Raw genomic sequence first — 144179 nt, 5'->3', positions numbered from 1 at the left:
GTTCACAGAGGGTAAAAGGTGTCCTGGATGGAGGGAGGCGATGGCAGATTGAGCTAATTCCATACAGAATTTTTGTTCCTGGAGTGAGGTGTTGAGAACCTCAAGTTCCAGTATAGGATTGATGCCACCTTTTGCTTCAGGGAAGGCAAACAGCTTTGAATAAAACGTCTAAAACCTTTTTTGTTCCAGAACAATAGCTATGACCCCTTTGAGAGAGTAGCTATGCAAAAGCAATGTAAAGGTCCACCAATCTTTGTGGTAATGCCTGCAGGTTTGACAACATGAGGCAGGATGAAGGCAAAGACTAAAACTCTAGTTTGTGGCCCCTGGATACAAAAAACTTGACCCAAACTATGAAATGTCCTGGGACCAGGTGACCGTGAAGGCCAACAGTTGCCACCCCCACTGTAAAAAGTGGCAGCACCTCCATATTGTCAAGCATTAACAGAGGAATGGTATAGCGGATGATGGTGAAATCCCAAATAAATGAGGACTATCAAAGTTGCCCATGGAACTTTAGCAAGAGTTGCACCAAACAAAAATAAATCAACACGTTTTAAAAAAAAAAAATGTATTCCAATATCTAATTAAAATCGTATAAAAATTGCATAAAGTACATAAAGAAATAACACGTAATTATAACATGTATACAAGAAGGAACAATTGGTTGGACTCCTAACACTTGACATGTTTTGTGAAGCAACATTCACTTCATCAGGAGACAAACGTGTTCTATAGGATAGCTGTAGAAAGACCACATCATTAGTATACTACCATATTTCAATAGGAAAAAACTATATGGCAGGGCAAATATGTACACCAGAGAGAGGCCTAAATCCAAAAACAGTTGTCAAAAAGTGCGGGCACAACTTACCCACCAAATAGATAAAAATGTACAAACATATATTATTGTTTTCGGACAACAAGGAGGTGCACTGGAACACTCCAAAGGAGGCGTCTTGTCTGGGAGCTGTGAAAAGGGCAGGACACCAGCTGACAGGAAATACAGCAAGCATAACCAACCAGGACATCAAATATACGGAGAATGGCTACAATCAAATGTGTATATAAAAACATGCAAACCTGACAAATTCTAAAAAAAATAAAAAGACACAGAATAGGAGGTAGTGAAAATGACCCTACGGATTATGTATAGGGCCAGAAGTAGGGGAAACTAGTAAGAGGTCAGTGTTATAATGATCAAATGCATTAAGGCTTTTGAGTAATATGACAACTAGATCCACAGACCACACAGTTTAGTAAAGGTACACAGAGATATTGCAAAGTATAGGACAAAAAATTACCAAGTTACCGCCTTGATGTGCTAAAAGAAGATTAAAAGCATCCACAGTGGTTACCGCCATCATCACGAACAAAAGAGGAGAAACACCCTGGGGGGAGAGCACCACCATATATACCCAGGCGCTTCCCCTGAGGGCTGTCTCTCTCCTCTTTTGTTCACGATGATGGCGGTAACCATTGTGGAGGCTTATGATCTTCTTTGAGCACATCATTGTAGTACAAGAATACTGTAGTACTAACCACTAGGCTCAAAAGCTGTTGTGCAACTGAAAGCAGATCCCATCGTGACATGGAAGGAGACAACTGGAGAGAATGAAGCAAGGAAATGGTAGAGTACTAAACTCCAGTGTGTAACCCCTGGAAAGAACACTGGATCCAAGCATAGGAGACATTTTGAGACTAGAAAGCCAACAGACATTTTGGGGGTGCCTGGATGATCTCCTAGATGTACTTATCCAAGGTTGGACCACAAGCCGTTTCTTGTAAGGGAGTACTACAGACCAGCATTTAAGCCAAGGAATCCTGTGCATATGTAGAGAAAAGGTACAAATTAGAAAAATTAGAATAAAAAAACTTGGCAGTGTGTCTATCATGCTATCTATTAGTGATGGGCTTCAGGTTCAAATCGAGCGTAAGTTTGACTCGAACATCAGGTATTCGTGTGTTCACCGAACACACCAACAAAAAGGGCGCGCGCCGATGAGCGCCCCATAATGCACTGCACGATTGTGGTGCATTAAGTGCTTGCGATTGGCTAAAGGATGCACCTGACCTGTATGCTTCGGCCAATCACAGTACAATGTCCTGTCCGAGCCATGATTGGCCAAAGGCAGGATGCCTTTAGCCAATCATAACTCAGGGGCTAAGTCCTCGCCCCACACTATATAAGACTGCTTAACACAGCAGCCGTGTGTAGTGTGTTAGGAGTGGAGTGGAGATTAGGCAGGGTAGTTAGTGGATTGTGTAAAAGGAAGAAAGCTGCGCTGATGTGAAAAAAAAACACCTGAAGTGTTAATAAATCAAAAAAAAAAATGATAAGCTAATATCAAGTGAGATACTGTGAATCAAAAAATGCCATAGAAAATACCAAATTACAAAATGCGTCCATACAGTAATGTGAACAAATAATAATGTCCCAATGATATCAGTCCAAAGATGATAGGAGTAGGTGGGATGAATGAAAGATATGAAGCCAATGCCTGCTGTCACCACGGTGCTCCAACCAGTATAACATGCATATGAGCTTACCAGAATCAAGTGTAAAAACAGCTTGTAAAGACAGTCTCCTCACAGCACCACTTCTCCTGAGGAGACACTTGCTTGAGCCCAAACGTGAATGGCCAGGAAGGGGGAGACTACACTGATCCAGACACTAGTCTCAAAGGAAATCTCCGGTGACACCATATAAGAAAACAATAGGCTCCATAGCGTTATACCGCAAAAACAATTTAATTGACAAATAAAAGGTTACACTCACATGTAGATGAATAGAAACCGCTAAAAACAGTTCAAAAGGAAGCCGGCCGGCTCTCGTATAGTCCGTCCTAGTGGGCAGCACAGCGACGTCAGCACGCCGTTCCCTACGCGCTCGTCTGAAAAGACTTCTACTGGGGATGCGTAGTGGATTGTGCTTTGATGTTTAATGCAGTCAGTGCAGTGTAAGGTAGGGCTGGTTCATCCTGTGTAACACAGTGTAGTGCAGTCAGTGTAGTGTAGTGCTGTGCTGATTAATCTTGTGTAACACAGTATACCGCAGTCAGTGTAGTGAAGTGCTGTGCGGATTCATCTTGTGTAACACAGTATAGTGCAGTCAGTGTAATGCTGTGCTGTGATTCTTGTGTAACACAGTGTAGTGGGGCCACTGAAGTGTTGGTGTATACAACACGTCTGTGTCATCCCGCTGATCCCATTTTTTTTCATTGATATATTTTTTCTTTTTCAATTTTTGTTTTTTGCAGCATCAGGTTCTATTGCTGCAATATTAGTACCCCCCTTCTGTGTCGCAGGTGCTATTACTTCTGCGTAAGCAGTGATTTTTTTTTGTGGCACAGCAGCACAAATTTTTTCTAGGGCATAATTGCCGTTCCTCCTATTGTGTTGTAGGTGCTATTCCTTCTGTGTCAGCAGTGCGGTTTTTTTTTTTTTTGTGGCACATCAGGACTAATAATATTTAGGGCATAATTGCTTTCCCCCCTTTTGCATTGCTGGTGCCATTACTTCTGCGTCAGCAGTGATTTTTTTTATTTGCAACGCATAAGCACTAATTTTATTTAGGGCATAATTGCTGTCCCCCTTTTGTGTCATAGGTGCTATTCCTTCTGCATCAACAGTGTTTTATTTTTTATTTTGATTATTTCTTGTGGCACAGCAGCACGAATAATATTTAGGGCATTATTGCTGTCCCCCCTTTTGCGTCGTAGGTGCTATTCCTTCTGCATCAGCAGGGGTTTTCTTCTTTTTTTTTTTGCTTTATTACGTTTTTCTTTATTAAACAAAAACTATAATAAAACGGTTTATAGTGCACCAAGTACAAAAGTATTGCACCTAAGCACCATATTCCCTTTCCACGCTCTATAACAAAAAGTTGTAAAAATCCCCCCCAAAAAATAAAAAAACAATAAAACGGTTTATAGAGCACAAGCACAAAAGTATTGCACCCAAGCATCATATTTCCATCCCACATTCTGTAATAAAAAGTTTTAAACCCCCCCTATCATGTCCAAAAGGCCAACAAGGAGAGGCAGATGCTCACAGGCCACTAAAAGAGGGCAAGCAGCCTATGTGTCCACAGTGAAAAGTTGTGGTAGCGGACATGGTGCATCCTCTGCAGGTAGGGGAAGCTTGTCCTTTTTTTCCAGTGCTGGCCGTGTTATTGATCCACAACATGCAGAAGAGTTGGTGGAGTGGATAACTAAGCCGTCCTCATCCTCTGTCACCGAAGCTCATACTAGTTTGCCTTCCACCGCAGCTGCCAAAGCGGGCCCGTTTCACAGGCTCCTTCTCCACAGCTACTTCTTCACAGAGGAGTCACCTGAATTATTCGATTATAGTGTCAGTTACATGATGCTGGAGGATGCGCAGCAATTTGAATGCTCCGATGTTCATTTAAAGGTTGAGGAAGGGAATAACGTGAGCCTAGAGAGAGGGGGTGACAATGTCGGACAAGAAACTTGCAGTCATGTTCCCCCAGCTGCAGCATACTGCCAAGTTTGCTCCAGTGACAAGGAGGGAGGGGATGGTGAGGTCACCAACAGTACTTACTGAGAGAATAGAGGAGGAAAGTGAGGAGGCGAAACAACTCCAACGAGGCAGGATGTCCTCCAGGGGCCGACTTAAGGGCAGCCATCCTATTGCATCACAGAGCTTCACAGGTGCAGGGTGCTGCTAACTCCCCGCTGACTTCCAAAAGTTCATTGGTGTGAGCTTTTTTTAACACATGTGCAGCAGACCACAGCATTGCTGTTTGCAATCTCTGAAGCAGATCAAGCGTGGCCCGAACACTAGCCGCTCGGGCACCACATCCTTAACAAGACATATGACGTCCATGCAGTCTGTTGACAACAGTGGGAGGAAGAGGAGGACTTCCTTTCTTCACAAGGCCCCCATTATGCAGATACCATTCCTGCGAGGCCACAAAACACACAGGAGGAATAGGAGGATTGTGAATGAATGGATGTAGAGGATAACATACAGCAGCCTTCAAGGGATGGTTTTCATTCCCCAGAAGTTGTATGTGGCTGGGGAGAGGTCATCCTTAGTGACCCAGAGGACCCAGAATCTCATGCCTCCTCAAAATTGCGCTGCATTGGCTCCCTGATGCTGCAAACCCTGCAAAAGGACCTGAGGATTTGTGGTATCAATGAGAGGGATAATTACTGATTGGCAACCCTTCTTGATCCACGTTACAGGGGTAAAGTTGCAAAGCTCATCCTGCCTTCACAGAGGGAGATGAAGATGAACCATGTTGAGGATGCCTTGAAGAAAAATTTGTGTAACACCTTTCCAGACACTTTGAGTTTACCATTTCCTGGACGTGTTTCTGAGGCTTTGTTCGATCAAAGGAGGAGCAGTGGAGAAGGCGGCTGGCTGACCGATGCCTTTAAACAATTCTTTAGTCCTCAGCGCCCAGGGCTGTTAGGTTTAAGCAACCATCAGCAGCGTCTGCAGCATATGGTGCAGGATTATCTAGGTTCAAGAGCAGACTTGGAGACCTTTCCAACTGAGCATCCACAGGGTTACTGAGTCTTGAAGATGGAACACTGGCCAGAACTTGCTCAATATGCAATCAAGCTACTGGCCTGTCCTGCTTCCAGCGTGCTTTCTTCTCACCCAACAAACAAGTGTGTAATGGCTGCTTACCTCAGTACACACCAAAGAAGAGCTTGTGTAATAAAGCTCTTGACGATGTCCCAGAGAAATCCCTCTGGTGTGGATGGATGGTGGGATCCCAAAACGAGCAGCACCTTATTCCTTTCTGATACACTTCAATCCCTCGACATATATGAATCCTCCACTGTGTGAAAGTGTCTCATGGGGACAACAAAAGAGGGACCATCATAGTGCAGTAACTTCCAAAAAGTTTAATAAAAAAATGTAGTACACTTACAAAATAGGGATAAAAATCATGTAGTGACCGCCAGAGCGGTATAATGCAGGACTTCCGGTTACGGTCGTGAACACGGAAGTGACGTCACCCGGCTCCTCCCGACGCGTTGCGTCACTACGCACGTGACTTTATCACGGCATCCTCAAGAGCTTTATTACACACGCTCTTCTTTGGTGTGTACTGAGGTACACACTTGTTTGTTGGGTGAGAAGAGGAACACTTCGTATGAAATTTATTTGAATTTCAAGATTCACAACATATTTGAAGATATATTTTTTCTACACACGGATGATTGCTATTTAGCATTTTTTGTTTGGACTGATATTTATCAATATTCATCTTTAGCACATTCTATTTGGACTTGAATTTGTGCATTATTCATTCACACTGCATAACATTGAGTAAAAAAATATATTTTTTCTTCACACGCTGCACGATATTTTGGATATCACATTTGGATTATGTATGATTTGATGAATTAGCGCTGATTTTTTGATTGCTCACACGTTGTTATTCACGGTAGGGACACCGATTAAGATTGGCTGCTTTTTCTGTTATATTTATCATTTAGATTTGATTTGTTCACATCACTGATTACACACAGAGTCAGACCCCTCGGGTAGCGCATTGGTCCTCTTTTATATTGTATAATTTTTGTTTCTAATTTTAAACAGCAGGGCCCGTTCCTGCACCCAACAAGAGTAACTGTGAGGGGTTACAATGTTCAGGCACCACCAACACCCAAGGCACACTTTTTCTGCACCTGTATGGCAAGTGCATGTCATTTCAATTTTTGTTTCTAATTTTTTAACAGCAGGGCTTGTTCCTGCGCCCAGCATGAGTAACTGTGAGGGATTACAGTGTTCAGGCACCACTAGGGATGGATGAATGATTTGGGCCGAGCATAAATTTGGCCTAAACATCGCCCATTCAGGAACTTGTCTAACATCTGAACTTTCTTGGCACTTAGCAGGATGTTCGCCCGCCGAACGCACAGCCAGAAGTTAAGGCTTCCCTGCTGAGAGCTGAATTAAAAAAAATAATTGTAAAAAGAAAATGTAAATTTAAAAAAATTGGGGTAAAAACAGCTTTGGGGACCTTTTTTTTTTAAATTTTGGCGTTAAATACGTACCAGACCCAAAGGGCCTGGTATGGCCTGGGAGGGGTACCCTACGCCGCTTTTTTCATTTTTTTAATTTTTTATCTGTATTGCCGGGAACCAACAATACATTACAGCCACGAGCAAGGTTAAATTATATTTTTTCCTTTAGAAATGTCAGTATTGCTGCAGCAAAATCTATACATCATACAAATGCGCCACTTTACAGGCAGACTAAGGGGATCCCCCCCCCCCCCCCCCCCAGGCATGATATTTAAAGGAATTTTTCTTTTTTTATTGTTTCACATAAAGCATCACAAAAATCACAGCTCCTGTAAAAATGATAGTTTTAAAAACATTTTTTGCATTGATGCATGTGCCCCACGGCAGTACCCAGATCCCCATACACTTTTTGTGGCAATAACTTGCTTATAAGCCTTTAAAATGAGGACTTTTGATTTTTCATGTTCATGCCCCATAGACTTTAATAGAGTTCGAATGTTCACTAGATCTTTTCCCCTGTTTGAGATGTTCTGGTGGGAACCGAACAGGGGGTGTTTGGCCCATCACTACTATCCATGCAGTAGCATAAGGCAGAAGGCAATGTACCAGCTGGCTATATACATAGGGACCTGTAATGGAGGCGCTAGGATTCCAGGCCATAAAAACTTAGTCCACACAGCAATGATCTAATAAACTGCCAGAGACACAACTGCAGGTTGAATGGCAGGGCCCGCCCGAGCAAAATTAGCCTGAAGAAGACTATTAACCTCTCATTTACCAGATCTTTGAACACAAGGTTATTCTCTAATAGTTGCCCACTTCTGAAGGAAACTTTCCTCAATGGGATTTTGCTGTGAAAAACTTAGAAAGGAAAAAAAATCTTCTCAGGGTGAGGCCTGTCTTCATGTAGGGGAGTCACTACTGACACATGAACTGGAAACATCTTCATTAGTGTCAGGAATTTTAGGGACCCCATATTGGAAACCCTAGGGAAAGCAGACTCAAGCTACTCAAATGCTAAAAAGTTTACAGCTTCATTTAGTGTAGCAATAGTCAACTTCATTTTTGAAGAAATTTCTTCAGCAGGTGTAACATCCTGATCAGGTACCTCAGAAGGTGAGGATTCTTCCTCAGTAAAAACCTCCTTTTCCAGTAGAATGTCTGACTCAAAAGCAAAGTCAAACCCGAAGCTGAAGGGGAGGCAGGAGCACAGCTATGGCCTCTGTAGTGTAAAGCCTCATACGCACGATCAGATTATCGGACGATCTTTCGTCCGTTTTTTGTTGCATGCTAATCTCATATCGAAAGTGAAGAGGTTCCTTTCATACGAAATTTCCCGTACGACAGAACTCTACTTCAGAAGTGATGTCATGTGTTGAATTGTTTTGTATGTGTTCTTTCATTTCTGAGCATGCCTATTCTTGCTCTTACGATTTTTTTCGGACGAAAACTGTACTAATTAAACAAAAATTGGACGTTGCGTTGACGTACGATAAAAATTTTATAGCCTGCACATCCAGTTTTTGTCGTCCAAAAATTCGTAATTGACTGTCAAAAGCATTATACTAACAATCCGAAAATCGGCAGATCGTTCATCGGATGAAATTTTACTTCCGATTTTCGTATTGTGTGTATGGGCCTTAAGGCTTCTGAAAGGCCAGAAATTCTGCCCATGAGCTCCAACATAGTGTCAGAAAATTCCTCTCTAGACTGTAAGGCAGGGGTTGGCAACCTATTGACAGCACCTGGCCCGCTACCGCTAAATGTCTGGCCTGTCAGTGCCTGTGATGAATTCGTGTGCACCAGTGGCGGCCGGCCCATAGGGGGCGCAGGGGCGCCGCCCCCCCCCCCCCCAAAAAAGAAAAAAAAAAAGATTTAAAAAAAAAAAAAAAAAAAAAAAATTTTTGCCCACAAGGGGCGCCCGTCTCATTGGTGCCTATGGGGGTGGGGTTTTCCACCCGCAGAGGCGCCGATAGACGGCCTTCTGGGGCGTAACTGTAGCGCAGAGCTCTGCGCTCCACCACCCCTCTTTCGGCGTCCGCCGCATTGGTGCCGATGGGGGGTGGGGTTTTCCACCAGCAGAGGCGCCAATTGGCGGCCTTCTGGGGCGTAACTGTAGCGCAGAAAAATGCGCTACACCACCCCCTTTTGTGATGTCTTGGATCATGATTGGTCCAGACTCCAGCCTGGACCAATCATGATTCAGGACATCCATGGTGACCTCGTTGGGGGCGGTGCCGGTGCGTGCATCAGTCACTCACCGTCACCGCCCGGTCACTTTCCCGCCGCAGCCCGCGAAGAAGAGGAGTCGCGAGGAGGGGAGAAGCCGCCGCCAGGAGCCGAGCAGAAGAGGACGGACATCAGAGTCGCGAGGAGGGGAGAAGCCGCCGCCGGGAGCCGAGCCGTCGCCAGGTAAGTGCCTATTCCACCACCTGCGCCATGCCTGTGCCATGCCTATTCCACCACCTGCGCCATGCCTGTGCCATGCCTATTCCACCACCTGTGCCATGACCTTACCACCACCTGTGCCATGACCTTACCATCACCTGTGCCATGCCTGTACCATCTGTGCCATGCCTATTCCACCACCTGTGCCATGCCTGTGCCATCTGTGCCATGCCTATTCCACCACCTGCGCCATGCCTGTGCCATGCCCATTCCACCACCTGCGCCATGCCTGTGCCATGCCTATTCCACCACCTGCGCCATGCCTGTGCCATCTGTGCCATGTCTATTTCACCACCTGTGCCATGACCTTACCACCACCTGTGCCATGACCTTACCACCACCTGTGCCATGACCTTACCATCACCTGTGCCATGCCTGTACCATCTGTGCCATGCCTATTCCACCACCTGCGCCATGCCTATTCCACCACCTGTGCCATGGCCTTACCATCACCTGTGCCATGCCTATTCCATCACCTGCCCCATGCCTGTACCATCTGTGCCATGCCTATTCCACCACCTGTGCCATGACCTTACCATCACCTGTGCCATGCCTGTACCATCTGTGCCATGCCTATTCCACCACCTGCGCCATGCCTATTCCACCACCTGTGCCATGACCTTACCATCACCTGTGCCATGCCTATTCCATCACCTGCGCCATGCCTGTACCATCTGTGCCATGCCTATTCCACCACCTGTGCCATGACCTTACCATCACCTGTGCCATGACCTTACCATCACCTGTGCCATGCCTGTACCATCTGTGCCATGCCTATTCCACCACCTGCGCCATGCCTGTGCCATGCCTATTCCACCACCTGCGCCATGCCTGTGCCATGCCTATTCCACCACCTGCGCCATGCCTGTACCATCTGTGCCATGCCTATTCCACCACCTGTGCCATGACCTTACCACCACCTGTGCCATGACCTTACCATCACCTGTGCCATGACCTTACCATCACCTGTGCCATGCCTGTACCATCTGTGCCATGCCTATTCCACCACCTGTGCCATGCCTGTACCATCTGTGCCATGCCTATTCCACCACCTGCGCCATGCCTGTGCCATGCCCATTCCACCACCAGCGCCATGCCTGTGCCATGCCTATTCCACCACCTGCGCCATGCCTGTGCCATGCCTATTCCACCACCTGTGCCATGACCTTACCATCACCTGTGCCATGCCTATTCCATCACCTGTGCCATGCCTGTACCATCTGTGCCATGCCTATTCCATCACCTGCGCCATGCCTGTACCATCTGCGCCATGCCTATTCCACCACCTGTGCCATGCCTGTACCATCTGTGCCATGCCTATTCCACCACCTGCGCCATGCCTGTGCCATGCCTATTCCACCACCTGCGCCATGCCTGTACCATCTGTGCCATGCCTATTCCATCACCTGTGCCAAGCCTGTGCCATGCCTATTCCACCACCTGTGCCATGCCTGTACCATCTGTGCCATGCCTATTCCACCACCTGCGCCATGCCTGTGCCATGCCTATTCCACCACCTGCGCCATGCCTGTACCATCTGTGCCATGCCTATTACATCACCTGTGCCATGCCTGTGCCATGCCTATTCCACCACCTGCGCCATGCCTATACCATCTGTGCCATGCCTATTCCACCACCTGTGCCATGACCTTACCATCACCTGTGCCATGACCTTACCATCACCTGTGCCATGCCTGTACCATCTGTGCCATGCCTATTCCATCACCTGCGCCATGCCTGTACCATCTGCGGCATGCCTATTCCATCACCTGTGCCATGCCTATTCCATCACCTGTGCCATGCCTATTCAATCACCTGCGCCATGCCTGTACCATCTGTGCCATGCCTATTCCACCACCTGTGCCATGACCTTACCATCACCTGTGCCATGCCTATTCCATCACCTGTGCCATGCCTGTAACATCTGTGCCATGCCTATTCCATCACCTGCGCCATGCCTGTACCATCTGCGGCATGCCTATTCCACCACCTGTGCCATGCCTGTACCATCTGTGCCATGCCTATTCCACCACCTGCGCCATGCCTGTGCCATGCCTATTCCACCACCTGCGCCATGCCTGTACCATCTGTGCCATGCCTATTCCATCACCTGTGCCATGCCTATTCCACCACCTGCGCCATGCCTGTACCATCTGTGCCATGCCTATTCCATCACCTGTGCCATGCCTATTCCACCACCTGCGCCATGCCTGTACCATCTGTGCCATGCCTATTCCACCACCTGTGCCATGACCTTACCATCACCTGTGCCATGCCTGTACCATCTGTGCCATGCCTATTCCACCACCTGCGCCATGCCTATTCCACCACCTGTGCCATGGCCTTACCATCACCTGTGCCATGCCTATTCCATCACCTGCCCCATGCCTGTACCATCTGTGCCATGCCTATTCCACCACCTGTGCCATGACCTTACCATCACCTGTGCCATGCCTGTACCATCTGTGCCATGCCTATTCCACCACCTGCGCCATGCCTATTCCACCACCTGTGCCATGACCTTACCATCACCTGTGCCATGCCTATTCCATCACCTGCGCCATGCCTGTACCATCTGTGCCATGCCTATTCCACCACCTGTGCCATGACCTTACCATCACCTGTGCCATGCCTATTCCATCACCTGTGCCATGCCTATTCCACCACCTGTGCCATGACCTTACCATCACCTGTGCCATGCCTATTCCATCACCTGTGCCATGCCTATTCCATCACCTGCGCCATGCCTGTACCATCTGTGCCATGCCAATTCCACCACCTGTGCCATGACCTTACCATCACCTGTGCCATGCCTATTCCATCACCTGTGCCATGCCTGTACCATCTGTTCCATGCCTATTCCATCACCTGCGCCATGCCTGTACCATCTGTGCCATGCCTATTCCACCACCTGTGCCATGACCTTACCATCACCTGTGCCATGCCTATTCCATCACCTGTGCCATGCCTGTACCATCTGTTCCATGCCTATTCCATCACCTGCGCCATGCCTGTACCATCTGTGCCATGCCTATTCCACCACCTGTGCCATGCCTGTACCATCTGTGCCATGCCTATTCCATCACCTGTGCCATGCCTATACCATCTGTGCCATGCCTATTCCACCACCTGCGCCATGCCTGTGCCATGCCTATTCCACCACCTGCGCCATGCCTGTACCATCTGTGCCATGCCTATTCCACCACCTGTGCCATGCCTGTACCATCTGTGCCATGCCTATTCCATCACCTGTGCCATGCCTATACCATCTGTGCCATGCCTATTCCATCACCTGTGCCATGCCTGTACCATCTGTGCCCTGCCTGTACCATCACCTGTGCCATGCCTGTACCATCACCTGTGCCATGCCTGTACCATCACCTGTGCCATGCCTATTCCATCACCTGTGCCATGCCTATACCATCTGTGCCATGCCTATTCCATCACCTGTGCCATGCCTGTACCATCACCTGTGCAATGCCTGTACCATCACCTGTGCAATGCCTATTTCATCACCTGTGCCATGCCTGTACCATCACCTGTGCCATGCCTGTACCATCTGTGCCATGCCTATTCCATCACCTGTGCCATGCCTATACCATCTGTGCCATGCCTATTCCATCACCTGTGCCATGCCTGTACCATCACCTGTGCAATGCCTATTCCATCACCTGCGCCATGCCTATACCATCACCTGTGCCATGCCTATACCATCACCTGTGCCATGCCTATTCTACCACCTGTTCCATGCCTATACCATCTGTGCCATGCCTATTCCATCACCTGTGCCATGCCTGTACCATCTGTGCCATGCCTATACCATCACATGTGCCATGCCTGTACCATGACCTCAAAGTCATGCAATTTTTTTACCTCGTTTTTTGCCGCGAAGCAATACCTATTACATTTTTGTTTTTGCGCCCCCCCAAAAATTTTGAGCACCAGCCGCCACTGGTGTGCACCCGATCCGTGGACATTTTTGCCGCTCTCTTCTTCATTGGACAGCTTTATCAGCGGTCACTCTCTTTAAGGCAGCAGTATAAGGCTACATTTGAATGGACATTTTGCCATGGTGTGAATGCCAGCAGCAGGAATATATAGATTCCCGCTGCTGTGTTTGACACCTATGAGTGGCCAGCTGCAGCTGCCTAGCTTGTACACCTTGAAAGCAAAGTTTACCTTTGGAACATTACATGTTTCAGCTCTTGCCTCCTCTCTCCCCTAAACCCCCCCCCCCACCCCCCCTCCTATCACAGTGGGTGGGCAATCAGATTCCTGCTGTTGACATTCGCACCATGGCAAAATGCCCATGTGAATGTAACCTTACCCAAAAGTACCTGAGATACTTTGGGTAATGTACAAATAGGAATAATGTTCTATTCTCACTTATTACTCTTATTTTCTGTTCTTGTCTGCCATTGTTAAAGCTATGGTATTCCACTTAGTTTACTGCACACTTTTTTTTTTAAATATTAAATATATATACTCAGTAAAAACAAATACATTTTTCATATGCAGCTTTTTGGACAGGCAAATCACAAATTACTTTTTTTTTTTTAACTTTTGCTGTACTTGTTTGCCAATGCAGCCATATACTAGGCATCCCTCCTAAACATTCATACACATAATTGCTGCATGTTTCCTTGGCTACCAAAGTATACAGCATTATATCCAGAATGAGATAAAGAGTAAATTTGCAGTTATTTGTAGAAACATGCAAGGTTATAAATAAAATAATTTGTCTTATTGCGGTATTTTGTTCTATTAACACAGCATGATTTCACCTCATTATCACTAATTGCCTCCCCATTGCAAGGCCTCCCATACTTAAAGAAACACACTTCAATGGCATTAACAGAGGGTATAGTATGCAATAAATGAATACAGTCACGTATTTTAAACATTTTAAGGTGAGTTGAGCAGCTAGATCACAAGTCTCATGTTCCTCCTGCATTTTTCTCTACATGTGTGAGGAATAGGTCTTCACAGATCATGGTTGGCCACTTGGCCCTGTGTTTGCACTTCTAGTCTGCTTTGTAAATCCTACCTGTTGTTCTGCCTCAAACAAGGGTATTACTTAAGTCAATAAAACAGCATTGCACCGATTGAATAAAGTTAATTTAGCACTCTGGCAATTTTTAAATTCATACTTTTGTAAATCACTCGTGCATTTAGAAAAAGCATCCAAGAACTATGTGATGAATGAAACAGCAATTACTCTTTCCATGAAGTACAGTGTTAGGGTTTTGAAGTAGGAGATTACCGAAACAGTGCATTTTCTGATTTCTTCAATTTAAATCAAGTCATTTTCTTTTTTACAACTCTTCTGTAATACAAGTTAACACAAGGGGGAAAAAAGACAATGACAATACTAATCTAGAGGAACTACTAAACTAGGAAAGTGATGAACAGCAGCAGTTATCATCAGGCCTAGCATCCCCTCTCCTACTGAGACTGGGACCCCCTTACACCAGTATGGATGTCTGCATTAGCCATTCTTTGTTTGACCGGGTGATCATCAATGGCTTTGATAAACAAAGCCATGTCACACAGCTATTGGGTTTTATTAAAGCTAGCACTGATCCCTCCTATCAAAGTTTTAATAAGCAAATAAAAGAAGATAAAAGAGGCCTCCCCAAGACTCATAAATCAAAGAGACACTGATCTCACGCAGCCCTCTACCAGGAAATTCTAGAGCACTTGATGCTTCCTTATGCTGACCAGCTTTATGGAGATGAGGATTTAATTTTCCAGCAGGACTTGGCACCTGCCCACACGGCCAAAAGTATCAATACCTGGTTTAACCACTTACCCACTGGGCATTTATGCCCCCTTCCTAACCCCCTTCCTAACCAGACCAGTTTTCAGTGCTCATACATTTTGAATGACAATTACTCATGCAACACTATACTACCCATATTACATTTTTGTCTTTTTTCACACAAATAGAGCTTTCTTTTGGTGGTATTTAATCATCACTGGGTTGTTGTTTTTAACCACTTAAGCCCCGGAAGATTTTACCCCCATTCCGACCAGGGGGTATTTTGCGATTTGGCACTGCGTGAATTTAACGCACAATTGCGCGGTCGTGCGACGCTGTACCTAAACGAATTTGACATCCTTTTTTTCCCACAAACAGAGCTTTCTTTTGGTGGTATTTGATCACCTGTGCGATTTTTTGATCACGCGCTATAAACAAAAAAAGAGCGTCAATTTTGCAAAAATAGCAATATTTTTCACATTTTTTTATATGAAATTCCCCCAAAAAAAAATGTAAAAATCAAAATTTTTAAAAATTTTCGGCCAATTTATTTTATGCTACCTATGTTTGGTAAAAAAAATCGCAAAAAGCGTATTTTGATTGGTTTGCGCAAAAGTTATCGCGTTTACTAACAAAGGGAAAGATTTTTGTCATTTTTGTTGTTTTTTTTTTTAACGCGTAATGGCGGCGATCTGCGATTTTTTTTGCGGTACTGCGACATTGCGGCGGACAGATCGGACCCTTGACTGACATTTTTTACACTTTTGGGGTTACCAGTGACATTTCTACAGTAATCAGTGCTATACATATGCACTGTTACTGTAAAAATACACTGGTAGTGAAGGGGTTAACTTTATTTGGAAGGGAGGGGCTGTGTGTGTCCCTAGGGGCGTGGTTTCTACTGTGATTGGCTGTGGCTCTAGCTGTAAGGACACTGATCAACGGATCTACATACCAGATCCGTTTTATCAGTGTCTTTGCAGCGAGGAGAATGACAGGCAGTTTGTTTACACAAGCTGCCTGACATTCTCCCTCTCCCCCGCCGATCGCCGAGTGACCGGCGGACATCGGGTCCGCTGGTCACACGCGCGGGGGGGTCCGTGACCACGCGGGAGCGGGAGCGCGCCCCGGGGGGCGCGCGCTCGCTCCCTAGACCCTCACAAGCAAACAACGTAGCCCTACGTTAGTTTGCCTGTGAGGGGCTGACCGCCGACGTAGATAGTCGTCGGCAAGTGGTTAATGCACTATAAATGAAAAAAAGACTGAAACTTTTGTAAAAAAAATAGCCATTTTCTTTGTTTCGGTTATAAATTTTTTCAAAATTTTGCAATTTCTCTTTATAAATTTTGGCCAAAAGTTATACTGCTACATATCTTTGGTAAAAATAACACAAATTAGTATATATTATTTGGTCTTTGTGAAGGTTATAGAGTCTACAAGCTGAGAAGGGGGGGGGGGACAAACATTAAAAATTGATCACACCTGATGTACTGCCTGCCTATCTCAGTTCTTGAAACAATAACAAGCCAGGACAGTACAAATACCCCCCAAGTGACCCCTTTTTGAAAAGCAGACATTCAAAGTATTTAGTATGAAGCATGGTGAGTTTTTTGAAGTTGTAATCTTTTTCCCATAATTCTTTGCAGGGTTGTCTTTAACACAGGGCACAGGGCAAAAGGGGCAGCTGCCCTGGGCCCACTCATTATTGTGGGGCCCAAAGCAGCTGCTCCTTGAGCCTGCACTGCCCGAAAATAGTTGATAAGTTAATTTGTGAGGGCCCAATCAATAATAAAGATGGTCCTGATTCTTTAGAAAATGAAGATTTCTTTTCCCTAAATTGTCAAATTACCAAGTAATTTCTCACACACTGTATAGGCATACTTGCAACTACACCCCAAAATACATTCTGCTACTCCTCCTAAGTATGGCAATACCACATGTGTGAGACTTTTACACAGCCTGGCCACATACAGAGGCCCAACATCCAAGTAGCACCTCCAGGCGTTCTAGGAGCATAAATTACACATATAACTTCCTGACAACCGATCACACATTTGAAGGCCCAGGAGCACCAGGACAATGGAAACGCCCACAAAATGACCCAATTTTGGAAAGCAAACACCCCAACACATAATTTAGGAGGCATTATGAGTCTTTTGAATATGTCATTTTTTTCCACAAGCTTTTGGAAAACATGAAAAGAAAATGAAAGCGCATTTTATTTTACACAAAGTTGTGCATTTATAAAATATTTCTAACACATAGCATGTACATAGCAACAATTGCAACCCAAAATACATTCTGCTATTCCTCCTGATTTTGGCGATGCCATATGTGTGAGACTTTTATACAGCCTAGCCACATACAGAGGCCCAACATTCAGGTCGCACCGTCAGGCACTCTAGGGACATAAAATTACAAATCTAATTTCCTGACTACCCATTACATTTTTGTGAGGCACTGTAGGGCACTGATGAGCACTGATGTTGATTGCTGATGATTGGCCAAAGCATGCACCTGACCTGTATGCTTTGGCCAATCACTGCACAATGTACTGTGAGAGCCATGATTGGCCAAAGGCAGAGTGCCTTTGGCCAATCATGGCTCAGGGGCTAAGTCCACGCCCCACACTATATAAGGGTGCTGCTTACAAAGGAGCTGTGAATAGTGTGTGACAATGGAGATTAGGCAGGTAGTTAGTGGATAGTGTGTTCAGACAGTTTAGTGCAGTCAGTGTAGTGTACAAGAATACCCCACTTTTAAAATGTATGGATATGTTATAGTCCTGGGTCCCCTCTCAGTGCTCCCCAATTTTTGTGTCTCTGTCACTTATGGTTTGGGAGCAGGTCCATGTCAAGCTGACCAAGATTTCCTATAGACACCAAGGTTAAAGAGCGGGAGCAGTGCAATGTCAAGCTGACCAATATTTCTCATAGACGCCAATGAGCGCTGAAAATTGGTCTGGGCAGGAAGGGGCTGAAAGTGCCTTGTATTTAAGTGGTTAAGGGGAACCCTATGACAGAATTTAAAAGAAAAACCTGCATGGGGTTCACCCAAAAATCTATTCCAGGCCCTTTGGGTCTGGTATAGATTTTAAGGGGAACTCCACGCCAACATTTAAAAAAAACAAAAAACGGCGTGGGGTCCCCCCGAAATCCACACCAGACCGTTATCCGAGCATACCCCTTCCTCCTGAACCATACCAGGTCGCTTGCTCCAACATAAGGAGGGTGCTTTGGGGTGCCCCCCAATGTTGATGGGGACGAGGGCCTCTTCTCGACATCCCTGGGCTGTGGTTGTAGGGGGTCCCAGATCCCACCCCCTATGTAAATGGGTATCCTAGTACTCCTACCCATTCACCAAAAAAGTGTCAAAAAGTAAGAACCACAGGAAAGGTTTTTGAAAAGTCCATACTGGAGCCCACACTGCAGGGACCAAATGTCAGACACCCTGAAGAAAAGTATGCATAAGGAAGTGTGTGGTTGAAAGAAGACCGCCAAAGCCAACACATGGCCCTTGATGATACTCAAGGCCAACTTCTGTTCAACCCCCTGTTGAAGGAAGGTTAGGATCCGAGCCACCAAGAAGGAGTAAGTATGAACTCCAAGCGATTCACACCATGCAATGTATGTCTTCCACGTACAATGGTAGATCTTCCTAGAAGTAGATTTCCTAGCTTTCAACAGTGTAGGAATCACCAAATCAGATAAACCTCTATCCTTCAGCACCTGGCGTTCAACAGCCAAGCCGTCAAAGCCAGAGACTGTAAAGCAGGATAGAAGTTTAGTCCTTGGAACAGCAGATGCTCCCTGAGAGGAAGCTTTGAAGCAATCCTCACCAGAGAGGGAGAAACAAGCGCCTACAGCCACCAGGATAATGCATTACACATGCGGCGATCAGGAAGTAAAATCATCCAGGAGTCAGCACGAGGGAATGAGGAGGGCCTCCCATTGCCAAAATAGCCGCACAGGGCTCCACTGTCATGGCCGCCGCACAATTCAGTGGCAAACCACAGCAAAATGGCCCCCAGAATACACAACCATGGCCACTGTGTATAGGAATACACAGGCTACAAACAAAATGGCAGCCCTGCACCGTCATGCCTTCAGCCTAAGGAAGAAATAATATTTTATAATATTTTTTAAACTTGCAATACTGATAATTGCCACAAGATGCCACTATAACAAAAGACTGTGGATGGACAGTATTCCATGGTACTGCATATTTCCTGTTCTTTATCACTGGTAACTAGCTCCACCTCTTAATGAAAAGTCTCCATTTTCAGACACCTCATGGGGACCAGCTAGGCCTGCATCTCATGTTTTTGAGGAAAATTCCTGAAACCTTCTAGGAAGCATCGCTGGTATGCCTGTGAACTGTTAGCTATATACCCGGTGCATATCTTGTTTATGTTCATGTACTGATTGTACGTTCTTATCTGTTTATCTCTAGTTTCACCATATTCATCCTATCATACTCGTATATCATATCCTATCCATATCTTATTCTTATGTGACCACCATCTGTTCATCGTAATAAAGCCTAAAGTTACAGACAGACTGGTTATTATAAAATAGAAGGTTTAACTGTATGTTGAGCTACATACATGCCAGGGGCAAACGTGTAGTGAGAACAGAACACTTCACAGCAACACGAGGCATATAGGGACCCAGGAGGGAGACCAGGCCTCAGGGACAGATCCAGGCAGGATGGGAGGGCCCTGGCAGAAGCCCCCACCAGGTACAACCCCCCCTGGCAGGAGCCCCCACCAGGTACAACCCCCCACACAGTAGACCAGTTGCTGGCGGCGCACCCCCTGGTCCCCATCGCTAGTAAGTGCCCTGCCTCCACCCCTGGAACTGTGGCCAAACCACTCAAAAATAACCCCAACATATGTGGAGGGGAGGGGGGGCGCAGGTGAGGGACTCGGCAAGGGGGGGTGCCTGACGGGAAGGAGGAGAACCCGGGGGTCCAACCATCCCAAGAAGAGGCCCACGTCCACCCTAAAACCCTCCAGGGGGAGGGGCAACTAGTCCCCATACCAGGAAGCAGGCCGGCACCGCTCCAGACAGAACCCCTCTCCATCAAAATGGGGGCTGTCGGCCAGGAGAAACACTGCGACTCGAGCTGAGACTCAGTCGTATGCAACCTTGCGAGGCATTTAACTCGCAGGCCAGCCCCTGTCTAGTGGGGCTATGTCGTGGCCGACCTAGCATGGAGCTGAGGTTTGCGAGTGTTCACTGGCCAGACTGGGGTGACCACTGGATCTAGATTCCAAAGATCCCAGCAAGGTACTAGGTCCTTACTCCCGACTAAGCAGTGGCTATAGCAGAGAGTGAATGTACACTCTGGGACTGCCCATGGGTGTAGCCAGAATTCTTTTCTGCCTAGTGTCCTACTCCTGCAGGAGGCAGTATAACCCAATGGTTATGAATACCAGGAGCTGTGTTTATTGTTTAATGAAATGCAATAAACAACTGGTCAAAGTTTAAATCTGTGAATTGACTAATTTAAGAAGTGGGCATTCGATAAAACAGCAAACCTCAAATACTACAACTTAGTAAGGAGTTATTAAAAAGTAGTTTCCCTATTTGTGGTGTAATTGTACTGAGATGAAGTTACATCCTGTTTATTTCTCCATCATAAACAAAAAAGGACACACCGCTGCTTTATTAATGGAGTGAAAGTATAAATAAGTTTAGTTTCTACCTAAAGGTAAGGGGAATAATAATTATTAGATGTGCTAAATACTTATAAGACCTATTCACCAAGAATGGCAGAAACTAAAGCAAATGAAAAAGTAGATCCATAGAAGCAAAACCTGCATTTGGCTATGTTAGACCTAAAATGAATGTGTTGTTAATAGGTCAGTGCAAGTACACTGCAAATTTGAGATCAACAGTAATCATAGCCTGTACATAACTTGGGGCTAACAAAAAAAATAAAATAAGAAAAAAGGTACAAAAAATGTACGCACATATTAGCAAAACTTTGCCAATCACTGTCTATAGATGTCCAGCCAGTACAGAATACTGAATGTTTGGGTACTTTTTATAAAAAGAGTCTGGTTATCCTTTCCCCGCCAAGGAGAATCATGAGGCTGCCATTGTCAGCCTCTGAAAATGTCAGTCATGTTTATTGTCCACTGTCCAGTACCACCCCCGCTCAGGGGGCCCACCTGTGCCGCAGGTGTTTACAATTCAAGGTAACCAATTAAGCCCATTAGAGCCACATAAATACAGATCTCAGAGTTGTTTGAGATCTGTAATCAGTGAGGAGCTCCTCCTTTGATGCTACCTGAGGAATGAGGTACTGTGATAACACTAGCAACATATACTTTATTTTTCTTTTATATGAATATCCTCTTATCTCGGTCTGATGTTATGCTTCATACAGACTGTGGAGGATTTGATACTTCTTAACCATCATTACAAATCTGCACGCTGCCTCATCCTGGGTATACATCACGTTTGTTGAGGACTCCCACTCTGGTCTATTTAACATCTTGACCAGGTTCTACTACTACTCTTTCTGGGTAGGTCTTTTGAGATGACTTTTCGTGAATTCATAGCCTTTTCATGTTTTATTTCTCAATACGGAAGTACATTATTGATGTGTATTGATACATCTATTCATTTATTTTTTACACAGACATCAGAATTGGTTGCCATTGGTTTGGGTATTTTGTGGCTATATTTATGGACCCTCTGTGGAACCTCCTTCACAGGCCTCCCCCGTCTGGGATGTGTGCCTCCACTGGTGAGGAGCGTCTGGCAATCACCTGGTTCGGTTTTGAACATTGTTTTCAATCAGCGACTATACTTGTGCCCTTAACCAATTTTGGGGTATGTGTCTTTTCTATTATAAGATGATGTGACTAATTCCGTCTGTTTAACAATTATTTAAACCTGTGCACTTGTCTCTTATCTCAGATACCTTCATTGGTTCTGTGTTCAAAGACCCCTGAAGAAGATTATAATACTGTATTACATCGAAATGCGTTGGGTCTCCACAGCCCAATAAGAAGACCTCCATACTCCAGACCAGTCATGCATGCTAGCAGTCGCTAAATATTTTATTCTTATCACACGAGTGTGTACTTACCTGTTTGTATATATTTTTGTTTCTTTTTCCTGTCATTTTTTAACAATAAAATTACATATATTTTACATTTATATCTCAGTGTGATGCCTGTATAAAGTCCCAGCAGAGGGTTCTTTTTGCTGCATATTTTGTATCAATTTGAGCAGCCCTTGAGCTACTCCTATCTATGACCTAACCAGTCCCTGTTTGATTGTCCAGTATCAGATCTTTGACCAGTCAGTAGCATGAAGTCAACTCTAGGATTCATACCCTCTATTGAAAGGAAAATCACACTTAACATAATGCACCCAGGGGCATGTCCAGCAACGTTTTGCCAGTGTCCAATCACCTGAAGGTACCAGCCTATAACCCAGGTGCTATGAATATTGAGCCTGTGCCCTGTACTGTACAATCTGAATATGCTATTTTCCATGGTCAGTGAGACAACATTGTAGGGGTTCTGCATTCACACTAAATTTCTATTCTGCATGCTTGTTTTAGGCTGGTGACTATTAAAGCCAGGCAACTAGCATTTTCAGAAGGCATGATGGCAACTGATATGCCCCTCTTCAGAGGTTTTCTTCAATAACATGCTAGCATGACAGCCTGAAGCCACTTTCAACAAGAGGACAAAGGACTAAAGCAAGTTACAGTCATTCTCAAAGTACTGCTACAGTGCTCTGTAGCGCTCATTACCGCCTAATCACTAGGGATGATCGAACTTTTGAAAAGTTCGGTTCGACCAGAACACCCGAACTTCACGAAAGTTCGGTTCGGATTTCAGAACCCCATTGAAATCAATGGGACCCGAACTTCTGTAATCAAAAAACACCATTTTTAAGCCCTAAAACCCAATAAATGCCCCTAAAAAGTGCCTAGGGTTCTGGGTCATGCCCCAGGGACTATTAATCACACAAAAAAAAAGTTCTTAAAAATTGTCGTTTTTGATAGATAGCCAATTATTGAAAAAATTAAAAAAAAAAAAAAAAAAAAGAGATTTCTTTGGATTTAGTGTCTGGGGGGTCTAAAAGTTGTACCTGTGAAGTTTCAGCTCTGTAGCATGTCCAGAACCAGAATTACAGCATACCAAACCTTCAAAAATGACTTTTTTGCTTAACCGCACCTTTCTTTTGCTCCTAATCAACGGCTCAGCCAATGTGTATGATGGGGACATAATGCAGTGCACTGGGAACAAGATTAGAGTTTTTTTTGGAAAAAGGTGCTGTCTCTTTAAATGTGCATATAATTAACGGGTGTATTTCCACAATGGGGCTTTTATTACCAAATGTTTCAAGAAGTCCAAAGATGTATGTAATTGCACTTTATTTCATGTAAAATGGTGTTTGGTGCACTTTAACTTGAAATCTCACAAGAAACAGACATATATGCACGGATACATTGAGGGTTAGGGGTAGGGGCCACAATGTAGTGCAGAGTGAACAAGATTAGAGATGTTTTGGATGAATACTGTTGTCTCTTGACTTTGAATAGAAGTAAAGGATGCTTAAAAATTGGGCATTTGGTGGTGCGGACGATGCCTTGACACCATATCCCTATGAAAGTGCTGGTAATGAAAGCAATAATTGCCTTTGTAAGGAAAAAAATTACAATGATATGCATCTGTGTGACAGGTGCGCAAAAATTGTTGTTTGGGTGTTGGCGGAGCCATACCACTGTAAGCCCAAAGAGCTGGTGTTGAAGAAGGCGTAAAAATTATGAAGGTGTGCACCTGTGGAACAGGTGCGCAAACATGGTAGTTTTTGTTTAGCATAGCCTCCCCACCTTAACCCCAAAGAGCTGGTGTTGAAGGAGGCCCAAAAATTGTAAAGGTGTGCACCTGTGGAACAGGTGCGCAAACATTGTCGTTTTTGTTTTAGCATAGCCTCCCCACCTTAACCCCAAAGAGCTGGTGTTGAAGGAGGCCCAAAAATTGTAAAGGTGTGCACCTGTGGAACAGGTTCGCAAACATGGTAGTTTTTGTTTAGCATAGCCTCCCCACCTTAACCCCAAAGAGCTGGTGTTGAAGGAGGACCAAAAATTGTAAAGGTGTGCACCTGTGGAACAGGTGCGCAAACATTGTCGTTTTTGTGTTAGCATAGCCTCCCCACCTTAACCCCAAAGAGCTGGTGTTGAAGGAGGCCCAAAAATTGTAAAGGTGTGCACCTGTGGAACAGGTTCGCAAACATGGTAGTTTTTGTTTAGCATAGCCTCCCCACCTTAACCCCAAAGAGCTGGTGTTGAAGGAGGCCCAAAAATTGTAAAGGTGTGCACCTGTGGAACAGGTTCGCAAACATGGTAGTTTTTGTTTAGCATAGCCTCCCCACCTTAACCCCAAAGAGCTGGTGTTGAAGGAGGCCCAAAAATTGTAAAGGTGTGCACCTGTGGAACAGGTTCGCAAACATGGTAGTTTTTGTTTAGCATAGCCTCCCCACCTTAACCCCAAAGAGCTGGTGTTGAAGGAGGCCCAAAAATTGTAAAGGTGTGCACCTGTGGAACAGGTGCGCAAACATTGTCGTTTTTGTGTTAGCATAGCCTCCCCACCCTAACCCCAAAGAGCTGGTGTTGAAGGAGGCCCAAAAATTGTAAAGGTGTGCACCTGTGGAACAGGTTCGCAAACATGGTAGTTTTTGTTTAGCATAGCCTCCCCACCTTAACCCCAAAGAGCTGGTGTTGAAGGAGGCCCAAAAATTGTAAAGGTGTGCACCTGTGGAACAGGTTCGCAAACATGGTAGTTTTTGTTTAGCATAGCCTCCCCACCTTAACCCCAAAGAGCTGGTGTTGAAGGAGGCCCAAAAATTGTAAAGGTGTGCACCTGTGGAACAGGTGCGCAAACATTGTCGTTTTTGTTTAGCATAGCCTCCCCACCTTAACCCCAAAGAGCTGGTGTTGAAGGAGGCCCAAAAATTGTAAAGGTGTGCACCTGTGGAACAGGTGCGCAAACATTGTCGTTTTTGTTTTAGCATAGCCTCCCCACCTTAACCCCAAAGAGCTGGTGTTGAAGGAGGCCCAAAAATTGTAAAGGTGTGCACCTGTGGAACAGGTGCGCAAACATTGTCGTTTTTGTTTTAGCATAGCCTCCCCACCTTAACCCCAAAGAGCTGGTGTTGAAGGAGGCCCAAAAATTGTAAAGGTGTGCACCTGTGGAACAGGTTCGCAAACATGGTAGTTTTTGTTTAGCATAGCCTCCCCACCTTAACCCCAAAGAGCTGGTGTTGAAGGAGGCCCAAAAATTGTAAAGGTGTGCACCTGTGGAACAGGTTCGCAAACATGGTAGTTTTTGTTTAGCATAGCCTCCCCACCTTAACCCCAAAGAGCTGGTGTTGAAGGAGGCCCAAAAATTGTAAAGGTGTGCACCTGTGGAACAGGTGCGCAAACATTGTCGTTTTTGTGTTAGCATAGCCTCCCCACCCTAACCCCAAAGAGCTGGTGTTGAAGGAGGCCCAAAAATTGTAAAGGTGTGCACCTGTGGAACAGGTTCGCAAACATGGTAGTTTTTGTTTAGCATAGCCTCCCCACCTTAACCCCAAAGAGCTGGTGTTGAAGGAGGCCCAAAAATTGTAAAGGTGTGCACCTGTGGAACAGGTTCGCAAACATGGTAGTTTTTGTTTAGCATAGCCTCCCCACCTTAACCCCAAAGAGCTGGTGTTGAAGGAGGCCCAAAAATTGTAAAGGTGTGCACCTGTGGAACAGGTGCGCAAACATTGTCGTTTTTGTTTAGCATAGCCTCCCCACCTTAACCCCAAAGAGCTGGTGTTGAAGGAGGCCCAAAAATTGTAAAGGTGTGCACCTGTGGAACAGGTGCGCAAACATTGTCGTTTTTGTTTTAGCATAGCCTCCCCACCTTAACCCCAAAGAGCTGGTGTTGAAGGAGGCCCAAAAATTGTAAAGGTGTGCACCTGTGGAACAGGTGCGCAAACATTGTCGTTTTTGTTTTAGCATAGCCTCCCCACCTTAACCCCAAAGAGCTGGTGTTGAAGGAGGCCCAAAAATTGTAAAGGTGTGCACCTGTGGAACAGGTGCGCAAACATTGTCGTTTTTGTCATAACCAAAATGAGGTTCTGTGAACGTAAAGAGAATGAGAGGAGGGTTTGAGGGTGGCACCATGGTCCAGGCTTAAACTGAGGCTCAACTGCCACATCACAACGATAGCCTAGTCTACAAGGTCTGCATCAGGTGCATCAAAGCTTGATATCCACGACTGATTCATCTTAATGAATGTCAAACGGTCGACTGAGTCGGTGGAGAGTCTAGTTCGATGGTCTGTGACGAATCCTCCTGCTGCGCTGAATGCCCGTTCCGATAGGACACTGGAAGCAGGGCAGGCCAACAACTCCATGGCATACTGGGCCAGTTCTGGCCAGTGGTCTAATCTTAAGACCCAGTATGCCAGTGGATCGGATTCGTCACATGAAAAGCCCTCTGTGTCACTTTGTGCCCTCACGTAATCGTCCACCATGTGATGCAGACGCTGTCGATGCGATGTGGCAGCTGAGAGGCCTGGGCGGTGAGGACTAAAAAAAGACCGAAAGGCATCCGTCAACCGCACGCCTTCTCCAACGCTCCTCTCGTGACCACCAGTAGAATCCATGGTAGGTTGTCCCCGCCCCTGCACCCTACGGGAGTCGGGGAACATGTTCACCAGATTCCTCTTGAGACTGTCCTCAAGGGATTTGATCCTGTGGACTCTATGGGTGGATGGGAAAAGCTCCGAGACTTTACACTTGTACCGGGGGTCAAGTAGGGTGGCCAACCAATAGTGGTTAGTCTCTTTAATGGCCTTGATTCTGGGGTCCTTTCGCAGGCTCTGGAGCATGATGTTTCCCATGCGTCGCAAATTAGCGAAGGCCTGAGAAGCTGACTCCTCGGGGTCACTCATAACGACATTATCTTCAACGGGCTCCTCCTCCTCCCAGCCACGTACTACTCCAAAGTGTCCCGAGGGAGTCAAACTAGGCCTTGCAGATTGCCGCATGTCTTCCTCCTCCTCCTCCTCAAACCCTGCAAAAGTTCCCGCAGAATCGTCCTCCTCCTCCTCTTCCACCCCTGGATCCTGCTCGGGCCTCTGGGAGCTAGGCATAATGGGGTCAGGATTCTCAGGATAAAGGGGGCCTTGAGAGGCAAGGAAGTCCTCCTCTTCCTCCTGCTGCTCTGCCTCCAGTGCCCTGTCCATAATGCCACGCAGAGTGTGCTCCAACAAAAACAGTACCGGTAGGGTGTCACTGATGCATGCGCTGTCCCGGCTGACCATCCTTGTGGCCTCCTCAAATGGCGAGAGGACAGCGCATGCATCCTTAATCAAAAGCCACTGCCGTGGTGAAAAGAAGCCCAGGCGCGCAGAGCCAGTGCTGGTGCCGTACTCGCATAGGTATTCATTGAGGGCCCTCTGCTGCGTGTACAGGCGCTGCAGCATAGCCAAGGTGGAGTTCCAGCGGGTGGGCATGTCACAGATGAGGCGGTGTACCGGCAGGTGAAACTCGCGCTGCACTTCGGCCAAACGTGCAGTGGCACTGTACGACCGCCTGAAGTGACTGCACACCCTTCTTGCCATCCTTAGCACATCCTGCATTCCCGGGTACGAGTTCAAAAACCGCTGTACCACGAGATTCAGGACATGTGCCAGGCATGGCACATGGGTTAACTTTCCCTGACGAAGGGCGGCCAGGAGGTTTGACCCATTATCAGTAACCACCATCCCTGGCTGCAGCTGGCGTGGTGTCAACCACCTCTGGGCCTGTGCCTGCAGAGCCCCAAGAATCTGAGGGGCAGTGTGCTGCCTGTCCCCTAGACACACAAGCTGCAGCACTGCGTGACACCTTTTGGCCTGAGACATAGAATAGCCCTTTGAACGTTTACGTGGTATCTCATCATATTCAAAGGACCATTCTGCAGAGGAGGGCATGGAGGAGGTAGAGGAGGAGGAGCAGGAGGGGGTAGAAGTGATCGATCTACCCGGATCAGCGACACCACCAGCTGTTTGCAGACGTGGGGGCAACACTGGCTGCAGCACCGAGCCCTGGCTACAATCCCTTCCACTGGCAAGCAGTGTCACCCAGTGAGCAGTGACAGAAATGTACCGTCCCTGCCCATGTTTGCTTGACCAAGTGTCAGCCGTCAAGTGTATCTTACGGCTGACTGACTTGGCCAGGGATGACACTACATTGCCTTCCACATGTTGGTATAGGGATGGCAGGGCCTTACGGGAAAAGTAATGCCGACTTGGCACCTGCCACTGTGGAACTGCACATTTTGCGAAGTCACGGAAGGGAGCAGACTCTACCAGGTTAAATGGTAATAGTTGCAGAGCCAGTAGTTTAGCCAAACTACTGTTTAGACGCTGGGCATGTGGGTGGCGGGGAGTATACATTTTTTTTCGTTCCAGCATGTGTGGAATCGAAATTTGGCGTCTAGATGATACAGCTGGTGGTGTGCTGGAGGTAGATGCGACACTGCCTGCTATATCATCATCCCTGCCAGTGGAGGCTGCCAACAGGTGACGAGTGACTATAGCAGGGCCAGGAACAGACTGATGTGCAGGTGGAGCAGGTGGAGCAGATGGAGCATGAGGAGGAGCGCGAGGAGAACTAGGAGGCCGACTGACCAATCTTTGGCCCTTTTGTGGGTTCTTTAAATGCTCCTGCCAACGGGCCGAGTGGTGGGTTGTCAAATGCCTGTTTAGGCAGCTTGTACCCAGGTGGTTGACATTTTTGCCACGTTTTATACCCTTCTTACAAATCTTGCAGATCGCAACTGTTTTATCTGCATGGGATGTCTCAAAAAAGGCCCAGCAAGATGAGGTGTGTATAGTGGCCCGGGAGACAACAGGTGCGGCCTTAGATGGAGTAGGCCGTCTGCTCTCCCCTCTTGCTTGCTCTGCCTCCTCCTCAACCTCAGACCCAACATCTGACTCCATCAAAGACTGAGCATCAGGCCTGGCCTGGGAGACAACAGGTGCGGCCTTAGATGGAGCGGGCCGTCTGCTCTCCCCTCTTGTTTGCTCTGCCTCCTCCTCAACCTCAGACCCAACATCTGATTCTATCAAAGACTGAGCATCAGGCCTGGCCTGGGAGACAACAGGTGCGGCCTTAGATGGAGCGGGCCGTCTGCTCTCCCCTCTTGTTTGCTCTGCCTCCTCCTCAAACTCAGACCCAACATCAGACTCCATAAAGGACTGAGCATCAGGCTGGAGTAGATGGCCGACACTGTGGTCAAACAGCTCAGCTGACTCCTCTGCCATGTCTGAAATTGGGTCTAAGGGAGGACATGAGGTGGACATGGACTCATCTGTATTTGTTCTGACAACTGCAGAAGACTGACCACTTTTCTCTGCCTGGGTCACTGTAGTTGCAGATGATGCCGATGATGAGGGTTTGTTCATATAGTCCACCACCTCCTGTACATACTGTGGACGTATAGCTTGGCCACTGCCGGAGAACAATCCAAATGGTGGCCTGGCTGAGGACTGACCACCACGTCCACCCCTGCCTCTAGACACCCTAGAAGCTGTGCCCCTTTCCGCAGCAGGGCCACGTATGCCTTTTCTTGGTCTACCAGGCATATTTGTCACTGATGCGTTGGCAACTGTGTGCGGTGAAAAACGCACACTGCTATGCGACCCACAGTTGTCGCTGGATACAGCACAGCAGTTGCGGTTCACGCACAGTAGCAAAGCCTTTTGCACAGTGGACCTAACGCTTTGAACAACAGGCGTTAGGTTGTCACTGATGCGTTGGCAACTGTGTGCGGTGAAAAACGCACACTGCTATGCGACCCACAGTTGTCGCTGGATACAGCACAGCAGTTGCGTGTCACGCACAGTTGCAAAGGCTTTTGTACAGTGCACCTAACGCTTTGAACAACAGGCGTTAAGTTGTCACTGATGCGTTGGCAACTGTGTGCGGTGAAAAACGCACACTGCTATGCGACCCACAGTTGTCGCTGGATACAGCACAGCAGTTGCGGTTCACGCACAGTAGCAAAGCCTTTTGCACAGTGGACCTAACGCTTTGAACAACAGGCGTTAGGTTGTCACTGATGCGTTGGCAACTGTGTGCGGTGAAAAACGCACACTGCTATGCGACCCACAGTTGTCGCTGGATACAGCACAGCAGTTGCGGTTCACGCACAGTAGCAAAGCCTTTTGCACAGTGGACCTAACGCTTTGAACAACAGGCGTTAGGTTGTCACTGATGCGTTGGCAACTGTGTGCGGTGAAAAACGCACACTGCTATGCGACCCACAGTTGTCGCTGGATACAGCACAGCAGTTCCGTGTCACGCACAGTTGCAAAGGCTTTTGTACAGTGCACCTAACGCTTTGAACAACAGGCGTTAAGTTGTCACTGTATTTTGCTGCCTAGCAAGCACGTATACCTGCTGTGATACAGCAGCACTGTGCCACGTGCTCACTAAACAGAACCCTCACACTTTCCCTACAGAAACTAAATTTTCAAATCTAACTAATGTAGTACAAAGTTCCCTAACTACACTAGATATCCCTTTCCACTAAATAGAAAGCTCCATACAGCAGAAGACTGACACTGTCCCTTAAGTTTTTTTTTTTTTTTTTTAACTCTAAGAACCAGCACAATCGCTGTATCTAACTACACTGGCTGTAAGCTAAATACAATTCTGCTATATGGAGCTTTAGAACCACTCGATATGTAGGAAATGTAGTGTAGCAAGCAGGAGTCAGACAGAACTGCTTCAACTCTCTTCAACAGGCTCTGGATAACTGTGCTAGGGGTTAGGCGGGGCCATCTTATATAGTGTGGGGCGTATTCACTCCTGATTGGCCTCTGGTCCCCGTAGTCACTCCAATCACGTTCCTAGGAGACTCCTGCCCCCTCATTGGCTTTTGCAGACGTTTCTGGGCCAATCACGGGCTTTTAAAGCCCAGTTCCTGTCCCAGTGCATTTTGGGCGGTTCTGGTGGCCGAATACCGAACTTTTGCCGCAAAAAGTTCGGTATTCGGCCGAATATCGAACATCCAATGTTCGGGTCGAACCGATGGTCGACCCGAACCGTTCGATCATCCCTACTAATCACATTGCCCTAATGGGCCATCCACACTATGCAATTGTCTTTAGACTTTTTCATTTAGATTTACCAAAACCATAGAATATCAAATCTAAACACTTTCAATTTGTATGCAATCAGGCAGGCCTCTGTACTACATAGTTGAAGGTAAATCTAAAGAAAATCTAACAAAAGTTGTATAGTGTGTATCCAGCTTAAGCCTCCAGATAGGGGTTGTTATTGAGTCATTTTATGGCCACCATAAGAGTAACAATGATTGCATCCAGCTTGATTTAGATAGTTGGCTCAAAGTGGAAGCCGCATATATCTGTGCGCACTACCTTAATTTCATCAGGAACAACATGAAGCAAAGCTTCAATCAAAAACAGCATTTTATTTCTAATTAAGAAATTTTTCAGTTTAAAATAAACTACGTACAGATGTTTGCATAGGTTTTCACATCCCTTGGAATGCTCCACATTTTGTATTTAAAATATGGACTTAAAGGGTAACTCCACTTTCGTAGAAAACAAAATCAGCAAATAAATAAGTAATATAGCTTATACAATTGCGATGCAAGTCATATAGTAATTGAATGGTATTAAAAATTACCTTTTGTATTCAATCTGCAGTGCTGTAATTTTCTGTAAAATTCAATATGGCTACCTGGAGGTGTTCTGTACAGATAAAATGTAATTTCATGCTCGTGTGATTGGCTCACTGATTTTCCCAGTAGTCTGCACTAAGATGCAAGTCAAATTTTTAACAAAAATCTAAATTTTGGTTTGATGATCTCAAAGGGAAATCACATCTTTAGGAATGCAGACCCAGCACATTTCCTCATTAGAACCCTGCAGATGCAACAGCTAATTATAAAATCACTCTCATACAGGCTCACCTACAAAAACAGCAATTTCTAAATAAAAAAAAAAAAAGTAGTAATCTGCAACAAAAGGTTGTTAAAATTCTTGCAATGCACATCGATCACCCAGAGGGGAAGGTTTTTTCTTTTCAACGAAGGTGGAAGTACCCTTTGAACATACATATTCAACCTAAATGTTTTATTTTCATTGCGGCTTCTATTGTTCATTTGTCTGAAATTGTTAGTTACCTAGCTTGTTGGCCTGAATAAATGTACTCACCAGGTCAGAATAGCCAATGAAGTCACAATTCCTTATCTGCATTTAGGTCCGTGCTCCAAAAAGAATTCAAGCCACATGATAGCCAGGCAAATCAGCAAAATGACGGCCTACATATTTTTTCAGTATAGATTCTTTATTGGAAAAAAGGCAGTTTGATTGCACAATTCCCCCCCCCCCCCCCCCCCAGCTTGTATGGCAATGTCCCACAATTTTCCTCTTCCTTTTGGCCTAGTCCTTTTAGGTTGGAAGAGAACCATTTTACCAATATTCAAGCCTTGGTGTAGATCCTCTATTAGACTGAGGTCTTTGCTTTGGTTGGGTAATTCAGGTTCTTTAATCATTTCAGCACAGCTTTGACCATGTTTAGGGTCATTTGTATCCTGCTATAACGTGAAACTTAAACCTTCTTGGCTCTTGCATATTGAAAATGTGATTTTTTTTTCCTACAGCTTACTCGTGAAATCCTTTTCTTGGGGGTTATCACGGGACACAGAGCAGCTATAATAATTACTATCTGGGTTATACGCCACCACCTATAGGTGAATGGACACTGGCAACCAAAAAGACAGGAAGTCCCCCTCTATATAACCCCTCGATACAGGAATTACCTCAGTTTTGTAGCAAGCAATAAACATCCCAGATAAGAGAGGAGGGACCTTTGTGTCCCATGATGTACTCCAAGAAAATACTTTTACAGGTAAGCTGTAGGAAAAAATTGGATTCTTGTCTTACCATAAAATCATTTTCTATGAATGTTCATTGAGAGACACAGCTCCAGATCTTATTGACCATTGGGCTATGCTGCCCCCTACAGGAGTAGGACACTAGGCAGGAAAACACCTTACCACGCCTATGGGGCAGTCAGTCCCTGGAGGTATACTCCCAATTCCTGCTGTAGGCACTCAGTTTTGTTGCAAGCAGTGTCAAAAGAATATATAACCCAACTCAATAGAGGGGTGGGTGCTGTCTGTCTATGGACATCAGAGAAAAAGGATTTTATGATAAGATAAAAATCTAATTTTCTCTTTGGTTCATTGATGGACACAGCTCCAGATCTTCTTGACCATTGGAACGTCCCAAAGCAGAGTTAAACATGAGAGGTGGCAAAAACACAGCAGAAGATTTCCCCAAACAGCTAAACCTAGCCAAACAGGTAACAAGAGCTCAACCAGAACTGGAACTCAGCTGAAAATAACACCCTCAAAGAGTGTTGCAGCCAAAAGCAGCGTCCGCAGATGCCAACACATCCACTTTATGAATTTTTGTGAAAGTGTGCACAGACAAGGTGGCCACCTTGGAAACTTGCACCACAGACGCCTGATCATGGAAGCCCAAGAGGCACTAATCGCCCTTCGTACAGACAAATAGTGAGTTCCATTTCCTAAACTACTCAGTCACCACCAGATACACGCTTCTTGTCTGAGCCACATGCAGGGAATGTAAGGAAATCTCTTCAGGGTGTATAGGCTTAGGACACAAGGAAGGCAACACAATGTCTTCATTTAAATGGAAACCAGAAACGGCCCGGGAAAGGAATGACTGACAGGAACAAAGTACTACTTTGTCTCTGTTGACCACCATATAAGGGGAACGACAAGACAACGCAGCCAACTCCAACACCCTGTGTGCAGAAGTAATAGCCACCAAAAATGCAACCTTCTGCATCAAAGTGAGCAGAGGAATCTCAAGAGTAGTGAGTGCCTATAGCAAGAAGTGGGAGTATACCCCCAGGTACTGCCCCATAGGCGTGGTAAGGTTTTTTCCTGCCTAGTGTCCTACTCCTGTAGGGGGCAGCATAACCCAATGGTCAAAAAGATCCGGAGCTGTGTTAGTCAATGAACGAAGAAGAAACTGCGAACTGACCAAGAAGCGCCTAGTCTTCTGGTAGTGTGTGCCTTTACCAGAAAAGGTGGAACCTTCCACTTTAAATCATTATTATTATTCAGGATTTATATAGCGCCAGCAGTTTACGCAGCGCTTTACAATATAAAAAGGGAGACAATACAGTTACAATACAATAAAATACAAGAGGATTAAGAGGGGCCTGCTCAGAAGAGCTTACAATCTAATGGGGTGGGGTAGGTGTTACAAGAGGTTGTAACAATAGGGAATGAGCTGATGGAAGATTACTTGGCGGTGTGATAGGCTTCCCCGAAGAGATGAGTTTTCAGGGATCGCCTGAAAGCAGCTAGAGTAGGAGATAGCCATACAGGTTGAGGTAGAGCGTTCCAGAGGATGGGAGAAGCCCTGGAGAAATCCTGGAGACGAGCATGGGAGGAGGAGACAAGGGAGCTTGAGAGTAGGACATCTTGAGAGGAGCGGAGAGGATGGTTTGGGTGATATTTGGAGACAAGATTGGTAATGTAGCTCGGGGCAGAGTTATGAATGGCTGTGTGTTGTGGTTAGTATTTTGAATTTAATTTGCTGGGCAATCGGGAGCCAGTGTAGGGATTGGCAGAGAGGGGAGGCAGACACTGAGCAGTTGGTAAGGTGGAAAAGGCTGGCAGCAGCATTCATGATAGACTGAAGAGAGGATAGCCTATGGAGTGGTAGGCCTATGAGAAGGGAGTTGCAATAGTCGAGGCGAGAAATTACAAGGGAGTGAATGAATAGCTTGGTGATTTCAGTTGTTAAAAAAAAGGGCAAAATTTGGAGATGTTGCAGAGGTGAAGTATACAAGCTTTTGACAATGATTGGATTTGAGGCTGAAAGGACAGGTCAGAGTCTAGGATTACACCTAGTACCCTGGCTTGAGGGGAGGGATTGATGGTTGCATAACTAAGTTTGATGCAAAAGTCATGGAGGGGGGCATGGGGGAATATTACCAGCTCAGTTTTAGAGAGATTTCGTTTGAGGAAGTGGTGCGATATCCATGTTGATATGTCAGTAAGTAAGTTAGCAATGCGAGAGGAGACTGAAGGAGTGAGGTAAGGAGTAGACAGATAGATTTGAGTGTCATCAGCATATGATAGTATTATCAAGTGAACAAGGGAGGCGGTGTAGATAGAGAAGAGGAGGGGTCCAAGAAGAGAGCCTTGGGGAACCCCCACAGAAAGGGACAATGGGGAGGAGGAGGTAGAGTTGTGGGTAACACTGAAGGTGTACTGTGATAGGTAGGAGGAGAACAAGGATAGAGCAGAATCTTGGAGGCCAAGGGAACGGAGTTTGATAAGGAGCAGGTGGACAACAGTATCAAAGGCCACAGAGAGGTCAAGTAATAGGAGTATGGAGTAGTGGCCATTGGTTTTAGCACTTAGTAAATCGTTGGTGAGTTTTAGTAAGGCAGTTTCTGTGGAGTGCTGCGAGTGAAAGCCAGACTGTAAGGGATCAAGAAGGTTAATTTTCACTGAGGTAGGAGCTGAGAGGATTGTAGACTAATCGTTCTAGAAGTTTAGAAGTGAAATGGGTTTTAAGTTGTTCAGGTTGGTGGGGTCCAGTGAGGGCTTTTTAAGTATGGGAGTGATCTGCGCATATTTTAGAGGGGAGGGGAAGGTGCCACTAGAGAGGGAGAGATTGAAGATGTGAGTAATGGAGCATAGGATAGAATAAGAGGGTGTCCACAGAAGTTGTGAGGGAACAGGATAAAGGGAACAGGTGGTTAGGCGGGCATCATCTTACGCCTGGATAATGACCTGGCGTATCCACTGAGAAATTGTAGACCTAAATTCTGACTGCTTTTTTCTGGGCCCTTTCGGTCTTCCGAATCTGAGCAGACATCTTCAAATAGTAAATCTGCAAATAATGCACGTACTACATCGAGAGAATGTAACAACTTTTCCTCTGCGGTTTGAGGATTTGTAAAGGAGGAATCAGTATAATGTCCTGATTCAAATGCGGACACTACCTTGGGCACAAACCCTGGGTGTGGATGTAGAATCACCATATCTTGATGAAAGATCAAAAATAGCCTTACAAGAAAGAGCCGCTAACTCTGATACTCTTCTAGCTGAAGTTGCTGCAACCAAAAAACTAACTTTCTGTTCAAAAGAAACAGAGGAATATGCCAAATGGGCTCAAAAGGCTTTCTGTAGAACTGCCAAACCCCAAGGATACAACAGTGGCCTAACTGGTGGAAGCATTCGTAGCACCCCTTGTATAAAGGCTCAGACCAAGCAATTGGTCTTAAAAAAAGAATGACATGGCTGAAATTTGACCTTATATGGTGCCTAAGGCTAGCTTCATATCTACCCTTACTTGCAAGGTGGCTAGAATTCTCCCGATTATTCATTTACCAGGATGCCACTTCCGGGCCTCAACAAGAAATGTAAGCCTTACAGACTCTAATAAATGCCCCTAGAGACTGGTTTCCTAGCGTTTATCAGAGACTGCAGGACCGGATAACCATCGAATTTAGAGATTTTAAAGCGGGGTGGAATATCTGACCCCGAGAGAGCAGGGCTGGACGCAGTGGGAGAACCCATGGCCTTGCCACCGCCAACCTTAGAATTTGCATGTACCAAATCCTCCTGGGCCAGCTGGAGCCAGCAGGATTACTGGTTTCCCTTCTTGAATCCTGTGCAAAAGTCGTGGCAGCAGCTGAACTGGGGGAAAGGCATAGATCAGGAAGAACTGCTCCCAGGGAGTCACCAAGGCATCCACTCCAACTGAGAGCAGATACCTGCTCCTGGACACAAATTTGTTCAACTTTTTGAACCTGGATGCCAACAGATCTAGGTCTGGGACCCCCCCCCCCATGTTGACAAATTAATGCAAAGATCTTGGTATGTAAGGGGACCATACCCCTGGAAACATCTGCTAGCGACCCAGAAAATCTGCCTGACAGTTCTCTATTCTTGTAATGAAAGCCGCCAACAGGCATGGAACAAATTTCTCTGCCCAGGATAGGATGTGACCTACCTCCTTCTGGGCCGACTTACTCTTGGTGCCCCTGATTGATATACACCACAGCTGTGGCATTGTCAGATTGTGCCCTGACAGGGACAACCCCAAAGTCTGGGAGTCCAGTACCTTAATGCCCAACAAACCGCTTGGTTTTCCAGGATATTGATGGGGAAGCTCATTTCTAACCAGGACCATTTCACTTGGACAGTGGCTTCCTCCAGAACAGCTCCCCAGCCAGAGAGACTGGAGTCGCCACCTTCCAGCCTACTGGAAGAAAGGATTTCCTGACTCTCCAAATACTGGCTACCAATCTAGACTGACGTACCCTCTACTAGAACCATGCGACAATCTTGGGCCTGGCTCTTTTACTCAAAACTGACAGAATGTTGCTCTGTAAAGGTCTGGCATGGAATTGGGCATAAGGAACTGCTTTGAATGAGGACACCATCTTCCCTAGCAACCTCATACAAAGACATACAGAAGGACACTTTTTCCCTCTTACGATCCAAACTAGAGCCTTTAGGGGTACGACCTTTCTTGGTGGCAAAAACACCTTTGCCTGTACTGTATTCACAATGAAACCTAGATACTCTAGACTCTGACCCAGCTGCAACACTGACTTTGCCAAATTCAGAATCCAACCCAGACATTCTAAGAACTGAACTGCCCCAAACACATTCTGGCTTATAGCCGACTGGTCTATAAGTAATAGATCATCCAGGTACCCTTCCTCTGCTATCCCTTGAGACCTTAGAATAGCCAATACTGGAGCTAGCGTTTTTGTGAACACTCAAAGGGCAAGGCCACAAGCTGAAATGGACAGTCTTCCACCACAAAGCACAAAAACGTTTGATGGGCCTGAAAAATTGGCACGTGAAAGTATGCATCCTTGAGGTCTATGGATGCTAGAAATTATTCTTGCAGAGCGGCCATGACTGAGCAAATTTGCAAATGTTTAAGACTTGGTTCAGAGCTTTGAGATCTAGAATAGGTCTCATCTCCATTTGGCTTGGGGACTACAAAAAGGTTTGAGTAAAAACCCCTGAGTTTCTTGTCTGGACCATCTGAGGTTTCAAGCAGTGATTACAGAAGTTCCAGAGCTAGAAAGAAGGATCTTCCTGTTAGAGGATCTGCAGGTATGTTTGACCTTACAAACTGAGGATGAGGAAATTCTAGTTTGAACCCCTTGCGAGACAGTGGAAATAACCTAGTTGTCCTGCATCATCTCCACCCAGGCCTCCGAGAACTATAGCAGCCTTCCCCATGGTAGATTTAGAGCTTGGCTTGATAGGCCTCTGGGCCCAGAGTTTTTTCTGCCCTTGACCTGAAGGCTTGGCTCTAGATCCAGATGGCTGATGCTGTCAAAACTGCCTGGGATTAGAAGTACTGGGAACCTGATTGTTAAGACACCTTAAAAGGAGGACGTATACTTCTCCTCTTAACTGGTAGAAGCGCACTGTCTCGACCCCCCCCCCCCCCCAATAGGCACTCCCCATGAAAGAGAAAGCCAGCTAGCAATTTTTTTACACGGTAATTCCGCAGACCAACTTTTTAGCCTCAGGATTCTATGCATATTAACTGACAGAAGAGAAAACCACGGTATTTGCTGTATGATGTCCTTAAGAGTATCTACTGCAAAACACAAAGCCAGAGGAAAATCTGCTAAGTCTTCAGCAGACATATCGTTTAATACGGTCTTTCAAAGATTGAAAAAAATGGATTTTTGTAAGAACTTACCGTAAAATCCTTTTCTCTTAAGCTCATTGACAGACGTAGTATTCTTGATTCTCAAGAGCTGGGTTATGTTGTCTCCGCAGGAGTAGGCAGAATGACAAAACGTTCTGGCTCCACCCTAGGGGCAGTCCCTGAGGGTATATCCTCCCTCTCTCTGCTACAGGGAATCAGTTCTGTTTAAAGCAGTACAGAGAATTTAACCCAACCCAACTCAATGATAGAGGGGCGGGTACTACGTCTGTCAATGAGCTTAAGAGAAAAGGATTTTACGGTAAGTTCTTACAAAAATCCATTTTTCTCTATCGCTCATTGACAGACGTAGTCTTCTTGATTCTCAAGAGCTGGGACATCCAGAAGCAGTGCCACAAATGAGGGGTGGGATTGACAAAATCAAATCCAATCTAGAAGGCCCAACCGGTGCCAAACTAGAAGTTTTAAAGGCTCATTATAAACAAAGAATGAGGCTAAAGAAAAATTTTTCCAACGGAAAAAAACCCTCGAGGTAGACCACTGGTCTCCTCAAATTGCGGCCTGCAAAACCTTGCGGCCAAATGAGGCATCAGACGATGCCATTACATCAACTTTATAATGTTTAGAGAAGGTATGCACCGACGACCAGGTAGCCGCCTTGCACACCTGGACCACTGACGCCTGATGGCGAAAGGCCCATGACGCACTAAGTGCCCGAGTGGAGTGCGCCTTAACAGGGAACGGGGGCTCCCGACCCTTAATAGAATAAGCCTGCACTACCGTCTGTCTGATCCATCTGGAAATGGTCGCGGCAGATGCAGGCAACCCCTTTTTGGGTCCATCTGGGATCACAAAAAGTGAATCCGTCTTGCGAAACGAGTCTGTCGTTTTCAAGTATACCCTGATCGCCCGGACCACATCCAAGGAGTGCAAAGCAAATTCCCAAGGATGACTGGGCTTAGGACACAGGGAAGGTAATACAATTTCTTCATTCAGATGAAATTCTGAAACCACTTTTGGTAGGAAGGATGGATTCGGACGAAGAACCACCTTATCTCTATGAACCACCAGATATGGTGAACGACAAGATAATGCGGCCAGTTCTGACACCCTGCGTGCAGAAGTAATAGCCACCAAGAAGGCCACCTTCTGGGACAACGTGGGTAGAGGAATCTCCCTAATATCTTCAAAGGGAGGTTTCTGAAGAACCGACAACACTAGATTAAGATCCCAGGGGGGTAACGGCGCGTGCACTGGCGGAGCCAGATGTCGCACCCCCTGGATGAAATTCCGCACCAAGGAATGAGTAGCCAAAGGCTTCTGAAAGAAGATGGCTAATGCTGAGACCTGACCCTTGATAGTACTCAAGGCCAGTTTCTGCTCAACCCCTTGTTGCAGAAAAGCCAATATTCGACTAATCGAATAAGACCGAGGACGGAACCCCAAAGGTTCACACCATGCAATGTAGGACTTCCATGTGCGATGATAAATCTTTCTGGAAGTCGCTTTCCTTGCTTCAACTAGAGTAGGAATAACTGAAGCTGACAAACCTTTGTCCTTCAGCACCTGGGTCTCAATAGCCAGGCCGTTAAAGCCAGCGATCGTAAAGCAGGATGGAAGATCGGTCCCTGAGACAGTAGATCCTCCCTGAGAGGAAGTCTCCATGGGACGTCCGCCACCAGTCTGACCATGTCGGCGTACCAAGCTCGACGAGGCCAGTCCGGAGCTACCAGGATTACTGGGATTCCTTCCTCCTCTACCCTGCGAAGAAGTCTTGGCAGTAACGCGAGAGGAGGGAAGGCATATATTAGCTGGTATTGCCCCCACGGGGCGATCAGTGCGTCTGCGGTTTCTGCTAGAGGATCGCGGGAGCGAGCCACGAATCTCTGAACTTTCCTGTTGAATCGTGATGCCAACAGATCCACATCCGGGGTGCCCCACCGTAGGCACAACTGGTGGAAAACGTCTGGATGGAGGGACCATTCCCCCTGATCCAGGGTCTGACGGCTGAGATAATCTGCCTGCCAATTCTCCACCCCCGGAATGAACACCGCAGAGATTGTTGGAACAAATCGTTCCGCCCAGCGAAGAATGCAAGCCACTTCTTTGGCCGCTCGGACACTCTTGGTGCCCCCCTGATGATTGACATAAGCCACGGCCGTGGCATTGTCCGACTGGATCCGAACCGGGCTGCCCTGGAGCTGCTCGGTCCAGTGAATCAGACAAAGTCTGATCGCTCTCAGTTCCAATACATTTATCGGTAACCTGGATTCTTCCGGGGACCAAAGTCCCTGGACAGATAACTGACCAAGAATTCCTCCCCATCCGGATAGACTGGCATCCGTGGTCACTATCGTCCAATATATTGGCAGAAATGACTTTCCCTGGCTGAGCATTGGAGACCGAAGCCACCAAACCAGAGACTCTCTGGTCTGTTTGCTCAATCGTATCTGATTGTCCAGGGATTCCGATTCCATCTGAGAAGAATCTCTTGCTGAAGAATTCGGGTATGGGACTGGGCAAATGGGACTGCTTCGAATGAAGCCACCATCAACCCCAGAACCCTCATGCACGTCCGAAGGGAAGACCAGCTGTTGGACAGTAACAACTGGACTGCTGATTGAATCTTTCGAAGTTTCCCTACCGGAAGGAAAACTCTCGTCCTGACTGTGTCTAGAATTAGACCCAGATATTCGAGCCTCTGAGTGGGAACCAGAAATGACTTTTGCTGGTTCACCAGCCACCCGAATTCCTGTAAAGAAATCATAGTAATTTCTATGTTTTGTAGCAAGGTCTGAGGAGACTCTGCATGAAGCAGAAGATTGTCTAGGTAACCTAGAATCGATATACCTCTTTGGCGCAGAAGTGCCAACATTGGGGCCAACACCTTTGTGAAGACCCGCGGAGCCGTGGCGAGACCGAAAGGTAACGCCACAAACTGATAGTGGTTCTCCTCTACGGAAAAGCATAGAAAACGCTGATGTCCTGCGAAAATGGGAATGTGAAGATAGGCGTCCTTGATGTCTATGGACGCTAGGACATCCCCTGGATGCAGGAAGGCTGCTACCGTGCGAATGGACTCCATTCTGAATCTTCTTATGTTGACGAAAGAATTGAGTGCTCTTAAGTCCAGAATTGGACGCACTTTGCCCTCTTTCCTGGGTATTGTAAACAGGTTTGAATAAAACCCTTGAAACCGTTCTGTCCAAGGAACGTGGACTACCACTCCTTGTTGTAGTAAATCTGTGACTGCTCTCCTCAGATCTTCTAAACGATCTGCGGATAGACGGATATTGGAAGGGAAGAATCGCGCCGGTGGGAGAGATCGAAACTCGATCTTGTACCCTGACCTTATGACTTCGCAAACCCATTTGTCCGGGATTCTGGAAAGCCATGGATCCGGGAACCGGCGAAGACGTCCCCCCACCCCAGTTATGGGTGGGGGCGCACCTTCAGGCTTTGGATGGTTTATCTTCAGGTCTGGAGGGGGTGGGCTTTTGCTTGCCCGACCAACGACCCCTGACGCCTCCTGTAGGAACTTTGGAGGACTTAGTTTTATCACCCGCTGGACGAAAAAACCTCTTGTGAGCAGAAAAAGAAGGCCCTCGTCTTTGACGAGTTCCTCTACCTTTAAAATTTTGCGGTAAAAAGGTGCTTTTTCCACCGGTGAGATCCTTAATGATCTCATCTAAGTTGGCTCCAAATAGACGCTCTCCTGAAAAGGGGATATTAGCCAATGCTTTTTTGGAACCTTGGTCGGCTAACCAACCTTTTAGCCACAGTGTACGCCTGAGAACCACTGCTGAGACTGATGCTCGCGCCATTAATGGAGTGGCGTCTAACGCCGCATCACATACAAACTGTAACCCCTGTATCATTTGTTCCAACAAATCTGATACCGCCTGAGGGACTTCTTCTAAGTCCCGGCGTAACCACTTGGTCCATTCAGTTACAGCCTGCGAAACCAGACCAATAGCAATTATTGGTCTGAAAGCTGATCCAATCAAGGAAAACATGGTGCGAGACATAGCTTCTATCTTGCGATCCACTGGATCTTTAAAAGACGGAGCGTCTTCTAAAGGAATAACCGTGGCTTTATTCAATCTAGCAATAGGTGAATCCACCACAGGTGGTTCTGTCCATTTCTTAATAAGGGTTTCCTCAAACGGATAACGCCTGTCAATGCGTTTAGAAATATTAAAAGTGCGTTTTGGCAGACGCCATTCTTCTTCGATTGGATTGCCAAAACATTTGGGCAATGGAAAAACCTTCGCCACTTTGATGCGCTTTTTAGTCCCAAAAGGGATCTCAGTTTCAGCTATTTCCGATGGAGTACCCTGTAACCTTAAAGTCTCTTGAACAGATACAATGAGTGCGTTTACCAACGCTTCCTCTCGGGCTATGGCGGATGCCGAAACATCCTCCTCACTGTCTGAAGAGACAGGACCCGAGACACCAATACCAGATGAAGTACCTGCAACTGCAGAAATAGGCTCAGAGTCTGAATCCGAAGTTTCAGATAATAAGGGGTTAGGCGGGGGTCGCTTTCTTGCGCCCTGTCCCTGACAAGCCACTTCCACCCGGGACACAAAAGTTTCCATAATAGCTGACAAAGATTCAATTGTCAATGGGGTGCTGGAGGATCCCGCAGACCCCTCGAGGGGATCCGGAGGAGATACATGAGTGGCAGGGTCCATGTTAATACAGGACACCTTTGCCAGCAAAAACAAAAAAACTTCTTTTTTTTTTTTTTGTGTCTCCCCCTAGCGCAATAGCGCCCCTCAGAGTACCTGCTTCTCGATCCCAGAGAGAGAGAGAGGGACCCCCAAGGCTCACCAACCGATGCAGTGCAGTTTCCAACAAACTGCAATCAGCGTCTGTCTTACACAGACTGGAAGGAGCTGTTTGCTTTTTCCCCAGGCAGAAGGCGTGGCTCCGCCCCCTGTGTACGCCTTCCGGCGTTCCCAGCCCTCCACGAGGTAGCTGGGCTCACAAAACATGGCCGCCCCCATAGAAGAGACATAAGACTCCAAAAACATGGCGGCCGGCGTGACCTGAGGACATACATGCATTCGGTCTACGGCAAAATGGCGGCGGCCCGCCGATATCGTCTTCCCAGCACATCCACCTGCACTCTGCTAAGAGGTGACATATGGATCTACAGAGATACACTGCACATAAGGTAGGATTATACCTCCTATGTCTGCTGTAATGTTACAGTCTGCTGGGTAGAGTGTTAGCTCTTGAACCAAGTCCACTTCCCACAAACACATGCTGTATTACAAGGGGGACTTGTAAGTATCAGATATATACTGACCATATATGGAGGGGCCCATAATATATACTGCCTCATAATGAGGAAAAAAGGGAACGTTTACTCACCATACCGAACCGACAGGCACCCTCTCTTCACAATACCCTCTCCACCGGGGTGGGGGTTTGTGGACGCCTCGACTCTCTGGTACCTGGCGTCCAAGCGAGCTTTTAACTCGCAAAGTCAGTCCCTTTGCTGGGACTCCGTCGCGGCCGACTCAGCGCACTGGTCTGCACGCGCTCTTAGGCAGAAACCGGGGTGACCACTGGATCTCAACATCCAGCCCGTCGCCCGGCCCCGCATACTTACTTGAATATGTCGCGGCCGACCAAGCGCAATGCCATGGTCTGCGCGCGCTCGTAGGCCGGCTGGGGTGACCACAAGTGTCGCCCAGTCCGGCATTTTTGCTTGAAGATCTCACAGGAAAAAAACACTGGAGAAAACTACCTAAAAAATGTCTTTTTCTAAAAGAAAAAAAAAAAAAAAAAGTCTTGCCAGGACCAAAAGATCCCAGCAAGGAACTTAGGTCCTTACTCCTGACTAGACAGAAAAAAACTGATTCCCTGTAGCAGAGAGAGGGAGGATATACCCTCAGGGACTGCCCCTAGGGTGGAGCCAGAACGTTTTGTCATTCTGCCTAGTCCTACTCCTGCGGAGACAACATAACCCAGCTCTTGAGAATCAAGAAGACTACGTCTGTCAATGAGCGATAGAGAAACTCATATAGCCGCCACAGCCGATTGTATTGCAGACCCTGCAATAACAATTAAGCTTTTAGTAAAGATTGCAATTTCTTATTAGCTGGATCTTTAAAAACCTGGGCAATATCTACAGGACAGGTTACATTTCTGTTTACAGAAGAAATAGCAGTATCCACTGTAGGCATACTCCATTTTCTTGTGAATTTTTCCTCCAAAGGGTACAACAAAGAAAACCTCTTGGGAGACATAAAAAATTATATCAGGATTATCCCAATCAGCACATACTATTTGCTCTAAAAGCAGATGTAAGGGAAAAGCCTGATAATTTTGCAGAGGGCGTAATGAGCCTAATGGGGAAAAAGACTTCAGAAATCTCTAAGGGAGGAAATTTAAATCCAGACTGGACCATTTCACTGAGAGACTGAATTAATCTCTGGGATTGAGAGGCCGAGAATGGCCCCTCAGACCCTAACTCCCCAGAAGTTGAACCCTTTGCTTGGCATTCTTCTAAGCTATTTACAGCTACTTCTTCCACATCCTCTACCCAATCTTGAACTAAAATGGGGTGGGGCTCAGGTGAGAGGGGATCACGTTTCCTCCCTCCTTGTGACACTGAAGCAATCATGCCAGCAATTTTTTCCGCAAAGCCGTCTAAAGCTGATGCCAAATTGTCCTTCATGACGTAGGCTGGGACAGAAGCACTAGATGTGGCAACTATGCCTGACATCCGTCGTAATGGCTCAGATTGCCCAGTAGCCCCTGGCCTTTCAAGGGAGGTTAACAGAGGATGCATGGCTAGGATCTTCCAATCCTGATGGCAGCAAACTTTTGCCCGTTCCCACTGTGCCACCTAGCCCCCTCCCCACCCCCTCAACTCCTTTTACACGAGTACATTGCTCCAGACAAGAAAACTCGGGGTACTCTTTAGTGTACTCAAAGCTTGTGCCAAGCTGTAACAACTTATCACACACAGCACAGTTATCCCAAAGTAACAGAACCCTGTCAATGCCTGTAAACATCCATCCACAGTGACACACCCATCTGCTCTGTGTACCATTCCAGCTTCTGACAGAAGCGCACACCCCGGGGAAGACTCTTCAAATGCAGCTCCATCTCCACCCCTTACTGAGTATGTGCAGCATGCCATGAAACACCCCCCCAGCTCCACGTGTTTGCATGTAAATAGGCTGAACTTGCGTGCGCAAACTCCCACTGCAGGGATGGCCACCAAAGGTACTCCCTGAACCCGAGCCACAGAGGGTAAGCGGATGTGCAGGCCGGATGTACAAAGTCCCACTGCCAGCCAAATATCAGGGGGGGTTGAGAGCAGAAAAAGGCATCCAAGGTACGCAGGCCACAGCTGAATACACATACTGCCTCTAGTGGAGAAATAAAACATGACACCTGTTATCTGTTAAATTAGAAGGTAACAGTGCATCAAAGTGAACTTCCTATTCCCGCCGCAGGATTCTGCCTAGAACTAGATTCTGCACCCATCACCGCGGGTTCTGTCACTTGTCGGCCTTCAAGTAACGGGTTCCCCTAATTTTTGGGGCCACTCCCTTGGACCTGTAGGGGACCCTGCCAGAACACCTTTGGAGTTAGTCTTACCAAGGATCCGGACGGATCCCAGGGTTCAGGGCCCAAGAGTGTTGCATTACAGGCAATACCTCATTTCCCTTTACCGAGGCTCAGGTACCATCCTTTTAGTCTTCCACTTTCGGATGGATCTGATTGCCAATCCCCTTGTATCAAGATATCTTAACCGGGATATTAGCATAATCTTTTTTCTTCTTCTTTTAAAAATATGGAGAGCTTCTCCAACCATGACCATCACCTCTAAGACACTGGTGAAAAAAAAAAAAAACAGGTACTTCCTGAATGGGAGGGGTTAGAGGGAGACTTCCTGTCTTTTTGGTTGACATTGTACATTCACCTATAGGTGGCGTATAACCCAGATAGTAATATGGCTGCTCCGTGTCCCATGATATACTATAAAGAAACAGGTTTTCTTCTGCAACTGCCTGATATTTTGCTTCATCTATTTTGGTTTAAGGCCTCATGAACAAAGGACATAAAAAAAAGCCACTTTTTGAGGCGATTTTTTTTTCCTGTCTCTAAAATCCCCTCTGTTAGCCTATGTGTCCATGCATACATAGACGTTTAAAGGCAGAAAAAGGAAAGCATTACCAGCCCCATTCAGGAGAGGAGAGTTTATGCAGAAAACACCATATTTATTTTTATTGCATTCTATAGGCCAGAATAAAAAAAAAATACTCTGGCCAATAGAATGCATTGTCAAACGCACATGCAAAACATGGCTTTAGGAGCTTTTCTTTTTTTTTTCAGCTGTGCCTTTGCGCCAGGCATGATGCCTAGACCTTGGATCGGTTTACCAGCCACAGCTGGTCTTAAATAGAATATAACACTACATTGTGAGGTCCCAGGGTGATGATCAGTGTTGGTTTCACAACATAAAGCACTTTAATCCAAATAAAAAAATTAAATAAAACTTTATTTGTGGCATCCTCAACATTACAGTTAAAATCTAAACTGGATTTTCTTTTCTGCAAAGGGTTTCTCTATCTCATTTAGTGTTACCTTTGGCCTATTGGTTGCTTCTATTACGAATGCCCTGCTTATCCGAACCAGAGTTTTGGAGAGCAAACTTCTCTAGACAGAGGGGCAGCGGTGTTATTGTACTTTCCTTTATTATAATAAAAAAAGAAAAAAGCTCTTAAAAAAAAAAAAAAAAAAGGGGGAGAAAATATTCAGCATCCGGGATTTTTTGTGTTTTTAATCAAGCTACAATTTGCATGTTTTCATAGCTCCTCCTTTTTCCTGGTTCTGTTTAGCTACATTTTCAAACTCTTGGTCTTTGAGAATCCAGTGTCATTTCAGATCATGGGACACAACTAGATAATCAACTAATTATGGCTTCTGAAGATATGGGGTCCTTCAAGATGCGTAAGGGTTTCACAGCATAAGCAGTGAATTATGCATTCAGTTTATTTCTAAACTTGAAATTAATCGATTTCACACTTTAATGTTAAAGGCCTATTTATAATCAAATCCAAAATTCGAATTAAATTTTAATTTGAGGTAACATTTCAAAGTGTAAAAATCAAAGGGGTTATTACGTACATAAAAAGGGAATGTGTATGGGAGTGTAGATGGAACTAATGCTGAGCCCTAGCTTTTTCAAGCAGACATTTTCAAAGTAACCTGGACAGCAATTGGCAGGCCTCTCATCTTGCAAAAAAGCAAGCTTTATATGGGCAGGAGAAGCCAACCCTTTTCTGACAGCCAGAAGGCAGCCCACAATGTGTGTAATAGGAACCACGTTATATATACTTTTTAAATCAGAGGGATCGAAAAATAAATCAAACTCTTATTTGGCCCACTAATGTAATGCATATAAAGCCACCCTCCATCTTTAGAACTCAAAATGGTTTTGTTTTGAAAACAGGTTTCAAGCATTTAAAGATAACTTCACATTTAACCACAAATAAAAGTGCAGTAAGCATTCAAGTACAGTATTGTATGGAGTTCAAGATTTTCAGTAACATGTGCATGTCATCTTTTGGCTCTTCTTGGGTCTCTTCCATTACTTATGGTGGCAACTGTTGGCTGTGTTGGAGCAACTGGTGGAGTTCCTGTGTGCGGATTTCCAGGCCCACGGTCATTTACACGTCCACCAGTGATATGATTGGGAAAATTATTATTGCATCCTGGTAAAAACAGTGACCCATTACCTGAAATGAAAGCAAAGTTTTTCCAGCATGAGACTCTTTCATTATACCCATACTACATTAAACTATGAGCTCTATGGCAGACCCCAAATACAATTAAAGTCGAACATAGGCAAACACTATAGTTCATTTTGGATAGAGTAAGGGAGAGTTAATAATCCCTGTAAAGTTCATTTTTGAATGGATGTCTCCAAACTAAAAAGGCTAAGCCTCTGTGTATGCCTCGGATGCTAGCATCACCCACGGACACTGGTACTGGATCTCTCACCGATGAAACAGGACATTCCACGTTTGGCACAGTATGACATAAGGAATAAAAAGCGGCCAATAGTGCATGAACTCAAACTTTTAATAAAATTAAAAAAAGTATTGCACTTACATATAAAACAAAAAATATGAATCAGCGCTTGTGATATAGGAGATAAGCAGCTAGCAAAAGTGTAAAATATACGTACACTAAAATACAAATGAAGAAAGGGTTGCAGCACTTAAAACAAGTGAATTGAAAACATATTATAGTGCAACAATTATATACAATATCGCAGTTAGGGGATTGAAACAAATCATGTAATAAATGTTCATTCAAAAGATGTTACAAAGTTCATGAACATATCCTGGTGCAAATAATGAAAAAGGGTTCACACGTGTTGCTGTGTCCACCACCATATGAGTGAAATTCAAACTCACCAGAGCCAAATGCTGTCTATATTATAGGACAATAGGGCATTTTGCAGCCGGCCTTGTGATCTTTGGACGTCTGGATAATCAGCAACATCCAGCCACGGGAACAACCTCCAAACGATTTATCGGCTCAACACATCACATGAGAGTTCAAAATGAAAAAAGGAAGAGGCTCATGGTGTAGTACGAAGTAGTAATAAAAATGTAATAAAAAATATATATTTTGTAACACTGACAGTCAATACAGTGTACATGAAATAAAATATAAACCATAAAATCAAACCACTAAGGATTCACATCAAGAGCCACCACTACAATATGGAGTGATGGCTGGACCTTGGGCGTTTGAGATAATAGCCTTTTATTTCATGTACACTGTATTGATATATTCATGAACTTTGTAACATCTTTTGAATGAACATTACATAATTTGTTACAAACCCCTCACTGGGATAATGTATATAATTGTTGCACTAGAATATGTTTGCTATTTAACTTGTTTTAAGCACTGCAACCCCTTCTTCATATTGCACTTACATGTAGATGGAATGATCACGGCTTAAACATGTAGGTAACAGAAAAGCTTGGCTGCCTGCAGTGCGGACCGAGCAGCGTGACGATACAGCTCCTCCACCCGACGTGTTTCCCCTAAAACAGGTGTTCACTGGGACTCCAATGCCAGTGGATGCCTGTTTTAGAGGAAACGCGTCTGGTGGAGGAGCTGTATCGTCAAGCTGCTCGGTCCGCACTGCAGGCGGCTGAGCTCTCCTGTTGCCTACATGTTTATTTAAGCTGTGATCATTCCATCTACATGCAAGTAAAACTTTTATTAAAATTAAAGTATTGCAGAGTTAATGCACTATTGGCCGCTTTTTATTCCTTATGTCATACTGTGCCAAATGTGGAATGTCCCATTTCATCGGTGAGAGATCCAGTACAAGTGTCCGTGGGTGATGCTAGCATCCGAGGCATACACCCAAGGCTCAGCCTTTTTAGTTTGGAGACATCCATTCATACTATAATCAGGCTCGGTTTTATCTGCGGGAGGTCTCGAGTTAGTAGCTGTTGTCATCACCAGGTGTTCACACCGTGGCTCAGCTGATTTCATACCTGCACTGATAATTCTGAAATCTGGTAAGCAGCCATCCATTTGTGTGAGCACCGAGGAGTTGCATGCTACACTAGCGGGTGTCAGTTGTGTGGAATCACTCACCATCCCACCACAGCCAGAACCCATATGAACCCTTTTTTCACAGAACTGTACCCATTAAGTTACTTCATCTTGGACTTTGAGCACTCTGTTTTTAGCGCAATCATCGATTGCTTTTTTCACCGCCATTTGCCTTGGTGCACTTTTTGATTTTCTAAGTTGCAACTTTACATTGAATAATATGTTTTTGTCACTCATCTGATTACGATTTTTTGGTCAGCCTTATATGTTTTTTTCACTAACATATGTTACTAGGTTACATTTTGATGAGTATAAGTTTTAGCCCACCTTCACATTTATCTATCTTTCATTTCCCAAGGTTCATGGAATCTTCAGGTGCTGCTTTTTTCAAACCAGGTCTAGCGCATCTATTTTTTATATAACCAAAGTTTATTTTTGCCATGCGTGTCCCATTGGGAAGATTTCCCTTCACTTCCCATCCCATAGCCAAACAGGAAGTGAAGACATCCCTGCAAATTAGGAGAATCTCCTGCGGACCCTGAGGTCACCAGAATTAGGGTGCCCAGTGGAAGATTTCCCCTCAATAACTTTTCTGGGGACAACCCAAACTTTGGGATTTTGTTTTACTTTCACTGTGAAGGAAAATAGTAAACAGGACAAATACAGAGGGCGAATCTCCAAAAATGGGGGCACAGACAGCAATAAAAGCTCGACCGGTGTTTTCAATCCACCTCCACTATCCAAAATGAAGGAAAACTGGATTTTCGTCTTACCGTAAAATCCTTTTCTGAGGTTCACTGACGAACACAGCTCTATGTCTTCTAGACCATTGAGCTTTTATGTTGCTCTCTAGGAGTAGGACTAGGTGTCAACCTTTTTGGTTACGCCCCTGAGGCAGTCCCTGAGGGTATACCATCACTTCCTGCTATAGGACTTCAGTTTATAACAAGCAGTGTCAGTAACTCAACCCAACAGAGGGGGCGGGTGCTGTGTTCGTCAGTGGACCTCAGAGAAAAGGACTTTACGGTAAGACAAAAATCCAGTTCTCTTTCATTCACTGACAGACAGCTCCATGTCTGACCATTGGGGGTGGGAAAAACACAGCAAGAGATACAATTCCTAAGGCGGCTAAACATAGTCAACCAGGTAAAACAGCTCAATCGGGAACAACTGGAGCTCATCACTGAAGGCACAGTTGATGAAACCCCTCCGGGTGAGGAGACCATTCTCCCTGATCCAACGTCTGCCGACAGATAGTCCGCTTACCAATTCTCTACCCCCCCGGAATGTGCACAGCAGAGAGGGCCGGAACATACAGTTCTGCCCACCTCAAATTATCGCCCACTTCCCAGAAGAAGGGTCGGTGAACGAACCCCAAAGAAAATGGCCACTGCCCCCACCTATTACTGGCCTTCATGGCAAAGAACACACGGAAGGGCTCCACACATGAAACAAAAGTAAAATTCCCAGTTCAATCTGCCAGCCAGTTTGCTTACCAACCAAATTAACCTGTCTAACAGTTTGCGTCAAAACAGGGGTTTAGTTAGCACACATTTGCAAACGCATGTGAAAGCTGCAGGGCCACTCCACGGCTCCCTGTATTACCTGCAGTCCTACTCTAATGAATTTATAAGAGCCTTCACAGTGGAAGCACATGCAAGCGAATGGATAGATAGGGGGCAGGGGAGCCTGGAGGTGGCCCATCCCTCCTCTGAAAGGTAATTGGAGGCATAATGGAAGCCCAGCTGATAGTATCAACTCGTGGACCCATTTGTCCTGATTGAGCAAAGGTCCAAGGATCCGGAAAAAGGCAAAGACGTCCCCCCACCCCTGAAGCAGGTGAGGGTGCCCCTTCAGGCTAGTGAACCGTAAATTTCTTCAGAAGAGACTCCTCAAAGGGATATCTCCTAGTGAAGCGCTTACGTATTCCAACCATGCGCTTCGGGCAACCCCACTGATTAGAGACCAGCTCGTCAAAATAGGCAGGAAAGGGGAACCCCCTAGTCACCTTGGAAGATTTGCGGGTGCCAAACTGCACTGGCATCGCCGACTCAGCTTCTGCTGAGTTATCCAACTTTAGAGTTTCTGTACTGACACAATTAGGGCCTCCACCAGTGCTTTTTCATGCGTGGCTGCGGAGGACGACTTTCTTATCCTCACTATTAGAGCACTCAGCGTGTGTGGACGCAGACCCAGTGGGCTGACTCTTGTCTGCAGAGGCCAAATCCACATCAGACTGAGGCAGAAGAGGATAAAGGTGAAGGTGGGGGGCGCTTCTTGCTAGGCCTCCTTTGCAGGGCAATATCTACCTTGGATACAAGTGACTGCAGGGCTGCCATCATGGCCGCCAGGGCAGACAGACCCAGAGGGTCCCGCAGCTTCAAGGAGTGGGTCAGGTGGTGATACACGCTCCTGAGGCTCCATTGCCAACAAAGGGTTAAGTGGAGCAGCGCAAAACGAGAAATTTTTTTTTTTTAACAGGGGACCCCCCCATGCAGCGCTGGAGCACCACAAGAATCAGCGCACCTACGGCGCTATATACAGCAGAGAAAGGATCGTATTCCCCCAGAGACTCACCACCCCAGAGCTGGAGAGAGCCAAACAGCCTGTCACACCGATGAAAAAGGAAGAGGAAGCGCCAACACTTACACTAGAGTCCCCCGCAGCACATCACCGCAAGGTGTTTCACTCGCCAGCCAGCCTCCGTCCAATGGGGCTATGTCGTGGCCAGCCTAGCCCGGAGGTAATAGTTGGGTCGCGCTCGCAGGCCAGACCTTAAGGATCTGAATTTCCAGTGCGTCGCCTAGTCCGGCTGTTGATTTTAGTTCACACAGGAACAAAAAAAATAAAGTAAAAAATTCAATTTAAAAAGGAAAAAATGCCAGGCCTGCAGATCCCAGCAGCGAGCCAAGTCCTTACTCCTGACTAGGCAGAAAAAAAGCTGAAGTCCTATAGAAGGAAGTGATGGTATACCCTCTGGGACTGCCTCAGGGGGGTAACCAAAAAGGTTTTCACCTAGTCCTACTCCTAGAGAAAGCAGTATAATGGTCTAGAAGACATGGAGCTGTGTCCCTCAGTGAACGAAAGAAGTTTTGCCTTTAGTTGTACTTTAACCACCACGGTCATTTTCATCCAACATACTTTATCCTACCTGTGTTTTGTGGAACATGATTACCTTGATCTCCATGCACCTGAAGAAAATGAAATTATGCTTGTTAACATTCCGTATAAAATGCCTTAGAAAATGTCAAGCCTAGATACACAAATATTTGCAGTAGCATAAAGCAGATCCTAAGAAATTGTTTAGGTTCACACCCCCCCTGCCACACTGCATTGTCAGGATGGTGACTGCAGAGACTGCAGGCAATTACACTAGCAGTTTAAGATTTATTTAATTTCTTTCCAAGGGTACCTACTTCTCAACTATTCGATAAAGTCATCAGAACAAAGATCTTGATTTCAGCAATTAAAAAGATCAGCATGCATGCCTCCCTTCATTCTACACAGCACCATCAGTGTGACCACTGCAAGCGCCTTCTTGTTACGACTGGAGAAAGCACTGTAAAATGTACACCTCACAACAAGACTAATGCCTCGTACACACGTTCAGATAAGCGTACAAAAAAAAAAAATTGCTTTCGACTTGATCGCACGAGAATCTGATCGTTAGTACACAGCTTTCGACAGCCGATCACAACAGTTTGTCCAACAAAGTCCGAAGGGACAAACACGAAAACGTATGTCGTACAATAGCCTAGCGAACGACAATCGTTTAATCAGTACAGTATGCGTCCGCTAAAAATCGATAGACAAAGACCACATATGATCAGAAACACAAAAATAACCCGGAAAAGGCCTGGCTGCCATCGTTTTTGTTTTGCACTGATACGTAGCTACGCAACCAGGAAGCTTTTCCAGAATCGTACGAAAAAAAAAATCATACGTTAAGTACGCATTGTTGAATTAGATTAGTATCATGCAACAAAATGCGAACGATAAGTCGTACGATTATCTGAACGTGTGTAAGAGGCATTAGAGTGCTGTTGTAGGTTTAGCGGGGTTAAGTGGATGGTCCACTTTACATTCAACATCACTTAATATTTTATCTATTAAACGTTCATTGAAAAAAACCCATTCCCAACATGGAAAAAAAAAAAAAAAAAAAAAAAACTTACATTCTTGGTTTGATTTGTCTTTGGTGGTGGCTGGCCAGCAAAGTCGGAATTTGGCTCACTGAAGTTTGGCAACTCTGAATATACCATACAAAATCTAAAAGAAAAATAAATTGTTAAATGTTTTTTATTCTAAGATATCTGCCACCATAAAATGTAGTTCACATCCACAGGCATCACCAGACTCGGGAGGAAAGTGAGCTTTAAAACTAGAAAACAAGCACATGCATTCGTTTTTATATTACTAAAAAATCCACACATTAAAAAATATGACTAACAGAACTTTAAATAATGGCCAAACGAGAAACTCACGATTATTCTCTAATCATTCAAAAACTAAAATAATGTACCTAATTTACATAAGCAATAGAGGCTGTTCACTATGCAAAGAATACTCACTTTGGAGCCTAACTCCAGCTGTCACTTTAACACAAACTATATTGTCAAAAGTATTGTGATGCCTGCCATTACACGCACATGAACTTTAATGACATCCCAGTCTTAGTCCGTAGGGTTTAATGAGTTGGCCCACCTTTTTGCTGCTATAACTTAAACTCTTCTGGGAAGGCTGTCCACAAGGTTTAACGTGTGTCTATGGAAATGTGTGACCATTCTTCCAGAAGCGCGTTTGTGAGGTCAGGCACTGATGTTGGATGAGAAGGCCTGGCTCGCAGTCTCCGCTCTAATTCATCCCAAAGGTGTTCTATCGGGTTTAGCTCAGGGCTTGATTCCTCAGTTCCAGTGAAGGAAGCTCCCACGGTGTCAACATACCAAGACATTTTGGTCAATTTCATGCTGCCAACTTTGTGAGAACAGTTTGGGGATGGCCCCTTCCTGTTCAAACATGACTGTGCACCAGTGCACAAAGCAAGGTCCATAAAGACATGGATGAGCGAGTTTAGGGTGGAGGAACTTGACTGACCTGCACAGAGTCCGGACCTCAACCTGATAGAACACCTTTGGGATAAATTCAAATGGGGGATGAATTTGAGCAGAGAATGCAAGCCAGACCTTCTCGTCCAACATCAGTGTCTGACCTCACAAATATGCTTCTGGAAGAATGGTCAAATATTACCATAGACACACTCCTAAACTGTAGACAGACTTCCTAGTTGAAGCTGTTATAGCTGCAAAGGTTGGGCCAACTCAATATTGAACCCTACGGACCAAGACTGGGATGCCATTAAATTTCATGTGCGTGTAAAGGCCGGTGTCCCAATAGTTTTAACATAGCCTAGTTCAAACTGCTACCTTCAATGAGGTGCTATCAGAGCTGTATAAACTATGTAGCATCAGCTACATACAGTATACAAAGCTGTGTTCAGACAGCGAGATGGGCATTTCCTGTATTGCTTGCAGAACAAAATTGAATCGGGCCGAGCACACTCATTCAGAGAAAGTTCTGTATTTTCTGAATAAATACAAGACTTCATCTGGTGAAGTGGAGAGGCAGGCAAGATTATGTCAAATTTTCTACCTCTTGGATTACAAGGCCTCCAAGAGGAAGCCTTGTTCTCATTCAGAAAGTACAAGGCTTCCTGTGAATGGATGAACAATTCTCAGACTGACTTATTTTTGTTCCGAGAATAGAGAGAAGCCCACACCCTGCTGCCGGAACACAGCACTGTATACTGCATGTAGCTGATGCTACAGACAGTTTATATAGCGCTTGCAGCAGGCATATTGATTAGTAAAGGTAATAGCTCATTTGGACCAGCTTGGTCCAAACAAACTATTTTAAAGTGACAGAAAGCTGGAGTTCAGCTTTAAAACGTGTGCTCAATTTGGAAAATAAAGACAAGGCTGTGGTCACTTTGAATATACAACCATTGTGATGGACGATTAAAGTGAAAAATGACATTCATATTCCAAAGTGAACTTTCACTTTAGTGACTGAACAACTTCTATCCCATTAGTAAAATGCACACCATGTATTCTGGATTGTTTTTTTCCAAATCAATGGAGTTCAGATTTGATAAGCCTTTCACATTGCATGTACTAACAATTGTAATGTAAAGTTTAATATGTAAATGTAAACCTTCCACACATTGATGGCAGTCATCACTTTTACAAAGTCTGGCAAGACTTGCTATAGGAAGAATATGGATAAAAATCAAATTATCACTTTAAAAAAAAAATACTAAAAATTTGACTGAATTTTGGTTTTAAAGGCCTGGAAGTCTTCGTGTTCATTTACCCGTTGCCTGAACAATAGTGAAGGCAAATCTCCCTCATGGCAACATAGGTATCAATATCTTAAAGCTTCTAAACCCTATTTACTATTTTTATTACTGCCAATGGGAACAATATTCCGTACTTTGGGTCCCAACTCTTCTACAAATTTTACAAACTATAGTTGAGCTGTAACACGAAAAAATCATTTCACAACTGTGCAAAATGCACAAAAATTCTAAACATGGCACCCAGCTTTCCTCTAACCATAGAAGACCAATTGGGGAATGTACCAAAAACAGGACTGTTGCACTTTGTGCCACATTTGCTTCTGAAACATGGACAACTTTTGGGACAAGAATAATTACCCTTTGGGAAGATATAGGACCAATCTTACATTTTTTACACTCAATATGTTGGACTGTTTATTAAAAAAAAAAAAAAAAAAAAAAAAAAAAAAAAAAAAAAAACATCCCATTGCTTATTTTAAAATCATTTGGAGGATCTGGTCACGTGACTCAATCCTGAACACATAGTTTGGGATTTTAATATGGCCACACCCCTATTCACAGGTATGTCACATCTATGTCTGGCATCCAAATCTCAAGACTGCAGGGAATACTACATGTCCATAAGCAGTCACTGTAAATCTAATGTTCCCATTGCAGATGTTTAACATTAAAAAGAACATGGGCAAAAAAAAAAAAAAAAAAGTATTCCACTATGTATATGTGAAGTTCAAAACTTATGTCGGCCCATTTTTTTTCTGACTTTAGAAGTTGTGTTTTATTAGGATCCTTCCTTCGTTTTTCACAAGATCAAGATAAAGTAAGTATGTATATAAAACTGGAAATCATAATGTACATACACACATTCTCCATAAGATGAAAAACTTAGCATGCACATCACTTCGGTATAGGTAAAGTATCTGATCTTTGCAAGTGATTAAACTAGGACAGGCCTAACATGACAGTTGTTACCTTTTCACAGCCCTAGAGGGGGGTCCCTCCGATCAGGGTAGTGTGTGGAAGCTCGCATTGCGGCTGCCTGCACCGTACCTGGCCTGTGAATAAATAGAGGACTTCAATTTTCCAAACTGTCAGTCCTTTAACATTGTCATAACAATACTGTGCATTAAAAAAGTGTGCAAAACAAAGATTCACACACAAAAGCATGTCTAGATGCAACCTAAAATAAAGGTTTTGAATGCAGGTAAAAAGTCATCTCTACTTCCTACTGAATAAAACAGCCATCCTTGACAAAGCGCATGCACGTGAAACATTGTGTGTATATATATATTTTTTTTTGTTTCCCTTGCATTACCGTTACTCCGTGGTTCTTATCCACAGCAGCCCCCAGTCCATGTTTTCCATCCAAAGACCCACATATTATGGACTTAACGCTCAGTATTTAAGTGTTTTAATCTACTTCCTACTGCCCTAGTCAAGCACAATGATAATGTGGTATGAAATCTGAACTTCAGGCAAATATAAAAAGACACAGGTTAAAGTACGTGAAGGCATAACACCAAAAGTACATTGAAATAAATATTCATATGTTAACAAATGCATCTACTTATCCTGAAAAATTGAATTTTTGTAAGAACATACCGTAAAATTATTTTCTCTGAGTCCTCTGACAGACGCAGCTCTTCAATGTTTCTTCACCAATGGGTTATGCGCCCTCTACAAGAGTAGACTAGGCAGTGAAAACTTTCACTTGGCACGCCTATAGGGGCTGTCCTACACCCACCAACCCCTGACACACTGTGCTCATAGATCAGTTTTGTAGCAAGCAGTGAAAGAAAACACAAACAACCCCAGAACAGAGGGGCGGGAGCTGCATCTGTCAGAGGACTCAAAAGAATTTTACGGTATGTTCTTAAAAAAATTCCTCTGACAGACACAGCTCTTCAATGTTTCTTCACCAATGGGACGTCCCATAGTGTAGGCATGAGGGGTGGGAAGAACGCAACCAACAACCGTTAATGTATCAACAAGGCTAGAAAACGTAGCCAACAGGGCAACAGAAAGCTCAACCAACACCAACAGGAGCTTACCCCAAAACAAAAATTCACCCCTGAAAGAGACCATAAATCTCTTCAGCAAACAGCAGCCTGCAAAACCTTGCGGCCAAAGGAAGCATCCGAGGATGCCAACAAAACAATCTTGTAGAATTTTGTAAAAGTGTGTACAGAAGACCAGGTTGCTGCTTTACACACATGAGCCACAGAAGCCTGATGGCAAAAAGCCCAAGAGGCACTCAGTGCTCTAGTAGAATGCGCCTTCACGGGGAAGGGCGGAACCTGACCCTTCAATGAATAGGCCTAAACAATAATCTGTCTGATCCATTTTGATAAGGTTGCAGCAGATGCAGCCGAACCCTTACGAGATCCCTCAGGAAGGACAAACAGGGAATCAGATGTCCGAAAGGATTCCGTGGCCGACAGGTAAACCCTGATCGCCCGAACTACATCCAGTGAATGCAAGGCAAATTACTTAGGATGCTTGGACTTCGCACAGAGCGAAAGCAAAACAATATCTTCATTGAGATGGAAAGCCAACACCACCCTGGGGAGAAAAGATTGGTTAGGTCGCAGAACAACCTTATCTCTATGAATGACCAGATACGGCGAACGGCAAGACAGAGTCGCCAACTCAGATACCCTCCGAGCAGAGGTGATAGCCACCAGAAAGGAAACTTTCTGAGACAACAAAAGGCAGAAAGATTTCTCTGATATTCTCAAAGGGAGATTGCTGCAGAAAGGACAAAACCAAATTCAGATCCCACGGAGGTAAAGGGGATCTCCTCAGCAGAGCCAGATGACGCACCCCATCAAAGGTGCGAATCAAGGAGTTAGTCACCAAGGGACATTGGAAGTAAATGGCTAAGGCCGACAACTGACCTTTAATCGTGCCCAAAGCCAAACGTTGTTCCACTCCTTTCTCCATGAAAGCCAAGACCCTCACCACCGAAAAGGAGCGAGGATGCAACCCTTGGGACACACACCAGGATACACAAGTACCATTAAAAATCTTCCTGGAAGTAGCCTTCCTAGCCCTCAGCAAGGTAGGTATTCACAGCATCAGAGAGACCTCTGTCTCTCAACACCTGGCCTTCAACAGCCAAGCCGTTAAAGCCAGCGACTGTAAAGCAGGATGGAAGAGCAGCCTTTGCGACAGCAGATCCTCTCTGAGGCAGCCGCCAAGGAGGTTTGACGGCCATCTTTAGCAAATCTGCGTAACAAGACCAGCGAGGCCAGTCTGGTGCCACCGGAATCACCTGCACCTTCACCACCACCCGGCGGAGAAACCGAGACAGCAGTTGTATCGGTGGAAAGGCATAAATCAGCCGATAGTGCCAAGGCACCACCAGTGCGTCCGCGGCATCGGCCAGAGGATCTCGAGCCCTGGCCACAAACCGCTCTATGTTTCTGTTTAGACGAGACGCAAACAGGTCCACCTCGGAGTTCCCCATTGGGCACACAGGAGACGAAAAACTTCTGGATGCAGGGACCATTCCCCCTGATCCAGAGCCTGACGACTCAGGTAATCCACTTGCCAGTTCTCCACTCCTGGAATGTGAACTGCGGAGAGAGCCGGAACATGCGCCTCAGCCCAACGGAATCTTGGCCACCTCTTTGGCCACCCGGGCACTCCTGGTGCCCCCTTGGTGATTGATGTAAGCCACAGGCATTGTCTGTTTGGAACCGAACCAGGAGACCGTGCAACCAAGGCGCCCAATGGAGAAGGCATAGTTTGATCGCCCTGAGCTCCAGGACATTTATTGGCAAAGAGGATTCCACCTTCGACCATGTTCCTTGGCACAAAGTGTCCAGCACCCGACCCCAGCCCATCAGGCTGGCATCCATGGTGATCACCGTCCACAACAGCTGCAGAAACTACCTGCCCTGGCTCAGAGCGGGCGACGGAAGTCACCACGAGAGCTCCGGCCTCGTGAGACGGCTCAGACATATCATCCTGTCCAAGGACTGTGGATCCTTGTTCCCTTTTGGCAAGAATCTCCGCTTGCAGAGGCCTCGCGTGAAATTGGGCAAATGGGACCGCCTCGAAAGCCGACATAATCTCCAGGGCCCTCATATACTTTCGCAGGGAGAAGAGATTGTCTTCCATCAGGACCCTGATATCGCCCTGCAAGGTCAAGGTCTGGAAGAAAGACCCTTGCTTGAGGAGTCCAAGATCATGCCCAGATAACTCAGGCATACTGACGGAGTCAGCGCAGACTTCTGGAAGTTGATGGTCCACCCGAACTCCTGCAGCGTCTGAACTGTGAAGGTCAGGAACTTGACAGGGCGACACAAGAGCTCGCCCTTAACAGGAGATTGTCCAGATAAGCGAGGACAGCAATCCCCCTTTTGCGGAGCAAAGCCAACACCAGGGCCAAAACCTTTGTGAAGACTCTGGGAGCGGAAGCTAGACCAAAGGGTAATGTCACAAATTGTGCTCCCCCATCACCGCGAAACGGAGATACCGCTGGTGACCCTCGTAAATAGGGATGTGCAGTTATGTGTCTTAAATCGATGGAGGCCAGAATGTCTCCTTGTTGCAAAGACGCCTCCACCAACTGAATGGACTCCTTTCGAAACTTCTGCACGCGCACAAATCGGTTCAGCGATTTGAGGTCCAGAATTGGACGCACCTTGCCCTACTTTCTGGGCACCGTGAACAGGTTAGAGTAAAAACCGCAAAACCTGTCCCGCTGAGGAACTGGGACAACAACCTGTGCAAGGAGATCCTGCACTGCCCCCCTGAGATCGACCAAACGATCCGGAAACAGACGGAGATTTGATGGAAAGAACCTGTCTGCTGGACGAGACTGGAATTCGGTCTTGTACCCTATACGAATCAATTAGTGAACCGATTGGTCTTGAATCAGAGACGTCCAGAGTTCCCGAAAGAAACGCAGAAGTCCCCCCAACCCTTCATGCAGAGGAGGATTTGTCCATCGCACCGGACTGGCCGGCCTTGGGCTTACCCGACCAAGCCTTCTTGTGTCCTCCGGAGGCTCTGAACGGTTTGCCTTTTTCCTGCGACCCAGAGGCTCAAAAAGCCCCCGGTGAGCCTTGAAGGCGGCCGTCGCTTACTGCGAGGCACCTTACCCTTTGCGGATAGGGGGGAGAAGAGAACTCTTCCCCCGTAAGACCCTTGATCAACTCATGTTACCAAACAGCCGTTCCCCCAAAAAGGGAAGATCAGTCATGGCCTTCTTAGAAGCCTGGCCTGCCAACCAGCTCTTCAGCCACACCATGCGGCGCAATGAGACTCCCAGCGCAAAAACCCTGCAACTAGAGGAGCCTCGTCCAGGGCCGCATCGCACAGGTACACGACGGCCTGGGCCATTTGATCCGTGAGCTCAATTAGAGTTGGAGGAACTGACTCCGCTTGCAAGTTGCTCCTGAGCACCTTGATCCATTCTGTAACCGTCTGAGAAACCAGGACGGAGGCGAACACAGGTTTGAGAAGCGAACCCGCCACCAAGTGCAGGTGGCGGCAAAGTGATTCCATGCGCCTGTCCACCAGTTCCCTAAACACCGGCGAGTCTTCCACGGGTACCACACAGTGGACTTATTCAACCGGGAAACAGTGTGATCCACCTTAGGTGACACTGTCCAGCGATTGGAAACAGTCTGCAAAGGGGTAACGGCGCTGACTGTGCTTCATGTGCCGCCATTGCTCATTCACGATATCGTGCAAATCCTTGGGACAAGGGAAAACCTGACCCAACTTCTGGGCTCTGCGGGAGCCAAAGACAACCCGCTTTCCTGACTGTGTGGGCTCATCTATATGCAATGTCTTCCTTACTGAACGTCAGTGCTTCCACCAAAGCGCGCTCCCGCGCCGCAGCCGAGGAGGACTCATCCTCCTCGCCATCTGACTGAGGACAGGGATCCCTCGGGGAGGGCATTGTCCATGGCAACCACATCAGTCTGAATCAGAGGACAGAGGGCATCGGCTGGGAGGGAAAATTTTCACCTTGGGACTCCATTTTTAGCAAGGCAAAAATTTGAGTACACTGGCCCTTTAAATTGCGATTGCGGTCCGCACCACTACACCGCGCTGCCGCTGGAGTCCCCTTTTAAGCTGGCAGGTGTTCCTGACAGGAGCTAAGTGTGTCCGAGGAGTGCCCAAAGGACTAAAAACCCCTTACTGTGCTAGTAACCTGGAGAAGCAACCGTACTGCAATCTGTCTTCAGCAAGTGAAACTTCTGGGAGGAAGTGACCAAACCAGCACTAGAGGCCCCGTCCGCACTAACCACAAGAAAATGGTGCCAATTGAATATAGATAGAAAGCACAGGTAAAATGGCTGCCGCCCATACAGCACGACCTGCCCACACTTAAGATGGTGCCCAAAAGCGGCGCCAAACACTCAGGAAGGCAAGAAAATGGCTGCTGCCCTTACACAGATGAATCCGATGCCCACACTTAAAATGCTGGACAAAAACTGCGCCAATCGTTCAGGAGCCCAGGGAAAGAGGCCACCGTGGGAATCCACTTCAGTGGACCCCCAGGACAAGGTATCTGCTCACAGGCTCGTCGCCATCCATCGGGGCTCAGTCGTGGCGAGGCCTAGGTGGACCACAACCTGCTCACGCTCGTAGGCCAGGCTGGGAAACCGTAAGGATCTAGATTATCCAGTGCGAAACCTCAGCCTGGCTGTCGCTTGTAGTTCACCAGGAGGATCCCCCTGACACTAAATCGCGATAGTGAGTAAAGAGAAATAAACCTTTCCAAAAGAAAATAAAAAAACTGAGACCAAAGTCCCAGCAGGGAACCTAGGTCCTATCCCTAAACTAGGCAGCAAGAAACTGATCTATAAGCAGTGTGTCAGGGGTTGTGTGTGTAGGACAGCCCCTATAGGCGTGCCAAGTTTTCACTGCCTAGTCTACTCCTGTAGAGGGCACATAACCCATTAGTAAAGAAACATTGAAGAGCTGCGTCTGTCAGAGGACTTAAGAGAAATAAATTTTTTGTACCTTCATCAGGGCTTTCTTTTGGGCGTATTTCCATATAGTAGTGGATGTGTACGATTATTCAGAGGCTGGGTATGTAAGGACGCCATAAACTATTCTTCACTGTGTGTACCATGTGTTCCAGAGGTCCATGCTAGCACCGACTGGAACCACTACTTTTATTTTGTCTAATTGAGATGCTAGAATAAAAACTGACTGTTCTAAAGCCAATCATGTCTGCAGCTAGGACCAGCGTGGAACACAAAGGAAACCTCCAGAACAGATGATACACATAAGTGGAAGAACAGCAGCTGGTCAGGGAGCATGGTACTGTAGCTGCTGACTTATTAGGACACTCACCTGTCCATCGATCCCACGATGACCTCTCCCCAGCATACTTCTCAATCGGCTCTCGGCTACTGCCGCTAAAGGAAACCAGCAGGGAAGCCTTGCGGCTTCACAGCCAGTTCCCTACTGCGCACGAGGGAAGCCTGCTGCTCTTTCCGAAGGGCCCGGCGGTGGTTGAAGGAGGAGGGGGACGAACTTCCGGGGGACCTCACTGTCACAAACAGGTACCCACTCCCCCCACTGAAAGATGTCAAATTGTGCAGGGGAGGGGGAGGAGCAAAGTAAAGCTTCCCTTTTTGGGTGGAGCTCTGCTTTAAGCGAAAGTGAAACTACAGCAGAAATGTAAAGTTCCCCGGTTTGCCAAGCAGAACTGTACATATATCTGAACTGATAGACATATAAAGGGCCAATTTCAAAATTATCTTTTTTCTTATAATGGTACATTTTCTCAAATTAAACATTTAATATTGTCCGTTTTCTATTGTTAATACAATATGGGTTTATAAGATTTGCAAATCATTGCTTCGGTTTTTATGTAGATTTTACAGTGTTCGAAGTTTTTTTTACATAGTATTTTACAGTTAATCAGGTTGAAAAAAAAAAAAAAAAACAAGTCAATCTAGCTCAACCAATAAAAAAACAAAGAAAACACAACCACGCAATCCCATATACACAATCCTATACCCACAGTTGATCCAAAGGAAGGCGAAAAACCCCAGAAAAGCATGATCCAATTTGCTACAGCAGGGAAGAAAATTCCTTCCCGATCCCCCTGAGAGGGCAATTTCATATTCCTTGGATCAACATTACCTATAAATGTTAATACCCAGTTATATTATGTGCACATAGGAAGGAATCCAGGCCTCTTTTTAAAGCAATCTACTGAGCTGGCTAGAACCACCTCTGGAGGGAGTCTATTCCACATTTTCACAGCTCTTACTGTGAAGAAACATTTCCATATTTGGAGATGAAATCTCTATTCTTCTAGATGTAAAGACTGTCCCCTTGTCCTCTGATGACCCTAAAGTGAACACCACCAAGTTCACTATATGGACCCCTATGTATTTATACATTTTGATCATATCCCCTATGAATCTCCTCTTCTCAAGATTAAATTCAGTTTCTCTAATCTTCCCTCATAGCTGAGCTCCTGCATGCCTCATCAGTTTGGTTGCCCTTCTCTGCACTTTCTCCAGTTCCCAAAATCCTTTGAGAACTGGTGCCCAAAACTGAACTGCATATTCTAGATGAGGTCTTACTAATAATTTGTATAGGGGCAAAATGATCTCTCTGGAGTTCATACCTCTCCTACTACAAGAAAGGACTTTGCTTGCTTTGGAAACTGCAGCTTGGCATTGCATGCCATTAGGCTTATGATCTACCACAACACCCCGACCCTTCTCCACTATGGATTTCCCCAGTTGTACTCCACCTAGTATGTATGATGCATGTATATTTTTGAATTGGGTTTGTATGACTGGAGGGTATAAAGAACAGTTTTCCATATACATGCATTTTCAATGCAAAAAACCCCAGTGTTCAAATTTTATAAAAAGCATCAGTATCCAAAAAAAAAAAAAAAAAGCTGGGTTATACTTACTGATAACTCCTTTTCTAATAGTCTTCCAGGACAGCCCATGAGACGTTAGGCTCCTCCCCCAGGGACAGGAAACACATTCCAAAATTAAAATAAAAGGCGGTCCCTTAGTCCTCACCTTCAGTATTTCATGAGAACCACAGGACACCCTGTAAAACATATACATAGATATATAGACACATATCATACATTATACCAGATAGTTCGGGTGGGAATCCGGCTGTCCTGGAAGACTATTAGAAAAGGAGTTATCAGTAAGTATAACCCAGCTTTTCTCAAAGTCGTCTTCCAGGACAGCCCATGAGACGATGAGCAAGCACTTACCAGTCTAGGGAGGGACAACTGCCTGGAGCACCTTTCGACCAAACGCCTGTTCCTGAGAAGAGAGGAGGTCCAGGCGATAATGTCTAACAAAGGTCGAAAAGTTAGACCAGGTAGCTGCCTTACAGATTTGGTCTGGTGAGGCACCTGCCCTTTCAGCCCAAGACGTGGACAATGCTCTAGTAGAGTGTGCAGTAATGAAAGGTGGAGCCACCTTTTTCACTATATAGGCTTCTGTGATAGCCTGTTTGATCCATCTAGCTAAGGTTGCCTTAGAAGCTTTTTCCCCTTTATGGGAGCCGGAAAATTGTAAAAACAAAGTATCAGTCTTCCTGAAGGTTTTAGTCACCTCCAGGTATCTCAGGAGGGCTCTTCTGACATCCAAACAGCTAAATTCTTTCTCTTTATTGTTGTTCGGGAAATTGCAAAAGGAAGGAAGGACTATGTCCTGAGTCCTATGAAAAGAAGAGACCCTTTTTGGCAAAAATCCTGGATCTGTTTTTAGCACAATCCTGTCATCAAAAATCATAAGAAAAGGTTCTCTGATTGAGAGAGCCTGTAATTCGCTAACTCTTCTAGCTGAAGTTATAGCTACTAAAAATAAAGTTTTTAGGGTGAGCATTTTTACTGATAGGTCTACCAAGGGTTCAAACGGACTGGTAACCAAGGCCTGGAGTACCAGGGATAGATTCCAAGCTGGACACGTTCTAAGCACGGTTGGCTTTGTCCGGGCAATTGCTCTGAAAAAGGCATTCACATTTGGGTCTTCTCTAAGGGAAAACTGAAGAAAGACACTAAGGGCGGCAGCCTGTACCTTTAAAGTCCCTAAGGAGAGACCTTTGTCTATGCCTTCCTGAAAAAAATCCAAGATAGTTGGTATATCTGGGGAATGTCTCTGATTCTCCATCATCCAAAAATGAAATTTCTTCCAGATTTTAGCATACATTTTTCTAGTGACCGGCTTTCGACAGCTGGTCAATGTTTTGATGACTCTGTCTGAGAACCCCTGAGAGCCTAGTATTTGTTCCTCAGATACCAGGCCGTCAGGTTTAGGGTCCTGAGAAATGGATGGACCACCGGATCTTGTGTTAAGAGATCTGGTCTCCAAGGTAAGGTCATTGGAGGTTGCGCTGCCAACGCCTGAAGGCGTGCAAACCATGGCCTTTTGGGCCAGTATGGGGTTATCAGTATCATCTCTGTGTCTTCTAGGATGAATTTCTGAAGAACCTGTGGGATCAATCTGATCGGAGGAAATGCGTAACAGAGTCTGACTTTCCAGGGGTGGGCGAAAGCGTCTATGCCTAACGCCTGATCCCCTTGAGTTATGGAAAAGAATTTTTCTGTTTTCCTGTTTGCCTGGGAGGCAAATAGATCCACTACCGGTAGGCCCCATGAGGTTGTGATTTTGAGAAACACCTCTGGGTTGAGGGACCAATTGTCCTGGTTCATCTGGTGGCGGCTGAGATGGTCTGCCAGATAATTCTGCGTCCCTTTTAGGTGAATGGCCGAAATGGATGTTAGGTTCCGCTCGGCCCAGACAAAGATTTTCTGTGCAATGGTTTGTAGGCCCAGACTTCGAGTACCTCCCTGCTTGTTCAGGTACGCTACCGTTGCTATATTGTCTGACCTGATCTGTAGATGGCTCCCTTCTACCTCTACCTGAAAAAACTCCAAGGCCTTTTGGACCGCCATAAGTTCTTTTTGGTTTGATGAAGACTTCCTTTGTGCTGGGGACCATGTAACCTGCGCCCATCTGTCCTGCAGATATGCTCCCCATCCGGAAGCGCTTGCATCCGTGGTAATCCTCTGTGATACCTGGATGGTCCAGTTTAGCCCTCTTGATAGGTGAAGAGAGGATCTCCACCACCAAAGAGTCCTTTTTATCTTGGTGGGAATCCTTACTTTTTGTTCCAAGGAACTTGACTGCCCATCTCAATTCTGTAGAAAGAATTTTTGGAGTGGACGTTGTTGGAACCTTGCCCAGGGGACTGCTGGGAAACAGGAGGTCATCAAGCCTATCACTCTTGTGACATCCCTCAGAGAGACCCATAAGTTGGTCTGTAAAGAGGCAACCATCAGGTTCATTTTCTCCATCTTGCACTGAGGGAGGAAGATCATCTGATCCCGTGAGGAGATTTCGTAACCCAGGTAGGTCACTCTTTGTGAGGGTACCAGGCAAGACTTTTGTCTGTTGATTATCCAGCCTAGGGAAGTTAAGAATTCCTGAACTATGAGGAGGTCGGCTTCCAGTTTCTGGTATGATTCTGCCACTACCAAGATGTCGTCCAGGTAGGGGGTGATCATGATAGCTTTTAGCCTTAGAGGGGCTAGTGCTTCCCCTAGGACTTTGGTAAAAATCCGTGGGGCTGAGGACAGCCCGAAGGGCAGTGCCCTGAACTGGAAGTGCTTGACTTCCGGTCCTATCTTTACTGCTAGCCTCAGGAATTTCTGATAGGATGTGTGTATGGGGATGTGAAAATACGCATCTTTCAAATCTAGGGTTGCCATGAAACACCCTGGGAACAGTAGGTTCCCTATGGAGTATATTGATTCCATGCGAAAGCGTTTGTATGCTATTGAAAGGTTCAGATTGCGTAAGTTCAGGATCAGTCGATGACTTCCTGAGGGTTTTTGAATCACAAAGATGTGAGAATAAAACCCTGTTCCTTGTTCTTCTCTGGGGACTGGGATAATTACTTTTTGATCTAATAGGTCCCCTAACTGAAGACTCAAGGCGGAGGCCTTGACTGGATCCCTGGGAAGATTTGTGATCAGGATCCTTTCTGGAGGTTGAAGACAGAACTCCAGCCTGTGTCCTTGGCCTACTAGGTCCAGAATAAAAGGGCTGGAAGTAATCTTCTTCCACAGTGGGAGGAAGGCCCCTAATCTTCCTCCCACTCTGAGAAGGGAGTCATTGGGGCTGGTTGGGGCGTTTAGGAGGGTTAAACAGGATGTTACCCCTCCCCTTTCCTTTATGCCCCGTCCAATGTTTTTTGAAATTTTGCTGAGTTTCAAAAGACTTCTGCTGTTTGCCCCTGCCACGAAAATTCCTCTGAGCATAGGGGAATTTTTTCTTATCTGGGAATCCCTTCTTTTTATCCGCTGTACGCTCCAGGGCTTCTGTTAGGCCTGGGCCAAAAAGGTGGTCGCCTGTGAAGGGAAGACCACAAAGGCGAGATTTAGAAGTAACATCTCCCGACCATGTCTTGAGCCATAGGCTTCTTCTGGCCGTATTAGCTAAAGCTGAGGTCCTTGCTGCCATTCTTACAGCTTCAGCTGAAGAATCCGCCAGGAATCCTATTGCCTGGAATAAGAGTGGAAATGATTTATTAATCTGTTCCCTCGATGTTCCTGCAGTCAAGTGTGTTTGGATTTGAGATAGCCACAGCTCCAGGTGTCTGGCTATGCAGGTGGATGCCAGGGCTGGCTTTAAGCTCATAATGGAGGCTTCCCAGACCCTACGTAAAGAGATATCTGTTCTCTTATCCATAGGGTCTTTTAGTGCTCCTGAATCCTCAAATGCCAAGTCAGTTCCTTTGGAGATTCTGGCAAGAGAGGCATCCAGCTTAGGGATTTTGTTCCAGGGCTGTTCCACACTTTCGTCAAATGGATACCTTCTTTTTAAGTTTCTTGGAAAAAAAGGCTTTTTATCAGGAGAATTCCATTCCTGTTTAATCACATCCAATAGTGAGCTATGCACAGGGAACACTCTAGCATGCTTTTTATGACTAGCGTACATTAAGTCATGCTTAGAGAGATGCACTTCTTCCTCCTCAATCTCTAGAGTGGTATAAACCGCTTTGAGTAGATCATCTACATCCTCCAGGCTCAGTTTAAAGTTGGAGCTATCATGGGATGGAAGGCTGGGCTGGTGCCTGCATCTTTTCAATGAGAGTCCTGAATGAACTAAATGTACTTTTTAGCTCATCTCTCACTGAGGACAGCATTTTCTGGGTAGAGACTGCAGAATCGTCTCTGACCAGTTTAGCTATGCATGCCCGGCACACTGCTTTGTTCCAAGAGGAACTCAATTTTTCTCCGCATACAGCACATTTCTTTTTGGGGGGCTGAGGTGGGTTATTGTCCTGAGCCTTGGCCTGGAAGATAAAAGACAAGGGAATTTAATTAGAGATACTTGTCCTCCTCCCACCTCCCACTTTTCCCCCTCCACCTTGTGGATAGAAAAGAGGGAGCGGTGCTGCTTAACCCCTGCCCCTAACGATAGAAAAGAGAGGGGGGAAGGGGAACGGAGTTCCTAACAGGTACCTGCAAATAGGGTGTCGTTCCCCCTTGCTTACCTGAGAGGTGCCGATGCCAGAGCCGACTTCCGCCGCCTGTGCGGTTGCTGCCGTGGTGTCCATCGCTCTGTATGGTGGTCCCAGCAACTGCTGTTTCCCCTAACATCGGTCGCCCATTTGAACTCTCTGTTCGCGCCTTCGGAAACTGGAACGAGGGTTTCCGGCGCCCGCGGATGCCGTCACTGCGCCGGAAGTGACACTGTCACTTCCCGTGAGGCCAGAGTGGATACGCTGAGTTCCGCCCCCTCCGTCTTTGGCGCCAACTTCAAAATTTCTTCCGAAGTTAGCGGTTCACGGGTACACAGCACTGCTGCTCCAAGGAACCGGCCGACCAACGGAGTGAACTCCCCAACGCTCCACCAGACAGCATCCGTAGTCCTGCCGAGAGGCTAGGAGAACAGGAGACAGCGGTCAGCCCCTATTGCGGCACTAAGGGGTACCGCTATGGGCCGAGGAGATGCATCTTTCCAAGTCTTTCCATGGACAGTCCAGGAGACCGGGAGCTTCAGTTCCAGGAACATGTTACCCCCTGTCCGGAGGAAACAAAAATACTGAAGGTGAGGACTAAGGGACCGCCTTTTATTTTAATTTTGGAATGTGTTTCCTGTCCCTGGGGGAGGAGCCTAACGTCTCATGGGCTGTCCTGGAAGACGACTGAGAAAAAAAGTGCTCTTCATTTTTACAGTACCATCTGCAGTTTTCTGTAGTGACAGAAACCTTGAGGAACAGCAGCACCCTGTGAGGCTTACATTATCCGACACACCCAGAAATGTGACAGTAATAGCGCTTGCAACTGTTCAACACAGCAAAGATTTCACTTGCCACCCGTAGGAAAGGTAAGCACGTTTCCTTACAGGGTTCTGCTGGTTTAAATGGCCAATACCACAGACATACTAACTTTAATGCAAATATTGAAGAACTAAAATGTGTGATATCCTGCCCAAGTGGCTGAATTCTCCATCTTATCTGGAAAAGTATTAGTGGAAGAACTCCCATATCTTTAACCACCTCAATACTGGGCACTTAAACCCCCTTCCTTCCCAGACCAATTTTCAGCTTTTAGCGCTGTTGCAATTTGAATGACAATTGCGCGGTCATGCAACACTGTACCTAAACCAAATTTGTGTCATTTTTTCCCCACAAATAGAGCTTTCTTTTGGTGGTATTTGATCACCATCAGGTTTTTTCTTTTTTGGTGCACAAATAAAAAAAGACTGAAAAATTTGAAAAAAAAAAAAAAAAAAAGTTTCTTGTTTAGGTTATAAAATGTTGTAAATCGATATGTTTTTTCCTGCACTGATGAGCACTGATGATGCCGCACTGACAGGCACTGATGGGGTGGCACTGATGGGGTGGCACTGATATGCAGCACTGATGGGCACTGATATGTGGCACTGATAGATAGCACTGATATGCAGCATTGGTGGGCACTGATAGGCAGCGCTGATGGGCACTGATAGTGGCACTGTTGGGCGGCACTGATCGGCACTGATGGATGGCACTGATGGGCAATAATGGGCACTGGTGGGCGGCACTGATAGATGGCAATAATGGCACTGGTGGGCAGCACTGATAGATGCCATTGATGGGCAACACTGATAGGGAGGGCACTGGGAGGCTCTCTGAGCCCTGCTTGCCATCCCTGGTGGGCATCCCTGGTGGTCATGGGTGGGCATCCCTGGTGGCTTAGTGGCACCCCTCCCCCTCCCAGGGCTGCACTGGTAATCAATGTTCTGATTACCAGCACAGACCCCCCCTGTGATCAGTGAGTAATTAGAAATACTCACTGATCACCCCCGCAGCAGCACCGATCCTCTGATCTTCTCCTCGCTGACAGGATCTGTCAGGAGGAGAAGAGATTGAAGCCGTTACAACGGCTCTATTTACATTACATGACGGCTGTGATTGGACACAGCCGTCATGTGATCAGGAGGGCCAATCACAGGGCCCTCCTGCCGAATGTTGTTGCCGTGTGTCCGAGGGACACAGGCACATCGAGATCGCGCCGCTGCGCGTGCCCGCGGCGGCGCGATCTCTCTCCTTCTGAAGGACGTTCCGGAACGTCCATTCAGAAGGACGAGACTCCCGCCCGGCCGTATATGTAATATGGCCCGGGTGGGAGGTAGTTAAAGAACATTCAGTAAACTGTTCTAAAAAAAAAAAAAAAAAAAAAAAAAAAAGGAAAACGACATTACACAACGTTGAGTGGACAAAGTTGCATCAGAAAAGTGCTGTGATCTGTCCCTTCCGAATGCCGTCCTTTATTTATCCTTTACTAGAGAACTCCTAAAGACATTTAGGACGTTCATGAGATAAACTTCCTCTTTAGATAAGAGTTTTACTTTACAACTGCTTAGAAACAAGGCTTAGAAACAAGGAAGAGACTCCTCGTATAAACTGGTCTCTGTTTAGCAGCCTAGTGGTCAACTACATTTTGGACTTCTAGTGGAAAAATCGGGCCCTGTGAAAGATATCTTCTGCCTGGAAGATGCATCCAAGTCAGAAGAGAAAATGTCAAAGCCAACCACCAGCTCTATCAATACCTTTGCACTGTACTAGGGATCATATTCAAAAGACAGATGCAGTATGTTTGTCCTCCATTTTTCTTTATCTGCATTGAAACATAATTCATAAAACTGCTGTGTGTTTGATTACCTAAAATATACTACCACATTTGAAGATCCAGTAATATAAACTATATTACACAATCTAAATACAAATGGCTTAAAGCACAATCAAGAGGGCTGTTGACATTTCCCTGCTTCTTGATAGGAACTTTGTAGCCATGCTGGAAAGCATTTTTCCAACACTATTCTTTGTGGCTATAGTAAAGTTGCGATTGCTAAATGCTAGTTGGAGAATGAAGTCATCAGTTACTCAACCCCAAGTCTGGGATTTATGGTGACCAAGAATCTGAATACAAAACACCAGGCATTTCTTGGGCTCAGACAATTTAAGCCGCCTGGAATTAGTTTGTGCCAAACTAGGCTTATGGGAAATTGGAAAATAATGTGTCCAAGAATCAACTAATCCTCTTCCATCATTGAAACCGCTTTGATTAGATAACCGTATTGTTTGGGCCTTGCCTTTAAAAACTTTAGTTCATTGTTTGGTCTATAAAAGTGAAACAAAAATCCTTGCTTTACACCAGTCCTTCATCCAAACCCTTCTGACACCAAGCTCCTCTGGTAGTGTTAGAACTGTGGTTTTAGCAGTCACTCTCAAACCTTCAATTGCCATGTTTGGTGGACCGCTTGTTCTGTATTAAAAAGCTGAAAAATATAACAGTTCCTGGCCAGGTCAATAGGTGAAAAACAAAATCTTTGCTTCTTTGAACTCCTGCCAGGAGAAAGGCTGCTAAAAACGTGCCTAAAGCCACGTATTGCAAACACGTTCAGGCACTTAGCATTTTTTGACTCCATTGAACAGATTATTAGTTTATTCTGCCTTTAGACGTATCTAGTGTTAACACAGCATCAAGCATCTCTATTCAAAATGCTCTGTGATTCTTTTTTTTCTGCCTGTAAATGCTCCTCTTCCAATACCTCTAAACACCAGTGTGCGCATGGACACATAGGCTAACAGAGGTGCTTTCACAGGCTGACAAAAAAAAAAAGCCAAACATCTAACAGCTGCATTTAAGCTCAGTGTGTGAGGCCTTAATAAGGAGCTTCAGTCTCCTGTGTAGAAAGTCCACAGCAACAAAAACTGTAGCAACTGAAACAGCCACTCGCCTCCTCTAAACAGCAGCCTGCAAAATTTTGCAGCCAAAAGAAGCATCCACAGATGCCAACACATCCACTTTATAAAACTTTGTGAATATGTGTACAGACGACCAGGTAGCCGCCTGCAAACCTGCATCTCTGACGCCTGATGACAGAAGGCCCAGGAGGCACTAAGCGCCCAAGTAGAGTGCGCCTTGACAGGGAAAGGAGGAACCTTACCCTAATAGAATAAGCCTTAACCACAGTCAGTCTGATCCATTTGGAAATGGTCGCAGAAGAAGCAGCCAGCCCCTTGCGAGGTCCATCTGTGAGGACAAATAGGGAGTGACGACACCGTAGCTGCCAGATACACCCTTATTGCCCGAACCACATCCAGGGAGTACAAGGCTTGGGACACAGGGGAGGTCAACTGTCTTTATTAAGATCAAAGTCAGACGACCTTCGGAAGGAATGACAGACCTGGACACAGAACCACCTTATTCCTGTGAACCACCACCAGTTCAGACACTCTGCGCATCAAAGTAACGGCCACCTAAGACAACGTAAGCAGGGGAATATCTCAAATATTTTCAAAGGAAGGCTTCCAGGGAATGGACAACACCAAATTGAGGTCCCACGGCAGAAATACAAGCTGCAATGTAATAACCAAGTGTCCTACGCCCTGGAGAAAAGTACACACCAAGGAGTGTGTGGCCAACAGCATTGAAAGAAAACCGCCAAGGCCGAGCCCTGGCCCTTGATGGTATTTAAGGCCAAGCGCTGCACAACTACTCGGAGGAAAGCCAAGATCCCAGCCACCGAGAAGGAACAAGGGTGATCCCAGAGGGATTCACACCACGCAATGTAGGTCTTCCATGTACGATGGTAAATCTTCCTAGTAGATTTTCTAGCTTTTAACAGCGTAGGGATCACCAAGGCAAACAACCCTCTGTTCCTTCAGCACCTGGCTTTCAACAGCCAAATCGTCTAAGTTAGCGATTAAAGCGGATGGAAGATTGGTCCTTGGACAGCAGATCTTCCCTGAGAAGGAGTCTCCAAGAAGCATCCGCGACCAGCCGTACCAGATCTTCGTACCAAGACTGGCGAGGCCAGTCTGGAGCCACTAGGATGACCGGAATTCCTTCTGCCTTGATCCTGCGTCTCGGCAGAATCTGGAGAGGAGGAAAATGCGTAAATCAGACGATACCGACTCCAAGGAGCCACTAAATCGTCTGTAGCAATGGCTAGAGGATCCCGAGACCATGCATCAAACCTCTGAACCTTCCCGTTGAGGCGAGAGGCCAACAGATCCACCTCTGGAGTACCCCACCGGAGACACCTGATGAAACACCTCTGGATGAAGAAACCATTCTCCCTGGTCTAACATCTGTCGACGGAGATAGTCCACTTGCCAATTTTCCATCCCTGGAATGTTTGCACAGCAGAGAGGGCTGAACAAATCTTTCTGCCCACCTTAGAATGCCAGCTACTTCCCAAGCCGCCAGGACACTCCTTATGCCCCCTTGGTGATTGACATAGGCCACTGCTGTGGCATTGTCCGATGGAGTCTGCACCAGACACCCCTGGAGACAACTTGTCCAATGATCCAGGCAAAGTCTTATCGCTCAGAGCTCCAGTACATTGATCGGTAGTCTGGACTTTGTGTTTACGGGGTCTGGTCTCAATCTGTGATGAGGACTCCTCCCCACCCGGACAAGTGCACGAAAGGCTGAAGAGACGCCCATCTGCTGGTCAGAAAAAGCCCGAATGGCCCCCTGCAGCTTTTGAAGTTTTTCCCAAGGAAGAAACCCTGGCTGAGGACGAGTTCAGAGTGAGACCCAGATAGACTAGGCTAGTGGATGGAACCAGGGCAGACTTCTGAAGATTCAGAATCCAACCAAACTCCCTCAGCGTTTGCAGAGTAATCTCCAAGTTGTCCAACAATGCGGATGAAGCTCTCTGCTCGTAAAAGCAGATCGTCCAGGAACCCCAGTACCGGGATCCCTAGCTGATGCAGTAATGCTCAAACTGGGGCCAAAACTTTAGTGAAGAACCAAGTAGCGGAAGCAAGACCAAAGGGTAACGCCACAAATTGATAATGCTCTTCGCCCACGATAAAGCAGAGGAAACGCTGATGGGCAACCCATATTGGGAAGTGAAAGTAGGCATCCTTGATGTCGATGGAGGCAAGGAAATCCCCCGATGTAGGGATGCCACCACCATGAGCATGGACTCCATGAAGAACTTCTTTACCCGCACAAAGCGGTTTAGCACCTTGAGGTCCAGTATTGGGCTCACCTTGCCCTCCTTCCTGGGTACTGTAAACAGGTTTGAGTAAAAACCTTGAAATTGTTCAGACTTTGGAGCCAGAACTATCACCCCTTGAAGTAACAAATCTTACACCGCCCCATAGAGATCCTTTAAGCTATCTGGGGATAAGTGCAGGTTGGAAGGGAAGAGCCTGTCAGGAGGATATGATCGAAACTTGATCTTGTAGCCAGAGCAAATGACTTGGTGGACCCACTTGTCCTGGATCAGGGAGGTCCACGAATCCAGAAAGCAGCCTAGACATCCCCCCACTCCCAGATAAGGGTTGGGCACCCCTTCATGCGGAGGAATTTTTGTCTGCAGGTCTGGCAGCAGCTGCTCGTGGGCAGCCTGACCAAGACGTTTTGGAACCCCCAGCGGAGGCCTGAAAGAGCTTGGATCCCTTGTCTTGAGACCCGAGGAACAAGTCACTTGTGAGCCGAAAAGGAGGGTCCCCATCTGCGACAGGACTCTTTACCCCTGAAAGCCTGAGGAAGAAGAGTACTCGTTCCCCCTGTTAGGCCCTTGATGTCAGCCAAGGAAGCTCCAAACAGGCGATCCCCACGAATGGAAGATCAAACAAGGCCTTCTTAGAATATTAACACAGTGCAGCGCATTTAAAAATAAAAATGAAAAAGTGCAGATATATCAGTCCATGAACCACTTCATCTATGGTGAAATGTCAACTATATAAAGTCCATAGGTGACATGAAAAAACAGGTGACAGGATAACCAATTGAGCCTCTTGTGGAAAAGAGTGATTATAAATAACATGCAGCTAGGGCTGGGCGATAAATCGATTTAATCGATTTATCGATTTTTTAGTTTGGAACGATTTTTTTTTTTAAACTCGAGTTTTTTTCTACAATACTTTTTTTCTGCCTCGGACCACCGCCGCGCCTGGATGTGACGTCAGCTGCGGGGCGGGCGGTGCGTCTGTACAGGCCGCGGGCTTTTAGCGTGCTGTGCGGATCCCGGAAGCGCTCGGCTCATTGGTTGGCGTGAAGTGACATGTAGCTGAGAGGCGAGGAACATGTGGGTTGCGATGTCTGTTGTACTGCGCATGCGCTACTCCTGGTGAACCGGTATTGCGACGGTTCAGGATGACGGCGGTCCTCAGTGGTCGTTGGATATGGAATCCATCAGACTGGAAATCCAGAGACAAGACCCCACCGTGATCTCTGATCGTGGCCCTTGTGGTTGTGCTGGTCAGCCTGGGTGAGTTCTATACAGGAGTGTCAGGATACATGTGTCAGTGTACCAAGAGAGGAATGTATGGGAGGCACAGGGAGCATCGTGACGATACAATTACCTCATATATGTACTAATAGGCTGTTATTTCTTTCTTTATTTTATTTTACATATTTTAATTACTTTTTTTTTTTATTTAACTTTATTACTATGACAAGGGAAGAAACACATCCCTTAGGATAGCTTGGGCAATGACAGGTACTCTTTATTGAGACATCAGACCCCTAACATCTCCCCTGCAATTCATCTGGTTTAACACTGATCGTGTTTGTAGCAGCCAGGAAATGATGGCATCAAAATCAGAAGTGATGAAATCCTTGTCACTGCCAGCCTCTCACCATAGAGGAGATCAGGGTACGGATGTTCCGTCATCTTCTCTATGGGCAACTGATCCAAACAGAGTCAGACACACATACAGCGCTTCTCCTCAGTCCTCCCTCCAGACTCTGCAGTAATTTTTTAAGTGCATTGGAAAAAAAAAATCGAAAATCGAATCGAAACTCAAATTTTTCTTTAAAAAAATCGAAGATTTTTTTTTTGTAGGCAAAATCGCCCAGCCCTACATGCAGCTGTGTATGGTGAAACTCAGCCCATCCACCAAAGACAAACCCTGCCTCTCACCTCACACATTGAGCCATATGGACTTGTCTTTTTTCAACCTATGCAATTATGCAACATTCGACCCTATAATCACGTAGCCGAATTAAAGGGTCTCTTAAGGTACGCTCCAAAATGTAAGTCCCAAAGAATAGAGGAATCTCTGTGTAGCTCTGTATGAGTAACAGGAAAAATTACACAATCTAGCGCTCTCTGTATACTTAATAAAATGTATTCAAAGCAACAGAAAGGTACTTATAAACAGGGCACTGATCCAGTGCATAAGAACATCGTGTAACAATCAGAGAAATGCGATGGCCGCAGGTGAAGTCATGCACTGCGTTGCTCCCCCCCCCCCCTTTTTTAAAAGCCTGGCCCGCATTTCAACCATATAATGCGCAGGAAGACCACTGCTGAGACAGTCTAGAAAGGGCGGAGCAGCATCCAAAAAGGTGCAAAACTGTAGCCCTTGGACCAACTGATCCGCCAGCTCCACCAAGGCATCAAAGCTTAGCCCACTCTGTCAGTTTGCGACACCAGGGCAATAGTAGAACCGGCTTAATCAGCCACAGCCCCATATAGCTGGCCAGAGCCTCTGCCCTTTTATTAGCTGGACCTGTAAAGCCTGGGGTCTCCTCAACCGGAATGAAGGTAGCTCAATTTGACCTGGAAACCGGTGAGTCCACTACAGATAAAATTGGCCACCTGTAACAGTTAATCCTCTTAAGGATACCGCAAGTAAAAACGCTTAGCAACCACTGCGTTTTGGACAACCCCACTGTTTTGTGACAATGTTGTCAAGGTAAGCGGAAAGAGGAACACCCTAGCCGCTTTGGAGGGCCTGTGGGTGCCAAAGGAACCGATGCCTCCGAAGTGGCATTAGCCGCAACCTCCATTATTAAAGTTTCACACATTAATAGTGCATCCATCAGCGCCTATTTAAGCGCAGCTAGAGGAGCAGACAAATCATCCTCACTATCTGAGCACTCAGGAAGCGTGGATGCAGGCCCAGTAGGGTCGCTATATACTAAGCTCACCCCAAAAAACAATCGGGGGAGGCCGACTGCGATCCCGTAAAGGGGACGCCGGCAAAGGGCCCACAATGGACCACCTATCGGACCCCACAAACGGGGTGGGGGGTTGGCCAACCTCCAAGCCCTCCATAGAGGACATAATAGGACATAGTCCCCTTAAAAGGGGGCCGCTCGAAGTGACGCAGAAGCGCAGGCAAGTTTACCCTCACAAAAACAGGGCAAGTGTCCAACACAATGGCAGCAAGATTGTCATTCAAAAAAAAAAAAAAAAAAATATGAAGCGCCCCCACAGCACTACCCCTTCCAATGGAAGTGTCAAGATGACCACATGGGCTAGCAGGTCGCAGCCTGTGGCCTAAATTTTTATGGAGACCCAGCTGCAATTGCACAGATCCTCAGCCCGGTAAGTGCCCAAATAAGTGGGGGTTTCAGCTACACACACTAAGATCACACTAAGATCACACCCCAACAGGGGCACATGACTTGGCCGCATGGCCTAGTAGGCTCCAAGCCTCGGCATGAATTTTTGAAGGCGCCCAGCTATCAGAATGCGAGCCCCAGCGGAGCCGACCACCCAGGGGAAGTGGAGGGGAAGGAAGATGCCCAAACGGGAGGCAGGGGCATCAGCCACCCTCACAGGGGGCACCTCACATTTTTCAGCGAGTAGGCTGCAAACCCTCCAGGGGTAGTGGACAGCTACTTACCACACCAGGAACAAGGTGGGCACTGCTCCGGACTGGACACCGCTCCATCGTAATGTTGGTGCTGTAGGCTAGGAGGAAACGCTGTGACTCAGGCCGAAGCCGAGAAGTTTAACTCGCAGGCCAGCCTCCGTCCAGTGAGCTATGTCGCGGCCGACCCTAGTGCGGAGCTGCAGTCTGCACACAACTTGATTGTAGTTGTCACAGGAACAAAAAATTCCACGTAAAAAGAAAAAAATTGCCACTGTTGCCCCTTCCAGATTTCAGACCGCTCTTTCCCTTTGATACCCCCTGGACGCTCGCCCCGCAGGACCCGTTCTCTCTTCTTTTTCCCAATCCTCTCCTTAGTTTTCTTCTATTGTCGCTTCTTTGTCTTCTTTTCTCACTCCTTTTCCCTCTTTCTTTTGTCTTTGTGCTGCTTTCTTCTTCGGCTCGGTACTTTAAGTCTATGCCTACGGTGCTTAATGGAACGCTCTGGGACTTCTTCTGTTGTCTTTATTTGCACTATATGTCACTGGGGGGACTTTTGGTCCCCCTCTGATGATTTTTTGCTGATATACTTTATGCGGTCTACAAGGTTTTAAGTTTGGCTTACGCTCTGTCTGCATCCTGTTTTGCTGAGACCTGTTTTATGCGTTCCATTTTTTTTTTTTTTTTTTTTTTTTTCATATTGTACACATATGCCTTGTTTTGATGTATGTTTATGCCTTTTCTTAAAATAAAAACTTTTGTACAAGAAAAAAGTCTCCAGTTATCTGCATACGGTTAGTAACTCAATATATAATCCAGGGGATCAGCATAATCACTGGAAACATCGTCGGAGGAGGATGGAGGGAGAAGAGCGGAGGTGGAGGAGGAGGAGGGGAGGGAGGGAGAAAGAGCGGAGGTGGAGGAGGAGGAGGGGAGGGAGGGAGAAAGAGCGGAGGTGGAGGAGGAGGAGGGGAGGGAGGGAGAAAGAGCGGAGGAGGAGGGAGGGAGGGAGGGAGAAAGAGCGGAGGAGGAGGGAGGGAGGGAGGGAGAAAGAGCGGAGGAGGAGGGAGGGAGGGAGGGAGAAAGAGCGGAGGAGGAGGGAGGGAGGGAGGGAGAAAGAGCGGAGGAGGAGGGAGGGAGGGAGGGAGAAAGAGCGGAGGAGGAGGGAGGGAGGGAGGGAGAAAGAGCGGAGGAGGAGGGAGGGAGGGAGAAAGAGCGGAGGAGGAGGGAGGGAGAAAGAGCGGAGGAGGAGGGAGGGAGGGAGAAAGAGCGGAGGAGGAGGGAGGGAGGGAGAAAGAGCGGAGGAGGAGGGAGGGAGGGAGAAAGAGCGGAGGAGGAGGGAGGGAGGGAGAAAGAGCGGAGGGAGGGAGAAAGAGCGGAGGAGGAGGGAGGGAGGGAGAAAGAGCGGAGGGAGGGAGAAAGAGCGGAGGAGGAGGGAGGGAGGGAGAAAGAGCGGAGGAGGGAGGGAGGGAGGGAGAAAGAGCGGAGGAGGGAGGGAGGGAGGGAGAAAGAGCGGAGGAGGGAGGGAGGGAGGGAGAAAGAGCGGAGGAGGGAGGGAGGGAGAAAGAGCGGAGGAGGGAGGGAGGGAGGGAGAAAGAGCGGAGGAGGGAGGGAGGGAGGGAGAAAGAGCGGAGGAGGAGGGAGGGAGGGAGGGAGAAAGAGCGGAGGAGGAGGGAGGGAGGGAGAAAGAGCGGAGGAGGAGGGAGGGAGGGAGGGAGAAAGAGCGGAGGAGGAGGGAGGGAGGGAGGGAGAAAGAGCGGAGGAGGGAGGGAGGGAGAAAGAGCGGAGGAGGAGGGAGGGAGGGAGGGAGAAAGAGCGGAGGAGGGAGGGAGGGAGAAAGAGCGGAGGAGGAGGGAGGGAGGGAGGGAGGGAGAAAGAGCGGAGGAGGAGGGAGGGAGGGAGGGAGAAAGAGCGGAGGAGGAGGGAGGGAGGGAGGGAGAAAGAGCGGAGGAGGAGGGAGGGAGAAAGAGCGGAGGAGGGAGGGAGGGAGGGAGAAAGAGCGGAGGAGGGAGGGAGGGAGGGAGAAAGAGCGGAGGAGGGAGGGAGGGAGGGAGAAAGAGCGGAGGAGGGAGGGAGGGAGGGAGAAAGAGCGGAGGAGGGAGGGAGGGAGAAAGAGCGGAGGAGGAGTGAGGGAGGGAGAAAGAGCGGAGGAGGAGGGAGTGAGGGAGGGAGAAGAGCGGAGGAGGAGGGAGTGAGGGAGGGAGAAGAGCGGAGGAGGAGGGAGTGAGGGAGGGAGAAGAGCGGAGGAGGAGGGAGTGAGGGAGGGAGAAGAGCGGAGGAGGAGGGAGTGAGGGAGGGAGAAGAGCGGAGGAGGAGGGAGTGAGGGAGGGAGAAGAGCGGAGGAGGAGGGAGTGAGGGAGGGAGAAGAGCGGAGGAGGAGGGAGTGAGGGAGGGAGAAGAGCGGAGGAGGAGGGAGGGAGGGAGGGAGAAGAGCGGAGGAGGAGGGAGGGAGGGAGGGAGAAGAGCGGAGGAGGAGGGAGGGAGGGAGGGAGGGAGAAGAGCGGAGGAGGAGGGAGGGAGGGAGGGAGGGAGAAGAGCGGAGGAGGAGGGAGGGAGGGAGGGAGGGAGGGAGAAGAGCGGAGGAGGAGGGAGGGAGGGAGGGAGGGAGGGAGAAGAGCGGAGGAGGAGGGAGGGAGGGAGGGAGAAGAGCGGAGGAGGAGGGAGGGAGGGAGGGAGGGAGAAGAGCGGAGGAGGAGGGAGGGAGGGAGGGAGGGAGAAGAGCGGAGGAGGAGGGAGGGAGGGAGGGAGGGAGAAGAGCGGAGGAGGAGGGAGGGAGGGAGGGAGGGAGAAGAGCGGAGGAGGGAGGGAGGGAGGGAGGGAGAAGAGCGGAGGAGGAGGGAGGGAGGGAGAAGAGCGGAGGAGGAGGGAGGGAGGGTGGGAGAAGAGCGGAGGAGGAGGGAGGGAGGGAGGGAGGGAGAAGAGCGGAGGAGGAGGGAGGGAGGGAGGGAGAAGAGCGGAGGAGGAGGGAGGGAGGGAGGGAGGAAGAGCGGAGGAGGAGGGAGGGAGGGAGAAGAGCGGAGGTGGGAGGGAGAAGAGCGGAGGTGGGAGGGAGAGAAGAGCGGAGGGGGAGGGAGGGAGAAGAGCGGAGGTGGGAGGGAGAAGAGCGGAGGTGGGAGGGAGGGAGGGAGAAGAGCGGATGAGGAGGGAGAAGAGCGGATGAGGAGGGAGAGAGGGAGAAGAGCGGAGGAGGAAGGAGGGAGGGAGGGAGAAGAGCGGAGGAGGAGGGAGGGAGGGAGGGAGGGAGAAGAGCGGAGGAGGAGGGAGGGAGGGAGAAGAGCGGAGGAGCAGGGAGGGAGGGAGGGAGGGAGGGAGGGAGAAGAGCGGAGGAGGAGGGAGGGAGGGAGGGAGAAGAGCGGAGGAGGAAGGAGGGAGGGAGGGAGAAGAGCGGAGGAGGAAGGAGGGAGGGAGGGAGAAGAGCGGAGGAGGAAGGAGGGAGGGAGGGAGAAGAGCGGAGGAGGAAGGAGGGAGGGAGGGAGAAGAGCGGAGGAGGAAGGAGGGAGGGAGGGAGAAGAGCGGAGGAGGAAGGAGGGAGGGAGGGAGAAGAGCGGAGGAGGAAGGAGGGAGGGAGGGAGAAGAGCGGAGGAGGAGGGAGGGAGGGAGGGAGGGAGAAGAGCGGAGGAGGAGGAAGGAGGGAGGGAGAAGAGCGGAGGAGGAGGGAGGAGGGAGGGAGAAGAGCGGAGGAGGAGGGAGGAGGGAGGGAGAAGAGCGGAGGAGGAGGAAGGAGGGAGGGAGAAGAGCGGAGGAGGAGGAAGGAGGGAGGGAGAAGAGCGGAGGAGGAGGAAGGAGGGAGGGAGAAGAGCGGAGGAGGAGGAAGGAGGGAGGGAGAAGAGCGGAGGAGGAGGAAGGAGGGAGGGAGAAGAGCGGAGGAGGAGGAAGGAGGGAGGGAGAAGAGCGGAGGAGGAGGAAGGAGGGAGGGAGAAGAGCGGAGGAGGAGGAAGGAGGGAGGGAGAAGAGCGGAGGAGGAGGAAGGAGGGAGGGAGAAGAGCGGAGGAGGAGGAAGGAGGGAGGGAGAAGAGCGGAGGAGGAGGAAGGAGGGAGGGAGAAGAGCGGAGGAAGGAGGGAGGGAGAAGAGCGGAGGAGGAGGAGGGAGGGAGAGAGAGCAGAGGAGGAGGAGGAGGAGGAGGAGGAGGAGGAGGGAGGAGGGAGGGAGAAGAGCGGAGGACGAGGAGGGAGGGAGAAGAGCAGAGGAGGAGGAGGAGGAGGGAGGGAGGGAGAAGAGCGGAGGAGGAGGAAGGAGGGAGGGAGAAGAGCGGAGGAGGAGGAAGGAGGGAGGGAGAAGAGCGGAGGAGGAGGAAGGAGGGAGGGAGAAGAGCGGAGGAGGAGGAAGGAGGGAGGGAGAAGAGCGGAGGAGGAGGAAGGAGGGAGGGAGAAGAGCGGAGGAGGAGGAGGGAGGGAGAAGAGCAGAGGAGGAGGAGGGAGGGAGAAGAGCAGAGGAGGAGGAGGAAGGGAGAAGAGCAGAGGAGGAGGAGGAGGAGGAGGAGGAGGGAGGGAGGGAGAAGAGCGGAGGAGGAGGAGGGAGGGAGAAGAGCAGAGGAGGAGGAGGAGGAGGGAGGGAGGGAGAAGAGCGGAGGAGGAGGGAGGGAGGGAGAAGAGCGGAGGAGGAGGAGGGAGGGAGAAGAGCGGAGGAGGAGGAGGGAGGGAGGGAGAAGAGCGGAGGAGGAGGGAGGGAGGGAGAAGAGCGGAGGAGGAGGAGGGAGGGAGGGAGAAGAGCGGAGGAGGAGGAGGGAGGGAGAAGAGCGGAGGAGGAGGAGGGAGGGAGGGAGGGAGAAGAGCGGAGGAGGAGGAGAGGGAGGGAGGGAGAAGAGCGGAGGAGGAGGAGAGGGAGGGAGGGAGAAGAGCGGAGGAGGACGAGGGAGGGAGGGAGGGAGAAGAGCGGAGGAGGAGGGAGGGAGGGAGAAGAGCGGAGGAGGAGGAGGGAGGGAGGGAGAAGAGCGGAGGAGGAGGGAGAAGAGCTCCCCCTGCCCCAAAGCACCCACCCCCCCCCCCCAAGTTGAGGGCGTGTGGCCTGGTATAGTCCAGGGGGGCGGGGGCGCTCGTTCGTCCCCTCCCCTTTCCTGGCCTGCATGCTCGGATAAGGGTCTGGTATGGATTTTAAGGGGGACCCAACGCAGTTTTTTCGGCATGGGGCTCCCCTCAAAATCCATACAGACCCGAAGAGCCTGATTTGGAACCTGGGGGGGGGGGACCCCCACGCCGTTTTTTTTACCCATTTTGGCATGGAGTTCCCCCTCAAGATTCTCAGGGTGCAAGTCGCACAAGTCGGATCATCCTGTTCGACTTGTGATGCGACTTCCATTCAAATCAATGGGCTGCAAGCCGTATCAAACACGGCTTCTAGGCAACCATTGATTTTGAATGGAGGCAGAAAAAAATGCTGCTAAAAGCCAACGTGGCCAAACGTGCAATAACGCCAATGGAAGAAGCTACTAAAAGCCCGTTTTTACAGCTGCTTTTTCCTGGCGTTAGAAGTGGCTCTGCAGCTCGTTTTTTCTGACGCCCTGTGTGCATGGGGCCTTAAGCGTAACTCCACTTTTGGGTGATCTATTTATATTGCAATGATTTTAACAAACTGTTGCAGATTCCTACCTTTTGTTATTCTAAAGAAATCGGTTTGCTCCTCTGTGCGCCTGTGCTGAGTCTAATGGGAGTAGTTTCAGAAAAATTAGATTTTTGACTTACCGTAAAATCCATTTCTCTAATGTTCATCGACGGACAGCTCCTGATTCTTAACCATTGGGTTATACTGCCACCTACAGGAGTAGGACACTAGGCAGGAAAAAGCACAACTACGTCTATGGGCAGTCCCAGGGGGTATACACCCACTCTCAGCTATAGGTACTCAATTTTGTTACAGTGTCAGAAGAAAGTCAACTCCACAGAGGGGTGGGTGCTGTGTCAGTCAATGATCAGAGAAAAACAATACACCCTCAAAGAGGACCAGGTCCTCTAAGCAGCAGCCAGCAAAACCTTGCAGCCAAAAGAAGCATCCGCAGATGCCAACACATCCACTTTATAATATTTTAAAAGTGTGCACCGACGACTAGGTGGCCGCCTTGCAAACCTGCGTCACTGATGCTTGATGACAGAAGCCCAGGAGACACTAAGTGCCCTAGTTGAGTGCTCCGACAGTAGGGAAAGGAGGAACCTGATCGCTGAAGCAATAAGCTTGAACCACCGTCTGTCTGATCCATGTGGAAATGGTGGCGGAAAACCCTTTGAGGTCCGTGAGCACAAATAGGAAGCCTGACTTCTTAAAGGACTCCGTAGCTGCAAGGTACACCCTAATTGCCCGGACCACATCCAAGACATGCAAGGCAATTTCATTTGGAGGTTTTGCCTGGGACACAGGAAAGCCAACACAATGTCTTCATTCAAATGACAGCCAGAGACCAATTCCATGGAAAAAAAAAAAAAAAAAAAATCGCCAGGACCAGAGATTCCAGCAAGGAACTAGGTCCTTACTCCTGACTAGGCAGAAAAAAAACTGTGGGTGTATACCCCCTGGGACTGCCCAAAGGCATAGTCAAGCTTTTTACTGCCTACTGTCCTACTCCTGTAGGGGGCAGTATAACTCAATGGAAATCAGGAGCGTGTCAGTCAATGAACAAAAGAAATTGCTGTGTCTGCCTCTTTTTAGACGTGATTTCCTATTAGGAGTATCTTACCAGAAAGGACATTTTTGTTGCAGGAGATGCAGGATATCTGACATGTATCTTAGTGTAGACTTCTAAGAAAACCAGAGAACCAATCACACAACTAGTAAATGATGTTTCTGAGGGGCGTCTGTACACATTGTGTACAGAACACCTCCAGGTAGCCATATTGCAGTTTACATAAAATTACAGAGCTGCATATTGAAAAGGAAAGGTAATTTTTAATAACATTTGATTAAAATATGACTTGTGTCCCAATCGTATAGGCTTGATATTTTCGCCTATGAAAGTGGAGTTACCCTTTAAGTGTGGTCAGTTTAGCAGTGTTTATAGAAAATAGAATTCTGTGCGTCCCAGGTTTAGGGAGTTTTTAGAAACTCTAAATACATCATAAACGCAGCTAAACCTGTCATCCAAATGCAGAAAAAGTGATCTGAGAAGCATAAAGGTTGCTTGTACTTCCCAAATCACTTCTCCATTTAGAAAAGCTAAGCACAGGAGTGCTAGTGTGAGGCCTAAAAGTGGCTGGGGAAAAAAAAAATGGAATTTTTGACTTACTGTAAAATCCATTTCTCTGATGTTCATTGACGGACACAGCTCCTGGTATTCATAACCATTGGGTTATACTGCCCCCTACAGGAGTAGGACACTAAGCACAAAAAATATTCTGGCTACACCCATGGGCAGTCCCAGGGGATATAGGCCCTCTCTCTGCTATAGCCACTCAGTATTGTAACAAGCAGTGTCAGGGGAATAAATAACTCCACAGAGGGATGAGTGCTCTGTCAGTCAATGAACATCAGAGAAATGGATTTCACAGCGAGTCAAAACTCCAATTTTTCTCTGATTCATTGATGGACACAGCTCCTGATTCTTCTTAACCATTGAGATGTCCTAAAGCAGTGTTATACATGAGGGGTGGGATAAAAGCAGAAAAATTCCCAAGGCCAACCATAGCCAATAGGGCTGCGCATCTTCACTTACCTCACGATTCAATTCGATTACGATTATTAGGGTCACGATTCGATACGATTCGATTCCGCGATGCATCACGATTACTGCCCAATGCCCATGCCCAGCCCACTGCCCAATGGTTTTCAAAAAGGTGAAAGTATCAGGGCGACTATGTGTGGAATCGCATACTAGTATACAATATAATACTCGCAGCAGCTATATCAAAATGTGTGAATCACTGCACATTGAAGGATCATAAATGAATAGAAAGATACAGCGCTACTAACAAATGATGGGCAAACTAAGCAAAAAGTGTGCAAATATGTGCTGAATGTGCTAGTAGAATCCTGATGTGAGAAGTACTAGATCAAAGGGTACTAATATTACCAAAACCAGCAGTGCAGTAATCCTATTGTGTATAGATCACCCTGCTACAATATTTTATAATATGATTATACCAAGTGCATACAAATATCAATAAATAATGTGCAATATATAAAGTGAAAAAAAAAAATTATATATATATATATATATATATATATATATATATATATATATATATATATATATATACTGTATATATGGCACTTAGCAGTAATAAATATTAATCATAATCTAAAGTGCATAAGTGTGTAAACAATATCACTTGGTAAAGTGCATTTAATTATAAACCATAAGAGCCGGTTCACACTAATCCGACTCTTGAGTCGCTTTGATTAGAACGGTTCCATTGCACAGCATTGGGAGCTACTTGTCAGGCGACCAAGTCGCCTGACAAGTCGGAGTAGTGTGAACCGGCTCTAAATCAGGTGCTCCGTGCAAATAACAAATCAGTCCTTTTGTTTCATGTGCTATGCCTTACACCAGTCCATGCACATTTCCAGGCATGCAGCAGAATATTGGTGGTGGGAACCTCTTATCACCAAATACACCCCATGGAGAAGGAGGGGGGCTTACCGGATTAAACAAACATACACTTGAGGCTTGTTGCAAATAAACCATCAGCTGCTTACAGGAAGACTCCAGGACTTTGGGTCCACTGCAAATAGCGTCCTTTGCATCAACGTCTCCTACACAGCTTAGGGCAAACATGGATTCTGCGTGTGTGTCACTCTGGATTAGAGACTCACCCAATATAATATGTGAGTGCGAAAAATAGTGCAAATTGTCAAAAATAAATCTCAATATATAATAACAGTGCAAGTGACATAGAAAACCTATTACTGATTTTATTATCCCTAGAGGTTTTCTAGGTCACTTGCACTATCCTGTTTAATTTGTTCATAAATGATCTAGAGGAGGGGATATCTAGTACAATCTCAGTATTTGCAGATGATACTAAACTAGGCATGCCAATATCTTCTATGCAGGATGTGGAAACCTTGCAAGCAGACCTGAACAAAATAACGGGGTGGGCAACTACATGGCAGATGAGGTTTAATGTTGATAAATGTAAAGTAATGCACTTGGGGGCCAGAAACCAGAAAGCAAGCTACTCACTAGGGGGGGAACCTCTGGGTGAGTCTAGGATGGAAAAGGACTTGGGGGTACTGGTAGACAACAAGCTTGGCAGTGGCATGCAATGCCAAGCCGCCGCAAGCAAAGCCAACAGAATACTGGGATGTATAAGAAAGGGGATTCACTCCAGAAATAAAGAGATTATTCTCCCACTCTACAAGACTCTGGTCCGGGCACATCTAGAGTATGCTGTCCAGTTCTGGGCACCGGTCCTCAGGAAGGATGTGCTGGAATTGGAGAAAGTCCAGAGAAGGGCAACAAAAATAATTAGGGGAATGGAGGACATCAGCTATGAGGAAAGACTACAAGCACTGAACCTTTTCTCTCTGGAGAAAAGACGATTGAGGGGGGATATGATATCAATGTACAAATACTGTACTGGTGACCCGAGCATAAGGAACAAACTATTCAGAGAAAGGAGATACAATAAGACACGTGGCCACTCACTAAAACTAGAGGAAAGGCGGTTTAACCTTAAAGTGCGTAAGGGGTTCTTCACTGTAAGAGCGGTAAGGATGTGGAATTCTCTTCCACAAGCAGTCGTATCAGCAGGGAGCATTGATAGTTTCAAAAAACTATTAGATGGGCACCTTAGAGACCACAACATACAGGGGTATACAATGTACGGTTAAAAGCAAACACACACATCATAGGTTGAACTGGATGGACTGATGTCTTTTTTCAACCTCACTAACTATGTAACTATTATATATTGTGATTTATTTTTGCCAATTTGCACTACTTTTTACACTTCTATATTATATTGGATGAGTTCATATAGGTTTTTATATTAGACATTCTTGCTAGCACCTTTATACCCTTTGATCTAGTACTTTTCATATCAGGACTGTACTAGCACATATTTGCAAAATTAGTGTCAGTAACTGTTTCAGGGACACCTCCACTAGTGTGTAAGGGTTAATGTAAACTGATGCCGGAGTGATTACCTTATCTCCCGGTCTTTTCATGTCAGTCTGTCAGTCTCCTGCACTCACTCCTCACTCCGGTGTACAGCAGAGGGGGAGGAGGAGGAGGAAATCAGCCGGCCAGAGGGCACGTGACTGACAGAGATCTAAAGTCTGGAGATAAGGTAAAATCAGGCATCCGTTTACATTAACCCTTACACACTGGAAGGGTGCCCTTAAAAGGAGTCACTGACACTAATTTGTTTTAACTTTTGAGTGCACTGGCAGCAGGGCTGTACTTGGAGAGGCGGGAGGGGGGGGGGGGGGAGCCGGGATGACGACATCCACACATCGATGTTGCCGGTCCTCAGCATCGATGCAGAATGGCGGGTGGCCGCATCGCGATGCAACGATTATTTTCAACAGCCCTAATAGCCAACCAGGTAACATGGAGCTCAACCATAAACTGGAGCTCACCTGAAAATAGAAAAAAATACAACCTCAAAGAGGACCAGGTCCTCTAAGCAGCAGCAAGCAAAACCTTGCGGCCAAAAAATGCATCCGCAGATGCCAACACATCCACTTATAAACATTTTGTGAAAGTGAGCACCGACGACTAGGTGGCCGCCTTGCAAACCTGCGTCACTGACGCTTGATGATAGAAGCCCGGGAGACTAAGCACCCTAGTAGAGTGCTCCATGACAGGGAAAGGAGGAACCTGACCCCTGATGCAATAGACCCTTAACCACCATCTGTCTGATCCATCTGGAAATTATTGCAGAAGAAGCGGACAACCCTTTGTGAGGTCCGTCCGTGAGCACAAAGAGCCGGACTTCCTAAAAGACAATGTAGCTGCCAGGCACACCCTAATTGCCCAGGCCACATCCAAGGCATGCAAGGCAATTTCCTTCGGATATTTTGTCTGGGACGCAGGGAAGGCAACACAATATCATTCAAATGAAAGTCAGAAAACCTTTGGAAGGAATGACAGACGGTGGGCGAAGAACCCACTTATTTATGTGAATCACCAGGTAAGGTGAACAGGATAACGCCGCCAGTTCCGACACCCTGCGCGCAAAAGTGATAGCCACTAAAAAGGCCACCTTCTGGGACAATGTAAGCAGGGGAATCTCCCAAATATTTTTAAAAGAAGGCTTCTGCAGAGCTGAAAGCACCAAATTACGATCCCAAGGCGGCAATGGAGCCCGCACTGGAGGAACCAAAGGTCAGACACCCTGAAGAAAGGTACGCACCAGGGAGTGTAGGGCCAAAGGTCATTGGAAGAAAACCGTAAAAGCCGACACCTGGACTTTGATGGTATTCAAGGCCAATTTCCGTTCAAACCCCTGTTAAAGGAAGGTTAAGATCCGAGCCAAGAGAAGGAGCAGGGAGGAACCCCAAGAGACTCACATCACGCAATAACGTCTTCCACGTGTGATGGTAGATCTTCCTAGAAATTGATTTCCTAGCTTTTAACAGGGAAGGAATCACTGACTCAGATAAACCCCTATCCTTCAACATCTGGCATTCACAGCCAAGCCATCAAAGCTAGCGACTGTAAAGCAGGATGGAAGATCGGCATACCAAACCCGGCAAGGCCAGTCCAGAGTCACTAAGATGACTAGAATCCCTTCTGCCTAGATCCTGCATAGAAGTCTGGGCAGAAGCTTGAGGGGAGGGAAGGCGTAAATCAGTCAATACTGACCCCCACAAAGCGATCAGCACGTCTGTGGCATCCGCCAGAGGATCCCTTGACCGAGCCACAAACCTCTGCACCTTTCTGTTGAGCCAAGACACCAACAGATCCACCTCGAGGGTGCCCCTATGGAGATATAGCTGATGAAACACCTCTGGATAAAGGGGGGGGGGGGGGGGGGGAGATAATCCGCCTGCCAATTTTCCACTCGGGAATGTGTATGGCGGAAAGGGCTGGAACGAACCGTTCTGCCCACCTTAGAATGCAGGCTACCTCCAGAGCCGCCAGGACACTTCTTGTGCCCCCCCTGGTGATTGACATATGCCACGGCCGTGGCACTGTCCGATTGAATGCACACTGGATAACCCAAATGACAATCCGTCCAATGATCCAGACAGTCTGATCGCTCGGAGTTCAAAGACATTGATCGGTAGTCTGGATTCTTCCAGCATTCAGATCCCGAGTAGAATGCTTGCTGAGGACGCCTCCCCAGCTGAACAGGCTGGCATCTGTGGTGACCAGAAAATACAAGGCGCCTCTAAGTGCAGTAGTTAAGAATAGAATAAAAGGGATTAAAAAACACAATGTGCGAGATAACACCCTGTTGTAGACTATCTCCTTGGTTTTTTTCTCACCATTTTCTTCTGACAATTTTGATATATTTACATATATTTTTTATTTTCAGATTCATTATTATTTGTATAATTTTTACATTTATTTTTAACTTTATATTTTCTTTTTTTTTTATTTCACTCCCAACTCTGTTCATGTATTTCATTTTTATTAGTTTCAGGTAATGTTGTAGCACTTGTGTATTAAGTATCAGCCTCCAGGGGGCGCAAATCACTATTCTGCTGATCTTTGATTAAGCCCCGTCCTTACCATATTGCACCTGTATCTCACCTGTATCTTATCCATGATTAGTACCATCCACATAAGTATTCACTCACCTCCAGCGGGTGGAAGTCTGACAAAGGAGCCGCGCATGCTCCGAAACATGTAACCGCCCATCCACCCGCGTCACAGGATACTGGCCGCTCGCGTCCCTGCTTTGCTGTCAGGAGCTTCACGCCGCATACAGCTAAGACGACGCCCACACAGGAAGCGGAGCTCCGGATGTCCGCATCATAGAGCAGTGACCCTGAAGATACCGGATTGATCTCGGACTACCAAAGCATTATTTTACACTTGTCTCATTTCGCACACTGACTGTTTTTAATCCCTTTTATTCTATTAAACTCCTTAACTACTGCACTTAAGGCACCTTTTCTTTTCTTATCACCTTTGGAGCAGCTTTTTCATTCAAGTGCTGCCTAGGTGCAGTAACCCATTCACCGCCTGCACAGATCCAAGGAAGCGCCCATACAACACCCATTTTTTCATCCGTGGTGACCACTGTCCAATATAAGAGGAGGAAGGATTTTCCCAGCCAAAGTGCTGGAGAACAAAGCCACCATATCAAGGACTCTCTAAACTCACACGGATTTGATTTTCTAGAGACTAAGGTGTCTTGTCCCATTTGGTCAGAACCTCCCTTTGCACTGACCTCGTATGGAACAGTGCAATCAGAACCACCTCGAAGGTAGACACCATCAGGCCCAGCACCCGCACGCAAGTTGAGGGATGACCATCTGTTGGACAGCAGGAGGCGAATTGCAGCCTGCAATTTTTGGAGTTTGTCCAGAGGAAGGAGCACTCTTGGCTAGGGCCGAGCTCAGAGTCAGGCCCAGATAGTCTAGCTTAATGGACGGAATCAGAGCAGACTTCAGAATCCAGCCGAGTTCATATTGTGATCTCCAGGTTGTCCACCAGAGCAGAGGGAGACTCCGCTCACATTAGGAGATTGTCCAAGTAGCCCAGTACCACGATCCCCCATTGGGGTAGCAAGGCTAGCACCAGGGCTAACACTTGTGAAGACCCAAGGAGCAGAGGTGAGACCAAAGGTAACACCAAAAACTGATGATGCTCCTCTCCCACAGCAAAGCCTAGAAAACGCTGGAGACTGGCACATATTGGAATGGGAAGGTAGGCATCCTTGATAATGATAAAGGCGAGGAAATCCCCAACACAGGGATGCCACCGCCAATCAAATGGACTCCATTTTGAACTTCAGTACCCACACAAAGCCGTTTAGCGCCTTGAGGTCCAGTATTGGACGCCTTTTGCCTTCCTTCCTGGGGACTGAACAGGTTTGAGTAAAAACCCCTTAAAAAATTCCAAAGTCAGAACCAGGACAATCACCCCTTGAAGGAACAGGTCTTGTACTGCCCCAAACAGGCCCTGAAAGCGGTCTGGGGACAGGCGCAGATTGGAAGGAAAAAACCTTGCGAGGGGACAAGAGTGAAACTATCTTCTTGCCGGACCGAATGACTTTGTGGACCCACTTGTCTTGCACTAGGGAAGTCTATGAGTCCGGAAACAAGCAAAAACATCCGTTCAACCCCGATACGGGTGAGGGCGCACCGTCATGCTGAAGAAGCCTTGTCCACGGTCTGGGGAAGCCAGATCTTGGCTTGAAAGACTAGGTTAGTTTGGATTCTCCTGAAGAGACCCTGAAAGGGTTCGAGCCCTTGTCCTTCGACCCTGAGGGATGAAAAAAAAAAAAAAAAAAAAAAAAAACTTATGAGCTGAGGGCCCACTTCTACGATGATGTTCCTTGCCCTTAGTAGCCTGCGAAAGAAAAGTACTCATCCCCCCGTTTGACCTTTGATGCCATCCAGGGTAGCTCCAAACAGGCAATCTTGGAAAGCACTTCAGCCAAAAGAAATGCCAAAAGACCACCGCCAAAACAGAGGCGAGCCATCAGGGGAGCCGCATCCAAAGAGGCAGCACAGATAAACTGCAGCCCCTGGACCAGCTGGTTTGCCAGCTCGGCAAAAGCAGGGGGGAGCCATTCTCCCTCAAGGTCACAGTGTAGCCCACTTGGTCAGTTTGCGACACTAGGGCAATGGTGAATACTGGCCTAATTGCCGAACCAGAGTAAACATATGGTGGGCCACAGCCTCCGCCTTCCAATCAGCCAGATCCTTATAGGCCTGGGGACTCTTCAACCGGAATCATGGTTGCCTTGTTTAATCCGCATACAGGAGGGTCCACCACCGACAGCACAGTCCACTTCTTAAGAAAGGACTCCTCATAGGGGTAACGCCTAGTAAAGCGCTTAGGGGCCCCACGGGGGCGCTTTGGTCGTCCCCACTCTTTAGTGACAATTCTGTCAAAATAGGCAGGGAAAGGAAACCCCTTTGTTACTCTGGATGGCTTGTGAGTGCCAAGGGTACCTGCACCTCTGTCGCAGCTTAAGCTGTGTTCATCTTTAGGAACTCACGTACAGATACAATCCGTGCATCCACCAGCAGGCTTTTCGTGTGCTGTTGCAGACATGGAGGAATCATCCTCACTATCAGAGGTTTCCAGGCACGTTGTTGCAGACCCAGCAGGGTGACCCACGTCCACAGCCGCCAAATCAGATTCAGGATCTGATGTGACAAATGAGGCAGGGGAAGACGGGGTGCTTTTTGCTAGCCCATCGCCCGCAAGCCACCTCCACCCGGGTCACAAGGCACTCCAGGACCGCTGTCAGTGCACGGATGGTTGGTTGGGACCTGGAGGGTCCAGCAGCCTCCATAGGGATCAGGTGGGGAAATGTGCTCCAAATACTCCATGAGTCACCAGGGGGACCCCACAAAAAAGTGAAAAAAACACTGCTAAGTGAAAACCCCCACCACGCTGGCAGAAACACCCGGTCCCAGGCACAAAGCACCAAGCGATCCTCAGCAGAGAGGCAGAGGATCCCACCAGACTCACCATCAGCAGAGACAAGTACCTGCAGCCACAAGGATTACCTGCACTACACGTGCAGCGATCAGGAAGTAAAATGATCCAGGAGATGAGGGGCTCCCACCGCCGAAATCGCTGCCCACCGTGCTCCACTGTCATGGCCACCGCTATTTTCAATAGAAAACCACAGCAAAAATGGCCACCGGATTATACAAACATGGCCACCGTGTATAGAACACACAGGCTATAACAAAATGATGGCACCACGAGGCATACAGGGACCCAGGGTTGGGAGACCAGGCCGGGAGACCACCGGTGCACCCCCTGGACCCTTATCGCCAGTCAGCGCCCTGCCCCCACCCCTGGAAAGTGGCCAGATCACCCAAAGAGCCCCAGTGTATGTGGAAGGGGGGGCAGGATAAGGGACTCCGTAATGGTGGGGTGCTTGCGGGAGGGAGGGAAACCCGGGGGTCCAACCATCTCAAGGAGGGGCCCACATCCTCTCCAAAACCCTCCAGGGGGAGAGGGGGGGGGGGGACAGCTACTCGCCATACCAAGAACCAGACGGGCACATCTACAGACAGAACCACTCTGCATCGAAATGGGGGGGCTGTTGGCCAGGAGGAACGCTGCAACTCAGGCCGAAACCAGTCGTATGCTACCTCGCGAGGCGTTTAACTCGCAGGCCAGCACCCATCTAGTGGGGCTATGTCGCAGCCTACCTAGCGCGGAGCGGAGTTCTGCACGTTTGCCAGACTGGGGTGACCACTGGATCTAGATTATCCAGCTCGTCGACCATTCCGGCAGTTGATTGTAGAGCTCACAGGAAAAATCCAGGAGAAAAAAAATTTCTATATAGCAGAGAGAGGGAGTATACCACCCTGGGACTGCCCATGGGTGTAGTCAGAATTTTTTTCTGCCTAGTGTCCTACTCCTGTAGGGGGCAGTATAACCCAATGGTTATGAATACCAGGAGCAGTGTGACAATAAATGAAAGAGAAAAACATTTTAATTGCCATCCTTACTGTTCATTAGGTTTCAATTGTTTAGACCATATTTTAAAGACACCACAGTGCCAAAGACACCACAGTGCCAAAGACACCACAGTGCCAAAGACACCACAGTGCCAAAGACACCACAGTGCCAAAGACACCACAGTGCCAAAGACACCACAGTGCCAAGTAAAACACACAGCCAAATTAAACTAATGAAGATGCATTTTTTTACCAGGGATTAGAGGAGCAAATCCCAGATTTACTGGTTTAAGTGTTTTTGTAACAGCTATACAATTTGTTAGAATCCGCCAATGGCAAATTAGAGCATAAACTTATGAAGCAATTCTTGCAAGAAGCTTATGTTGCACAAGACAATTTCCTTAGTCTCATTAACCACCACCTGCTTTAATAAATTGGCCTCTTTACAAAGCTCAATACCCCAGGGTTCAATTTATAAACAGTCAGAGCAGGGACTCATGCATGTTAGTTGCAAAGGTTTTCTTTAGTCAGATGTAGTAACAATCTTGGCGTACAATAAAACAAAGTACTTACTCTCCTATCTTTTGCAGCTCGCCTCCTCTTCCACTGTACAGTGTTAGGCATCCTTTCCACAAAGAAGCATACCTTTAATGAGATTATTGCACTAGATCATTACATAAATATAAAACTTTGAATTTGAAACCTAAACAGTAGAAAAAAACATTGAAAATCTTAAGTTAAAAATCTGACTTTCTACAGTTAAATATTAGTCGTACCTTGCAACAGTTTGAGGGAAAAATTCAGGATAGCAAATGAGTGAGCAATTCCAGGAAGATTAATAAAAATAAAAAAAGCAGAAATCCGCCAGCAAGTGTTAAAAGAGTAACATACAATATTACACAAGCATATCACAAACTAAAACATTTTTGGGGGGAAAAGCTGTTGTCCAGAAGGATATCTGGAAATGCCTTGTCCTGCAAGCCAACAGCACAGGAGAGTAAGTGGAGAAATCTAAAAGGGACCACTGACTGCAAAGCTTTCTCTGCAGAGATATTCCATCACTATTAGCCAGAGATAATGGAAACAGCGTGCAAATGGGAGACAGCAGCTGACCCACCTGGAAGAGTTCACCGCTGTGTGCAGCAATACAAGACAGAACATAGTCTTCACTGCTGGAAGGAATGGCAAATATCAGTATTGCAGACTTTATGGAGGGCCAATTCAGCTCTGTTGAGTTGGGTTAATGCAGGCTATACTGCAGATTACTACGCAATGCGTCCACTAGCACCCTCACAGTCCATTAGGAATTACAAGATATCAGCTGTGGTGGATGATGGTACTTGTAGTCTATCCATTCTCAGGAAACTGAATGAATGATGCAGACGTGTGGACGGAGCCTCACATGGCCACGCTGTTTTTAAATTGTTACTGCAGGTGCAGGGAGAAGATCCCCAGCCCACTCTCACCCTATGGTCGAGGAGAGGCTGCAGGAACTGGAACATGTTCTGAAAGACAAACGTAACCTTTAAGGGGTTGATGGGAAAAAAAAAAAAAGACTTGCTGGCATGTGAAAATGAAGGAAAAAATGAAAAAATAAATAAAACGAATGCAGCCATCACATCTAAGAATTGGTAAGCTGCAAACCAAGTTAGCAACCATCTTGCAGCCTGTGTGTCCATGATGTCTGCTATTTTGGATACTTTTCTTCAATAAACATCCTATTTGCCTTTTAGTCGAAGTGCTGTCAATCTTCTCTTGTGCTCACTGCTGTTTGGATTACAGACCTAGACGAGCATCCGACTCCCAGGCTTTCATTACATACACCTGAGTGGCTTTTTGTCCATTATTATTCAGAGTCGTTTCTAATGAAGTCGCCCGTGCAGCACGACTTCAGCGCGGCTTGCAACAACTTCTCGTAATAGAAGTCAATGCAAGTCGCTCCGACTTTGCAAAAAAAATAGTGCAGGAACCTTTTTCTAAGTCGGAGCGACTTGAGTCGCTCTGATTAGAAGGGTTCCATTGCACAGCATTGGAAGCTACTTGTCAGGCGACCAAGTCGCCTGACAAGTCAGGTCAGTGTGAACCGGCAGTCAGATGTAAAGTTACTTCACATACCTGCAGGTGCCTCCTGAGGCCTTCTGTAACCGCAGAATGTTGGGCCACTTTGACAAAAACAGCAAAGATGGATACTTCCAGGTAGTATTTGAGCTTGCAACTGAACACCACACCAATACATTCCAACTGGCCAATGGTATGTGCAGGAGGCACATTATGCAGGAAAGTTCAGAAGTGTTGAAGCTTTACATATTACAAAGGCTAGGCTTTCAGCATTGGGGGGTTTGATAAGAATACTGCAGGTATGGGCAATACTAACTGCCTGCACTTTATACCTGCAATAACTTAGGGAAAATAAACAATGCGTGCAAAAATAAGAGATGGTTATTACCATGTGCAGTAAACTGGAGACATTTCAGATATCACGATTCTCTCCCGATTCTCGGCGTAACATCTTTCACATTTTACAAAAAAAATTGTGCTAACTTCACTTTTTTTTTTTTTTAATTATTAAAGTGTATTTTTTTCTAAAAAATTGCATTTGAAAGAACACTGTGCAAATACAGTGTGACAAATGATTGCAACAACCGCCATTTTATTCTCTAGGGTCTCTCCTAAAAAAATGATATATATATATATATATATATATATATATATATGCTTGGGGGTTCCAAGTAACTTTCTAGCAAAAAATATTGATTTTAACTTGTAAGCAACAAGTGTCAGATAAAGGCGTAGTCTTTTAGGCTCGGTTCACATTTATGCGATGCGGGAAGGCTGCGAATTCGCAGCCTGTTCCCGCATCGCACACGCACCCCTGGCAGTTCACACTGCCATATGCGATACGCTGGGGGATGTCAATGTAATCTTAACGACACCCCCAGTTTGATCGCATATCGCAGTGCGATCGTGCAGTTCGCACAGGAGCGGATCGCACAAGTGTGAACCGCTGTGCGATCCGATCCTGATGCGGCTGCAAAAATGCCTCCTGTACGTGTTTGCTCCGGGTGCGATGCGAATTTAGCCATACAAAGTGTATGGCTAAACTCGCACCGCACAGCTGATCGCATGTAATGTCGGAGCAGTGCGCTCCGATATTACATGCGAACCCGGCACTCGCACAAATGTGAACCGGGGCTTAGTGCCGGTTCACATATATGCGATGTGGGAACCCTGCCAATCCACTGCGAGATCCCGCATCGCATTCAACTCGCAGGCAGTTCACACTGTCATATGCAAATCGCTGGGGGGTGTCCATACACAGTTAACACCCCCAGATCAGTTCGCATATCGTAGTGCAAACTGTCAGTTTTGACATGAATCGGATTGCATAGGTGTGAACCACCATGCGATCAGATTCTGCTGTGAACCCAAAAAAGGGTCCTGTGTGTTGTGTCCGAATGCGATGCAAATTCAGCCATACAATCTGTATGGCTAAATTCGCATAGCACAGACATCGCAAGTGATTTTCAGAGCAGTGCGCTCCAAATTACATGCAATGTTTGTCATCGCACTAATGTGAACCAGGACTTAGGCCTCATGTACACTGCTGCTGATAAACTGATGTTTAGGAGCAGTTGGGCATTTTTTTCAGCAGCCGAGCTCTGCTCTAGGTTATCTGATCTGTCCATGTTTTTTTATAGCCGTTTAGAGGCATTTTCTTGAAAGCAAATAAATGCATTCAGGAAACGCCAAACGCGTTAGAAACGATTACAAGGAGAGAGAGAGCTATCCTGCATTGTAGGCATTAGGGATCAGTAAAATCTGTTATCTGCAAAAACGCTTCCAAAACCGCTCATGAACGCCGGTAAACGTGGCATGTCAAAAGTGGCAAAACTGATGTTTTTTTAACTCCGTTTACTAGCTACAATTTCCAGCATTTAGAAGAGTATTTCAAATGTCCAGTGTACATGAGGCCTAAGTGGTTAAACTGCCTTTATTTACAGACTGACGTTAATTCCTGATCTAAAAGAACGAACGGATACTTGTAAAATGTGTTTATAGTTATCTCCCAGCACTTAGCAACGTTGCTATGGGGGCACCCTTGCCGCAGCTCCGTATTTCCATTCAGACATGGAGTTGCAGTTCAGCCCCGCCCCCTCTCTCTCCTGATTAACTAACTGACTTTAATTGACAGCCGCGGGAGCCAATGGTTCAGCGGCTGTGCCCCAGCCAATCAGGAGAGAGAGTCCTGGACGGCCGAAGAACTCGTGAACATCGCTGGAATGAGATTGGGCTTAAGTATTAGGGGGTGCTGGGGAGGCTGCTACACAGGTGGTTTAACCTAATGCATTCTATGAATTAAGATAAAAAACCTTCTGACTTTTTAACTCCTTTAAGATCGTGAGGGGGGAGTGAATCAAGATCACATTATTATTTTTTTTTTAAAAACGATTAATCGTGCAGCTCTACTACACAGCTTTTTTTTTCATTACAACACAACCAGGGCTGCTGCTGGGAAGAGTGCAGGCAGTATGTCCATACTGTGCCCCATCAGACAGCAGGGGGCTGCCTGTACATAGGCCCCATTCAAAAACATTCAAGCCGAGTACATGAAAACTGCAGTGACTAAGGCTTCTTTCACACTTGTGCGACTTAAGCTCCGACTTTTGAGACCAAAAGTTGCAGGACATGTAAAATGCCATGTATTTCTATTAGTGTTGTTCCAATTAACACTACTTAAGTTGCTGCAACTTCAGAAAAGTTTCCTGCACTACTTTGAGCCGACTGACACTGCTTCAATGCCAGAGATATCAAAGTCAGACTCCAAAATTGCACTGTAAATTTCCCAACTTTGAAGTAAGCTAGTGTGAAAGGAGCCTTAAGGCTGCATTCCCATCTGCACATTCTAGGAATGCGCGTTGTGCTTGCAGTGCCATTAATGGCACCCAAAAACGTGGCCAGGAAACGCTCTAACACACAGTGAAGCACATGCCAAGCTCTGACAAAAAATCTACAGCCACGTGACATGGTGGTATGAATAGAGCCCAAGTCTCTTTTCTACTTACTCATTCCTCCCCACCCACCAACATACTCTGCTTCCCAAATAACTGAAAGCAAATGGATGCGGAGAAGCCCCAAGTACAGTAATAACAGTGAAAAGATGGACTTTTCAAGCAGCTTATCAGCTAGAGCAGTGGTCTCCAAACTGCAGCCCGGGTGCCTTTATCCAGCCCTTGGGGCACCATTTCATTTACTGACACCAACCATGGGCCACCATTTCATTTACTGACACCAACCATGGGCCACCATTTCATTTACTGACACCAACCATGGGCCACTGTCCCCCCCACTGACACCAACCATGGGCCACTGTCCCCCCCCACTGACACCAACCATGGGCCGCTGCCGCCCCCCCCCCCCACTGACACCAACCATGGGCTGCTGTCCCCCCCCCACTGACACCAACCATGGGCTGCTGCCCCCTCCCCACTGACACCAACCATGGGCCGCTGTCTCCCCCCACACTGACACCAACCATGGGCCGCTGTCTCCCCCCACACTGACACCAACCATGGGCCGCTGTCTCCCCCCCCACTGACACCAACCATGGGCCGCTGTCTCCCCCCCCCACACTGATACCAGCCATGGGCCGCTGTGCCCCCCCCCACTGACACCAACCATGGGCCACTGCCCCCCTCTCCCACTGACACCAACCATGGGCCACTGTTCCCCCCCACTGACACCAACCATGGGCCACTGCCCCCCTCTCCCACTGACACCAGCCATGGGCCGCTGTGCCCCCCCCCCACTGACACCAACCATGGGCCACTGCCCCCCTCTCCCACTGACACCAACCATGGGCCACTGTTCCCCCCCACTGACACCAGCGATGGGCCACTGTTACCCCCCACTGACACCAACGATGGGCCACTGTCCCCCCCCCCCCACTGACACCAACGATGGGCCACTGTCCCCCCCCCCCCACTGACACCAACCATGGGCCGCTGTCTCCCCCCCCACTGACACCAACCATGGGCCACTGTTCCCCCCCCCACTGACACCAACCATGGGCCGCTGTCTCCCCCCCACTGACACCAACCATGGGCCACTGCCCCCCCCTCCCACTGACACCAACCATGGGCCACTGTTCCCCCCTCCCACTGACACCAACCATGGGCCACTGTTCCCCCCCACTGACACCAACCATGGGCCACTGCCCCCCTCTCCCACTGACACCAGCCATGGGCCGCTGTGCCCCCCCCCACTGACACCAACCATGGGCCACTGCCCCCCTCTCCCACTGACACCAACCATGGGCCACTGTTCCCCCCCACTGACACCAACCATGGGCCACTGCCCCCCTCTCCCACTGACACCAGCCATGGGCCGCTGTGCCCCCCCCCCCACTGACACCAACCATGGGCCACTGCCCCCCTCTCCCACTGACACCAACCATGGGCCACTGTTCCCCCCCCACTGACACCAGCGATGGGCCACTGTTACCCCCCATTGACACCAACGATGGGCCACTGTCTCCCCCCCCACTGACACCAGCGATGGGCCACTGTTCCCCCCCCCCCACTGACACCAGCGATGGGCCACTGTTTCCCCCCCCCCCCACTGACACCAGTGATGGGCCACTGTTCCCCCCCACTGACACCAGCGATGGGCCACTGTCCCCCCCCCCCCCACTGACAGCAGCGATGGGCCACTGTTCCCCCCCACTGACACTATCCCCCCCCCCCCCCCCCCACTGAGAACAATGGGGAACTATACCTCCCACTGACACCAAAGATAGTGCATTGTTTACTCCCACTGGATGCCTGAACATTCTACTCCCACTGGTCTGGCCCCCCTAAACTCTGAAGGACAGTAAACTGGCCCTATGTTTAGAAGGTTTGGGGACCCCTGAGCTAGAGTATGAGTGGCACAAACACATGCCCTGGTCAGCAGCTCAGGTGTAGAATGTCAATAGGTTTCCCAGTAACAATACTGGAAAACATATGCAATTCTAAAGTCTTTTGGCAAACCTTCCTTCATTTGAGCTTTGAGTACACGATTTCAACCTTCTAGTATCTTCCTGCTGACAAAACAGCATACTTTGCAATGGAGTTATATCAATTTAGGCAGTAAAAGGATTAAGGTGTATGTACACAATGAACCTCTTGTTGCTACCTTCTGGCCTGTTAAATATACCACTAAAAAAGTATTCAGATCTGTTCCATAAGTGCAAAAATTATAAATACAAACAAATGGGACATATTGGCACAGACGTAAAATATTGTAGTAGTTAATCCAATAGGATCACACAATACTCCCAAACTGTGTGCGACTGACCACTACTACATGAATGGCTTATACCAGAGGGAGCCATTTTTATCTGATCAATTTCTACACCTACTTACTGTGCCATTACCCATCTCAAGTAGCTCTGGGCCCCATTCGCACTTGCTCATGGAAGTGTTTGCGATAACATGCAGGAGATCCAATAGGGGTTCCTGGCGATTAGCTGCAGGCAGGAGCCCCATTGAAGCAATGATAGGCTGACAGCTCCCGCAGCTATTCAAGGTCGTTCTCAGAGCGGGCACCTGCCAATGAGTATCCCTTAATGCAGACAAAGCTGTCAGCCTTCCATTGCTTTCAAAGTGGTTGCTGCCCAATTGGCAAATGTGAATGGGGCCTTTGACAAACCTTCCCATATCTAGCAAACACTGAAATTTGAATAGACTTCCACCGTAAAGTGAACTTGTGCTTTGTCTATGCAAAACAGGGTAATTTAACTTCTGTCCTCCCCAGCTCCCCTTGGTGGCAGCAAAAATACTATAACTATTGCTTACAAGTATGAAGAGCATTCAACTCAATGTAACACTGGTACTTTCTTACTAACCACTTATGAATTCAGCACTGTCATATGGGGGTAGGAAAGTACACAGCCCTGTGTAAGCAGAACAAGCAAATCTTTTCATGTAAAGCAAGTCTTACATTTTGGATGGAGCGTACAAGGGTTAAAACCCATCAAGTTATTAGGTCTGTGTCCCTGCTATGGGGATGCCCTTCCTCCTAGTGACCAATGTCACCAGGACCAAAAGTTAAGGAAAATAAGTTTTGTGTTGTCACTAGTACAGGAATAGAGGAGTATCTTCAATTGGGGACACTTCTGATGGTAACCTGTTGAAAGCTTTCCAGACACACATATTTCTTAAGTTTTGAATGAAAGAAACATTAACAGACTCCTCCATGCACACTAATAGCACAGACGATAAATATCCCATGCCAAGCTACTGTATTCTTACAGGCCCCCTTTTAACAAAATATTTAACAGGCTCTTTTCACAAAAGACAGTAAGACCCCATTCAGACTAGCACGACTTGTCAGGCCACTTGTCAGCCTGACAAGTCGCGCTCGGTCGCTCGCCATTGATTAGCACAGGACCCGTTCTAATAGGAGCAACACAAGTCGCTCCGACTTAGAAAAAGGGTCCTGTACTACTTTGGGGGCGACCTGGGAGCGACTTGCATAGAGTTCCATTATGTGAAGTCCCTGCAAGTCGCGCCGAAGTCGCGGTGCACGCTGTGCACCGCGAATTCACAGGTCGCCCCTCGAAGTCGGATCGCGCCAGTCTGAATGAGCTGTAACACAATCTATTTTTGCCAAATGGACCGGCACCAGCAGGGCCATACACTGCTCAATTTTCAGCTGATCCAGAAGGAATCAGTCAAAACTCAAGCATTGTATTGTCATCCTCAGAGTCAAAAAAGTTCAAATAAAAGCTGCAATCTCCACAGTACTTGACCTTTAAATAACTGATAGAAGCTCAAAGTGCTTGCCACAGATGTTGTCATTGCAGAATCAGATATGAAAAATATGAAGTCACCAAAATATGAGCTTCACATATTTATTAAGACAGCTTCACATAAGTCAGACAAGTCATAAGGAACTGACATTTTAAGGCCTCGCAGGGTCCCTTCCTCAAGGTAACAGTGACTTCACTATGTTCATAACTTTTCTAATGAGAATTGTACCTCACTTTACAGATATGTCATCTCATGGACAAGCGAAATGTCAAAAATGGGACACAGACGGCAAAAAATGGTCGGCGTTTTAACCATTCCCTAATCATTTTAAATGAAAAAACATTTTTGCTTTTGATATGCTAGTTGTGTCTTGCATGGGTAATACATAGGTTTACTTAAAATTTCTAAATAGGTGGTGTTCCTAAATTTACTGTAAGGGCTCATTCATACAGAGGGATGCAAACTGCAAAGAGTATTTTTGTACCTGAAATTACAGGTGTTGTGCATACAGCTGCCAGAAAAAACAAACCGACTGCTGCTGCACATTGGTAACAGCACATCTAAGCATTTAATACTTATCTGCGTTATCAAACAACCGCAGCCTGTCATTGATTTGTACAGACATCTATATGCAACGACTGACTCCAGGGCACAGAAACAGCTTTTGTGGTGTATGTCCCTCTGTAGTACCCATGTGAATGAACCTCAAGTGTAAACCCTAGCAGAATGACATTTAGGTCAGGGAGCACTGTATCACTAAAATTGACACTTCAAACTACATTTCACATCCTTTGTTGTTTCTCTGTGCTGCTGCATCAACTTCCTGCTATTATGCATCTCCTCCAGCAGCAGCTGCATTGCATTTAGGGCAGGATCCTGTTGATTACAAACACTGAACATGCCTACGCGATCAGCATTGCCAGTCACTTAGTGGCAGATTTACTAAAACTGGAGCACTCAGAATCTGGTGCAGCTGTACATGGTAGCCAATCAGCTTCTAACTTCAGCTAGCTTTGGCAATAAAACCTGGAAGCTGATCAGTTTCTAAGCAGAAGTGAGCCTGATGCTGCACTCTCCAGCTTTAGGGCTCTTTCCGTAGGCGGATCCCTGCTGCTCAGCAGGGATCGATCCGCCGATCCCCGCTGAGCCGGCGGATGACAGCTCCGTCTCCGCTTGCAGTGCAGAGAGGAAGTGTCACAGCTCCCGCTGCTCTCTATGGGGGATCGGATGATAGCGGACCGTCTGTACGCTCTCATCCGATCCCTGAATGGATGGAAAAATAGGGTTTCCATCCGTCCAGATTTCACAGACAGGATCGGATACGGATGGCAGCGGGTGTCAGCGGAGGTGTCTCCGCTGACATCCGCTGCCCCATAGAGCTGCATGGAGGATCCAATCAGATCCGTCTAAAAAACTGACAGGCGGATCTGATCGGATCACCCGTGTGAAAGAGCCCTTAGTATATAAACCCTTTATAGTCTTCATTGGAAGCACAAGTGACAGGTCCATAAGATAGGAGGAAAGCTTAGGAGATGAGAAAAGAGCATTGTCACCCTATAACAGATATGCCAAAACAAAGATAGTCATGTCAGGAAGAACAGGCAATTTAACAAAAGCTGCAGAATTAAAGGTTTTGCAAATTCATCCTGCAAATTGGCTCTTGTAATGACATTAACATGTTACAGTACAAGTTTATTTTTCGTCAACTTGTCCTTTAGTAAATCCCCCCACCCCAGGGGGTGCAGAGTGCCAAGTTAAACCTCTACTGTGCAGTCCTGCCTATCTAAAGATGTCCCCGTTGGTTTTTCCTCTTAGCGTACACGTTACATGGTCCATTCACCCCTATAGGTGAGCTGTATTTCACAAGATTGCTAGACTACAACTTACTCACTGGGCCATGGCACACGTGTACACCAAGAGCTGGTGTGAAATTTTTGGGAGAAATGTTGTGCAGCACCGCACAGCAATGCCTGGGAGAAAGGCATCGAAATTGGAAGTAAACAAAGCTTCAATTGTGAGCAGGCAGGCTCTATTACAGAAAAGACATTGTATATCTTTTCACTAATAAAACAAACTTACCTGCCTGTTTGCAATCTTTAAAATTTACACTAAGCTGCACATGCCCAGATCAAGACCAGGCCAAGATGTTGGCACTAATGTAAGAGGGCAGGTTTACTTCCACTTTAAAGAGGCCTCCTTTTCCTCATTTTTCCCAGTCCCCTCTTACCTTGTCCTCAAAAAAGCACACACGCCCAATGAATTCAGGATTGCCCTGCTGTAATCAGTTTGGCACATTCATAGCGGGTCCTGTGCCACCATCTCCTTTCCACAGGACATTGGGAGACAACTGTCATTCCCAGGTGCTTGCAGCCAGCTGCCAATGATGTGCCGCCAGGTCATCCCTCCTCCACCTGTCTGTAAGCTGATACCTCCTGAGAAAGAGGACATGGATATCTCAGGATGCTGCTGGACCACTTTACATGTCATTGCCACCTTTTAGGCCTGGAGGATAGGTGGGAGGGTTGCTAAGTGCTTTTTGAAGTGAAGATCCACTGTAAGGGTCCTTCAGTCTAGTTGTAAAACAAGTCAGTCCAAGTCAAAAACAAACAGAAATGGTGTCCATCCTTTTCCATGTGTTGGACCTAAACGTGATGGATCTGAGGTAGTCTGACATGCATCCATTTATATCCACTTGCCTTTAGACCTAACATGGGTCCATTAAAGCAGTAGAAAAAACTCTCCTTTACGACCTGTATCTACAGGTAAGCCTGTAATAAGACTTGCCTGTGGGTACAGTGAACATCTCCCATAGCATTTAGGAGATATTCACATTTATATCGGCCGGTGACATCTGCGCTTGTGCTTTAAATGGACAGCACACGAGCATGTTGTCCATTGAGAACACTGTGCTGCAACCATGGCTGCCGTGCTATCATACCCAGCCAAAAGGCCAGAGAGCCGAACCCAGAAAACGACTGAGTGAAGATGGAAGTACGCTGCTGGAAGGCTTTGTTTTAAGGTATGTGGTGCCAGTATGTGGTGCAAACTAGCACATATGACAAACTGCCCTGTCTACAGATCCCCTACTGATTGGAACAGATACGGCCTGTGTAAAAGGAGCTTAACATGGCACTCTGCACTCAGTGGGTTTTTGGGGGGGGGGGGGGGGGGTGATTTATTAAAGAACAACCTCACAGTAAACTTGTCCTTTAACCCTTTCACGCTGCCCTTTAAAGTATAACTGAAGGAAAAACTAGTTTTGGATAGAGTGGAGATGGATTAGAACACTTGTCAGTTTCTTTTGCTGTCACTCTGTCTTGTTTACCATTAGCATTGAACGTGAAAGTAAAAGAAAATACCACTTTTTGGTTGTCCCCATAAAAGTAATAGAGGGGAAATGGTGACCTTGAGGTCCTCAAAGAAATCCCTTAATTTGCTGGAATTTCCTATCACTTCCTGTTTGGGTATGAGACAGGAAGTGAAGAAAAATCTCCCCAATGTGCCTATAGCTCTAATTTAAGTGGGCTTCAATGCCAGGAGGCAGTGCAAAGTCTATCATGTGATAGACCTCCATGGTCTAACACGAACCTATCTAGCCCTGTAAAGAAGAAATCAGTATACTACATACCTTTTTTGACGCTGATCTGGTCTCCAGCGGCAGAAGCTCTGCAGAAGACAACGGAACGAATGGGGATTGATGTCACCCATAGAAATACTATGGGGTTTCTGTTGTCGGATGGATCTTCTGCACCCTCCTCCACAGAGATGCGCAGCTGACATGTCAGCGTGGGATTGCGTCAGATTGGCTTCAAAAACAGGTATGGATACTGATTTTATCTTTACGAGGTTAGATAGGTTAGTGTTAGATTGTGGAGGTCTATAGATGCAGGGATTTTAGTGTTAGAATGGACTCCTACTTTAACACCCCAAAATCAGTTTGCAAAACGCAGTGTGATTTGCAGAATCGCATCTGACAGGTGCGAACACCCATGCGATCAGATTTTGGTGCAGCCAAAAAAAAGGGTCCTGCACACTTTTGGTGCAGATTCGGTGTGATTTGAGCCATTCAGAATAACGGCTCAAATCGCACTGCTGAAGAATCACATGTGATTTGAACAGAAAGGCGATTCTTGTTCAAAATTGCAGGTGATTCCCACACCGCATAGTGTTAACCGGCACTTAGGGAGCATTTACTTTAGCTACAGTGAGTGGCTATTCCTGCACAATCCTATGCAAGACCAGGCAAAATGCATTGCCTCTGGTGTGGCTGGTTCACACTAGGGATCGACCGATTATTGGCAAAGCCGATATTTTGAGGGCCGATATGCACTTTTCCCGATATATCGGAATCGGCTCCAGAGGTTACCGATATTTCGGAAAGTGCTTGTACCGGAGTGATACCGGCATCCATAGCCGACGGTCGGCTCTCTTGTAATGACAACCGATGCAAGCCGCTCGGCTGTCATTACAAGGAGCGGAAGGGGACGTTCCCTACCCCTCCCCCCCCCCCCCCGCAAATCGTGGTGAGACAGGAGACCCGGGCAACCAGCCTGCATGGCCACCCAAGACGTAATCAAAGCCGCATTCGGCTCCGATTGGGTCTCCATGCAAAAACCCGGACGTAATGTCATGCGTAACATCACTTCGGGGTACTGTCTGGTGCCAGATTCAAAAAATGACCGCATTCAAACTTGGCATTTTAAAAACTTTTAAGTGCAGAGGAGGGGTTTGGGGTCTTTTAGACCCCCAGATCCCTCCACAAAAGTACCTGTCAAAAAAAAAAAATGTTTAAATGTACAAAAATATCGGCCAATACCGATATGCATTGGCCAAAATATCAGTATCGGCAAGGAAAAACCGATATCGGTCCATCACTAGTTCACACCACTGTGGTGTATTGGTGATGCAAGCTGTAGTGTGCAGTACTTTTTTTTTTCCAGTGTAGCGCGGGTCATCGCAGTCTGGATAAAATGTCACGGTGACCTTTCAATAAAGTTCATAAAAATAAAAAAAGGGAACAGCAAGGTGCGCCAATATTGGCGTATCAACAGCGCTGGTCTAGCCGGACTGCACAGCAGCTGCTGCGTTGCAATGCCTCATTTGGTGTAAAGGAGCCCCAAGCGTTTGGTTGTAGATGTGGATCGTACCATTACCCATCCTGTGGACCATACCAAGTGTGGATCGTACCATTACCCATCCTGTGGACCATACCAAGTGTGGATCGTACCACTACCCATCCTGTGGACCATACCAAGTGTGGATCGTACCACTACCCATCCTGTGGACCATACCAAGTGTGGATCGTACCACTACCCATCCTGTGGACCATACCAAGTGTGGATCGTACCACTACCCATCCTGTGGACCATACCAAGTGTGGATCGTACCATTACCCATCCTGTGGACCATACCAAGTGTGGATCGTACCATTACCCATCCTGTGGACCATACCAAGTGTGGATCATACCATTACCCATCATGTGGACCATACCAAGTGTGGATCGTACCATTACCCATCCTGTGGACCATACCAAGTGTAAGTAAAGTGCTGCGCACGCCTTGCGGCACACGTGACCACATACCCTCTGGTTAACCGAATTATGTCTCCGGGCTGAATAAGGCTTCCAATTTCATCCCACACAGAGACTGTGATGCTCCCCGTTTTATCTGCCACCTTGCACGACCTCACTTCATGACCATCTTTAGTTTTTGTGACTCTGCCTGTATGGGGGTTAGAGAGGAAAACACAAAGTTTAGTCATGACAAGGATAGAGCCCGGACTGGGCACAGCACATGAGGGGGGGGGCCTCCACACGCTGCATCCGGCTCACCTACCGTCCTCAGGGACACTTACCGATCTCCAGCACAATAAAGATGACATTTAAGTTTTTCTGCCCGGTCTTTATGTCTTTTATAGACACGAACGAGTCGTTTATCAAGTTCATGGTGGTGTGAGAGAAACGCCGGGCATTACTGTTCACCCTCGTGTATGGAGGCTCTGTTATCACAGGGCGCTTATTATAGAGACCAGCTCAGTGTGTGGGAAGGCCGCACTCCTCTATACACAGGGCACGGCTCTATCACTGGGCACCTCGTTTTATACGGGGGAACACATACAGGGAACTCGCCCGTCTCTACAACACACCTCCTCCGTCCTACACAACACAATGTGTGCGAGCATGTGCAGTGTGACTCCTATATATAACAATAGAACATTCCATTATGTAAGCTACACGGGGAGCAGTGCCTTTCAAACGGTGTTAACTCCTACGTTACACATTCATTCACTATAGTTATTGATTTACTTGAGATAACACTGAACGCCTAAGTGTTTGAGAGACCACGGCTTCCAAATAAAACATAAAACCGCAAGCTCCCCGAGAATGTGAATGGTACAGCCTCTTGAATCAGCTCGTTCTTTTCTAACGAGTGTACAGAACTGTATGACGGCGATTGGATGGCTGGAGAGGGTGGGGCGTGGCTTGGGCTTCTTTTGTCCTCTCTGACTTTACCACGTTCAGTAGTGGATGGGAGCGGAGGCGGTTGGTTGTTTGTGTGTAGTGTTGGGTGTATTCTAGTAACACAGATGTTGAATAATAGCCGGGTGTACTATGTGTGCAGCCTGGCACTGAATAATAATGACATAATATATGATAATGACAGAGTCATTACCAGGAAACCCTGCCCTTGTTTGCCAATCTCCGTCCAACAGCTCACTTTACTATAAGTTCATCAGTCATGTCAAAATGTGGCTCTTTCACACGGGCGCTCCGTGTGTCCGCAAATCATCCTATTTTTTTGCGGACATAATGTAAGTCTATGGCATTGCGGATGTCAGCGGAATACCATCCGCTGACATCCGATTTTCCTCCTTTCAGTTCTGTTCCGTTTTTTGGAACAGAACAGAACCCTATTTTTCCTCCGTTCAAAAAACGGAAAGGAAGGAAAATCGGATGTCAGCGGTGTCATCCACTGACATCCGCAATCCCCATAGACTTACATTATGTCCGCATATCATCCGCAAAAGGATGGGACATAAATGTCATCCGCTCCGTTAAAAAAAAAAAAAGTCCCGCAGCGGAGCTTTCACACGGAGCGGCCATGTGAAAGAGCCCGTTATCAGTTTTTCATCCGTTTTTCGTCAGTTGTTATCTGTTTTTCATCTGTTGTCATCCGCTTTCATCCGTTGTCATCCGTTTTTCGTCCGATCCGTTTTTTTGATGGATGAAAAATAGGACATTCATCCATTCAAAAAAATGGACATTGACGGAAGCGGATGAAAACAGATGACAACTGATGATCATCCGTTGTCATCCGTTTTTACATAGAGATACATTGATGTCTGTTTTTCATCCGTCAATGGATGGATGAAAAACGGACAGCATGTGTGAAAGGGGCCTAATGGGCCATACACACTATGGGCTCTTTCACACGGTCCGCCTCCGTAGGCGGGATCCTTGCTGCTCAGCGGGGATCGATCCGTTAACCCCCTGCTGAGCCGGCGGATGACAGCTCCGTCTCCGCTTGCAGTGCGGAGAGGGAGGTGTCACAGCCCCCGCTGCTCTCTATGGGGAATCGGATGAGAGTGGACCGCCTGTCCGCTCTCATCCGATCCCCAGGATGGATGGAAAATAGGGTTTCCATCCGTCCGGATTTCACAGACAGGATCGGATGCGGATGTCAGCGGACATGTCACCGCTGACATCCGCTGCTCCATAGGGCTGAATGGGGCATCCGATCAGATCCGTCTAAAAAACTGACAGGCAGATCTGATCAGAACGCCCGTGTGAAAGAGCCCTTTAAGATTTTCTGAAGACTTTTTCCTTTAGATTTACCAAAACCATATAATGAGGTCAAACCTAAACACTTTCAATTTGTATGCAATATGGCAGGCCCTTGCACTACATAGAAAAGGTAAATCTGAAGGAAAAAGTCTTCAGAAAATCTTATAGTGTGTATGGCCCTTTAGGCTGGATACACACTATACAACTTTTGTTGTTAGATTTCCTTTAGATTTACCTTCAACTATATAGTGCAAGGGCCTGCCTGACTGCATACAAATTGAAAGTGTTTAGGTCTAACCTCCTATTATATGGTTTTGGGAAATCTAAAGGAAAAAATCGAAAGAAAATTGTACAGTGTGTATCCAGCCTAAACGTTGGCGTCATTCACACTGGCAGCATCAAACCTGCATTTATGTGTGGTAAAGTCACACTAATGGGCCATACACACTATACAATTGTCTTTAGATTTACCAAAACCATATAATATGAGGTCAAATCTAAACACTTTCAATTTGTATGCAATCTGGCAGGCCCTTGCACCACATAGTTGAAGGTAAATCTAAAGAAAATCTAACAACAAAAGTTGTATAGTGTGTATCCAGCTTAAGTGCCGGTTCACACTAATGCGATCACAGACATCGCATGTAATTCGGAGCGCACTGATCCTAACTCACATGCAATGTCTGTGCGGTGCAAATTCAGCCATACAGTTTGTATGGCTGAATTTGCACCGCAATCGCAGTAAACTCGCACAGGACCCTTTTTTTGGTCCACAGCAGAATCGGATCGCATGATGGTTCATACCAGTGCGATCGGATTTTTGTGCGAACTGTCAGATCGCACTGCGATGTGCGATCTGATCTGGGGGTGTCGTTAACCTGGAATTGGCACCCCCAGCGTATCACATATAACAGTGTGAACTGCCTGCTCTGCAGATGCGATGCGGGAACACGCAGTATATTCGCAGTGTTCCCGCATCGCAATAGTGTGAACCGGTGTTCCGTGAGAATTACCTACCCGTGAGAAAAACCTACCCCTCGTCACTTCCGGTGCCCGGCACTGTATGTAATGCAGCGGGTACATTAAAACAGCTGTGCTGAAATACGAGTCATCTCCGCTCCTGTCCCTGTCACTTCCCTGCTCTCTGCTAGTAAATATAAAAGTGCCGGCGGGTGTATGAAAACATAAATCACGGAGCCGAGAGCCGCTTTTATATTGACTTGCCGAGAGCAGGGAAGTGACAGGCACACGAGCGGAGATTACTCGTATTTCTGCACAGCTGTTTTATGTAAGCGCCGCGTCGGTAGGTTTTTTTCACGGTACACCATGATCGTTTCCTACTAGTGCGCATGCGCACTAGTAAGCTCCTCAGTTCTTCCATTTGGTATCCGGGGCTCTGAGCATGCGCACTGCTGCGCTGCTCAGCTGTTCCTGGCCGGAATTGACGAGGGTAGGTAATTCTCACGGGGTAGGTAATTCTCACGTTACACCGGCACTAAAGTTTCATTTTTTCCCTTTAACCACTTCTGGAGTGGAAGGATTTGCCCCCTTAATGACCAGGCCATTTTTTGTGATTCGGCACTGCATTATTTTAACTGACAATTGCGCGGTTGTGCTACGCTGTACCCAAATAAAACATTTTCCCCCACACATAGAAGTTTCTTATGGTGGTATTTGATCACCTGTGCAATTTTTATTTTTTGTGCTGTAAACAAAAAAGAGCAACGATTCTGAAAAAAAAAACAATATTTTTCACTTTCTGCTATATAACATTCCCAATAAAACAAAAAAAAAAATCAAATTTTTTCATCATTTAAGGCCAATATGTTTTCTGCTATGTATTTTTGGTAAAAAAAATCCAAATAGGCGTATTTTGATTGGTTTGCGTAAAAGTTATCATATCTACAAACTAGGGGGAAAATGTATGTCATTTTTATTTTATTTTATTTTTTACTAGTAATGGCGGCGATCAGCGATTTTTAGCGGGACTACGACATTGCAGGAGACAGATCGGACCTCTGACTGACATTTTTGACACTTTTGGGGGGACCAGTGACATTACTACAGTAATCAGTGCTATAAATATGCACTGTTACTGTAATAATGACACTGGCAGGGAAGGGGTTAACACCAGGGGCGATCAAAGGGTTAAATGTGTGCCTAGGGGGTGTTTTCTAACGGGGGGGATGGGCTTATGGAATCAACACAGAGACCTGTGATCCCAAATAGGAGGAACACAGGAGCCCTGTGTTGATTGCTGACAAAACAACGGTCTGCTGTGTTTACAACCACAGACCACCATTCTGTCTCCACGGCCAGCAATCGTGGCCGCCAGCCCCGCAGATCACCTTCCCCACTATAGAATGGGCGCGCTCCCACAAAGCAACTTACAGGTGCGTTGTTTCACGGGAACCTGCCAACCTGCTGCCGTATATCTGCGGCGACTGGTTGGCAAGTGGTTAAAAATAACTACGTTTTTATTCTTACCTGCCCTGATTCTCCTCTTCTTGGGTCCCCCGCCAGCACTCCTTGCCCTTTGCACCTGCCGAGTGCCCCCACAGCAAGCAGCTTGCTATGGGGGCACCCAAGCCACTGCTCCATGTATCTATTCAGACATGAAGGTGCGGTTCGGCCCTGCCCCCTCTCTTTCCTCATTGGCTAACTGACTTTGACAACAGTGGGAGCCAATGGTGCTGCTGCCGTGTCTCAGCCAATGAAGGAGGAGAGTCCCGGACGGCCGAGGTACTCGTGCACATCGATGGATTGAGTTGGGGCTCAGATAAGTATTAAGGGGGCTGCTGCACAGTGAAGGTTTTTTTATCTTAATGCATAGTATGACTCAAAGTGGTTGTAAAGCCACTGTCTAATAAACATTCCATCCCCTCTGTTAGCTAACGATATGTGTCCTAATGTCTGTGCTGAAAAAAAAAAAGCAGATTTATAGCTTATATCAGAGTGTCTCTCGGCACTCACGTGACTCCTCGGCTCTCTCCTCTCCCAGGCTGACAGCTATGTCAGGCAGGGCCGAGAACTCCCGACGACATCAGCTGGGAGGAGAGAGCCGAGCAGTCACGTGAGCGCCGGGAGACACTCTGATATAAGCTATAAATCTACTTTTTTTTTTTTTTTTTGTTTCAGGACAGACATCGTTAGCTAACAGAGGGGATGGTATGTTTATTATACAGATATTATAGCAGCAGGAAGGGAAAGGAAGGGGTGGGGAGCAGATTGGCAAAGACTAGCTGACAGGCAGAGAGGGGAGGGGGGAGAGTACAGGGGTGGTACGTAAACTGACCACAGTGTCAAGGCTCAGCAGCTATGATAAACCGTGGTCAGTTTACAGGGGGAGAGGGCAGAACCAGATAGGATCAGCCAGGTTTTTTAGGTTAAACAAGGGGCCAAAATACGCAGCACAAGCACTGTGCTGTTATACATGCTTTAAGGCAGGGGTCTTTAAACTATGGCTCCCCAGTTGTTCAGGAACCACAATTCCCATCATGCCTAGTCATGTCTGTGAATGTCAGAGTTTTCCAATGCCTCATGGTACGTGTAGTTCCACAACAGCTGGAGGGCCGTAGTTTGAAGATCCCTGCTTTAAGGTAACATGATCTATTATAAAAAACCTTTTGCCTTTACAACCACTTTAAGGCCTCATTCACACAAGCATACTGTTCCATACAGCCACGCAAAGTGCCATTTTCACGCTCATAAGAACTACAGGTGTTCTAGGCAGCCTGTTCAAATCAATGACAGCAGGATGGCTGCACAGATTTCCAAGCACAACCCTGAGTTCATCCTTGTGAGACCACTGCTGTGTTCTGAGCCATGCATTGGTCCAGCACAGATGTTATCTGTGATGTGTTTGGAGATCCGGACAGCCATCTTCCTGTAATTGATTTTAACAGGTTGCCCAGAACACCTGTGCTTCCCGTGTGGATTTGGACGGCACTTTGCATGCGTGTACGGAACAGTACCCCTGTGTGAATAAGGCCATAGAGGACGTTTCTTAACACATATAAATACAGGTAATGATTTTTCATTGGTGTCATTCCAACTTAGCATTTACCTGCATATCAGTGATATAGAATTCTGTGTCCAGGTTCCAGTTAGAAACTCTAAAAGCATGTAAACACTGCTAAATCAGAAAAAGTGATCTGGGAAAAATAAAAGTTGTGTAGACTTCTAAGATAACTTAGAATCCTGCTAAATGCTGAAGTGCCGGTGTGAATGAGGCCTAATGGTGACATCGGAAAAGGGCTCCAGGCTGCCCTCGTCCCCTCTGGCATGATGTAGAGCTGCACAGGTGCTCAGATGTCTCCCTGACCTCCCTTGTGGTGAAGCACCACTGTATAGCCTGTGTCTTCTTCTTTCCAGCCTCCAGCTCAGCCTCACCCTTCACCACCTTTTGGCTGAGATCAAATGTAGGATCTGTTCTTATCAGTGTCCAGTAGGAGTGCTGTGCTGTCATTCTGGCTTGACCGGAAGCTAGAGTGGCTGGCTATGGACCTCTGCTGGAGTGATGGGGGCTTGGAAGGCTAGTACCGGCTGGATCAGAAATTGAGGCACCCGCAGGCTGCCGGGGCCAGAGAGTAATTCCCTGGGGAAAACTAGAAGAGCCCAGTTCCTCCTGATTTGAGTGGATCTACCTTGTCTTGCCATGGGCTAGGAAGGCAGAAAGTCTGCGGTGTCTGTGCCCCCTGGGAGTGGTCACCCTAAGGGTGCTCTTAGTAATTCTTGGGTGTGGGACCCTACTGTGTGAACAGGCACATGATCACAGTCACTAAAACTTTTTCTGCACTGCGCCTTTTAGGTCTGGGCCTTTTGGCTAAGTCCAGGGAAATTTTTGTCTTCCAGGCCTCAGGGTCCAGCCAGTGGACATGCATGGCGACGTATTTATTTTCATTTATTTTCCCTCCACTGTTTGTCACTCTTTCACTTTTGTGTGTATTTTTTCTCACTAAGATGAAGGGTGAGCCTTCAGGCTTGCCCCGAAGTCTAGGGGTAGGATGTGTGGCCCTCCGGATCCTTCCTCCCCTGACCCTGGTGGGGGGGCTCTCTTTGGGATGGTCAGCTTCGGGTTACCTAGAAGACTGGGGTCTGCCAGGCCTTCTGTTTAGGCAGACCATTGGAACCCTATGTCCATGTCAGGAGCCTTGCCCCCTAGGGGATCAGGGAGAGGTCCTACCCCTTCGGGGGTGGACTAAAAGCACACCCTTAAGTGCAATTTTTTTGTTTTTTGTACACTTAATGGTTTTTCAGTTTTTAGGTTTTTGCATTATTGTGGATTCAAGAAAACTGGAGCGGAAATGTGCATAACTGCAATGCCTGCCAATTCTCAAATTAGATTGAAGGATAGACTTACATATGGGACATTGTGTCTACATCTCCCTTGTGTTTAAAGCCCAGTCTGCACTTGCATTACGCTCCAGAGGCAACTGACAGGTGGTTAGGAAGTGATGCAACGCCTCCTTATCTCCAGTTTTAACCTCATCTTTGCCAACAAACCCTTGGCGTTTGTAGCACTTCCCCAATTGTCTTGAATGTGTAGCGTAGGGGTGTCACATTTGTTTTAATTGCGGGCTGCATCGGTATTATGGTTACCCTCAAAGGACCGGTTGACTCTATTGGCGCTTTTCCACTGCATGGAACCGAACGGTTCGGCTCGCTTTTGTGATTTTCCACTGCTGGTACCGCATGGTACGGTGTAGGAACGGTTCGGTACGGTACGGTACAGCGGCGCTTTTCCACTGCATGGAACCGAACGATACGGCTCTCAAAAACAGTACCTACTCGATTGTGGTTCCAAGAGGTACCATACCCGGTACCATATCCCCCAATCCTTTGCATGCAGTCACTACTAGCCACTGATTGGTCAGAGAATCCCACCCACCCCGTTGTTATCCCACCCACTTAACTTTAGTACTACTTTAGTGGAAAAGCAAACCATACCGTACCGTACCGAACCGTTCCAACACCGTACCATGCGGTACCAGCAGTGGAAAAGCAAACCGGGCCAAGCAGGGCAGAGTAGAGCCGAGCCGGTACTTGCAGTGGAAAAGTGCCATATAAGAATATATATGCGCCAATCTGTATCAAACAGTGAGTTTGGCAAATTTCAATACCACTGAGAGGATCTTAAAGGGTACCTCCACTTTCGTGGGAAACAAATAGCAAGTAAGAAAAAAAATAATACAATAAAATATAATTGTGACTCAAGTCACATTGTAATTGAATGTTATTGAATGACCTTTCCTTTTCAATCTGCAGTGCTGTAATTTTCTGTAAAATGCAATGCAATATGGCTACCTGGAGGCCTTCTGTATACAGATGTTATACCGGTGGTACGGTATACATCGTTTCCTGCTTGTGAGATTGGTTTGATGACTTTCCCAGAAGTCTGCACTTATGGGAAAGTCTGATTTTTGGCATCCCCTGCAACAAAAATGTAATTTTTGGTGAGATACTCCCAAAGGGAAATCACATCTAAAAGGATGCAGACCCTGCCACTTTCCTCATTAGAGCCCTGCAGGTGCAGCAGATGATTGATCATTATAAAACCACTCCCATACAGATGCACATGAACACAGAAAAACACATAGCTATTTCTTCCGAATAACAAAAGGTAGGAATCAAAACAAAGTTTGTTAAAATCCCTATAATGTTCATAGATCATCCAGAGGGGAATGCTTTTTCTCAACACAAGTGGAGGGGCAATAAATACCAGGAGTGCATTATGTGCAGAGTTCTAGAGTGCACTATGTACAAAGTGCATTTTCAGGATATACTGATATACAAAGTGCAGAGTTCAGGCATGCACTGTGTACAGAGTGCAGGGTTGAGGAGTGCGCTACAAACAGAGGGCAGGATTTAGGGGTGGCTTATGTGTTTACAAGTGACAGTGGTGAGCAGGGAGCGGTGGGCAAGAGCCGGAGGTGGTGAAACTCCATTCTGCCACATTCTGGCTGAAAAAAAGCCCTGGGCACAAGGGCCACATGAAATGACCAGGCGACCCTTATTCAGCCCATGAGCCTGGTGTTTGACACATACGGTGTAGCGTTTGGTGAGTTTTCCGCATGCCAATCACTACACGTTGGATCAACTTTGCCACATGTGCGAAGCGAAACATTGCAGTAGCGGCATGTAAACACCTCCATCCACTGTTTTTTGCAGCTTAAGAGTGCTGTCGGCAGGCAGCAAAAACATGGCTCAACAGCGCATTTTTGGCAGCCTTCCAAAATCAAGTAAAAACAAGGCCTAAATAGAGTGGATAGAGTAAAGAGGGATTGGAACACTTGGTGGGTTTTTATTGCTGTCTGTGCCCCTGTTGGGAGATTCACCCTCTCTATTTATCCTGTTTACGTTATCACCAAGAAAGTCCTACATTTTGAGTTGTCACCAGAACAGGGTTCATTTACCACTAAAGCCTCGTACACACGCAACGAATTTCCGCCAACCGGTTGTCCGTCTTTTGTCCAGAGTGGTGCCTGTTGGTTGGAATGTGCTCTAGACTGCACACGAATTTTCCCGCATGACAGAATTCTACTTCAGAAGTGATGTATGTGTTGGATTGCTTTCTTTGTGTTCTTTCATCACTGAGCATGCCTAGTCTTGCTCATAAGATTTTTCCCCATCGAAATCTGTACTAATGAGACGAAAATCGGACGTGTTTTGACGGTCGACAAAAATTTTATAGCCTGCACACCAGGATTTTTTCGGCCCAAAAGTCGGAGTCGGTTGTCGGAAGCACCATACTAACAAGCCGAAAATTGGCAGATCAGTCGTCGGACGAAATTTCCTGGCCGAATTTCTACTCGTGTGTACGGGGCTTAACCAGTCTGATGTTTTCTTTTTGATACTGATGAGGAAAATGAAAGCAGACATTTTATTTATCAAACATTTATTTATGATTATCAAACATGTATTTATGGTTAAGCAGATATATTGGATGTATATGTTGTGAGAAGTCATATTGTATAACAGCTGTTATGGTCAAAAGCCATTTACAGCTACAGCTGTTAGATTGCTATCTAGCTAGACCTTTGAAGACTTGTTCAGCTAACGAACTTTGGAAGTGACAAGTTTATGTGAAATGACCATCCGCATATCAAAGAATGTCACCAAAGACTCAGATGTGACTTTATAGAAACTTTAGATAGCTAGGTGCCATCCACTTCAGAATGTATAAATTGTATTAGGTGCCCTAGCCAGCTAGAGTAAATGATTTCATATTTCAGAATGTAATGTGATTGACTTGCTCTCCAAACATGCCCTTCTACCTACATGTTTGTCTAAAAAAAATATAATTTTCAATCTGGCTTCAATATTCAAAATGTTAATGAAACCCATGAGTTCTGGGGTTTCCCCTATAATACTGAACCTCCGTTGTGTGCAGGGTATCTATATTTGTGCTCCCAATATCAATTTGCCTAACCTTGTGTGCTAGTGGGGCTGAGGTTGTTCTCAGAGTTGAAGCAGAAGAACAGAGAACCCAATCTACTATGCAGCTCCTGGGGGTGGGTGGGGGTAGCACAAGATAGCATTTAAAGGAAACTATTTTTCATGCGCTATTGTTGTGCTGAAAAGTTGCGTTTTAGCGCAGCAAAAGGGCACCAGTGTGAACAGGGCCTAAAGCATTGGCATGCCATAGTCATCAGCAGCTGCATTGGATAACATGATTAGCTCCTTAAAGAGGAAGTAAACCCTCCTCTGACACTTTTACCTATAGGTAAGCCTATGATAAGGCTTACCTATAGGTACTGTAAATATCTCCTAAACATGTACCGTTTAGGAGATATTTACCTTACATGCAGCCAGTGACGTCACTGGCGCATGCGCTCTGAAGGAACGGCCGCTGGTGCCGTTTCTTCAGAGACCCGTGCCGTGCCTGTCGGCTCCCGCGCGCGTGAGCTGGAGTGACGTCACCGCGGCTCCGGCCAATCAGATGGCCGAATGCCGCGATCCCGGAAGACGGGCGACTGGACATGTCGCCCGTCATAGAGGTGAGCGGACGGCACGGCGGGGGCTCGTTCTAAGGTAAGTATTTCATAATGAGCTAGTATGCGATGCATACTAGCTCATTATGTCTTTCTCTTTCAGCTTACAACCTCTTTAAGTTAGTTATTTTGTAGCTAACTCCAAAGCTGCAAAATGTTAATCACTCAGCAAGTCAGCTACAAATAGCATGGGACTTTGCAACACAGATCTGTCTTTGCAATTCATTTTTCCTAGCAACAAAAGTGCTAAAATAAGCTATTCCATAGCTGATACCACTAGCGGTTACAAAATCCCTCGTGAGACATGGGCCTTTACAACTGCGTAAAAAAAAAAAAAAGTACAGTCAATAGCACAATATTTGTGCTGCTATATTGCTGCACAGGGGTTTAAAAAAAAAAAAAAAAAAACATGTTAGTTGGAAGTTAGGGGCACATTCACACTACCCGCAGAAAAAAAAAAAAGAAAAACGTTTAGTTTTTCTCTGTGGGTAATAATCGCAGCTGCTGGCTGAGGGGGAGCGATGCCTTGCATTTTTAATAGGGAAAGCAAGGTTTCCCTTTTTTTTCCCAAAACTTTATGGAATGTCACTTCCATTCATTTCTATGTACAGCTGTGGGGAAGTGTGAATGGGGCGCATAGAAAACAATTATTTTCTGTGTGCCCCTGAAGACAGCTGCATTTTACTTATGCAGAAAAAAATGCAACTGTCTGCTATACTGTAGTGTGAACCAGCCCTTGGGCCCCTTTCACATGGGGATTCCATTGCAATCAGCATGGTATCTGTGAGCTGATCCCCTGATGATCAGAGCAGAGCGGATGGATGACACATTCATGTTTGCTCAGTATCTGCAGAACAGACACAGACAGAGCCTGCTCTGCTTTATGGGTGGCCAGGAGAAAACAGACTCCGCTGTCCGTTTACAACCGGCTACCTCCTATCTGACCTGCCTCAATGGAAGATAATAGAGTCCTCTTCCATTTTTTTTTTTGTTCAGCCCCAATCAAGTCCATTTACATCTAACTGTCCATATGAATGCACGAATTGTTCGATTAGGTCCATCTGAAAAACTAACAGGCGGACCTGATCAGAATGTCCATCTGAAAGAGGCCTTAGCCATATTGTTAAAGCGGTAGTAAACTCATGCACATTTTAAAAAAAAAAAAACCTTTCTGCAAGGCAATAGCACATTTAGGCCCCTTTCACACAGGCGGACGGTCCGTTCCCATCCGATTCCCCCATAGAGATGTATGGGGCTCTGACAGCTGTATCTCCACACACAGTGCGGAGAACAGCTGTCATTCTCCTGCTCAGCGGGGGATCGGCAGATCGATCCCCCGCTGAGATAAACGGAGTCCGCCAAAGGAGCGGAGTGTGTGAAAGAGCCCTAACAAAGACTTACCTTAAATTGAAGCCCTCCAGCAGTGCCCTGTTACCGCTGCAGAGGCTTCCATCTTCATCCGGTCTTCCTTCCAAGTTTGCGGGCTGCAGCCGCTTGAATAGCCGAGTCGTGATGACGTAACTCCTGTGCATGTGCACTGGAGTCGCAGCCACAGCACAGAGCTCTGAAGGGATATCACAGGTATGGCGTTCCTTCAGAGCGCATGTGCCAGTGATGGCTCCAGCTGGAGCAACACATGTGCCAGTGACGGCTCCAGCTGGAGCACTGAATATCTCCTAAACGGTGCACATTCAGGAAATATTCCTTGTACCTACAGGAAAGCTTTATAAGTAGCTTACCTGTAGGTACAAGTATACCAGCGGTGTTTACTACAACCCTAAGGACTTGGAAAAGTACTTGTCAAGATAATATAAGTTGATAGGTGATTTTATCAGTGGTTAGGGACAGACATTGTTGGTCATCTTCATTGGTTAACAACGAGCTAGTTTTGAGTTTGCAAGTTTACCCTTGTTTTCTTTGATATTGCATTTTGAACATCTGGCCGAGCTTCCTCTACCATAGGCGTTAACACACTAGCTGAGGAAATTAAATTTTGCATGCCGTGTAAAGAGTGTACATTGGAAGATGTGTTCTGTGATTATAACAACTGACTGCCAAGTGAGGTTGTCAAACAAATCTGCTTTTGTTTTATAGAGTAGTAAGCAAAACTTAGACAAAAGGACAAAGGAGTGGCTCCGGATAAAGTATATTTGGATATTGCAAAAGCGTTTATTGGCTTAGAAAATTTAGCCCGAAATGTGTACAAAAACTGGAATAAAGACTGTAGAGTAGTAAAGATTAGTGGTTAGTGATTCGTACTCTGAATTTTTTATTTTTTTTGGGTTTTGTGCTGCCCTAGGCAAGACTAAAAGCTCCCTCATCTAAATTTGTCCCACCCCAGCAAGGGTATACCATTCTTGTCCCAAGGTCTGATGAGGAAGCTGCAGCCAATCACAGTGAACAGCTGCGGCTTTCTCATCAGAACCTACAACATGATTCGTCCAAGAGCCACATATGTGGTTAATGAGGCAGAGGATGGGGTCAGCAGGGTAGAGGAAGAGGAGGCACTGATGAAGCTGCACTGATAATCAGGACAATGATGATCAGTGCCCTGATTATCAGTGTAGATGTCCTCTTTCACACTGGCTGGTTACCGGCTCTCTCCTCACGAAAAGAATGGTGATTATTGGCAAGTGTGTTTACATTGTGATCAGCTGTGATTGAACACACCTGATCACATGGTAAAGAGCCGCTGTGATTGGCTCTTTACCCCGAACTGTGATCAGCTGTGTCCGAGGGGTGCATGCCGCTGCGGGCATGGTTCTGGGAGGACCCAAATAGACACCCTACCAGAACTGGACGACTACGCTGTAGCCATCATTCAGGTATAGCGCAGTCGCCGGGGTGGCACAACCCCCCGAAAAATGTCACCCAAGGCAAATGCCTTGTTTGCCTTGCGGAAGATACACCCCTAGTGTACCCCAAAGTAAAGTGTTGGGACCCTTACTTTTTAACCTAAATATAAATTATATAGAGTTTGGGATGAAAAGTATAATTTCAGTCTTTGCAGATGACACCAAGCTCTGCAGTGGCATCATGTCCTCACAGGATATCTCCAACTTACAGGCATACCTGAATGCTCTGATTGGAAATAAAATGTGGCAAATGAAGTTTAATGTTGATAAATGTTTTGGGCTCCTATGAGAGCCTTCGTCTTCTCTTGCATTGAGGTTCAAGGGCTGACTTCCCTCTGACGGGTATGATGCGTTCCACCATCAAGGCCTGGGAACATATGTGGGCGCTGATGGAGCCTGGAACGACTGGAGTGTCCCTGTGGTGGAATCCTAAGTTTTCTAATTTTGCCTCGATTCCTGATCCTGTTCTCTGGGCGTCTAGGGGGATCAAGATGCTGGTGATGTTACCTCTGGTGGCGAACTTTGCCCCTTTGATGCCCTGAAAACACGGTTTAATCTACCAAATCAATATTTCTTCCGCTATCTTCAGCTCCGCCATGCTTTCTGGCGCAATTTGGGTCTCCCCGAGTGGAGCTCAAAGCCTCTGCGTTGGAGACTGTTATCCAGGTTGAGGATATGCGGGAGCCTCTCTCTGAATTATATAAGGAGCTGTTTGTCATTGTTTTCTATGTGTATGCCCTGCGTGGCACTGTGTTGTGTTGGTTGTTTGTTTCAACTATAAAACTTTTAATAAACAGAAATTAAAAAAAAAAAATTTGATAAATGTAAAGTTCTGCACTTGGGAGCTAAAAACATGCATGCATCATGCATTCTAGGGGGGAGTACAACTGGGGGAGTCAATGGTTAAGAATGATCTGGGTGTTCAGGTAGATCATAGACTTAATAATAGCATGCAATACCAAGCTACAGTTTCTAAGGCCTCATTTACCTGGGTGCCCAGGTGACACTAAAAACAGGCGGTTGAGCTGTGATTTTACCCGTTCCCCATCACCACCAACCTAAAGTAGAATATGCAGCTGCTCAAAGCTGTAGCCATGACCACAGCAAAAATTATACTTCCTCTCACATTTGGCTGGCAGTGCCACCTCTGGATATTCAAGTGAGTGGAGATGCACAGCAACCATATGTAATGGATATGGTTGTGGTGCAGCCGTGTAGGCTTTTTAGGGTTAAAACAAGTGGTGAAAAAGCATATCGCCTCTGAGCTACCCTCCATAAAGAGTGATGTTTGGTAGGGCTCAGTAGTAGCCCATTGCAATTTCCTCTTAAGCCACTAGATGTCCCCACAGCCAGGAGTTTGGGAAGATTCAGGAGTCAGTGGGATTAAAGTGGAACTTCACTCTCCCATACAAACATTGATTATTTTTAATCCTCATGTTGCTAGCATTAATAAACACATAGGAAAGTATATCAAAATGATCTTGTTTTAAACTTTTTTTTTTTTTTTTTACATTTCCTCAGTTACTTTTTGGTTTCTTGCCTACGTAAATTATTTCACACATCCCAGGAGTCTTCCGGAAAGGGTGGAGAGAAGGAGGGGTCAGGGCCGATCCTGAGCGGGTGCAAGGGGTTCACCGCACCCAGGCGCCGCGAGCTGAGGCGGAGGAGGGGCGCCGAAGCGCCAGTGGCAGAGTCCTCCCCTCCTCCAGCGGCAGTGACATACGGTGCGGGGGCGGGCGGTAAGGCCAGTGTGAAGGAGAAGGCAGCTCTGCCTCCTTCAGTCCACGCTGCTCGTGGGGCGGAGCCAGAGCCGACGCGGGAAGAAGGTAAGTGCCCGAGCTGCTCAAAAAGAAAAGGCCCTCTGTCAGCCCACCATATCACAGCCGTGTTCCCAATGCAGGCTCCGATCCTCCCCGAGCCACCTTGTGCCTATATCCGGCCGTACCATGTGTGCAGGGGGGAGCTCCTCTGCCGAGTGCCGCAGTGGAAGATTCCAGTGTGCAATCCTCATTCCTGTGTGAGCCTCACACATAGCAGACCTGAGACCAGCCAGGCACACCGGGGGTGGGGGGCACCTCTGGAACGGAGCCTTGAGACATAGCTGCTGTCACTGTACTGGGCTGCGTCGCTCTTCCATGTGACACAAATAAGGGATAAAGGGATGTAACTTTGTGTTGTGTACCCATTATGTGGGCATCGGGGGGGGGGGGGGTGAGCGTGGGTAACCTCTGGCAAGGCTGTTCTAAATGGAACTAGTATGCAGTGCAGCCAATCAGAAAGCCATCTGCTGGGTGCTGGGAGTGTGGGCATAGGAGGTCTGTACCTGGCACCTTACCCCCGGGCTGTGTATGTTTGTATATAAGAAGCTGTGGGCAAAGACTGTGTGGCCTGTATTGCATGGAGTCTGCATGTCTTATGGGCACAGTGTACAGTCCATACATCCATTTGTGCAGCACAAAGGGGGCCTACTGTTATCTAACACACAATGCACACATGGAGGAGCTGCTTCCAGATGCCCCCTCCTTCTTGCTTATGTTCCCCCTTTCTCCCATCACGGATGCCCTGTGACTTCTTTGCAGCTGTTTGCTCCTCACCCTTACTGCAGAGGAGTTATGGGGGATTTAACTCCAATAATAGATTCCCCCACTGCTTTGACCCCCCTTACCGATACCCCATGCCACCTCCCTGCAGTGCTGCTGGCCGGGTTCCCTCCAGCTGGCTTTAGCTACTGCAGGGGAGCTTCAGACCAGGGAATCCAAATCTGTCAAAGAATCCTCTTCACTGCATGGTGCTCCGGCACTTCCTGTACTGGGCTCCCCACTACAGCACCAATCTGCACCCACCTCCCTGCAGCTGCTGCCCGGTTTCCTCTCCACCCCTGTAGCTGTAGCTGCTGCTGGGCGGGAAATCAGTGCAGCTGCCAGGAGATGGACAGTGGGGGACTGGTAAAAATGCCATGTTTACCAGACCCTTCCCGAATAAACACAGTGAGCAATCAGTATAAATGTGGGTACACACTATAATCCATATTGGATGTGTATGGCTGGCATAATATATCATCTGCATATATTGTATGTGTTCAATATAGTCATATTGTGATGTATAGTGACGGTCACAGTATATTCTCTATACAGTGTACATATAAGGTGCAGGCTGGTAGGCATGGTAGACTGCATTTGGTGGGGACTGGTAAGATGCATTTGGTGGGCACTGGTAGGCTGCATTTGGTGGGGACTGGTAAGATGCATTTGGTGGGCACTGGTAGGCTGCATTTGGTGGGCACTGGTAGGCTGCATTTGCTGGGCTCTGGTGAGGCTGCATTTGATGGGCACTGATGAGGCTGCATTTGATGGGCACTGATGAGGCTGCATTTGGTGGGCACTGATGAGGCTGCATCAATGCATTGATCTCTTGTATCATATCCGCAGTCTCTGACCATCTCTTGTATCAAGTCTGCAGTCTCTGACCATCTCCTGTCTGGGTGATCTGTCTAACACACTCTCTAACAGATACCCTCTCTGTGTCCATTAGAGAGACCCCCCTCCAGTTCCCATTAGAGTACTCTGCTTCTCTTACTGTAATTTGTTTATTGTTAAGAGATCATGGGAGGGTCCCGGGGTAAGGAAGACTTCTTAGGGGAACATCTCTGTGTTTGAGCCATTGCCATAGAAACATTTGTAAAGGGGAGGGGTTAGTAAGATGACCACGCCCATGTGGGGGCGCCAGAAAAATTTCTGCACCCAGGCGTCTGTGACCCTAGGATCGGCCCTGGGAGGGGTTTTCTTAGCCAAGCACACTCTCCTGTCTATATGCCTGAGCTAAGAGCAGATGGATTCTAAGCAGTAAATGCTATATGAATCATCTTCCCTTACTTAAGATAACCACGGCCAGAAATGTTAGGGGGGGGGGTGTTTTTCAAAGTGATTTCTCAACAAAATAAAGCACGGAGACATGGATGGATGGTGGAGTTTGCTTTGAATACTAAAAATGAATCAAATATTGTTTTCGGTTTGTGGTGCTCAGATGCAGTGAAGATCCACTTTAAAGAGGAGTTCTGCCTTCCCCTCCAAAAATTAAACGTCAGCAGCTACACATACTGTAGTTGCTGACTTTGAATATTAGGACACTTACCTGTCCTGGAGTCCAGCGATGTCGGCACTTACCTGTCCTGTAGTCCATCAATGTCGGCACTTACCTGTCCTGTAGTCCAGCAATGTCGGGTGCCTACTGCGCATGCGCGAAGCGCGCTGCGCATTCCTATTGGCTCGGTGGCGGGGGAAGGAGGAGGGGGCCGAACTTTCGGGACGGACGGCCGCGGCGTGGTGTTCCAGAAGAGGGGAAGGGCTACCTGTCAAAAACGGGTACCCGTTCCCCCCTCCCCCCTAAAATGTGGCACCAGAGGGGGGGAGGAAACAAAATAGCGGAAGTTCGATTTTTGGGTGGAACTCCGCTTTAAGTGTCAGTCCTGCCCTTGCTAGGAGAATAGCACCCTGGGTAAGGATATACACTTTTAATAATTTCTACTAATAAACAAGGCTATAATAGGAGGACACTGGTCTGAGATGCCATTTACTCATACGAACAACTTCCAAAGACGTCATTTCTATGACGAAACACGTCAAGTTGCAATGCACGCTGCCTCGATCTGGGCCCTTACTTTGAACCGCACGCCGTTTTCCCCATTTCCAGGTACAGAGCGAGTTCATACGAGCGGACTCGGGACATAGCCGCTTACAAGTCTGCTAAAGGCGCACCAGCTTTTTTCTTATCCAGTGCATATCTTTTACAATTTTCTTGTGTGATTGGCGTGATGTTTTTTTAAATAAAGAGGATTTTTACCGTCTACACTATGAGGAGTCTTCTTCCTTCTATATCCTGAGTATACACAGGCAAAAGAATCACGGACCCCCATTTCTCACCAGGAAACCGGAACAACTGTGACCAAGCTTTTACTGATTCCTGCTGGCGTACGCCACCTGGAATCCACCAGATCTGGTAAGTGGGAATTCTTACCATCCTACACCGAAGCGGAGGGTCACACCACTGTTGCATATATGTATGCACCGTCACTGGCACTTTTAAGAGTCACATGAAAAGACTTTTGTTCATTGCACATTTGCACATCAGCACTATTGTAGCACGGACTTTATGAATTTTATGCATGATTGGTTTGTAGGACATCATTGCTTTTCTCTGCACTTTATATTTAAAAAAAAAAAAATGTTTTTTCACGTTGGAATTTTTTAGAGCATATTGGGCTGGTTTTTAATCACTTTTTTACTTTTATAAATTGTATTATCTATTTATTGAGCAATCAATAATAGCACATTGCACTTTATATTATTTGGAAGGAATAGGTATATGTATGGTGATATCTTACTGTTGGTTCATTCATTGCACCTTAAAACCATTTACCTATGGATGGTACACATAATTTGTTTTAAGACTTATCTATTGTCACATTAGCACCACGCAATATAGTTTTTTTTCAATATAGGGGTAGCGCAGTTTTACCTACCTGCACTTTCTTACAATACTCATTGTTTGGAACAGCAGCTCCCATTTTATTCATTTGATTGATATCCACATTGGACACACCAGTGGGTGGCGCGAGTGATATACTAATTTACAAGGCTATAATACACTACTGGGATTCTCTCTTCTCCATTTATGAGTGCCAAGCCACAAGATAAATGAGATGTGACATCCTCCCACTTACCATACACAACCCAATAGACCCACATGCAATATTGCTAAGGGATCCACATCTTTTAGTAAGTGCAAACACGAGAGGGTGATGATAAGCACAGTTCTCTGCATGAGTTTGAAGTTGTGAGGCACTTCAGCACTTTATCTGGGCCAACATTGGAACTTTTTCCTTGGACTTTCACTAAGCACTTGCTTGTAGCAATCATTTGTATTGAAATTTCACCTGTCACATTTGTAACTTTTAGTTTATTTTCACTGTTTTGCGCTGTGATTTATGATGGATTATGTATTCTTTTTTGAACAGCAGCCATGGTGATTTGGTTTTAGGATTTAATTTAGTGAAGGTTTTTTGCGTGTAGTTACGGATATACAGTGGGTACGGAAAGTATTCAGACCCCCTTAAATTTTTCACTCTTTGTTATATTGCAGCAATTTGCTAAAATCACTTAAGTTCATTCTTCTTCCTCATGAATGTACACATAGCACCCCATACTGACAGAAAAACACAGAATTGTTGACATTGTTGCACATTTATTAAAAAAGAAAAACTGAAATATCACATGGTCCTAAGTATTCAGACCCTTTGCTCAGTATTTAGTAGAAGCCCCCTTTTGATCTAATACAGCCAGGAGTCTTTTTGGGAAAGATGCAACAAGTCTTTCACACCTGGATTTGGGGATCCTCTGCCATTCCTTCTTGCAGATCCTCTCCAGTTCTGTCAGGTTGGATGGTAAACGTTGGTGGACAGCCATTTTTAGGTCTCTCCAGAGATGCTCAATTGGGTTTAAGTCAGGGCTCTGGCTGGGCCATTCAAGAACAGTCACGGAGTTGTTGTGAAGCCACTCCTTCGTTATTTTAGCTGTGTGCTTAGGGTCATTGTCTTGTTGGAAGATAAACCTTCGGCCCAGTCTGAGGTCCAGAGCACTCTGGAGAAGGTTTTTGTCCAGGATATCCCTGTACTTGGCCGCATTCATCTTTCCCTCGATTGCAACCAGTCTTCCTGTCCCTGCAGCTGAAAAACACCCCCACAGCATGATGCTGCCACCACCATGCTTCACTGTTGGAATTGTATTGGACAGGTGATGAGCAGTGCCTGGTTTTCTCCACACATACCACTTAGAATTAAGGCCAACAAGTTCTATTTTGGTCTCATCAGACCAGAGAATCTTATTTCTCACCATCTTGGAGTCCTTCAGGTGTTTTTTAGCAAACTCCATGCGGGCTTTCATGTGTCTTACACTGAGGAGAGGCTTCCGTCGGGCCACTCTGCCATAAAGCCCCGACTGGTGGAGGGCTGCAGTGATGGTTGACTTTCTACAACTTTCTCCCATCTCCTGACTGCATCTCTGGAGCTCAGCCACAGTGATCTTTAGGTTCTTCTTTACCTCTCTCACCAAGGCTCTTCTTCCCCGATAGCTCAGTTTGGCCGGACGGCCAGCTCTAGGAAGGGTTCTGGTCATCCCAAACGTCTTCCATTTGAGGATTATGGAGGCCACTGTGCTCTTAGGAACCTTAAGTGCAGCAGAAATCTTTTTGTAACCTTGGCCAGATCTGTGCCTTGCCACAATTCTGTCTCTGAGCTCTTCAGGCAGTTCCTTTGACCTCATGATTCTCATTTGCTCTGACATGCATTGTGATCTGGAAGGTCTTATATAGACAGGTGTGTGGCTTTCCTAATCAAGTCCAATCAGTATAATCAAACACAGCTGGACTCAAATGAAGGTGTAGAACCATCTCAAGGATGATCAGAAGAAATGGAAAGCACCTAAATTAAATATATGAGTGTCACAGCAAAGGGTCTGAATACTTAGGACCATGTGATATTTCAGTTTTTCTTTTTTAATAAATCTGCAACAATGTCAACAATTCTGTGTTTTTCTGTCAGTATGGGGTGCTATGTGTACATTCATGAGGAAGAAGAATGAACTTAAATGATTTTAACAAATGGCTGCAATATAACAAGGAGTGAAAAATTTAAGGGGGTCTGAATACTTTCCGTACCCACTGTACACTATATTACCAAAAGTATTGGGACACCTGCCTTTACACACACATGAACTTTAATGGCATCCCAGTCTTAGTCCATAGGGTTCAATATTGAGTTGGCCCTCCCTCTAACCAATGAATTCCCAAAGAAACCTGATGGCCCAGGTGAGGGAGGGAAAGAGGGGAGGGAAAGGGGGAGGGGGAAGGGGGAGGAGGGAAACAAAGGGGAGCAGGGGGGAGGAGAAAGGAGGATGGGCAGAGATGGAGGGAAGAAAGGGGACAGGGGGAAGGGCTATGGGGGAGGGAGGGGGAGAGGGGAGAGAATCTGGGAAAGAAGGGGGGAGGCAGGGAGGCAGGTTGGCGAAGAGGGAAAGGAAAGGGGGAGGGTAAAGGGGAAGGGGGGAAAGAAGGGAAGTGGAAGATAAGGCCAAGGGAAGGGAAGGGGGGAGGGGGGGCGCTACGGGAGAGGCCGAGACCCATGGACAGCCGGAGACCAGTATAAGGGCACCCTTACAGTAAAATGCGGATGACTCCCCAAGGGGGGGGGGAGGGGCATCCCCTCCCCCCGCAATCCAACGCACATCCCTGACAACCTGAGAAGGAACAGCACCACCAGACATGTGGACCCCCAATACGGGGAGGGAAACAGCAAAGGGGAGGAAGGGGGGGAGGGGGAGGGAGAGGCCGGGAGGAGGGATAGGGAGAGCTAGAGGGCGATAAGAGAACACTCGTACAATCCCATGTCCGGCGGCGTCCCATACTCTAGAGACCACAGTGAAAAGCAGCGATCGTTCCGGACGTGCACCCCAGGCAGGCACGGCTGGGCCGAGGCGTCACCATATCAACAACGGAGGGGTGGACATGCAGGCATGTATAAAGTAGACGATATAGGCATATATGAGGCAGGCAATATAAACAGTGCAAAGAACAAAAATAAAAAAAGAAAATGCATGTAAATTGCAGTCATAGAAGCAGGGAGATCACTGCATATCATCGGCTAGAATGTCTCAGGAGCTCCTGCATGCCCACACGAGGGAGGTAGTAGGTATGGCGCCTCCTGGAGGACCGGGGGGACCAAAATCCAAGAGGGGCATAAGGGAAAGGTAGGGATAAGAGCGTGGGGCAAAAGTCAGCGGATCCTGGCATTGGCAGAGCACAGGGCAAGAGCAGTTGGCAATTAGTTACGCAGGGGCCAGGTCAGCACAGAGCAGCTAGGGGAGCCAGGCATATAGGGGTAAGGCAGTCATCCAAACAGAACTAAAAGGAGGGGAGCCCACTTACCGGACCCAGGGAAAGTAGGGGGAGCAGGGAAAGGGGCCAAAAGAGAACTCATGAATCTACAGCAGTCCAGGATTAAGCCTCAGGGGAAACCATTGTGGGACTAGCTGATCTCGCCCCGGGTGCACTATGCTAACGACGATGTCAGGTGGAGCGCGGCCGCGAGAGCCCGCCGCCCGGAGAACAAGCATCTCTGTCCGGGAGCCTCGCCAACCAGTCCGGGATTTCCAGCGGAGCCATGTCTGTGAACCGGAACAGGGCCTGGAGGTTAGCATGCCTGCGGAGGACGAAAGAGGAGCCATTCCTGCGAACTATAAGATGAAGGGGGAAACCCCACTGGTAAGTAGCTTCTTGACCACGAAGACGTTCCAGGAGGGGTTTCAGCATCGCCCTGCGGGTCAGGGTACCTCTGAAGACATCGGGGAAAACGTGGATCTAGATCAAAGTCCACTGGGCTTTTCCATGCCGCTCTCAACACCTGCTCCTTCACAGAATAGCGGAGGAGGCGGCAGATCACATCCCGAGGCCTAGCAGCATCCGGCGATCTGGCGCCCAAGGCCCGATGAATCAGGTCGAATTCAAAGACAATGGGGGGATCCGGTGGCAATATCTGTGTGAGAATGGCCCGGACTGTCTCTACTAAGTCCTCCTGGCCGGTGGCCTCGGGTAGGCCTCGGAGCCACAGATTATTGTGGCGGCTCCGGTTCTCCATGTCCTCCATGGCAAGCTGGTGTTCAGCGAGGACATCTGCATGGGCAGCCTGAGTCCATTCCAGATGGGCCACTCTAAGTTGAAGATCTCCGATTGCGGATACCCCGGTCACCACTCGCTCCCTGACGTGGGTCACCTCTGCCGTAATAGCTTGAAAGTCCCTCCGGTGTTGTTCGGTGACTTGGGCCACTAAGGCCTCCATATCCATTTTAGTGGGGAGGGAACGCAGCAGAGCCCAGATGTCCCGTTCCTCACCCGTGTCGCCCGCAAGGGAGAACTGGGACGGTGGTAGAGGGTTCGGGGATGCCATGGCAGATAAGGAAGCCGGAGAGGAAGCAGCCAAAGGAGACGAGGAGGTGGCAGCCGGGGGAACACCGCCACGTGGGCTCACCACCAGTTTCCGCAGCGCCGGGTAGAAGGATCCTGAAAGAATGGACGGATCGGAGCCGATGGGGTCGCAAGGGAAGCAGGTTTGGTCTTCCGCCGTTTATATGAGCTCATGTCAGCCGGTTAAAGAGCGATGAAGCCGTTCAGGGAGGCTAGGGAGTGGGAGCACCAGAGAAAAGCGTCCTCACACCGCCATGACCCACCCTATTAATGAGTTTTAATTATACATAAAGAAGCTTTGAATAAACGTATGATGTGTACCCAGCACAAAGTTTATGAGAAATGTTATGAACACTGATTAAATTTGCAATCGGCATAATTTTGATTTGCGTCGGCATCATCTTGCAGTTTACTTGACAAGGCAGAGTAAAAATAAATGAGTGCAATATCTCATTCCTGGTTTACTTGTAAGAAAACATGTATTTGGACAAACAGCAAGCATTTATATGCAGAATGTAATAATCAATACTAATTACACCTTTAACAAATATATTTTCCACAATAACCACTTTTATATATAGAAGTCATTTACAAAACACTAAGATTTTTCTAGTACTAGTTCCATAATTGTAGCATTGACAGCAGTAACACAATCAACAATCTCAGTCATGTACATTGAGTGAATTGCCGAGGTAAATCAACCTGTCATAAGTCATATGGAGCAATAACCATTGTTGTATCAGCCATTTACAAATCACTAAGGTTGTTTTTATTATTTCTACAATTGTTTCTACCACTCACAGCAGTATTTGCAAGCTATCATATCAATCACAGGCCTATATTGGGGGAATTGTTAGTGAAGTTAAATAAACCTGTCATAAACCACAAACCAATAACCATTGTTATATATATCCACCATTTACAAAGCATTCAGGTCATAAACCTGCCATAAACCTTGCAGTTTGAACTGATCAGATGATGACAACTTTGATAAATCGAGGCTGACAAAACAATAAGGATATTTAGAGATATAGACAGCTCAAGTTATATGCAGATCTTTACATTTCCTTTTAAAGCACAATCTCAATTTCAGGCAAAAAGTGAAACCAGTCAGCGGGCTGCAATTTCTATTCATCAAAGACTGTAGCTGTGCCCAAGTCAGAAGGTTTGCTTTGTGTTCTTTAAAATGGTTGTAAACCCTTAGGCCCCTTTCACATATGCAGACCGTTTGTCTATTTTTCATCTATCTGATTGACAGATGAAAATTGGACATCAATGCATCTCAATAGAAAAAGGGAGGAAAATGGATAATCATCCATATACACCTGTTTACATCCGCTTCTGTCAACATCTATTTTTTTGAACGAATCAAAGCCCTATTTTTCTTCCGTTAAAAAAACGGATCTGACGAAAAACAGATGGAAACGGACAAATGGTCCAATTTGGCATCAAAGAATGGCTCTGGGACTCAAGTATGTCAGTATTTTGTTGCACATCTAGACTTTGCAAAATTGCCCACTCTTCTTTGCAGAACTGCTTAAGTTCAGTTAAATTTGATGGTTATTGTTGGTGGACTGCAGTTTTCAAGTCATTCCACAGATTTTCAATGGGGTATATGTCCGGCCTTTGACTAAACCATGCAAGGATATTCATCTTTTTCTCCTTCAACCACTGTGTGGTCATTTTTGGTGTGTGATTTGGGTAAATCTCCCATTGACAACTGGCAGAAGGCAGCATGTTTTCCTCAAGACTTTAATGGTATTTTGCCCCATCCATTTTTCTTCTATCCCAACAAGTGCCCGTTCCCTGCTGCAGAGAAACACTCCCAAAACAGTGACATTGACTTTCACTGTATTCTTCATTTAATTTTGAATATTTTTATTACGTTTTCGTGAAAAAAAACAGAAGTTATAACAGTGCAAAATGTGCCAACAAGGCTCAGCCATACATGTAAGAAGTAGTATAGCATCTTCAGAACATGAATTAGAAAAAAATATATATATATCTAAACAACAAAAAAAAAAACTGTGTAAACCATAGGATATTGACTAAAATCGAGGTATAAATAGAGCCTCCAATCCTCCACACTGAAGGTCGGTTAAAACGGGCCCCACACTGCGCCCCAGGAGGGAGGCGGCCCCCAATATCGCACACTTGACTTGGGAGGCATTTGCCAACTGTCAGTGCACTGGAAGGGAAGAAAATATAAAGAAAAAAGAGGGAGAAGAAAAGAAAAGGAAGAAAGGAGGAATCCAGGTGCCACGGAAAAGTGGAAAAGGTAGCAGGGAAGAAGTGGGAAAAGGGAAAAGTAGCGTCGGGAAGGGAGGGGTCGGCATCCAGGTCCATTTCCCCCAATCGGGGTACGCTTTCAAGTCCTATGGTCCGAGGGGACAAAGGCATTCCCCTCCTAAGGGGGGCCGGCCAAATATCTGAGCCAAGGGTCCCAGGTCTTGTCAAATAATTGCATCTTATCATTAAGTAACGCTACTATCCGTTCATTTATCATGATCCAGGTCAGCTTGGCTGTGAGTAGCTCAATCGGCACTACAGGAGTGCGCCATGAACGAGCGATTGCAATCATAGCGGCTGTGAAAATAAAGGCTATGAGGCGTTTAGTGCATTTAGGTACCCCCTCGATTGGTCTACCCAAAAGGGCTTGTTGGGGAGCTTTCACTAAGTTAACTTGCGTCAAGGAATAGATAAAGTTGTAAGTACGGATCCAAAAGCGTCTAACCTTTGGGCAAGTCCACCAGATATGAATGACGGTGCCCGCTTGCCCGCACCCCCGGAAACAGTTGGGGGATGCAGTGCGAACCGCCGCCGCCAGCCTGACCGGGACCATATACCATCGGATAAACACCTTGTAGTTTGCCTCTATTAAGGAAGTATTGAGTATGGATTTAAAGTTAAACTGTGCTAAAGAATTCCAATCAGTGCAGTCTAAGTTCTCATTCAGATCCTCCTCCCAGCGTAGCATATACGGAAGTTTAGTGTCATCGTCATGAAATATGTTATAGATTGTGGATATATAGCTTTTTTGCTTATCCAACGTACGGCATAAGTACTCCATTGGTGTGTAGGTATTGATGTCACTCTTGCGCTTAAGGGAGGTTACAAAATGAGAAATTTGAGTATATCGATAGTATTCCCTGTCAGGGAGGAAATATTTCTCCCGCAGCTGGGTTCTAGTAAGCAATCCCCGGTGATCGCACAAATCAGCCAACCTGAGAAATACCTTGTTCGTCCACCACTCAAATACCAAGGGACAGAGGCCCGGAGGGAACAAGGGGTTGCCCATTAGGTGTATTCTTCATTTAAACACAAGAGACTCCATCTTGTTTGCAATGTTAAAAAATGCTATGCAACTGCGAGATGGGCTGTTGCAAAGTCTTATATAAAAGTCATTTACTTTTTCATTCAATTTTGGAATTAACCACTTCACGACCGCCCGCCGCAGTTAGGTAAACGTCGGTCATGCCTGCAGCTAGGGGGCGAGCGCACGCAGCAGGCGGCGCGCTCCCGCCCCTATTTGGCAGCGGGGATGCCGATGCACGGGGCAGACGGCTCCGATTGCCGCCTGACACCAACGATCGCTCCCCACAGCGCTGAGAGAGAAGAACGTTCAGCTGTTGTAAACACGGTTGACCGTTCTCTCTGGAATGATCACAGTGTGCCTGTGATCCTTCTATATAGGATCACAGGTCTCTATGATCATTTCACAAGCCCCACCCCCATACAGTTAGAAACACGCCCCTAGGTACACATTTAACCCCTTGATCACTTACTGTGTTAACCCCTTCCCTGCCAGTGTCATTATTACAGTAACAGTGCATATTTTTAGCACTGATTACTGTAGTAATGTCACTGGTTCCCCCAAAAGTGTTAAAAATGTCAGTCAGGGGTTCGATTTCCAATCTGTCCACCTCAATGTCGCAGTCCCACAAAAAAACGCAGATCGCGACCATTAATAGTAAAAAAAAAAAAAAAAATCTTTCCCGTAGTTAATAGACGCAATAACTTTTGCGCAAACCAATCAAAATACGCTTATTCCGATTTTTTTTTTACCAAAAATATATAGCAGAAAACAAATTGGCCTAAAATGTTACAAAAATTTGGATTTTTAAATATTTTTTTGGGGAATGTTGTATAGTAGAATGTGAAAAATATTGGTTTTTTTTTCAGAATTGTTGCTTTTTTTTTTGTTTAAAGCGCAAAAAAAAAAAATTGCACAGGTGATCAAATACCACCAAAATAAAGCTCTATTTGTGGGGAAAATTTACATAAATTTTTTTTGGGTACAGCATCGAATGACTGCGCAATTGTCCGTTAAAGTAACGCAGTGCCGAATCGCAAAATATGGCCTGGTCATTAAGGGGGAAAATCTTCTGGTCCACAAGGGGTTAATATAATTCCCTGAATGAGAGCCACATCTACTGTTAGAAGTTTGTTCACTAAAGAAAAAAATCTCCATCCTGCTCCTTTAAATTTTCTTGTCACTAAAGTCAAAATCAAACATAAATATGACCTGACTATCGATAAGAAAATCAGGCAAAAGTTCTGAAAACAAAAAACTTTGCACAAAATTTTACTAGTTTATGGTCAACCTTTCAATTCAAGGAGTACAGAAAACGAAAGGGTTCAGCCTTTAAACAGTTGTCATTGGAACAGGAATTCCCCATTGGAAGATATACTCTTTTTTTTTTTAAGCTCTAAAATTTTGGATTCCCTATCATTTTCTCTCCCTGCGACAGTGGTCCCCAGTACAAATATAGAGGGTGAACCCCCTCTGTGGGAACACAAACAATAGTAAAATGTTGTAGAGGTATCTCTGTGACAAAGATGGATGTAAGGACTCGGAGTCCCTCACTTTGATGGGGCAAGGTCTATGGATACATATGGATATATGAAATGTACTCAGTTAAGCATCTGCCTCATGTATACATTGGTTCTAACAGAGACCCCATTTATGTTGATGTAATATTAGACGAGGAACGTATCTGGTGCCTTTAATCTTGGTGTTCCCGTGATAATTTTGAGAGGATACTGACTGTGAATTCTCCCCCAAAATCTACATATTTGCAGTTATTCTATTGCATATAACCTCTTGCATATATCTGCCTGCACTGATCTGCCCCTCAACGCATGTGTCTGCCAAGATCTCTATCGCAGCTGGAAATATCGGTCTGCCTTGGTCTCTATGGCCCTGAGGAAGCCCTGTTGTGAAACGCGTCGGCTTGCTTGGGACCCTAGACCGTGCTATCTAGAGACCGTAACATCTAATGAGATACACTGTATCAGCATTCCCCGTGGGAATATATTTCTACATACGCGTTTTTCTTTTATCCAGTCTTTCTATGTAGTTATAGTATATTTTGTGTTTTGTGTCTTTTTATATATATATATATATATATATATATATATATATATATATGTCTGTTCAATAAAGAGAGCAATTTTAATTAATTATATGGTGTGACATTGTGATCATCCTCTCTCCAATTGCCCTTACAAAGCCCCATCTTTCTCTTAGTTTTTTGTTGTACACAATAATAGGGGTTTGGGCACATTATCACGGCAATTGTTATTTGTTGTAGAGGTTCTATCCCTTCCCAGTCTATCCAAAATAAAGTTTGACTCATACTCTAACCTTTCTGGTGCTAGTGAATTTTCTAAATCTATTTTTTGTTTCCATTTTAGATAAACGTTAAATAAAACTGCCCCTGTTTTGTACAATGCCACCTATAAAGGGCCACCCACTATAGGCAAGATGCAATCCATAGTCCAATGGAAGAGTAATTCCAAGACTCAGAACATCTTGTCTTGTCCAAAACAGGGTTGTAGGTGAGGTCACACACAGCGGCAACTGCGTTTTCTGGAGACGATTTATCCAGATTACACAGCCGCCAGAAGCCACCACTGCACACTTTAACTGCTCTGGTAATCTGAAAATAAAACGTGGATCCAATATTGATATGAAGCAGATATGAAAAATAGGGCTTTTATGGAAATCTAAGTATTATTGAATTTTTTAACTGCTGGAATCTGGAGCTGCATTTTAACTTTTGAAAGCAATTCTGAAGCAAATACTTTTTAGCATTTTTCAAAGGCTAATATAGTCTCCTTTGATATTATCGAAGGGCATATCACTGGAGGCAGAAATTATGGTGGAAAGGTTTAAAGTTTAAATTTTAATTGAAAGTTTCTGATCAAACCAATATATTGGGATATTTTTTTAAGCACAGTGAGTTGCTTGTAGAAATAGCTTTTAAAATCTTCTCAACAGGGACAAAACAGCATGTTTCTAGCAGAAAGTACATAAACATTACATTTATCAACATTAAGCCTTGGTTGCTATATAAATGCCCAACTAATCAGTGCACTTAGGTCAGCTTTTAAAGCCTAGCACACACAGGAAGTTTTTTGTCACTCAACCCAACGGGCTGAACAAAAAAAAAAAATGAGATGTAGCCATACTAACTTAGGGTACACAACTTACAACTTTAGGCTATTCATGAGTATGAGTTATTAACATGAATCTATGAACGCAGTTTTTAACCCTTTCACTGATAGCAATGTAAGATCTAGGTCAGCAGCAGCATTGACCTATAAACAGACTCCGAGACCTCTCCATATATCCTGGGCACTGCTGCACAATCTGTGCTTGATTAGCTACAATAGATTGCTGAGGTGACATTAGGGGTCCAATAGACCTATACACTAATATATAAATAAAATACATAAAATTCATAATCATATTATAATCAATATACAAAATCAGAACTAAAGCCAAAATATCATTGAGATACGAATATAAACAAGTAGATTAGTTGCAAACGTGCACCGTAAAAATAAATCCAAGAATAATGTAAAATTGATACACTCATAAGGTATAAATATCAAAATAGTGTGAAATGTTCTTCCAATAATAAAAAATAAATCAGTGAATCACTTTAAACATGCGGTGCTTCTTCAATGAAAAACTTCAGTGCTCAATGTGCAAGATCCATCCACCTGCTATTTTCCTTTGAGTGCAATGCGCGCTCACCTGCAGCACAATGGTAATGTGCAGTATAAAGTAAACCAACACACCTGGGTAGTCCAATGGCTTACCTCTAATCGAAAGGGAATGCCCCAAGGTTGTATATATAGTCAAACAAAATTATTTCATAGTGTAGTATGTTTAAAAAGCATTTATTATTTAAAAAACTTCATCCAAAACACTCACACTTTGACAGGTAAAAAAACAGCATGGAATCCAAATTTCTGTGTTCCGTGTTCAGCTTCAGCTCCCCGGCTGCCAGACACAGATCGTGGTGTAAACACAGACGAGACTGACATCACTGGCTCCTCCTACGCGTTGCGTCACTGGTCACATGACTTCTTCAGTGTGGGAGCCCAGTGACAAATGCCGCAGTTATATAGTCTCCTAATTACTATAGCAACATCACTCCTGCTCCACAGTACGAGTCATGGCATATACAATCAGACACTTGTTTAGTATACATTATCGAATAGTATAGCATTTGGACATACTGTATATCACCATCAGAGTAACTATCTAATTGGTGTTATCTTTATATCAATAAAACAAGAATATTATATTAACAAATAGTCATGTAAGAATATTAAGTAAATTGATTAAAATAAATAAAATAAAAGTATTAAAATAAACCAGATGAATAAATCCTTAATCATAAAAGGTCAGTAAATACCAACAGCCATGATCCCTATTGTATGGAATAATTGACAACAGTATTAATTAATATAAGCAATTCAAATAAGACATTTTTTTAAAAATAAATAATTAATGATATTGATCAGGGCAGTTTGAATTCTAGCTATTGGTTATATTGGGTATTGTTGCACTCTAATAGTTATAATCAGAATGGTCAAGATGGTTATAGTTGTAGCTCCATCTAGTGGTCATAATTAGTACTGTTACACTCTAAAAATCAGAAATGTTCTCTAGGCTGCAGTGTACCTAATTAAAAAATCCAGTAAGATTCACGTTTACTCAATTCGATGACTTTGTTGCTTCCCCTTCAGTTTGGTTCAAATTTGTCAATCGCCCAGAATTTTAGCATAATTGGATCTTTATTATGATATTGTGAAAAATGTCTTGATATGTTGTGTTTAAGAAAACCTTTTTTGGATATTTTGTACATGTTCTTTTATTCTTTTCCACATGGGTCTCTTGGTTCTGCCAACATATTGTTTTTGACAAGGACTTTGAAATACATACACTACTCCTTCATTGTCTGGATATTGTCTGCCTGTAATTGTGGATATAAACTGGTTACATTTTATTCCATTTTTATTGGTTTTGTGACAAGAATCCCTTTCCCTGAAAGAAGGTTGTATTTTGATTTTTTTGATGGTCTATGACCTTTACGAGAAGTACCGATTTATTCTAGATTATCATATCCAGCATAAACAAATAGAAAAAATATTTAGAAAACATTGGCCCATTCTAATTGCAGATAGCCAGCTTAAATCAATTCTACCCCAAGAGCCTAGATTTGTATATCGACAAGTCCTCACCCTTTGGGTCATCATAGCAAAAAATGTCGTAGACCCTCCAAAAAAATCAAAATAACCTTCTTTCAGGGAAAGGGATTCTTGCTCTCCAGCATGCGCAGGCCCCGCGCTTTGACGTTTGGGGCCGTGTTATATGCGCAGAGGGATGACGTCAGTTCCGGGTGCCATCTCCTTTTGCGGCGCACAGACAGTGTTACTCTGTCTGCGACGCGGCTCCCACATGCGCGTCGATGTCTGAGGTCACCACATGGCACATGCACGGTGGCACCGGGCGCCACTGCGACCGGTGAACCAGCCGGAAGCCATGGAGACTTGGAGATCTCTCCACAGAGGAAGATGGTAGAACATGTATACACACAATTACCAGACCAGACTTTCAAGCTATGGAGACACCACACAGGTGAGATCGATACACACTGATACTAATCAACCCCTGACCCATATATAGGGATGCTCTATGCTCACCACACCTATGTTCAGTTCCCTGCTGTCTCCCTGTGGAATTAGTAAGATACATGGCTGCTGATCCAGACATACCTATAAGTCCCGCTGATATCAACCCCACTTGGGGCTGTCTTTTCTTACTAGATTGTTTCTATACATTGATACATTCCTTTTTTTTTACCCTCTCTCCAGATCGGCTCCCTTTCCCCTTCTGGGGCG

The 144179-nt window shown here is 46.5% G+C and overlaps 1 protein-coding gene across 2 annotated transcripts; it reads right to left on the bottom strand.

Annotated features, from left to right (window-relative positions):
• Positions 1-48513: 48513 nt before the first annotated feature.
• NABP1 (nucleic acid binding protein 1) lies at positions 48514-111322 on the bottom strand. 2 transcript variants are annotated; one of them, XM_082262489.1, is made up of 6 exons: positions 111190-111322; positions 110918-111056; positions 97117-97188; positions 54799-54892; positions 53775-53814; positions 48514-48774 (listed from the first exon to the last, which is right to left on the bottom strand). In XM_082262489.1, the coding sequence occupies exons 1-6, from the start codon at positions 111278-111280 to the stop codon at positions 48596-48598; spliced, it is 615 nt and encodes a 204-aa protein (XP_082118615.1). In that variant the 5' UTR covers positions 111281-111322; the 3' UTR covers positions 48514-48595. The 2 variants fall into 2 exon arrangements, with proteins under 2 accessions (XP_082118615.1, XP_082118616.1); XM_082262490.1 differs by having other exon boundaries at positions 53799-53814.
• Positions 111323-144179: the final 32857 nt, after the last annotated feature.

Source organism: Pelophylax lessonae (genome assembly GCF_965119305.1).
Source record: "Pelophylax lessonae genome assembly, chromosome: 6".
Classification (NCBI taxonomy): domain Eukaryota; kingdom Metazoa; phylum Chordata; class Amphibia; order Anura; family Ranidae; genus Pelophylax; species Pelophylax lessonae.
The sequence above is the reverse complement of the archived record's forward strand: the minus strand, read 5'-3'. Positions and strand labels throughout refer to the sequence as shown.

Coding starts and splice junctions, on each gene's coding strand:
- NABP1 (XM_082262489.1), bottom strand. CDS start 111,280: ATGAACTTGATAAACGACTCGTTCGTGTCTATAAAAGACATAAAGACC. Junction 97,189..110,917: donor ATAATTCGGTTAACCAGAGG/GTATGTGGTCAC, acceptor ATCTCATTAAAG/GTATGCTTCTTTGTGGAAAG. Junction 53,815..54,798: donor AGACAAATCAAACCAAGAAT/GTAAGTTTTTTT, acceptor CATTTTCTTCAG/GTGCATGGAGATCAAGGTAA.